Here is a 144,179-nt window from a genome sequence, read left to right as displayed (position 1 = left end):
TAAAAGGATTGGAGAATTGGAGAACAAGGACTACTTCTTAAAGTACATTACACACACAGTACATATACTTAATCTAATATGAGGCCTCAAAACAAAGAATTGACATGTCAAGTTGAGACTAATATACACAGAATGTTAGGGGTATACGTGCAAATATTCCTTGTAGCAATAGAGAACGATGTGACGAACCACTATATATCAAACTTTCAGTAATCCTCGGAAATTATTTTCGAGTGCAAAGGAGGATACGATGTTTTTAGAATAGGTAGCATGCCTGGTTCTTTAGAATGAACAACTTTCCTTTGATAGCAGGCACGTCACGCGCCATCCGTGCCAAATTGGTTTCTGTTTGTTTAAGAGCAAATGTACTACAGTAACAGCTTAACGCTACATAAGCAATGCAACGAGATGTTACGTAATATATTTGCCAAACTGGTTTTATGTTTACGAGCAACTGAACTACGATAACAGCTGAAGGCTGCTACCAGTGTATACCATGTTGCGTTACGTTCACGCCAGACTGGTTTTGTTGTTGTTAGTATTTAGTTTCCGTCTTAGGGGCTTCACATAACCCTAGTCATTGGTTTCGGATCCTGAAGATGTATCGAATTGTCAGCGTTAATACTTGTTCATTTGCTGTTACGTCCTGTAGGGAATTGGGATATCTGTGGTCGGCAGTCCCGTGGTCTAGTGAGTATGGTAATAACCTGAAAACCTGAGTCGCCGCCGGACCTGTACGAGCGTGTGATATAATTATTGGTTGGGATATGCACATCGGGACGTGAAATACGGTCTGATCCCCGATGTGCATTGCGTCAAGATAGAAGAAAGAAGGCAGTTCCTTGCGCCAACGAAAGCATGCATGGGATAGGATGTCCAAATGAGTTGCATCGGAATTGAATTATCGAAGCACAACGAACATTTTGTTTCAAACGAATAATGGGCATGTTATACAACTAAATAAATGAAACGTACCTACATTTCGTGTTTCCTGCCGGCCTGAGTGGCTCAGATGGTTGAGGGGCCAGCATTTTGACTCCAACGTCGCAGGTTTGAATCTGGCCCAGTCCGGTGGTATTTGAAGGTGCCCAAATACGTCAGCCTCATGTCAGTAGATTTACTGGTACATAAAAAGAACTCCTGCGGAACTAAATCCCGGACCCCAGTGTCTCCGAAGACCGTAAAAGTAATTAGTGGGACGTAAATTTATTATTATTATTATTATTATTATTATTATTATTATTATTATTATTATTATTATATCATTAAGAGCTTAAAGACGTGGAATAAAATAGTAAAATATGCGTGGTTTAGGAAGAAACAAGATGAAATTTACGTCACGTGAGGCAATATCGGTCGCAGTAGTTAACTACAGATTACTATGCGTAAGACGAGAACCAGCTACAGCTCTTGGGGATGAGTCAGCTGTAAACTCGTATTGTGGTTAGCACGAGAGGACGAAGTGTGACACAACAGGTTTTGTGTACAAACATCAGACATACACATCAACAAATCTGATAAACATAAACAAGGTTACACGGGGGAGACATGTAACTATTAACCTGAACGCCAGGCTGACGGTCGCTTTCATGAGTACAAGATGAGTTATCAAATTATAAACAATTCACAGATGTCGAACGTATCTAAGAGGATTCCGCCACGACTACATCCTACATTTAACTATGATAGTGCCTATAAAAGATCGCAGCAGATTACGCTACTCCGTGTTAAGACGAAGCCGGTGGAATACATCTGTTAAGACAAAAGGCTTCAGTAGAAGAATAAGAAGATGGTAGCGAGAGCCACATAGTCAAGGAGGATATAGTCGAACAAGGTTCACATTAAGGCCGGTCTCCACTGATTAACATTTAACACCAACATGTTAAATTTAACATGTTACAATTGACATGTATATTGTGTTTGTGTCTTCCAATTGACTTTGCATGTTAATTCAGAATGTTGAGGTTAACACTTTTAACATGTTGGCGTGTTTTCCGCTCCAAGTGGAAAACATGTCAAGTCAATTCGTTGTTCGTGAGATGTTGGCACAACTTCGGCAACTTCCTTGCCGTTTCCATGTCAACAGATAGCCAAACGACGCAAACGACGTGCTTCTCGTGAAGTAGGATTATAGTTTCAACACTCCGCAACACTCATTATCTTTGTTATAAGCTACAAATACAGTACCAGTACCGGTACGCGTACGCGTGTCGTTCTGTCTATACTATACTAAAATTTATGGTCAGAAATGTAGTGGAGCAAGATTCCTTTGGACTTAATTAATGATATAATAGAAAGGCCTTGTTTGTGGGATGTCTCATCAAAGGAATACAGAGATAAAGCGAAGAAAGCCGACAGTTTCCACGAAAATCTATATAATTATTCCCGCGAGTGCATCGAAAAATACCTAGCGTACCTCCGCTCCCAGTACAGTCGAGTATTGCAAAAAATCAGAAAAAGTCTGAAGTCGGGGGGCGGGAACGGACGAAGTTTATACTTCATAGTGTTTTGTTTTCGAAGCAATGAGCAGGATGAGGGGAGGAAATGTGTCTAATAAAACTGCATTTGTAAATCATAACAAGAAGCAACAGTGGCAATAGCAAAGGCCAAATCTTTTTCATCTGAGTCCATTGTCCTTGTTTGAAAATACTAGACACCACCTAAATTTATTACCGCAAACTGATATGATGAACTACCTACATATAAACAAAGAAAGTTAAGTTTAACATGTTTATTAAGTGTGGACACAATGTTAAATGAAACAGTATTCAACATTTAACATTTAACATGTCGATGGTGTCACCAGTTAACATTTAACACTTTTAGGCCCGGTTTCATCAACACATGTTAGTACTTAACAAGGTGTTAAATCATTTTAACATACGATTTAAGAAAATTTGCGTTTCATCAACAAATGTTAACATTAACAAATGTTAAACTGCGTATTAAAGTTAACATCAGCCATTTCCAATGTTAAATGGCTAACATTAGCATTTAGCAACCTGTTCCAAAATGGCTGCTGTGAATCTCGCTTTCGAGGCGGAATTGCTCTATTTAGATCTTTTACAAAACAATCCTGATCGAAGAAGAGTTCAGCGACGTAATGACTTTGAAAATTTGACGGATCCGAAATTTCTTCATAGATACAGGTTATCGAAAACAGTCGTTGCTAAGGTTATTGACGAAATTCAAGTGAGGTTAGAATATCCTACGAAGAGAAACTTACCTCTTTCTCCAATGTTGCAGGTACTGATAATAATACGAGTTTTTGCTACTGGTTATTTTCACATAATGGCCGGAGACAATGCTGGAATTTCTAAAGCCACTGTTAATAGAGTTGTTTGTCGAGTGTCTGCAGCAATAGCATCCATGAGAAGGAGGTATATAACTTTCATTTCAGTAGAAGAGCGTCAGCAAATTATCTGCGACTTCTATGAAATAAGCCGTTTTCCTGGTGTTTGTTCTACGTGCAATAGATTGCACATATGTAAGAATCCAATCACCTGGAGGCAATTGGGCCGGAATATATCGTAATCGAAAGGGATATTTCTCTGTTAATGTTCATGTTCAGGTGATTAGTGAGCCTAACCTCCAAATCAGGGATATACTTGCTAGGTGGTCTTGTTCTGCACAAACAATACAATATTTAATAACTCCCATATCGGAACACAGTTTGAAGTGGGACAATTAACGAAGTGATTTTGTTAGGTGACAGCGGATACCCGCTAAAAAAAGTATCTGTTTACCCCATTGAAACCCTCGCGGACTTTTTCCGCGCCTCGTCCTTTTCTTTTATCGTCAAGCCATCTGTGCGCTTGCACTCAATAACTTACATATATTTACTAACTAATTCAATTAACAACTCTTTTTCGAAGGAGGAAAAATTAGAACTACGATTCCGTTTCACTTCACGCGCCATATTTTACAGCTGTGCTCAAACAAAAGCGCATCGGAGCGCGCTGTAAAACAGCATGTTCGTACCACTGCCTCCTTGATTCGCACCAGTTCGCAATATTGGGAGAGTTAACAGTCGATTAGTTAACATTTCACAAGAAAAGTTTGATGAAACGCAAGAAACCTAACAAGATGTTAAATTTCTAACTCCGTATTAACTAACTACTTGTTAGTATATATTTAACATGTGTTGATGAAACCGGGCCTTAACATTTAACATGTTGTTGTTAAATGTTAATCAGTGGAGACCGGCCTTTAGTGACACAGACATAAGAGTGGCGTGGTCGTAGGAAGTACAGTAGTTGTTGTAGAAAAGAATGAACTAACATACAGTAGGGGCTCCGTAATTCCAGGTGGACGGTAACAAGACTATCTTGAATAGAAAAGCACGGATTTACGAACGTACAAGGAAACGCCTGTGTACATAAAAAATTTACCTATGTTAAACATTACAGCACAACAGTTCAGAAAACAAAAACATACAGATTGCCTTACACTAAAAGAAATTGTAAATTGTCTTTTGTAAATAAAAAACGCATATTAAGCATTACAGCACAACGGTTCAGAAAACAAAAACATACAGATTGCCTTACACTAAAAGAAATTTAAATTGTCTTTTCTATATAGAAAAACGCTCTAGGCAACCTTCTTCAGTTAATGCTAACTTATATTTCCTATTTTAGTAGTGATGAAAATAAAACAAGCATTTTATTGAATTTTTAAATGTGATAATGATGATAATGGTGATGATGATGATGATGATCGCTGTTTTTATGTCATTGGCCCTTAAAAACGCGAAGTGTCTTCTGTTTTAACTCATAGTGAATAAAAAACAAAATATAAACTGCTCGAACACACGTAATGAACCCAAACCACGTGAAGTCTAGGAATGAGGAACTGCCGAACTGCGTTCAAGTTCAATGTCTGGCGTTTTAACAAGCACTTCTTCCGTCTGTTGTGTTCAGCTTTCGCCGCGTACAAGGCACTCGCGCACTGAAACTCTTGATTTATAATTTTTGTTACAGTTACATCAATTTTTCTGCTCGGATTTATAAGAATATCGAACTATCTAGTCTCAAAATACTATATCGATTCTGTAATGTACTCCCAAGTAAATACGCTGCAGAAATGGCGTAACATCTGACATACCAAAGTGAAACTCGTAACAATTGTTCACAGTGTCCACCCTGGGCTTCTCTGCAGGCTTCACTTCTCCGAATCCAGTTGCGACGCATTCGAGCCAAGACACCAGTGTTGTTCAGAATATCCTCTGCTGCTTAAAAAATACGTTCACGGAGGTCATCCGAAGTGGTTACTTCAGTTCGATATACTTTGTGTTTCATGTCCCCCCAGACATAACAATCCACTGGAATAAGGTCTGGCCAATTTATAGTTCCACATCGTCCTGCCTACCGTTGAGGAAATATCTGCACCATCGTGTAAAATCCACGTGGTTCGGCGTAGTCGAAGCGACACGTCCTCTGAAAGCTCTAGTAACGTACTGTATCTACAGGAGCAAGATAACATTAATAAAAAGATGATTAGTCCATGTAACCGATCTCCAACTACACCCATCCAGATATTAATTCAGAACCGACGCTGGAAATTGCCTTGTCCTACTGAATGGGGAAATTCCACAGCTCATGAGTGGGATATAGTGGGTTCCAACCCCTCTGTCCTATTTTAAGATGGTTTTCCGTGGTTTGCCATGTTCACACCAGGCAAATGCTGGGGCTGTAAATTCATGACGGCCACGGTCGCTTCCTTTCCGATACTAGCCCTTTCCTGTCCCATCGTCGCCATAAGGAAAGCTACACCTATCAAATTTATGTAAGGTGATTGGTACCTGTCTGAGTGTCTGAGACGGTTGAGGCCCTGACCTTCCGACATCCAACTTTGCAGATTCAATCTTGGCTCAGTCTGATGGTTTTTGATGGGGCACAAATATGTCAGCCTCGTGTCATAGAAATACTGGCACGTAAATTAACTCCTGTGATATTAAATTTTGGCACTTTAGCATCTCAGAAAATGGTAAAAATAGTTAGTGGGACGTAAAGCAAAATAACGCTAATAAACAGACGACTGGTCAAAGAAACCGACGTCCCACTACATCCATCCAGATATTAATTTAGAGCCGGTGCTAGAAGTTGTCTTGGTATACTGAGAGGGGATGTTCCACATCCCATGAGTGAGTTATTGCCCCATGTGTCACTAATACACTTGACAGAAATTATGGATTGCATGCTTGATCAATTAACCGGCGGCAGAAATCCACTCTTAATTCATCACTGAGCTTAATAGCAGCAGTCGCTAAAGTTCGACCAGTATCCAATATTCGGGATATAGTGGCTTCGAGCCCCTCTGTCGGCAGCCCTAAAGATAGTTTTCTGTGGTTTTTCATGTTCACACCAGGCAAATGCTGGGGCTGTACCTTAATTAAGACTACGGTTGCTTCCTTCCCGATACTAGCCCTAGATATATCTGTCGCTGTAAGACCTATCTGTGTCATGGCAACGTACATCTACTTGTAAAAAAAATGGTAATCAGCTGGTGAAAAACACTGCACCCTTTGAATGAGTAACAATGCTGAAAAACACTGCACTCTTTGAATGAGTAACAATGCTGAAAAACACTGCACCCTTTGAATGAGTAAGAATGCTGAACATATCAGAGTTGAAAAGATTTTGGAACTTATAATAAAAGGGTTGTGAGGAAATGTAAATATTAAGATAATGGAGAAAAGTAGTGCAGCGGAAGCTAGAGCTTGCAATAAGAAGTATTTTAGGGAGGCTTCTGTTAAGGATTATGATGAGGTATAATTTTATTTATTATTTCTGAAGTATTCTTCTTTATCTCCTTCTTCTGGGCTTTCTTCCGTAGAAGTCTCTCACCTAGTATTGACTTAGGAAGACTTTGACCACCTTTAGGTATTCAACCTTTTAACCCTTTCCAAAAAATTCCTCTTCTTACGAATGGAACCAAGGTGCTTTAGAATGGGCTTATTAGGGTTGTAGTTAATTATAACATTTGATTTGCACTCAAAAAGTACTGATCTCTCAATCTTCCTTAAATAAGAAGCGATAAATTGCAATCAGTTTCGACCTGATCTTAGATGATTACATCCTTATTTACCATTAATAATTGAAACCAGCATAGCTCTTAACCAAACTTGATACTCATATAACCTACTGTCTCAAAAAATTACTGTAGGGGCAATAAAACCCCAGCACCCTAAAGGAATGGGGTGAAATATTAAAATATACAAAAATGGCCAATATTAGTTTCTGGGATAGCTGAGATGAACTGTGACACTCTAGATGCCATTTAAGTCAAAGTTCATTCCCAATCGGGATTGGTTTAGAAAGCATGAAAAAGAAAGTAAAAAATTGGCCAAGATTATGGATGTATGTGCGCATGTTCCAGCATAGCTCTCAACCAAACATGGTACACATATGAATAATTTGAAAAAGAAAACTATGGTCTAAGACACCACCTACGGGCGGTGGTGAAATACAAAATTATAGAAAACGACCAATACTAATGTAGAACCCATAGTTTCTGAGATCGCTGAGATGAATACTGGCAATCCAGCTATTCTTTAAGTCCAATTTCGGTCCCCATCAGCATTGGTTTGAGAAAGGGTGAAAGAGAAAATTTCCAACATTATCGAGATTTCGGATGTACGGTACTGTATGTGTGTATGTTCTAGAATAAATCCCAGAGACAATAAACACCCAAAATGATCAAGATTATGGATATATGTTTCAGCATAGCTCTCAACCAAACTTGGTACACATGACTTACTAGCAGGGAAAAAAGAAAAAAAAATACTATGGACGTGAGAAATTCCTACCCTCGCCAGGGGTGAGGAATGGGAGAGGATGACATGTACAATGAAAATGAACCAATATTAATGTCAAATCCATAGTTTATATGTCACTGAGATGAATTGTGATGCTCTAGATACATTTTAAGAAGTTCACATTCAGGCTCCATTGGGCTGAGATGGGGTGAAAAGTAAATAGTTTACAATGATGATTAGTGTTGAATCCACAGTTTTAGAGGTCATAAGGCTGATTGGCGACAGTCCTAATGACAGTTGAAATCGTGTACACCATATCTATAGCGCGACGGGTAAGTACATACCTTTCTTTTAAGGATCAAATATTTCCCAGTCAATTCAGGCTTTCACAAGGACAAAGTTTAACTTGAAAATTAAACAATCGAATGCATATAAATAGCTCTAAAATAACATAACAGATCATAAAATATCAATCAACATTTCAAACAGGAATTCTGCAAAAATTCACTTCACGCGTAATTATTTGCTAGTGGTTTTACGTCTTATGGCGACGATGGGATAGGAAAGGCCTAGGAGTTGGAAGGAATCGGCCGTGGCCTTAATCAAGGTACAGCCCCAGCATTTTCCTGGCATAAAAATGGGAAACTACAGAAAACCATCTACAGAGCTGCCGACAGTGGGATTCGAACCCACTATCTCTTGGATGCAACCTCACAGCCGCACGTCTCTAACAGCACGGCGAACTCATCCGGTCACACGTAATTAACAGGCAATACAAACCTTTAAGGTAAACATTCAAAAACTATCTGGGTAACACCGGGTACTACAGCTAGTAAATTATTATTATCATTATTTATTTATTTTAGCTGTTATTTCATTGCATTCAGTTATGGTAGAAGGATTAATATCATTATTATCATTTTTTTTTTTTTTTTTTAATTTTTTGTGAAGTTACAATAGTCACGCAAGTGTGAGGTAACTGTTTAGTTTTTAAAGTTTCACTTTTGGGGAATAATTAAATCCAGCAGATTGTAACTGTGCCTAAAAATGGCCATACTATTTAATTTCTAACAGAGGATGAAGTACTTTGTAAGAGATACAAAATTATTTTTACTTTCATCAATGAGTTGTAACATGGCATTGTGTGACTGTTTCCCTCTTTGGCTTCTTCTCTTCCTTCAGTTAAAGAGATTTATAACGTTCCCCCTAAAGTGTATTCAAGATTCTACGACATTTACCTTTATCATCTACTCTTTACTTTTTAAAATGATGCAATGTACATGTGAATTTACAGATTCATAGACAATATTTCGTACTTCAAACTTAGACATTTTCATTGACTGTTTTTTTCAATCATCGGCATCACGATCTGTTTTAATCTCATTCATATATTCAACCACATTCTATAATGAATATTATCATAACGCACATATAGTCTACTCTATTAGTTTTTATTACTTCATAAGAGGGTAATGTTCCAGGACATCCGATAGAAAAGTGTAATTATTTTTAGGCTGATGATGACCTAAATTGAAGTCAAAACTAGTTCCTAGAAAAGCATTATGATATAAGCATAGGCAGTGCAAATAATGTATAGTATTGAATAGGTGGAATAAAACATTTTAATAATAATACTATTTGTTTTACATCCCACTAACTACTCTTTTACAGTTTTCGGAGATGCCATAAGACATTTTATAACTACCCATACAGTAATTATATTTGTGATCTTTATTATTGGATTTCACAGGAAGACATTTGGTGAGCAAAAGAATTTCTAAATTCTAGATTCCCATAGCCTAGTCAGGGTCCTATTACTCACCTCTCTGTGTATCAGTGTTTTCATTTCCCACCCTGAAGGGGTGGGGCAGGCCACCTAGAGGGTTACACCCTCTTTCTTTCTCTCTGACCAAGAGATGCGGACGGATTGAGGAGATGTGATGGAGGTATTAGGTGGGTAAAGGATGTGATGAAAGAGGAGATGAGAGGGGGTTTGGCCTCTTGGCTAATGGTTTTTCAAATTTATTTTATTTCATTATCATTTACAGAAGGCTTTTGGTTGCTTTTATTGATTTTTTTGTTTTTTCTGGTCTAGAGAATGGGTGTTGTTACCAAAAGAGACTTATATTCCGATCTGGGGAAAAATAAAGTAAAAATAAAAAGTGACATGACTGGATATGAAGTAATCAAATAATACAAAGTAGGAAAGATTGATAGATGATCCTTCTGTAAGTGGAAGAGTGATGGGAGGTTGCCTACAATGTGGTGCTGGAACTTTCTTCCTCCATCACTGTTCTGTTTGCTGACTAGATGCTGCAGTATTCACTGAAGAGAAGAGTTACGGGCAGGAGCGGAATGAGGGACAGGGTTCAGACAAGAGTTTCAAATGGGGTGAAATGGAAGTGAAAATTTAGCCCAGAATACAAAGTTTGAAAGTGGACATTGAGGGTTTGGTTTGCGGCAGCTTGTAGGTCTAGGGACACATATTGCAGAGGGCTATGGTGATGAAATCGGATTAAATCCTCGAAGGTAGGAGATAGGAAAATAAAGTGCCTAGGACTGGTAGGTGAATCGACTGTGCGGATAGGTGCGATAAGTTCAGGGTTATCAGGAGGAGGGGCAGGACGAGCTTTATATCTGTGGGCGTAGGTCGGCTGTGCTTCTCAACAGGAGTTGCAGACAGAAGGTTGTGCAGTGTTAGGGAACTTATAGGTTGGATGTTCTCGTAGACAATGCCCGCCCTTAGGGTTCGTTGCTTGATACTTGTTGGTCGTGTGCGAGTTGTATATCAGACATCTTTCACAGTGAGTAGGTTGCGGTGGTGGGGCACGTGAAGATTCAACTTTGTAGTGGCGTTGGTAGTTGGACACACCTGAGATCTGTGGTGGTAGGCAGTAGAATTCTCATCATGTTCCATTCCGGATTCGGTAGGCTTTACGAGCTGGAATACCTTTGGAAATTCGGTGATGATTTCCTCCTCGGTGATAGTTAGATCTATACCACACAGCTGAAGAGGCTACGTCAGGGTGGCGAAGGTGGTATCTTGAGCGCTCGTTGTGATAAAATCTTCAAAGGACCGGTGGAACCGACCTGATCTGCTCCAATTGACAGAGTGAGTCTTTGTGCAGTGAGGTCTACATTCAACTTGATGATAACACTGTTGGTGGTTGGCCGTACGTCTGCAATCTCTTCACGGAGCATATTAAACTTATGGAGGGTGAAAAGGATGTTGCGTGGCGAGCAGAATTACCGAGTTGGATTTTCAAGGAGATAGACATTGGTACCTGTTGGTGGGGCCTGAAGAGAGCGTGAATTCTTGAGAGGATGGCGAGCTCCTGCAGGAGGAAGTGAGTCGCTGGTGTAAAGAAGAGAAGGTTCAGATGCAGTTTCCGTAGGGAGTGCTGGAGATTGATCCAGATTGACCTATCTGTCTGTCTGACTGCCAAGCGTCAGGTTGGTTGTGCATCTTCAGGAGGGGTGGTTGGGGCAGACCTCCTATACTGAAGGCTGTTGATGTCCCACGTCAGAGATGGAACTTGTGGTAGAAATCTCGCAGTAGCTGGGATCAGTGAAGGAGGATATGATAGCAGCATGGTTGGCTACAGTGGCGGAGTCGAGGGCGGCTTACACATCAGAAGTCATCGAGGTAGTGGTGGTGCAGGCATAATGATACATGACAATCCAGTTCACTGCTCTGTAATATTTGGTGGAGAAGGCAGAAATGTTGATTGTCCTCTCAGTGAACTTGGATCAGGAAATAGATTTTGATGAAGCAGTAATACCAGTCCTGAGATGAAACTTCAATTTGAGCACCACTCACTTCACCTGTCTAAACACTTTTTAAGTGACTATAAATCACCGTGTTTAGAGGTTGGTGTGCGGATTTTGATGGACATAAAGACTTATGTAGTGGTATAAACTGCCATTAGAGTCAGTGTAGTCGACGAAAGATCTTACTTGCCTCTACTACTACTAAAAATGTTCATTCCTCCCCTGAAGGGGGAGGCGGGCCTCTTAGATGATGACACCGTCTCTCAGGCCAGGAGATTTGTTTAGTGATAGGCAAACGATACCCATGTTCGAGCGGGATTCAGCCGACCCAATACGCGCCGAGGTTTGAGTCTGTTCGAAGGAAGCTTGAGCAGTCACGTGACTGAAGGCGAAGTCTGACTCGGGCTATAGGGCGAACGTGCAGATAAGCAAATAACATATGAAGTAAAGCACCATTCATGCAGGTGTATGTATGATATTGATATTGGGGAAGATGTGAAAGGGTTGAAAATTAACTGAAGGAGTGTCGAGTTTAAGTCAGTATGCTATACATAGTGCAAGTCGGTCATATTTAAGAAGTTTCCAGTATTCTAAGGGGTGAGTATTAACCCATGTCAAGGAAGCATAGGTGAAGACGGGGAAAATGAAGGATTTATAAATATTTATGATTCGTGGGGGTTTGAGGCTCCAAATATGTCCAGTGAGGGAACAAAGGGCGCAGAATCGGGTAAGGGCATCATGGTGGATAGAGGAAAGATGAAGGTTCCATTTGAGGTTATTTTAATACTTGCCTCAACTCTAGGGATCATATATTGACCTCTCACTGTGTAATGACTGCGAGTGCTGTGATTAAACATTTTTAATGTAAACTTTGGAAATTGAAACATCGTAATGACTGACTGTTAGAATTTTCTAAGTACTATTTTCCCTCAACACTTCATGTATTTTTTCACCATTTATTCCATTGGGTTCTTTTCTTTTTTCAGGTGTTATGACTTGTTCTGTTTTGTTAAGTTGTGTTTTTGATGTTTAATTCTGGTTTGTTATCCTACTTCTTGTGGCTCTTTATGGTTAGTGTTCTCTCGCCTTTTAAAGCATTGAAATCAACATGTTGTTATTCACTCTTTGCAACTTGTCTATCCTCCCCTTTTTCTATTTGCATTTTGCTGGTTATCAATCTTGGTTTAAGACTCTCATTTTGATGTACCTACCTCGGAAGCTCTGGGTATCCACACGCTTGCTTGAGCTGTTTGCTTGGTATCTCCAAAATATTCTTCTTACTATTATTATTATCAAACATTACAGATTTCATCTAAATTTTAATCTAAAACAAAACAGTTTACTATGTGTAAATTGTATCTAGGCCATATGGTGTTAATGTCTTCATGGCAATAATTATTTGGACAATGTACATGTAGCTTCTAGGATTTGCATACATTTATCATCTTCTGTATTTAGCAAACAAGGCAGTACGTTCCAAAACTCGTCTTATCCATTTAAGAAAACTGAGTTAGAGGTAGCGTGGCCTTCTTGGTGAGGTTTGTGATAGTTCTATCACAAAATTAAGCACCAAAACTCACCTTTTCCCATAGATATCTGTCACCAAACTTAGGCTATTGTTCCATACTCACCTTATCCATGGCGCTCATCGTTCCAAAACTCGCCTTATATAATTAACCAACAGGAAGGGATAATTTCAGCACGTGACTCATGCTACAATTTACCTGCGTTTTATGCCAGTCTTTCCCTCTGAGTTGTTCTTGAACTGAGTTTCTCTTTCATGCAGTTCTGTGCTGTGAACAGAGTGTATTATGTTGACGGAAAATATTGCTCTTGTTGCGGAAGGTAAAGGGAGAAGAAGGAAGAGTGATTCTGATTCATGGAGAAAAATTAAAGAAAAAAAGTAGGTATGCTATGAATGTTACATCCTAATAGTTTAGCTAAGAGCTGCTACTTTTAAAATACAGTGAAACCTCATAACATATTTCCACAGAGGACAATCTTGTCTACTGGAAGTATTTTAATTTTGTTTTCATTAGTTAACGATTTAACAATTTCTCTTCTACATCTCAACTTTCTTGTCAAAACACTGAATACACAAACCCATAGGTACAAAGGGTTATAGTATTCACAAACTCGATGAGCTTCAATATCAAGCTACCTGCTTGTTATCTTTCAAACTTCGCCCATCCTGTGGCCTAGACAAGAGATCAAGGGAGGTTCACATTCCATAAAGGATGGACAAAGAATGCTTTCAGGGCCGTGTGAAATGTGATCATACTAAGCAATAAAATATATGAGGAAGGAATGAGGTTTCACTGTAATGAGAAATAGCATATTGTTGTATTATGAAATCTTAAACATCAGCAATTTTGCAATATACAGTACCTTGATGAGAAATCATTCATTTTCATTGCAGGCATGGTCCTACTATTCCTCCAGACTACCCACAATGTAGTCACAATGGTCCAACCTTCAAATGTCGTAAATTGCGGATGATTCAAATTCAGCAGTTTCATGGAAACTTTTATGTATGTAACAATAAGATTCAACAAGATACATTCGTTTTAAAGTATCTGAGTGTAGAGAAGCTCAAAAGGGAAAGATCTGTCAAGGAGGGGAGTTCAAGAAAAGGTGTCAGTGTTCAGTACTATATAAAACTAGCTAATACAGAACAGTTTCACATTCAGGTCTGCCAAAAGACATTCTTGAATCTATTGCATGTCAGCAAAGATCGGGTTCAGAGGACTGCCAGAAATCACTTCACGACTGGGAAATTTCCAGCAGAAAAGAGGGGAGGAGCTAGGATCAAACCAGAGTACACTGAAAAGAGGCGCTCTGTGACACGTTTCATTGAAAGTTTGCAATGTTGTGAAAGTCACTATTACCACAGAAAGTCACCGTTCAGACAGTATCTACCCGGAAATTTAAGCTTTCTTAAGCTTTACAAATGTATAACAACAAATCGCCTGAAGAACTCAGGGTGAAGCGGTGGTTCTTCCGTGAGATTTTTATGCATTGCTATAACATAGAATTTGGAACACCAGTTACTAATGCTTGCTCAAAGTGCACAGAGTTCAAGGAGAAAATTAAACTTGAAAGTTTGAACGTATCACTGAAGAATGATTTAATCTTGGAAATTACAGTAGAGTACACAAACTAAGGCCTGGAGCTTTTTTCAAAAAGCTCCAAGAAGAAAGAGACAGCATGGCAATATTTCCATTTGACTGCCAAAAGAATCTTGTGAATCCAAAAGTTCCAGATAAAATTGCCTATTACAGTCTACAATTGTACACTTATAATTTTACCATTGTGAGGGGTACCTCACATGCCAGGTATGTTTTTACATACACATGGATGGAGCATGAATTCAAGAAGGGGTCTAATGAAATGTTTACCATCGGTTATCACAAACTGATTTGTCAAACTTCACAACTATATGACTTTGTGGGGATGGCTGCGGAGTACAGAACCACAATTCTACAATGATTGCAATGTGCTCATATTTTTCGACACACACAGTTCCACCTAATATAGAAAGTGTTGAATTGGTCTTTCCTATGACAGGTCACTCATTTCTGCACTCTGAGAGGGTATTTGCTCAAGTCGAGAAAGAGATACGGAAATGCCCTATCATCTGTAATCCAGCAGAATATGAAGATATATTTAGCAAACATGCTGAAGTCAAGTTTGGCAGAGACTGCTCATTGAACAATTGGAAAATGGTTGCTGAAAATATGATGAAAAAACCTGCATCTTGGCACTTTAAATTTTCTTCAGTGAAACAATTTGTTATTAGCAAACACTCACTGGGAAATGTCACCCTTAGGGGAGAAACTCATTACAACTCAGACATCGGTTTAGGAAAATCGGTAATGAAAAAGGGAAAACGCCTGCGAGACAGGCAAATGTCCCCGCCGAATTATGCCAGGAGTAAACCTGAATCTTGCCAAAGTAAAGGATGTAAAAAGTTTGCTTGAAAAGCAGCTTGGAATGGTTTGGGAAAGGAATGAGTTGCTTTCTTTTTATAAGAATCTGTTCACCACAATTTCTGTAGACGAAAACAATCTTGTTGAAGAAAAAAAGTTCTTTGTGATGAATCTCAAGAAGAGGGAACAGATTTCAGAATGAATGAATGAATGAATTAATTAATTAATTAATTAATTAATTAATTATTAATTAATTAATCAATCAATCAATCAATCAATCAATGATCTGCATTTAGGGTAGTCGCCCAGGTGGCAGATTCCCTTTCTGTTGTTTCCGTAGCCTTTTCTTAAATGCCTGCAAAGAAATTGGAAATTTATTGAACATCTCCCTCAGTAAGTTATTGCAGTCCATAACTCCCCTTCCTATAAACGAATATTTTCCCCAATTTGTCCTCTTGAATTCCAACTTTATCTTGTGATCTTTCCTACTTTTAAACACACCACTCAAAATTATTCATCTACTGATGACATTCCACGCCACCTCTCCATTGACAGCTCGGAACATTCACTTAATACCAATATAAATGGTCCGCTATTGGACATTACAAATCTTCCAGCTAACTCATTCCTGGCTGCCAGCGTTTCGCCCTCCGTGTGCTAAGTAGGGCTCATCAGTTTGTACAAAGCAGACCCACCAAGACGCATGACTAGTGCACACCGTACATACTACTTCGCCAAGCCGCTTGTCTCCTTTCTCCCAAGTCTTCTCAGCCCAAACTTTGCAACATTTTTGTAACGCTACTCTTTTCTCGGAAATCGCCCAGAACAAATCGAGCTGCTTTTCTTTGGATTTTTTTCCAGTTCTTGAATCAAGTAATCCTGGTGAGGGTCCCACACACTGGGGCCATACTCTAGTTGGGGTCTCACCAGAGACTTATATGCCCTAACCTTCACATCCTTACTACAACCCCTAAATACCCTCATAATCATGTGCAGAGATCTGTACCATTTATTTACAATCATATTTATGTGATTACCCAAATGAAGATCTTTCCTTATATTAAGACCTAGGTACTTACAATGATCCCCAAAGGGAACTTTCACCCCATCAACACAGTAATTAAAACTGAAAGGACTTTTCCTATTTGTGAAACTCACAACCTGACTTTTAACCCCGTTTATCATCATACCGTTACCTACTGTCCATCTCACTACATTATCAAGGTCATTTTGCAGTTGCTCACAATCTTGTAACTTATTTATTACTCTGTACAAAATAACAACATCTACCAAAAGCCTTATCTCTGATTCCACTTCTCTACACATATCATTGATAAACATAAAGTAAACGTAAAGGTCCAATAATACTGCCTTGAGGAATTCCCCTCTTAATTATTACAAGGATAGATAAAGTTTCGCCTACTCTAATTCTTTGAGTTCTTTTCCCAGAATCATAGCCACACATTGGGTCACTCTTTTGTCAAGTCCAGTTGCACTCATTTTTGCCATTAGTCTCCCATGATCTACCCTATCAAATGCTTTAGATAGGTCAATCGCGATACAGTTCAATTGACCTCCTAAATCCAGGATATCTGCTATATCTTGCTGGAATCCTACAAGTTGAGCTTCAGTGGAATAACCTTTCCTAAACCCAAACTGCATTCTATGGAACCAGTTATTAATTTTGCAAACATGTCTAATATAATCAGAAAGAATGCTTTCCCATAGCTTACATGCAATGCATGTCAAACTAACTGGCTTGTAATTTTCAGCTTTATGTCTATCACCCTTTCCTTTATACACAGGGGCTACTATAGCAACTCTCCACTGATTTGGTATAGCTCCTTCATGCAAACAATAATCAAACAAGTACTTCAGATATGATACTATATCCCAACCCATTGTCTTCAGTATATCCCCCAAAACGTTATCAATTCCAGCTGCATATCTAGTTTTCAAATTTTGTATCTTACTGTAAATATCATTGTTGCCATAGGTAAATTTTAATACTTATTTAGTATTAGTCACCTCCTCTATCTGGACATTATCCTTATAACAAACAATCTGACTGAATACTTCTGCCTTTTGAAGATCCTCGCATTCACACTCCCTTTGTTCATTAATGCTTCTTGGAATATCCTTCTTGGAACCTGTTTCTACCTTAAAGTACCTATACATACTCTTCAATTTTTCACTAAAGTATGACTACCAAATATGCTTGTCATCATGTTATCCTTAGCTGACTTCTTTGCTAGATTCAATTTTCTAGTAAGTTCCTCCAAATTTCTCCTTACTTCCACAGCCATTTCTCACTCTATTTCTTTCCAACCTGCACCTCCTTCTTGGTCTCTTTACTTCTGTGTTATAATATAGTGGATTTTTACCATACCTTACCACCTTTAAAGGTACAAACCTATTTTCACATTCCTCAACAATTGCTTTAAACTCATCCCAGAGTCTGTTTACATTTTTATTTACCATTTTCCACCTATCATAGTTACTTTTTTTTTAAACCCTGATGCATGTTTTAACAGCCATACTGTACTGCCTAATAGTCCCACTTTTACGGCCTTCCTTTCTTTCACATTTATTTTTAACTACCACAAAAACAGCTTTGTGATCACTAATACCATCTATTACTTCGGTTTCTCTATAGAGCTCATCTGGTTTTACCGGCACCATATCCAGAATATTCTTCCCTCTAGTTGGTTCCATCACTTTATGAAACAGATGCCTTTCCCATATTAACTTATTTGCCATTTGTTGGTCATTCGCATTATCTTCCCAATTGACATTTGGTAAATTGAGATCCCCCGCTTCAATCACATTCCTTTCTTTATTGTTTCCCACATAGCTGATTATCTTATCAAATAATTCTGAATCAACATCTGCACAGTGCATTACTAACTTGATTTACAACAAAGTGATGTTTTATTGTTCCAGTTACTAATATTGTGAGAGCAGTGTAGCCTACAAAGGAAGAATTCTCTCCAAATACTATGGTCAGGATGCTGTGTTTAATTTTTTAGTGAATATCATTATAGATAGCAAAAAGGTGTATTAGTGTACTAGTGAGTTTTATTACAACATTATATTCTCAATTCTTTCCTTTTTTTTTTTTTTGTTTTCAAGTTATGTTTTGTAAGGTAATATATTCTGATGTGTTTGGATACTCCAAAACTCATCTTATTGAAAATACAAATGTAATTTATTGATGTTCTTCTAATTATATTTCTAATTCTTCAGTAAGATGACCGTACGACATTGGACTTGAATGCGTTGTAATACATTTAAACAAGTGAGACTTACAATACAATAATTACAGGTTTTACGCTTTTCCTGAAAAGTCACAAATGGTGGATAAGACGAGTTTTGGAACGGACCACCTCAAATATCACCCTTATTCATAGATAATTAAGAAAAAATTTGCACTTGAATCCAATAATTTATAGTTAACTTTGTTTACCTGCAATACAAGTATCTCTAAAACTAGAAACAGCAGTACATGTTTATGTAATGCAAACAAACAATAGTACGCATGACGAGTTAAATCTACCCAACTAACTATACAAAGTTTTAGTAATGCCTCATGGAGTAAACTCTGCTGGGGAATTTTGTTACATGAACTACACTCATGTCCACAAAAACCAGAACACCTTGAAAGAATGGAGATAGGAAGTTCAAATTCACAGTACATGTGCATTAGTATGTTCTGAAGAAATGGTTAACATTTGAACTATGTCGGCCCTCAGGTTCAAGGTCTACATCGATATCTCGGCACACCACCACCAACTGGTAAAGTGTGCCTGCGGCTTTCGTTATCGCTATAAATTGAAGGTAATAGATCAGTGTGACTTGAGCAGACATGCAAGATGCCTCACAGATGTATGAGAGAACTGTGCCATTAAATGAGTGAGTTTGAAAGAGGGTGCATTATTGGGATGAAATGAAATGGCATATGGCTTTTAGTGCCGAGAGTGCCCAAGGACAAGTTCGGCTCGCCAGATGCAGGTCTTTTTTTATTTGACGCCCGCGCGTCGTGATGAGGATGAAATGATGATGAAGACGACACATACACCCAGACCCAGTGCCAGCGGAATTAACAAATTATGGTTAAAATTCCCGACACTGCCAGGAATCGAACCCGGGACTCCTGTGGCCAAAGGCCAGCACGCTAACCAATTAGCCATGGAGCCGGACGCATTATTGGGATGAGAGAACGTGATGCATCCATCCGGGAAATTGCTTCTCGTGTGGGATGAAGTGTGTTGGCAGTGCAATGTGTATGTACAGAATCGTTCACAGAAGAGCGTAGAACATGACGAGATGGGTCTGGTCCCGCCACCAAGACCATCCCTTCCCCCCACCGACAAGATTGACACTTCATCCAAATGGCATTGCAGGACAGATCTGCATCCTCCTCAGTTCTGGCATTACAGTGGAACAGTGTAACACATCATACACTACCAGGAGTGACAGCCAGTCTCCAGTTGTTACAGCCTGGGTTACAGGTGCGTCATCCACTTCTCCACTTACCTTTGCCTAATGTACGTAAACATGCTAGACTGCAATGGTGTGTGGAACGATGTCACTGGGGACAAGAATGGCAGCAGACAGTGTTTTTGGACGAATCCAGCTTCTGTATGTTTGAAAATGATGGCCGCATTTTGGTTCGCCGCAGACAGGGGGAGAGGCATCACATTGACTGCATTCACACAAGACATACAGCGCCAACTCAAGGCTTTATGGTGTGAGGTGCTGTTGGATACAACCACAAATCACAGTTGGTGCGTGTCAAGGGCACAGTGACCAGTTTGACCTATGTGAATGACATCCTGCGACCCGTAGCCATACCCTTTCTGCACAACACCCTGAACGCCATATTTCAGCAAGACCATGCACGAACATGTGTCTTCTTGTTGTCACTGTATGATAGACTGTTGCCCTGGCCCGCCCGATCACTGGACTTGTCGCCAATCAAAAATGTGTGGGATATGCTGAAACGACATGTGTGGCTCTGTGACCCAATGCCAACCACCAAAGATGAACTGTGGAACCAGGTGAATGCAGGATGGATGGCTATACCCCAGCACGCCTTCACACCTTATACACACCGATGCCATCATGCATGGAAAAAATTATCAGTTCCCATTGACGACCCAGTGCCTACTAGGCAACAGGACACATGCTGAACCTATGTGACTTAAATGCTAATTGTTTCTGCAGAACATACTAATGAACATGTCCTGTGAATATGAACTTATCTCTAGTCATTCAAGGTGTTCTGTTTTTTATGAACATGAGTGTAATTTCGTGAGTTAACTCAATGTAACAGAGTTACATTTTATGAATGCAAATCATGATAATAAAAATTATAATACATGAATAAAGTAAAACTCTCAAACAATTTCTTCAGCTGCAGTAACCTAATGTGTAATTGTATAGAAAAGACAATCTGTAGTTATGTATGTGTGAAGAATACTATCACTAGATCTTGAGAAAAATTGCTTCATCTTCAGTTCCTGGCAACGAGCTGGAAAGAAGACTATACAGTGGCTAACATGGCTGCTAAAGCACTCTGGGTGGTGCCAAGGCAAAATAGGGACTCCATAGTTTAAGCGCCATCCATATAATTTCTCCCACTTGCAGTGCATAATTTTCAATAGATTAGATCGAATTATGCTCTCTACTTGTGCAGCATGCATTTGCATAAATTGTAGACAAAACAAAACGGATTTATCATATTTCAAATAAGTTTTCTTTTTTTTAAAAGGTGTACAACTTCGCTTCCGCTGTTTTGTCCCCAACATTGGAGGCTTTACTGAAACATATTACTTATACATGTATCATTCAAAGTAGTGTCCATCACTGGCCACAACTTTCTCCCATCTTTCAGGCAGTGTTCAAAACCCGTGTTGAAAAAATTATTCATCTTTTGAAGCGATCCACAAATCGATCCAGCCAGGCCATGTGCCATTGATCGAAATAGGTGATAATCAGAGGGAGCAATGTCTGGAGAATACAGCGGGTGGGGTAGGATGTCCCATTTTAACATTCCCAGGTATGTTTTGACCTATTTTGCAACATGGGGTCGAGCGTTGTCGTGGTGCAAAATCACTTTATCGTGCCTCTGGCTGTATTGCGGTCGTTTGTCTTTCAATGCTCTGCTCAAACGCATTAATTGTGTTCGATAACAAGCACCTGTGATTGTTTCACCGGGTTTTAACACCTCACAGTACACGACGCCGAGCTGGTCCCACCAAATGCAGAGCATGATCTTGGAGCCATGAATATTCAGTTTTGCCATCGACGTTGAAGCATGGCCGGGATATCCCCATGATTTTTTGAGTTTAGAGTTATCGTAATGAACCCATTTTTCGTCCCCGATCAACGTCTCTTGGTTTCAACTCATTCGGGACCCAAGTTCCTTCTTTCTGAATCATGCCCATGGTCTTGAGACGTTTTGAAATGGCTTGCTGTGTCACTTTCACTGATCGTGCCAATTCTTCTTGAGTTTGACGCGAGTCTTCACTCAGCAATGTCTCCGGTTCTGCATCTTCAAAAACTTTCTCTCTTCCACCACTATGCCGGTCTTTGACGTTAAAATCACCGTTCTTGAAGCGTTGAAACCACTCACAACACGTTATTCCACTAATAGCGTCCTCACCATACGTATGTGAGAGCATTCGATGAGACTCAGCGGCTGTTTTCTTCATATTGAAACAAAACAGTAACACCTCCCGCAAATGCCGAGAATTTGGCTCGTACACTGCCATGCTCAATCGAGAACAACTTTATGATGCAGACACACATCGACTAAGTTTGAATGGGGTTATGTTGACCGAGGTCCAAGCTAACTGCCTGACGTCTGCGATCTGTTTCGTTCGACCGCTACGTACCGTTGTCGCCATCCATCGGCAAACGGCGGAAGCAAAGTTGTACACCTTGTACTAAAGTACACAATTTTGGGTGATTAGCAGAATTACGTTGCCTGTGTAGCACAATCCAGCACGTGTAGATTAGGCCTACTTTATTTTCTTGTAGGATCTGACCAAACAGTGAAACACGATAAACGGTATCCTGCCTGGCTGAGTGGCTCAGAAGGTAGAGCGCTGGCTTTCTGAACCCAAGTTTGCATGTTTGGTCTTAGAAGATGCTCAAATACGTCACCCTTGTGTCAGTAGATTTACCGGCCCATAAAGGAACTCCGGGACCTCAGCTTCTCCAAAAACCGTACAAAGTAGTTGGTAGGAAGAAAACCAATAACACTATTTATTATTAAATGATATCCTACAGAGCACAGTTCCCCAACATTTTGAAAATAAATATATAGAGAACAATGGCGATACAACGCGCTTACTGTCCAACGCCACACCTACAGTGTTTTGAATTTCCTAGTCACCTCATCACCTCTGCCAACGATACGGAGTAAAATGAGGACTTTCAGTCCTACATCACCACCATCACTGAGTGAGTTGGCTACGTGGTTCGCGGCATGTACTTCTTAGCTTGCATTCAGGATATAGTGAATTTTAATCCCACTGCCGATAGCTCTGATAGCTGGTTTTCCATGGTTCTCACTTTCACATCAGGCAAATACAGGGGGCTGCTGTGCCTTAATTAATGTCACTGCCACTTCCTTCGCAGTCCTAGCCTTGTCCTGTCCCATCATAGCGATAAGACATGTCTGAGTGGGTGCAACATAAGGCAAATTTAAAAAATCGGCATTACCATAATAGTTCATAAAACAATAAAGGTGTTTTATAATCCACCTATTCAATACTTTGATTTTCACTTATAGTGGTTACATAAACAGACTATCAGTTAAATGGGACATGTTTCGCCCTCACTTTAGGGCATCTTCAGCCTAAAAACAAACTTCAAGAGTACATCTAATATTAAATATGGAAGCTAAAAGTTTAGCCAGTTATTTAAAATTTGGGATATAAAAATGTGAAAAATGATACATTATACAAACATATTAATGGAAACACAGTCAATGATTAAACTATGATCTTGTCGGAGACTAAAACTTCTTCCATTAAAATTCCAATTAAAATAGTTATTTAAAAATATTAATGGAATATAAGAGTGATAATAACATAATGCCAACAACAGGAGGGTGTGAACACAAGCACAAACATGAATGTCATAAAAACAACATGTTCAAGGCCGCTAAAGAAATTCGTGAGCATAAGGTGAAACAGAAGCAACAGTTGAAATATTGTAGAAGTAGCCTTTAGCACTGGTAGGCAATACTATTGGCTGAAACCTTGTCAGCAAATGTCAATAGGATACTGAAAAATGTTCTCTGAAAGAGAAGGAAAGAATGAATTTAAAAGTTGAACGCAAGGAGAGAAATTCAGCTTATGTAATTTGGAACAGATGAGGACTTACATGTTAGTTGAAAGTTGTTATTTGTTAACAACTTACATTCAAAGATAAAGGGTAGAATTCTCCACCTGTTCAATACTACATTAAAATGTGATATAATTAAAATGTCACATTTTTATTGTCAATTTTTTGGTACCGGTTTTGGCATTTTTTTATGCCATCATCAGCCTAGGGTTAAGCAAACAAGGACATTGAGTAAATTACATATGTATGTACACAAATAAACCTTCTCAAATACCTAGCAATTTATAATCGCGTCACAACATAAAACATTTGACTGCACAAATATCTCCTATATATATCATAATAAGTTCTAGGAAAGAGGTAAAGTTGTTCTATATACAGCTCAGTGCATTTCTATCACCTGGTAATGTTAAATGCTGTAATTGTGTATAGAATTACAGTAGCCACAAGTTTGTGTAAAACCTTCTTTCTTGACTATCTAAACAGCAGATTAAAATTAGACTATTGACCTTGAAGCAATATATAAAATCTTTTTGAATGTTGTATCATGAGAGATTTTAGCATATATACATTATTAGCTAATTTTTCAGAGTATTATTATATAGTATACTAGCTGTACTACCCGGCATAGCCCGGTTGGTTTAGGATGTTTACTTTTAAGATTAGTATCACCAGTTAGTTATGATAAAGTGAATTTTTATAGAATTCCTTTCTGGGATATGGATTTTTACCATCTATTATATAGTTTTAGAGTTATTTAGATGTGTTTGATTTCAAGTTTTAAATGATTTCATTTTTGAGTAAAATTTTATCCTTGTGGAAGCTTGAATTGATTGGGAAGAATTTGATCCTTTCAAAAAGATAATAAGTGATAACTTCATGTATTTATCAGTCACAGTATAGATATGATCTACACGCTTTCAACTGTCATTGAGACTCTCACCAATCAGCCTTGAAACCCCAAACGCAGTGGATTCAACACTAATCTCAGTCATTTTATACTATTCACTACAAAACCCCTTGCAGTGTACCGTCCCAATGGAGGCTGAACGTCAACCTTAAACGATATTTAGGGGGTCACAACAATGAATTCAACATTAATATCGGTTATTTTCTATTATTTTTAAATAATGGAAAATGTCATGCCCTCCCGTTCCCCACCCCCAGCGGGGATTGGTGTTTTATCTCCATAGTATTCTTTTTTCCAGGTGGTAAGTCATATATATACCAAGTTTTGTTGAGAGCTATTTTGGAATATACCCACATACACCCATTTTTGACGGTTATTTTTACATTCATTTTCACCCCTTCTCAACCTCCATACCAATTGCGGTGAAGTATGACTTATCCATCCAGAGTGTCACAGTTCAACTCAGCAAACTCGTAAACATTAATATCAGACATTTTCGTTTATTTTTCTATTTCACCACCTCCATGAGGAGTGCTACTGGTGTTTTACCCAATAGTAATTTTTTCAGATAGTAAGTCATATGTGTACCAATTCGTATGAGGGCTATGTTGGAAGAAACATACACACGACGACGCCCAGAGTATCAATATTCGTCTCACTAATCCACACTATTTTTGATTATTTTTACATCTCAGCCCACCCCACCCCTATGCGTGCTAGGTCTACCACACCTCCTCGCAGTTTGTCTCACGATAGTAAGTCATAAGTGTACCTAGTTTGGCTGAAATCTCTCCTGTAGTCAAGAAAACTATGGATTCAACACTAATATCGGTCGTTTTTAGTTTTAATTATATTTCGTCCCCTTCCCTAGAGCTTCTAGAGGTGTCTTGTCCCTGCAGTATCTTTTACAGATAGTAGATAATATTTGTACCAAGTTTTTAACACCTATGCTGGAACATACATACAAACACCCAAAATCTCAGTCATTTGCACATTTACTTTGCTTCACCCCTTTTCACAACCCTGCTTACTGGGGCTCAACTTGGACTTAAACGACATCCGGAGTGTCACTATTCATTTCAGCGATCCCGAAAACTATGGATTCGACACTATTTCCGATTATTTTTATATATCATTCCCCTCTAGTCCCCACCACCCCAAAGGGTGATGAACTTGGGTGTCAACAAATTCCGGAGTGTCACTATTCATCTCAGCCACCCTGGAAATGATGAATTCGGCTCTATTATTATTATTATTATTATTATTATTATTATTATTATTATTATTATTATTATTATTATTATTATTATTATTCTATATTTTTAACAGTTTCTGAAATATTTTACACGCCTAATACACAACTACATTGTTCAAAATGGGCAGACTTATCAAAGTTGTCAAAGTTGGTACTATGACATGAAAGTACATCTCGATCACGGCATGTTAGATTGCTATTTCAAAATAATAGGCGTAAGAATGCACCTCCTATCAAGAAAGGTACTTTGTAAGTCAGTGCGGCGTGTTTTCATCCTCCTATATACGGCAAACATTATCCTCATCACGACGCGCAGGTCGCCTACGGGAGTCAAATTACAAGACCTGCACGTGGGGAGCCGAACATGTCCTCGGGCACATCCGGCACTAAAAGCCATATGCAATTTCATTTAGCGGATTATCATGATATAGAGTAGGCTGCTGTCGCCTAGCGATAATCTGTCCATCAAGTCGATCCAGTCTTGGTGCGGCTTTGCAATTTAATGAAATTACATAAAATTACTCATAATAATAAAACTACCTTACCGATTTCGTTCAAATCACTTCATAATCCCTTTCAGATGCAATAAGAACAAATTGTGAAAATTTCAGCAAAATCTGTCCAGTAGTTTTTGCGTCTATTAACGTAAAATATACCAATATCCAATTTTATATATATAGAAAAGGGAAGACCATTTTATTGTCCGATGTTTGTAAAAATAGTTCCTCATAGAATATAATCAGAGAGCCATCATAAATTGGTCGGACTTTTAAAATCAAGTGAACAAATTTTTCATGGCATGTATCTTGCTTAAATCTTACTGAAATAGCTTGACTTAGTAGGGTATAAAATGGTTTTTGAACGTATATTTCAGTAGTATATTCAAAAATGTGAGTGGACTGAGGCAGTAGGTTGACAGGTGAGGTTTCATGAAAAACGATGTTTTCAGGTGGTCAAATGAAGTTTTTAACGTTAAATTGTTAACTACTGTTGTGTTGGTAGCTGCCCTTCTGTTGGCTCTGAGTCTCGTATTATAACTGTGCTGCAGAGGCGGCAGTGAATTCGGAGGGGATGGAATAGGGAAGTGTGGAAGGGAGGAGAGAATGGGTGGAATTAACTGTGACGAGGCTGACAACGGGGCGGAGTCATCCGTTTTGCTGGAAGTAGGCCTAATATCTGTAGGTATGGGTGGAGTATTAGAGTATGAAGAATTAAATATATTAGGTATCCTAAATTTATTTGAACTAACTGTCTTTAATAATGTCGGCGTTAATTCATGTAACATGCTTTTACTGTCTGTGATTTCATTAAGATTTTGTTCCTTATTATACGTCAGATCTAAATAGATATATACACTTTCTAGTTCGTTCAACGTTCTCCCTTTTTCTATGTTTCTAATTATCGCTAGTACTTTCTCTATGGATTCAAATTGGTGCCCAGTCTCCCTCATATGTAAACTCATCGCTGAGTATTTCCTATGTTTTTCCGCATTAACATGTTCCATGGATCATGTCATAAAGCTTCTTACAGTCTGTCCAACATATGAAAAATTACACTGTATACATTTGAGTCTCTATACTCCTGATCCCAAATAACTATTTTTGTCATAATTAACTTTTTTCTGATTAAAGAATATGGACTGGTTAGTATTAATAGTTCTAAAAGCTATATTAAAATTATGTTTCTTGAACACATTAGTAATCTGGTGTATAGCTGGATTATTAAAAGTGAATGTAGCATACCCAGTTTTTTGTTTTTTCTGATATCAGATTCGTGGATAACTTGTTCTTAATTTTATTGATCAATTTATTGATCATTTCTATTTTGAAACCATTCTGTTTAGCAAGGTACCTAATATAATTCACTTCTTTCTTCAAATTCTTGGGAGATAGAGGAATTCTAAGATGCTTGTTTATGTGAATTCAGGTGTAAAGAAAAATTGTTTATGGTTGTAGATGATTGTATCGGTTTTCTAAATATTTGGAAATTAAGAGTGTTATCCTTACGCGTAACGGTTACATCTAGAAAATTCAATGAGTTATCGACTTCGTCCTCTTTCATGAATTTCAAATTAGGTTCGATTTCATTTACCTTATTTAAGATTTCTTGACTATTAGTGACATCTTTGTTTATGATTACAAACGTATCATCTACATATCTCAAACATAAATCAATTCCTTTAATTTTTGCTATTATTTCATTGTGTTCGATTGAATCCATAAATATGTCGACAAGGATGCCCGATATTGGGTCACCCATTGCTAATGGAAGAAGTTTTAGTCTCCGACAAGATCATAGTTTAATCTTTGACTGTGTTTTCATTAACATATTTGTATAATGTATCATTTTTCACATTTTTATAACCCAAATTTTAATAACTGGCTAAACTTCTAGCTTTCATATTTAATATTAGATGTACTCTTGAAGACTGTTTTTAGGCTGAAGATGCCCTAAATTGAGGGCGAAACATGTCCCATTTAACTGATAGTCTGTTTATGTAACCACTATAAGTGAAAATAAAAGTATTGAATAGGTGGATTATAAAACACCTTTATTGTTTTATGAACTGTAAATTTTCAATAAGGACCAAAAATGAGATTTATATCATGTAATTACCATAATATTCGTCCAAAAACATTGAAGTGAATTATTCAGGAAAGTAAACGTATGTGATTTAAGAACATTACCACAAGAAGAACTGTTCTCTTTTAAAACAATTATTTCTAATTGTTTGTCCTGCAACTTCTTGTTTTGATTTTTTTATTATTATTATTGAAATGAAAATCCACAGCGTTTTCCAATCATTCGACTGGGTCAGGAATGGAATGAATGAAGCCCCCATCTAGCGACGAGGATAGGAAATGTGTTGGCTGCCGAAGCCTGTCACACTCCTCTAGGGCAACGATAAATGACTGACAGAAGAAATGAAATGTTAATGGAGAGTGTTGCTGGAATGAAAGATGACTGGGAAAACTGGGGTACCCAGAGAAAAACCTGTCTTGCCTCTGCTTTGTCCACCACAAATCTCACATGCAGTGACCGGGATTTGAACCACGGTATCCAGTGGAGAGAGGCCGGTGCACTTCCGCCTGAGCCATGGAGGCTTTATTATTATTATTATTATTATTATTATTATTATTATTATGGGGTACCGTACTTTATTACACTATTGTTCACTGCAAACCTTGTACTCCATCGCTCTATAATACTTACTTTTCATGAATTATTATTAGTTTTATGTCCTACTAACTACTTTTTTGGTTACGCCGAAGTGACGGAATACTGTCCTGCAGGAGTTCTTTTATGTGCCAGTAAATCTACTGACACGAGGCTGACGGATTTGAGAACCTTCAACTACCACCGGACTGAGGCGGGATCGAACCTGCCAAGTTGCTTAGTGTCCGGCTCCTTGGCTGGATGATCAGCGTGCTGGCCTTCGGTTCAGAGGGCCCCGGATTCGACTGGGTTGAGAATTTTAACTGGGTATTCGACACTTAATTCCTCTGGATTGAAGACTGGATAACCTTCTTCATGTACACACAACAGAATATACTAAAAGCCACCACAGAGACAAGCAATTGTAAATACATCACTCCACCTTGGGTTGGTGTAAGGAAGGACATCTGGCTATAAAATTAGGCTGAATCTATACAAAATGCCAAATCTAGGTAACTGGGAAGAGACCAGGAATTATTATTATTATTATTATTATTATTATTATTATTATTATTATTATTATTATTATTATTATTATTGATGTTATATTATTTTGCTCAAGGTTTGCTGTTTTATATATTCATTCCGTGTAAGTAGGGCTAAACTTGTTCAGTGGCAATATATTGTGATTTCTTTTGCAATAACTGGAATGCATTAATTTTCTTTCCTTATACAATATGTAAGTATGCAGTCTGTATCCTGCATCTTGTATTTTTAATGTCATTTCAAACAGACATTAAGCCTATGCATCTTTGAGTGCTTCCCTAATAAACAAAACTGTGAAATTCCCTAATTAAGAAGACTGTGAAACAGTATTTATTCCCGCAGCCTCTGTAATTGCTTCATCACCATGCCCACTTGATTTGATCGCTTACAATATGGCGGACACTGCGCTCAAGTGGATTCAAATATGGCAGTCAAATAGCCACTCTATAGTCCTCTTTCTAGCTTGTTGATTCCTAGATATCCCTTGCAATTTAAAATGAAATGTCAATAGCTAATATTCACCAAAATAAGGCCAGAACTATTTTGCTTCCTTTTCATATGACTTTTTTTTTTTTTTTGCTAGGGGCTTTATGTCGCACCGATACAGACAGGTCTTATGGTGACGATGGAATGGGATATGCCTAGGAGTTGGAAGGAAGCAGCTGTGGCCTTAATTAAGGTACAGCCCCAGCATTTGCCTGGTGTGAAAATGGGCAACAATGGAAAACCATCTTCAGCGCTGCCGACAGTGGGATTCAAACCCACTATCTCCCAGATGCAAGCTCACAGCCGCGTGCCTCTACACGCACGACCAACTCGCCCGGTCATATGACTTACTGTTCATCACACAAAACATACAAATATTGTGGATAAGAAGGATAAAGGACAGTTCATGGCATACATTTGGGGTGGTTATGGGGAAAACTGAAATAAAAGTTTCTTTTAAATCCAATAATTTAATGCATTTTCTTCCCTATATACCTAATACTTTGTACAATCTCTCCTTAAGTTTTATATTTACTTACATATTCTCAAGGATACACCATGCATTCTATTGCATCCAACAGCTGAATGCAATAAGTCTCATTTTTACATACCAAATTCAGTCGTTTTTTCCACTACGCACTCAGTTTTATTCATTGACTAGTTACTAAAAGTATTCGACTTTATGCAGGGCGTAGTATAGAGGAATTGGTTTTGACACTATAGTTCATGTTTACATTGCTGTGTGATAATTACATTGCGACACCCTTCACCACATAAATTAACCTGCACCATATATAAAAATGTGACTGAATACCTGTGTAACGGAAATTGCATTTCAATAGCTTTCACTCACTCATTTATTCATTCATTTTGTTATTTATCTGTAGATTTAATTGATTATAGAAATAGTCTTATTTCTTCCAGTCCCCATGCTAATTTCTCAAAGCATCATTGATTTTGCAACACACATTTATATTAATATAATCATTAATACAACTTCTCTGCTTGATTTAATCACAAAGGAGAATAACTTAAGTAAGTACTTTGGGTAAGAGAAATATTGGTGGTGAAACTCTCATAAGGTAAATATTGCTAGAAGTCATCCAGAAACTATATTGTATAGAATATTTTAAAATCTTTGTTTTTAATTCACTAATCCCAAATTTTAAGAAAGAAAATGTTGAAGATCCTTTAACTCTCCTAAAAACTTCCCAGTGCTCAGACATATTCAAATTGCTTCTCATTGCAATTATTGCCATTTATATTGTCTAACATTTAGCACATTTACAGCTTTGTGACAACAACCAAGATGAGAAGTGGGCCCTGATCCTACTCTTATCCACCCTAAATAGTGTTCCACTATGATGGTACCTAACATACAGGCCATGATTATTTCTTAATTCCAGCCTCATAAATGCCCACAGCAGTACAGACACTGCAAACACACGGGTTATCTGACAGCACTAAACACATGGTGCTGTTGATCAAAGCTCAGGTGGTGGTGGTGGTGGTGGTGGTTGTTGAACTTGAATGAAAACCTACAACCTGTTTTCCAGTCATAGACCGGATCAGGGATGGAATGAATGAAGCCCCATACTGCGGCGAGGATAGGAAGTGTGCCGGCTGCCAAAGCCTGTCAGACTCCTCTGGGGCAATGATTAATGACTGACAGATGAAAGGAAATGATATTGGAGAGTGTTGCTGGAATGAAAGATGACAGGGAAAACCAGAATAGTACAGTTTACGAACTTCATTATAGATCCGTACTGATACAGTTAAAACTAAGAAATAATATTAGATTTGGTCCACCCAATCAATTGATTGTATTGATTCGGTGGACCAAACCTAACATTGTTTCTAGTGTTAAAACCGGAGTACCCGGAGAAAAACCTGTCCCGCCTCCGCTTAGTCAAGCATAAATGTCACATGGAGTGATCGGGATTTGAATAACGGAACCCAGCGGTGAGAGGCCGACGTGCTGCCGCCTGAGCCATGGAGGCTCTAATAATTGAACTTACTTATTTATTTATTTTATTATCATGGTTGAAGCTGCAAGTAGGCCAGCCAATCTACATTTCTGTCTTATTTCCAGTGTATTTTAAACCAAATTCAAGAAATCTATCTGGACAAAAGAATATTTCAAGAATCACTTAGCAGGATGGTCACCAAACATGTCTTAATGGATAATGTAAGTAAAAATGACTATAATTTGTAAAATCATATTGTTTCATCGTTTCATATAAGATGTTCAGAATCATCAGAATCATCATCATCATCATTTCCCTTTATCCAGCTGTAGCCGGGTAGGGGCAAATATGGTTCCTCTCCACTTTCTTCGGTCTTTCCACCACTCCTCCTCCAACACTGTGTCCCAGTCCAGGTTTCTTTCTATAATGCTGCGTTGGATGGTATCCTTCCATCTCAATCGTGGTCGTCCACGGCCTCTCCTTTCTTGGTTTTGCATTTCCATCACCTTTTTTGGCATTCTTTCATCGCTCATTCGCTTTATGTGCCCAGAAGATGTTCAGAATATAATCCCAAAATATTCCATTTCAGGAATTTCATCTCCAAATGTACCTACAGAAAACTGATGGCAAGATGCAACAGTCCCTTTTCTGTTAACCTTGACAGTGTTCTTTATTCCTAGAAGGAATTCTTTCAGTTATCTGATCTTCAGGCTTGAATAGTGTGTTGCAGAGTCTATTAACAAGACATTCAAAATATTTTAAAAAATAAGCTACTCTGTAATTTATACAACAGTATAAGACAACTGCTGTTCAGCCAATGACTTGGGGTACTGGAGTGTGTTGTGAACTTAATAAGTATCTGTTTAACATACAATAATGTAATTTTGCATACCAATAATAATGAGAACATCTAGTGAGTAATAAAAATATGTAACAGGACAGCTATGATCCAAAATCCAATCCAAGAAAAAAACTACAACCAGGGTTGAGCCATGTAAAAAAGCGATGCTTCCTTTCATTTAATCATTTTGACATGACAATATCTCATGAACAGAAGGTCGGCATTACAAAAGTCAGCCTGTTTTTCATGTCATAAGCTACCTCTGCCAAACTGTAAGGGTACATTTGATATTCTGTTATTGTGATTCAAGGCTTCAAGGCTTCAGCTAATGCTGCAAGGATAAATTTACTGTGAACCTCTGTAGGGGACTTGTGCTTTGAGCACTTGATTTCATACATTCAGAACCCCATCAAAATGCCATAGGGGGGCGAACACACCAACCGATTTAAAAGATTCCAGTCTCATTTTGTTTGCAAATAGGCAGGCTAACAAATGTGACATGATAGCAAATAAAAGCAAAGTTTATGACTGTGAACGATGAAAATTTGCAACAATTTTTTGAAAAATTGGCAATTTCATTGTTTAAATATTAATTATTGCAGGTAGCAGGTAGAGATCCTCCTTGGAGGCAGCTCTACCCAGGGAGTGGTTCCCCCGCCTATGTGAGTTCCAGAGCACACTGACCCGGTGTGTAGTATCTGGTAAGGGTCCCAGCTCAGGGTTATGAGTGAAGACCTCAACAACATCAACGGCGGAGAGGGTGACCTTCTGTATGGCGGAGATGTTGGAAGAGGCAGCCCTGTACTTGGGGATTAATACGAGTAGAACACACAAAGGGCACGACGGTTCCACATGTTAGTGGTGGTACCCTGACAGTGTCTGTTCCCCATGTTAGGGGCAGCTGAATCACAACTCACCAACACGTCTGGCAAGCGTGGTGTTTTATTGCCGAACACCTTCCATAAATATTAATTCTGGTGCTTCATACTATGGGCTGAATTCATAGTCAGCACTTATACATAAGTGGAACCCTTAAGTAATAAGGGATCATTTATAATAAGTATTCACTTATATGAGTTTACATTTCATAGACAGCACTTAGAGAGCACACTCATTGACACAGTATCAGTGGAGATGTGGCAGTGCTGTATATTAAGCCCATGCTTCCTGGATCGTGTAGTTCTGGCTACTGAATAGTGGGATGAATGATGATCTATTGTGTTTTCTTTATCGAAGGACAGCGCGCGACAGCGTGCACAATTTTTTAGGTTAAAAGATCGTCTATATTGTATTTGGTTATCAGAATGGATAAAAAAAATAGCAAGCTGAGATGGCACCTGCAAGAACTTGTGTCAAAGTACATGCACATAATATAGAACAAGTAGACTGACGCAGTTTGATGCCATAATTTCAGAAACTTCTGATATAATCCGGCAAACGATTGATTGACTACCCTGATATAATTAGCACAAATCAACCTTAAAATAAATGGTAGTAGTGCAACATGTTCATTTTTCTTATAATTCAGTATAGTTCTTTACTATTCCATAGGCCTACAGTCTTGATAACTTATCAACTTGTAACACGTTTCCAATTAAGCGAAATACCGTTAGGCCTAATGATGATGATGATAATAATTATTATTATTATTATCTGAAACTAAGAGGTGGCATAAAATATCTTCATTAATGGTGAGATAGTGAGTCCTCGAGAGGTTATGTTCTCTCTCTCAATCAAAGGAACAAGAATATTCATAATTCTCACTTTACCAAAACAAAACCTTCTTTAAATTGTTGGTCACATTACATTTCGACAGGATTTTCCATCTTTACTGTGTTCACGGAAAATATTCTGTGAATGAAATGCAACATATTCAGCAAAATCATCCTTCATCTTGCAGCAACGTAAGTGAGTCACTTAAGTGTGTATGGGAGGTCCACTTATAACAATAAGTGGGACACTTAAGTAGGTAATATGAAATGAAAGGTGGCTTATAAGGGGCACTTATGTATAAGTGCTGTCTATGAATGTGGCCCTAGGTATCATTAGAAATTTCTCTCTAAGCCAGAGAGTACCTACATCAGTTGCCCTATGATCTTTAGGGACAAAGTTATTTGGGGTCAAAAGATAATTTCTTAATTTGCTTCATATCAGTTTCTGAATGTAAATTGTGATCCATAATGTGAGTTATTATTGAATAGAGAATCTTACACCTGACACACCAAACAGGTAGAAGTTACTTGGTGTATGAAATTTTGAAAGCTACCAAGTATGCTATATAATTAGCCATTCATGTTGTCAGGTGACCAGCCAGATTAAATAATATTGCAAGGAATAACATAACAGCCATAAAGATAAAATCAGTTAATTGGTTTCTATTTATTCCTATTTACTTACTGATGTAACAAGTACCCAATACCATGCCATTCGTCTCTTACTGTAGTTATCATCGGCCACTTGTAAATAAAATTGTACTGCTCAGATACTATCTAATGTGCCTTTCACTTCACCCAAAGTCAGACTTTTGCCGGGAGATGTTGCCACCAAAACCCAGTGGGACAGCCGCTATTATTTTTTCTTTTTGTTTTCCTACTAATATAAAAATTATTAAGCTTTGAAATAATTTTTTCTAAGCCTACCACGTGGTGTTTATCTTGGATGATTCTTACTTATTGCAGGCAATCTCATTTCTTGGAAAATGTGGGCACTGATTTGTGTTCATGCTCAGTCAGCTACTTTCGGAGCTTGAAAATACTCCCTCTCTATGCAAGTAAGCATTCATTTGGTCTTGAGATTATAAAGTACAGTACTGTACTTTGGTTGGAGTTACCTCTAAATAGCTGTTTACCGAGCTCGATAGCTGCAGTCACTTAAGTGCGGCCAGTATCCAGTATTCAGGAGATAGTGGGTTCGAACCCCACTGTCGGCAGCCCTGAAAATGGTTTTCCGTGGTTTCCCATTTTCACACCAGGCAAATGCTGGGGCTGTACCTTAATTAAGGCCACGGCCGCTTCCTTCCCACTCCTAGCCCTCTCCTGTCCCATCGTCGCCTTAAGACCTATCTGTGTCAGTGCAACGTAAAGTAATTAGCAAAAAAAAAAAAAAGCTGTGTTATATTATTATTTTAATGATACATACAATACAAAAGTGTTCCTTACTCGTATTGCATTTTAGTCATTCCTCCATTAACTAAGTAGCTCAATTTTAATAGTATGCTTTGTGAAATTATGAGTTTAGAAGTCATGACAAGAAGTGCCCACAGAAGTTTATATCCACCAAATCCAGCAAAGCTGTACAAAAAATGTTTAAGTTGCAACAACAAACATAAAATTGTGTTATCAAACCTTTTCTATGGTGTAAATTAAGTTCTATTTCTTTTCAATAAATGGTCTACACACTCTCTTACAGTTTTAATCCCACAAAGACATGTTGGAGAATCATAGATCAATTGATCAATCAATCAGCCAATCACCACTGATCTTCATTTAGGGTTATTATCCAAGTGGTAGATTCCCTATCAGTTGCTTAGCTAGTCTCTTCCCAGCCATAAGACTGCAACATTTTCATAACACCAATCTTTGGTTGGAAATCACTCAGAACAAACTGTGCTGCTTTTCACTGGATCATTATGAGATCTCAAATAAAGTAAGCTAATCCATGTGGGGGTCCCTTACGCTAGAACCACACTAATTGGAATGTTAACAGTAACAGGACTCTAAATATCTGTCTACCTTAGCTGGAATTAAATCTGTAATTTTGGCCACATAAGACAGGCACTCTACTAAGGAAGTGAGAACATTATAATATTGCAAATCACGCTTTTGTAAATTACAAAATGAACTTTAGTCTTTTATTTTGTAGTATCCTTCAAGCTTCTTCATTTAAGCTGTAATTATTTCTTTCAAAGTACATAATGTTGGCTTTTACATTGTGTATCAGAATTGACTTTGAAAAATACTTTTACACAATACAAAGCAGATTTCAGTTCTTTGCTTTATTTACATCCTACACACGTTAAATGAACCACAATTTTTCCTTGCAGCAAGCAGGATACAATACAATATTTTTATCCCTAAAATTTCAGAGGTGGTTTCTGAATGACACAACACATACTTCCCTTATGAGGAACATAAGAAACAAAAAAGAGCAAAGCATAAAAAGCATTGAAATTAAAGACATCTCTGAATGTATAAGAGGCCAAGGAACTTCACACTCAATTCAACTGCAAAAGCAGAGATATTCTGTACAATTACTTGTATTGTCAGGAACTGTAGTAGTAGAGATTTTACAGTAATGATTGTTTCTTCTGATTCTTGCAATTGTTAACATACTTCCTTCCTCCTTTTTTTTAATTTTTAAACTTTACCTATTTCCCAAACAATTTTTCAATATTTTTTCTTTATATATAATCGTTGGTTAACATGAATACTAAATACTAAAACACTCAAGTTATATTATTTTGAAACCTACCACAGACATAACTGACTAGCATCATGTCCACTCACACAGTCTCTAAATTCAATAGTAGAAAATATTTCACTCAATCAATTACAAGGATGGACAAATAACTATTCGTACATGACAGAAAATGCCCTACAATTCACAAAGTTTTTATAATCGTAGAAAAAGTTTTCCCTTCCTTTTAAGACCTTTCTTTCTTTCTTTCTTTCTTTCTTTCTTCATTAAAAACAAGTGAAGCTAACTTACAGCTCATTTACAATAATGGTGAAGAAAACTCTACAGTTTTAAATTTATTTAGAAATGTTTACTCCACTCCAAACCACTAAATACTTTCTTGGATGTTATCAAAATATTATGCTTACTAATAAAAGATTATAGATAAAGATAATACAATTCACATTAAAAAAAGATACTTTTAAGCTCAGTTTGAGGATATTAATACATAATACCTTGTCATACCGTGAGCAGAGACTTATTCAATTTAGTATACTCTTGGGGGTTATTCCTCACTATCAGGTAACCATATTCCACAATTCTTCAAACAGTTTGAACCTTTAAACACATAAACTCAGCACCATCACTCATCCTTGCTTGATATTATATTATTTACAAGCACTCATTCCATCTGGCCATTATATTCATTATTGATAGTTGAATTACTTTCTTAATCTAATATTAAAAATGGGTTTGTTTATATATATATATATCTTTGTCTTTTTTTCAGTTCTGTTGCTCTATATTACATTATGAGGTATAAAGTTCTGTTATTCAATCTTTTGCATAAGTAGTAGCTGGATATGTGAGTGTGTGATGTGGCTGGTCTTCCCGTTCCTGCCCTGGTGAACCGCTCATGTAACCTGGAGATGGGGACTCTGATTTCTCAGGAACAGGTGTGATATTGGCATATGGTGCCACTAGACCTCGCAGTTGATGCGGAGACTTCTCTGGAACTGTACAATGAGGCTGAAAATGAAAAACACAGAATTTGAATAATATCTGTTTCGAATGTTTTTGTTAGTAATTCTTATTAACATAGCAAGATTAATGCTCACTCTACTAAGATGTCTGAGAACACTTGTACACCTTGTATATTCATGTTGCTGAATCAGGAGTACACATTTACAATGTTGTTATTAAAAGGTACCACTTAGAGCAGACTGTCTCTTGCCTGTGATTTGTGTCATGTATTCATAGTTAAGTTAACTGAACAGTGCACTGATCAAATCAAATCAAATCAAAATCTCTTTATTTGCAAATGAGGTGTCTACCTCGGTGGCAAATGGTACACTAAAATACATTATTGTCAAGCACTAAATTTTAAATTAACAGGAGACGAAGAAAATTTTCCTAGAATACAATATTATACAATTTACGCTAATAATTTTTTCTATTAAACACACACATCATCCTTAATAAATTTATATTGTTTACAAAATTCTACTTATAATATCTTACAAACATAGTCATCTCATATACAGTACGGTATGTGAAATTACTTCTAATAATACTATACAACTGGTATAAGATTAAAATTAACATTGAATTTATTTACATATAGATATGAATTTAAAACAATCAGCGGATCTGACCCGCAATGCCCCACCTTCCCAGAAACTATCAAAAACAGTACTATTACTGACCAAGGGACTGCTTCTAAAGCATGATCCTGAATCAAGGATGCTTGTTGTCTACAGGGGTCCAAAATCCAGGTCAATGGCCTCACATAATGGTACTTATTGCTAGTAAAGTAGTACCATGGTATTTGTCATGTTGCAGTACTAATCAAAAGTAGCATAGACTCACGGTGTTCCACATATTATGGTACTACTCACAAGTATTGTACGTCACACAGATAACGCAGACCTATGGTGTTTCACACATAATGGCGCCACTCATAGGCGGCGCCTGTGTATACTAATCACGGGCGCCGGTATTTCCGTGGTGTTCCTCACATAGTGAACAGTAATCACAGGCAACGCACACCCACAGTGTCGCTCATGTAATGGTACTAATCACAGGCAACGCCCAGACCCGTGGTGTTTCTCACAATGGTACTAATCAAGGGTACTGTACAACCCATATTGATTTACCCTCTGCTGCTACTAATCACAAACCTATTGTGTACTTAACATAGTGGTACTACTCGCAAGTAAAAAGTAACCCATGGTGTTCTCCGCATGATGGTACTAATCACAAGTAGTTTCATGGCTCTAATACAATCATCCCTTGGTTGCCCCTTTTAGCTGCCTCATGACAGGCAGGGGATATCATGGATGTATTCTTCGTCTGCTCCCCCCACCCACACGGGGTCATAAAAATTTTGTATGCAGAAGATAGTGGTAGCCTCCCACAAGGACAACCCCTTGTCCACATCATGGGAGGTGGGCAACGACATGAAGTAGGGGATTGCCTGTTGGGGTGATGTACAGTGGGGACTATGTATGCCCCATGACCGCTACGGTAGCTGTGAAGGCCCTACAGGAACCCTGAAAAGTGATGGCTAACGGGGCTCTGGTGAAAACCTCAACAGCAGCAATGGCGAAGAAGGAGTCCTTTGGTACGGCAAAGCTGGCGGAGGAGGTAGCCCTTCTTCTTGGGGATAAACAAAGAAGAAACCACTGCCTTGTGGTAAAGAGGGATCTTTAAAGGCTAAAGGAGATAACCCCTACAGAAAAATCTTGCGGTCTAGCATGGGCAGGAGGCAGCCCCTCCACTGGACTTAGGTTGCTGTGGGCTAATAACTCACATACCTGAATTAAACTCATTACAGAAACCAGACGAAATTTATGCTGGCCAACTTTTGCAATGAAATACAGGACATGAATCGGATTCTGGAATGTGAAAACTATGTTTGAAACTGGCAGACTGAGAGAAGTTATGGCAGAAATGAAAAGGTATAAACTGGAGATACTTGGATTGAGTGAAACAAGATGGAGAGGTGAGGACGGAAGAGGGTGGTGCCTTCATTTACTCTGGAAGAGAAGAAAATAATCAGCATTCAAGTGGAGTGGGTGTTTTACAGAGAAAGAAAAAAATAGCATAATGGAATGGACCCCTGTATCACACAGGATAACTGCTGTACAAACAGAACCAAATTAGACCTGTGACCATAGTACAGTGTTACGCACCAACAGAGGTAACAGAAGAGGAAGAGTTTTATGATAGGCTGACATCAACACTGGAAGGGATAAAGAAGAAGGACATTGTGATATTGATGGGAGATCTAAATGCAAAAACTGGTAGTGAAAATTAAGGAAGAGAAATCATCATGGGTAGACATGGAATAGGAGAAGAAAATAATAATGGCCAGAGATTAATAGACCTATGCAGTAATTTTGGATTGGTTACAGGTTGATCATTGTTTCCGCATAAGAACTGCCACAAGATCTCATAGGTGTCATGTGATCTCCAAACAGAAAAGCAAATTGATCACTTGGCAATAAGTAAAAGATGGAGACATTCACTCTTGGATGTGAGGAATAAACGTGGAGCAGATGAAGACAGCGACCATCACCTTATGATTGCTGATATTGGATTGAAGGTGGCAGCAACAGTAAAACAGGCAGAAGTACAAATGAATCATTTCAACTCTGGGAAATTTGGGAAACTTGAGGTGCAAAATGAATTTAAGATATATTTGAAGAACAGGTTTGAAGCCCCCACTGAACAACCAGATGAAGAGGTAAATAAAATGGAATACAGTCAAGGAACTCTTTCATGACACATGTGAAGAGATAGTGGGCTACAGAGAACCAGGGAGGAAAGAATAGACATCGGATGATCGGATGACACTAGGGAATCAATCCAAAAGCGAAGAGAGTGCAAGGCACTTGTCAACTCCAGTAGAACAAGAAACCAGAAAGCAGTAGCAATGGAAAAATACAAGGAGGCCAACAAGGAGGTTTAGAAGAAAGTGAGGAGAGATAAACAAGTGTTTACAGACCAACTGGCAACACAAGCAGAAGAAGCAGCAAGAGTTGGCAACAACAAAGAAGCATATGCCATTACATGAAAACTTTCTAGGAGGAACTTTTCAGGGCAGAAACCAGTCAGAGATGCAAACGGAGTAGCCTTGACATCTGAAACACAACAACTGGAAAGATGGAGACATCACTTCATGGAAGTACTCAATAATCTTGGAGAGGAATCAAGAACTGAAGAAGTTGAAACCATTTTGGAGGATCCAGACATCTCGGTAGAACCACCAACATGGCAAGTGATTGCACAAGCAGTGAAACAAATGAAGAGTGGCAAAGCACCAGGTGTAGATAACATTATCCCAGAAGCCCTAAAGGTAGATCCAGATTTAACAGTGGAAATCATGGAGCCACTTCTAACACTAATATGGAACGAAGAACATCTTCCTGAGGAATGGAAAAAGGGTGACCTCTCAGATTGCAATAACTGGAGGGGAATAATGCTGCTCTCATATGGGGGAAAAGTGATGTCAAGAGTCATGCTGAACAGAATAAGCATAGCAGTTGACAGACAACTACGTCAAGAACAGGCAGGTTTCAGAGAAGGTCAGTCTACAGTCTACTAAGGCTAATCATTGAACAACATGCTGAGTATCAGACATCTCTGTATATACTTTTCATTGATTCTGAAAAGGCCTTTGACTCTTTCAACCGCAGGAAAATATGGAAGGCTATGGATGGATATACTTGTCAAGTAGAATATAAAGGGAAGCTGTCTGAACCTTTTGCTGTAAAATCTGGAGTAAGACAGATGACACTGTGACACTGGATTGTATGATGAGAGAGGCAACGAACAGAAAGCGTGGCATTCAGTGGGGATTAAATAACCGATTGGAAGAACTGGATTATTTGGATGATCTCTGTCTTCTTGCAGAATGTTTTCGGGACATGGAAATCAAACTGAATGACTTAGAAATAGAAGCTAAAGAAGTAGGCTTAAAGATTAATAACAAAAAGACTAAGGAAATGCGAATAAACCATCGTAACAATTGTAGTTTCACTGAAGATGGAATGTATATAGGAAGGGTAGAGGAATTTTGCTACTTAGGAAGCATGGTAAGCCAGTATGGAGGTGCTTTTAGAGATGTGGTGAGTTGTATAAATAAAACCAAAGGAGCTTTTGCACAGTTATGACCAATATGGAGATCCCCTCACATTCATATAAAAACAAAGTAAAGAATATACAACTCAAATGTTAAATCTGTGTTACTGTATGGAAGTGAGACCTGGAAAGTGACCAAAAATATTACCACAAGGTTATAGACTTTTATAAATTGGTGTTTGAGGTACATTATGAGAATATGGTGGCCAAAGACCATCTCAAACAAAGACCTTTGGGAGGCCACAAGTCAAAGTCCCATACAGGAACAGATAATGAGAAGAAAATGGAGATAGACTGGGCACACCCTGAGAAGACCACAAGAAAGTATCACAAGGCAGGCATTGAGTTGGAATCCACAAGACAGTCGCAGGCACGGTAGACCGAGGATTACCTGGAAGAGAACCACAGACAAGGAGATTGCTGGAATTAACAAGACATGGAGGGAGGTGAAAGCATTGGCGGCAGATAGAACAAGCTGCAGAAATTTCGTCGAGGCCCTATGTTCCTCCTGGAATTAAAGGAAATAAGTGTAAGTGTAAAAAGATAGTGGTAGGTGCTCTTAGATTTCAAGGATTAGATTTTGCCTAGCCCCTACCCAAAAGATGATCAAGGAGCTACCTTGCAGAAGACAAAAACTTCTTCGTCCCATCCTCTATCCTGCAAGGCTTGGTCGTTAATAGAGCTCTATACTTGTACTAGTAAGACATATAATTTACTTGGTGCACTCAGCAATTGTCATTATGAAGTGCACAGTACCAATTAGCGAACATGGTTAAGTACACTATTGAGCAAGGAGTGTGTATTGTTGAAACATACCTTTTCAAAAATAAACTGTATGGTAGGTGTGTACAGAGATATTGCAAATGATTTCCTGAAAGTTCTATATCATCAAAACCATATGTCCATACTATGTCTATTGCCTGGGGCAATGAGGATCTTAGCAGATGAAAACTTCAAGATATGCAACCCAGGCTTCAAGTTAGCCCTTGTAAACCGACTAGACAATTAGCAACAGGAGTGTGCATTATTGAAGGTGAATTCATGACATAGCTAAGAACAATGGATACAAGAAAGAAATGGTTAACAAAATCATTCATAAAATAAAATCCCAACCCAAAACCAAACTAACAAAAGTAGACGAATCCAAGAAAGATTACGCATTATTCACCTTCAATAATGCACACATATACCCCATAACCAACATTTTTAAAAAACATAACCTAAGAATAGCTTTCAGAACTACACACAATAGTACCAACATCATACACAACGTCAGAACAATCAATAGAAACAACAAATACAACCACTCAGGGGTATACCGTATCAAATGTAATAATTGCGAGACAAGCTATGTCGGACGCACCGGTAGAAACTTCCTAACCCGATATAACGAACACATAAATGCGGTAAAACACAATCATTTTTCCTCAATAGGACAACATGTCGCAGACTATAAACACAGTTTTACAAACATCGATAACGATATGCAAATCCTAAACATAAACCCCAATTTTACATTACTCTAGATCAGTACACCAATCCAAATGACAACATAAATGAAATCACAGAAAAAACTAACATCATCTTCAATACAGTTATCCCCGCTCTAAAAAACGCTTACCTTAAGTTAATTGACAAACAGAATGCGACACGTAACAGAAAAACATCAAACAACACACCCAGCTCCACCCCTACCCCCACAACAACAACTCTCCCTACCCCTCCTTCCCTTCCCCTCACAGCAGCTAGTATGAGCCCAAGAAGAACACGAAGTAGTACACTACAAGCTCGCACGTCAAACGCAACTCGGCTACACCAACAATAGTAAGTACATATTCAAATTTACACACACAACCTTTAGACATTCCTCCAACATAATATCTCTCATAGCTCAATCTTATCTTCCACAGATAAACACAACACCATTGCACAGCTACAAATGGGAAAGGAGTCATTACTTTGAACCCAATTTTACGGACGCCACAGGACAACAAGATTTGATTCTAACATAAGGCAACATACATAGCAGAGCTGAACATATTTTAGCCGAATTTTATCCATACATCTGGCAACCATTTTTAAAATTTGAAAGTGTTTTATCCCACATGAAGAATAATCTTTTACTCATGCAATTTTACAACCATATCTTTTAAACTCCAAGAACAGCAGCTAAGTGTACAAATGTAAATGGGACTTAAATACGAGAGTTGATGAATTGACCAACAAGCAAGATACGAATGTTCATGTGCACGAAATGTTTTTTATATATTGTATTTTATCCTGTACATATATATATAAGTTAGTTTAAGTGAAGATATGTTTTATACACTAATTTTAGGACCTCAACATAATATTTTAGACATACAGTTGCAATATTGTACATACTGACATATATGCCAATTCACGATAAGACATGCCCCATTTGTATGTGACTAAATGCACATCATATAACATTCCTTTGACAATGCAATTTGATCAAGGCTTCATCATATGAATATGTATTCATGGTTCAGCTGAAGATGACCTTGTATATGGGGTCGAAACCGGTCCTGTAGCTTAATATAAGCAATAAAAAAACAAGTATTGATTGGTGGAAACCCTTTCCTATTTTTAATAGACTTATCAATCGGTCTTGCCATAATCATCTGAAAACGTGTGAACCTTTCGAAACAAAACTTAATGACTAATTATACCACACAACCACATGAAACGTTTGGTAATTTATGAAAGTTCTTGGATGCAACTTTGTACTGGAACAAGCTCCTGGCCAGGTAGTCCTTGATCGGCGGTCGGCAATCCGCATTCCACGAGCACGCTGTCCCCTTGTATGGGTTCCTCTAACCGTGCCGTAACCATCATCTCGCTGTTGGCTGCTATCACTTTGTCACTGGCCAGCGTTAATCGCGCTAATCGAGGTTGCGTCCTTGGGTGTCGGAGCATTACCTCTTGTTTGCTGAGCCACAACACATGTCGTCCCACGTCAACACTCGCCTCGTATGCCCGTAGCGCGTCTAGGCCCAGGATGACCTCATCGGTGATGGCGGCGATGAAGGCCCAGATTTGTAGGTGTCGTCCTAGCGTCAGTTGAAGTGCCTCCTTCAGGACAGGGGTGGTGTCTCCTGAGGCCGTTCGCAGCATGTAAGGGCAGTTGGGTTCCCTCTCCGGCTGTCTCTCAGTGATGTCCAGCCTGGCGATGGTCAATGCTACCCCCGTGTCTATCATGACCCGGCACGGCCTGTCTCTGAGTCACCTGTCGGCAATCAAGCTGTCGTGGCTTCACTCAGTGACCACATTTAGCGTGAAACGAGGGGACGGTAGTGATGGTGTCGACGAGCCCCTCTCCTTGTTGGCGCTTACTCGTTACCCTGATCAGGGGCCGCCTCCATATGGCCATTCCTCCGCAGGTGGCCATGCTCACCACAGTTCCAACAGGTGATCTCGTTGGTGCGTCGGCATCTCAGCGGTGGCGTGTCATTCTCCTGTAATGGCGCGGGTCTCTGGCGCATCCTTGCTTTCACAGCTCGTATTCTTATTGACGGTGCTTTTCTTCCCTTCAGTGTCTCCATCCTCAGGGCAAAAGTAAGGGCTTCCCCGAGATTATGTTCCCCACTGAGCATCAGCTTTTGACGGATCTCAGTGTCACAGAGACCATCAATGAATGTATAGGCTGCCTCCCGATTAATGTGGTCCTGAGGCAGCCCATCCAGAGTCTTGTGGGCTAACTGCTCCACATCTTGCACGAATTCCTGCAGTGTCTCATTAGTGCGCTGGGTCCTCTTCCCCAGTTGGACTCGGTAGGCAGCTGCCAACTGGTGGTCACCATATCGGCTGTTGAGCGCTCTAACAATCTCCTCATAGGTGGCACCCGGCTGGAGGCTAATACTTCCACTGCTGGTCCTTGGAGTCCGGCGATTAGGTACACAGTCCTTTCCTCTGATGTCCAACCATTTTGCCTGCATGCGGTCTCGAATTGGGCCCGGAAGGTCCCTCAAGATGTTTTCTCATCAAAGCACAGGGGTTTTACCTTCCTGGCGCTGGAGCCGCTGTCGCTGCAGGTGGTCCTAGCATGAGTCTCCATGGCTGTCGCTCTCGTACACAGGGCACTTACTTCCTCTTTCATGTCTCGAACCCCTGACTCTACAACTTGAGGTATTTCTTTGATCTGTTTTCCAATCAGTGCCTGTACGTCCTGCATAATGTCACTCTTTAATTTTCTTTCGACAGAACGTCATTCCTGTTCTAATTTACCTTGTCCACACTTAAGTTCAGTTAATTCTGGTTTCAGTTTGCTCTTAATTTCATTCTCTTTGGATTAGAGTTTGGTGAACTTATTGAGAAGAGCATGAAACTGTTCACTAGCCATTTTACTATTCACTAGAAATTCCTAGTTACAAAATTACTGCTACCAGTCGATCCCGATTCTAACTCCAGTTGTGACGAGTTGGCGGGGTAGTAGGATAAATTAACACTAGACTGGTAGCTTCTATGCTAAGATTTATTAACTAAGCATTAAACAACACAGGACAACACATAACTTTTGCTCATACACACACTTACACAGTTTGTGCGCTCTGTCTCTCTCTCTCTCTTTCTCTCTGTTCTGTGTTCATAAACCTGTATTGTGTTATAAGAAGACGCTACATAAAGGGGCTTTTCAGCCTCAGTGGCATGTAAATCACGACCAATAAATTCAAATTCTCTCTCTCAAAAAGGTGGAAGATTTTCAATTATTGTAAGACCCTGTGATTAGAATTTGATATGGAAAATGAAGCCGATTATTTAGTCGAGCAGCTCGTCTCCTTTCTCCAAGTCTTCCCAGCCCAAACTTTGCAACATTTTTGTAACACTACTCTTTTGTCGGAACTCGCCCAGAACAAATCAAGCTGCTTTTCTTTGGATTTTTTCCAGTTCTTGAATCAAGTAATCCTGGTGAGGGTCCCATACACTGGAACCATACTCTAGTTGGGGTCTTACCAGAGACTTATATGCCTTCTCCTTTACATCCTTACTACAACCCCTAAATACCCTCACAACCATGTGCAGAGACCTTTTACAATCATATTTATGTGATTACCCCAATGAAGATCTTTCCTTATATTAATACCTAGGTATTTACAATGATCCCCAAAGGGAACTTTCACCCCATCAACGCAGTAATTAAAACTGAGAGGACTTTTCCTATTTGTGAAACCCGCAACCTGACTTTTAACCCCGTTTATCATCATACCGTAGCCTCCGTGGCTCAGATGGCAGCGCGTCGGCCTCTCACCGGTAGATGCCGTGGTTCAAATCCCGGTCACTCCATGTGAGATTTGTGCTGGACAAAGCGGAGGTGGGACAGGTTTTTCTCCGGGTTTTCCGGTTTTCCCTGTCATCTTTCATTCCAGCAACACACTCCATTCTAATTACATAGCATCTATCATTCATTAATAAATCACTTTGGGAGTGGCGACCCCATCGTACTAACAGCCTATATCTGCTTCATTCATTACATCCCTTACCCGGTCAATGACTGGAAAACAGGTTGTAGGTTTTTCATTTTCATCATCATACCATTGCCTACTGTCCATCTCACAACATAATCGAGGTCATTTTGCAGTTGCTCACAATCTTGTAACTATTTATTACTCTGTACAGAATAACATCATCTGATCAACTAAGCACGTGTCATTTGTTTGTTGCCAATGAAAGCTATTCCTCTACAGTGAACCTGATATCAAATGTATTTTCATATTACCTCCAATACTTGGCAGAAATGTATTGAAAGCACCATTAGGTATTATTGTGATGGAATTTGAATGCAAATTTAAATGAACCTCACACCACAAAATGAAGACGCATGATGTCAGAATAGTCTTCTAAGAAGAAGCAGCAGCATTGAGACATCAGCACTTACACACAAGTTTATACCTTCATGTCTCCATCCAAGATCGAGCGGTCAATCAGTTGATACTCCTTCCCTGACCTCGGCCTCAAAGTAGTTGTGGCTGGGCGCCCTAGTCTGCAACAAAACACATATTTGAAAACACTGAACTATCACCTGAAGGAAACTATGTAAATATGGATATATTAATTTCTTATTATACTAAGCATATATGGCAAATATCAAGGAGCCTGAAAATCACTGGACTTGGAAGTTGAATGCAATCAGGGCAGACAAAGACTAAAGAAACATTTTTCTCTCTGTAAAAGTACGAGAATTACACTGGTACAGAGAGGCCTTTTGAGGAAAAGCTCACTATCACAGTATATTTTTAAAATATCTATTTTGTTGATTCCAACAGAATCCACTCAACATGACAAGGAAATACCACAAATTATAGAGCGAACAGATCACACAACCATTTATTTAAACAGAACAACAATGTAACAGGCCATCTTGGCCTAAAACAAAAAGGCAACAAAATTATACACAGAGTAAACAGAATAGTCTTTTTTGTTCCATACCTACCATATCTATAAAATCACTCCCACCTTGCAATTTTAGGTATGTGATAAAATTGCACCACTCCTTTATGCGTCATAAGTCTAGTCTTTTAGGGACAATTTTTCTTCCTGCCCTGGTTGTAATCACTTCTGGGGTGTCACTAGACACATTACAACCCACTTCGAAAGATCCCATCTGCTGGATGAATTTGGGATCATCACAGCTTGAGGAAACCTCCAGGGGGTACAAGCATTGCACAGGTTTCAATTTCTCTCCTTCAGCAGTCTTCACTCTGGCTACCCGGCTATACGCACCCTGCCCTGGTCTGACTCATTGGCTGAATGATCTGCGTTCAGAGAAGCTCTTTCAGGGTTCTTACTAACCTCTCCCACCATTGAAGTTCCATTTAATTTCGTGTACTGATGAGAAAGATAGTATCTTCTTTCAGTCCACAGTTTTCAAAGCATTATACATGCCAACGAAGTTAGTGCCATTATCCGTGTACACGGTGTTGATTCTCCTCCTCCATGCTATAAATCTTCTTTTTTTTTTTTTTGCTAGTTGTTTTACGTCACACCGACACAGATAGGTCTTACGGCGATGATGGGACAGGAAAGGACTAGGAGTGGGAAGGAAGCGGCCATGGCCTTAATTAAGGTACAGCCCCAGCATTTGCCTGGTGTGAAAATGGGACAATTAGATGATGAAGAAATGGATAAAGAAATTACAATGAATGAAATTGAAATGGCAGTAAGAAAGATGAAGAATGGAAAACTGCTGGAATAGATGAAATTTCTGCGGAGATGATAAAGGCAGCTGGAGCTGAAGGCCTGTAGTGGACATATCGAGTTCTCAGGATTGTCTAGGAGAATAAGGAGGTTCCTGAGAATTGGCAGAAAGGAATAATCATCCCAATTTTCAAGAAAGGCGATGAAGTATTGTAGAACTACAGGAGAATTACTCTGATATCTCATGTTGCTAAGATAATGGAGAGGATACTGGAATGTAGGATAAGGTTGAGGGTTGAAAATCAGATACAGGAAAATCAGTTTGGTTTCAGAAGTGGAAGTTCAACAATAGAGTCCATTTTCATTATGAGACAACTAATGGAAAAGCAATGAGAGTATGGGAATGATGTGGTGATGACATTCATTGACATTGAAAAGGCATATGACAGTGTCCCCTGGACTAAAGTTTGGGACAGTCTAGTGCAAAAAGGAATTGGGCAGGGATTAATAAAAATGATCATGGCAATGTACAAGGAATGTTGTAGTTGCATGCAAACACAAGTTGGCAGGACAAGTTGGTTCAAAATCACTAGTGGGCTGTGACAAGGAAGTGTTCTATTGCCAATCCTGTTTTCAATAGTAATGGATGACATCATGAGAATAGCAAAAGCAGAATATGGAGGAAGAGAAATGAACATGTTGTTATTTGCATATGATACTGTGATTTGGGGAGAAGAGGACATGAATGTTCAAGAACAGTTGGATGTCGTGAATGGAAGATTGAAAATAAGTGTAGAAAAGAGTAAAATCTTGTCATGACTAGAGGGAAAAGAGAAGAGAAAAGTCAGATTAGACTTACAGACAAGCCTCTGGAAGTAGTGGAGATGTTCAAATACCTGGGAAGTGAATTAATGGAGAATGCTCGACTGGATGCTGAAACTAGTAAGAGGATTCAAGCTGGAAGCTGTTTCTATCTTAGTGTAAGAAACATGTTATGGGTCAAAGTTGTGCCAATGGAAGCAAAGGAAACTAGGTACAAGATGTATTACATACCCATAACAACTTACGGAGCAGAAACTTGAACAATGACAAAGAAGGATGAGAGTTGAATATAGGCAGCCAGAATGAAGTTCTTGAGGAGTATGATACAGAAGAGTAGAAGAGACAAAATAAGGAATGAGAAAATCTGGTAAGAAATTGGAATGGGAAAAAATGGATGATAGAATAGAGAAGAGCCAATTAAGATGGTTTGGGTACATAAAGCGAATGAGTGATGAGAGAATGCCAAAAAAGGTGATGGAAATGCAAATGCAAGAAAGGAGAGGCCACGGATGACCACGACTGAGATGGAAGGACACAATCCAATGCAGTATTAGAGAAGGAAACCTGGACTGGGAAACAGTGTTGGAGGAGGAGTGGTGGAAACACCGAAGAAAGTGGAAAGGAACCATATTAGCCTCTATCCGGCTACAGCTGGATGATGGGAAATGATGATGATGATGATGATGATAATGATGATGATGATGATGATGATGAATGATTATAATGTTGATATACCACTTACCTTAGGCTATCTGGTGTGTCTGATGAGCTATGTGATGACAATGAAAGTGTCTCAATATAATCTGACATATCAGATGTCCCGCTACTTGTACTGCGAGAATCCATATACGGCACCACCATAGCACCATCACCTCCTGGACTTTGGAATCCTGGGAAAAACAAGTAGACTTTTGTCAGTTTCATTGTGGATTTGATGAAACAAACCTATCAGGGGTAGTTTACTTGCTATCAATATGCATTTAATATTAGTATCAACATCTGACAATATTCACTGGAAACAATAATCTTTGGTTAAAATAACACATTTGTATAATGCTGGCTCATGACAAAATATTTTGAAAGCTAAGAAATAAGGGCCTAGAAATCATGTACATTTAATCTGATAGGTCAAAGAAAGGTTAGAAGTTATAATTTAGTTTTGTTATGTCATTAATTACAGAGTCATTTGAATGAGCTTGATATACACTTAGTGAAGAAGTTATCCACATTAACTTTTCTGTTACAAAACAGCATGTTGATTCTATAAAGAGCGACCAAGAAGTTTCTGTTCAACGGCTGTACAATCCTGAATCGTGATACCAATCAGGCATAATCGCTGTGAACATTGAGGCACATATCCCACCAACACATCAGGTTGAAGATCCCCGTGCGATAAAACACCGTGTACTGCAGCTTGCAGAAGTCCATTACTGCCTACTGCATATTCTCATCCGAATGGAAGTGTCAAACCTTCAAGGCCTTTTTAAGGGGACCGAAGGTGTGATAATCACATGGGGAAAGATCAGGATTATAGGGTGGGTACTCGAGTGTCTCCCACTTGAGTCGGCGTACCTTCTGCGCGACATCATTTGTGTAATGAATGAGGCTGGCCTCCCAGATCGACCGGCGCCTTGTTTTGAAATGCGACCCACATGGAACTTGGTGCACCATTCCACAGCAGTGGTTTTCGACAGACATGCTGCCCCATACACAGTCTTCATCCTCCAGTGGATGTCCACAGGTGTTTGCCCTTCAGCAGCCAAGAACAGAATAACAGCATGTTGGTCCTGTTTGGACGCATTTGGTAATAACGTTGCCATAAATCACGTGGCCACATTTAACGCACGCACCTCAGCACAACATAACTGCCACACTAATCCCTTTGCCTACACGTTCATGCTTATATACTCGCATTGGAGTCGCACTACATTGCATGTCTGCTACAGCAACATCCTCAAACAGAAACTTTTTGGTCATGCCTTACAAATAAATGTGACTCATTGTGCAAGAACAAGCAAGAAGTGGATTTATCTGGACAATTCTCTTGACCCTTGTATAGGAAAGTTCTCATTTAACCTCTCAGGCAAGTTCTCCATACACGTCTACTCTCGCACTTAATATACATTGCAATGATGTACCATATTTGTGCATGCTTTTCACAGTACTAACCAATAATAGCACTTTATGGTATCTGTGGAACGTTCTTGGAAATTGCATATACCAGCAAGTTCCAGAAATTTTGTTCTTCCTGACCACCTATATTTCACCAAATATATTTCATAAGCTTGTTACTTTATACATCATTGAAGTGAGGAATAATTTGCCTTATGTCCTCTGTTGAGACAAAGTTGAAACTATTAACTTGAGGGGACCTTGACTGCCATTTGTGCTAAGAATTTAGTAATGTTATCGACTTTACATCCCACTAACTAATTTTATGGTTTTCGGAGACTTCTTATAGTCGCAAGAGGAAGGTGAACAGGTTTCATGAATAATGGTACGTTCTTTGCATTGTCTTTTGGGAGAGCAACAAAGTAGTGTAAGCAGTTTTGCCAGCAATTCTGATTATGCAGATGGTGGCATAGGTTATGTCCAAGAAGAATTTTTACACCTTGAAGAAAAAGACAAAGACGTGGAACATGTCAGTGTAAATATCTCCTTATAATGACATGCAGAAAGTGTGGTGTGAGTTGAATACCTATACAGTGAATGGAAAATTCCTGTTACTGGACAATCATGACCTCTGAAGGATTCTGCTAATGTTTAAGATGCATTTTTACCCTTCTTTGATGAGGAAGTTATAAATATATCATAGTAGAGGAGACAAGCTGAGATAGGTACTGAGCAAACCTTACAAGTGAGTATCTGGAAGCCAGGGTCATATATTAGGACCTGGAAGCCACTCATAGGTATCAAAATTTATGTGGTGCATTGCCTCAATATGTTGATGTGTATGGTGCAGAAACCTATTTCTTGAGTTCCTACACTTTCAGCAAAATATGAAATAGTAATTTGAGCTCATACTGCAATTCCTGGATTAATAGAGCAGCAGACTATTACACAAGCCCTCCAAAACTTACTCAATATTCAAAATCAGAAAACATCACAATCAATCTTTGATCTGTGGAAAGGTTGGTTAAGCCTAGAATGGTATATCCTTTTTAAAGCTGTGAAATTCGGAATAAAATGTTATAAACTTTGCAGATCATCTACAAGTACCTGTTATTTACATGCAGGGACATTCAAGACACCACTGGTAAGTCATCCTGAAAATGTTGTGTTACTGACTTGTAAAATTTCTGAAATATGCAACGTTTTATGTACTGCTACAAAATCTGGCTCGGCTATTCATTTAAATATCACTTCGAGTGCAGAAGCTAGGCCATTTAAATTCCTGCCTGAGAGATTAATTAATTGTTTCCACATTTTATCATTTTGCTCAAAACTGGGATTAATTGTTCTATTATTACAACATTTAGTCAGAGAATGTTTATTTTCCAATGAGATTCTGTATACAGTAGAAGTCCGCTATAATGAGTACGGCATATAACGAGAACTCCGATATAGCAACAACATTTTTCTGTCCCTTCAAAATTCCTATATTAAACTGTGTATCGTCCTTCGGTTACAGCGAGAGCCATATCACTGACGCATCCGTTATTACGAGCGATTAAGTGCATACGATTTTTTCCGTAAGCGATATTTATGCACCCCAGCGATGATATTGCATACGATCGATTACCTTCGGCATCGTTTCCTCGCTATGTGCACTAGAGAGTTCTCTCGTCGACATTCGAAGGCGATGTCGTAGTCGAATAGTAATACCCGTCGACTGCTGTTCCGTAAAGAAAATTCGAATGAAAGAGAACATATTTTCGTAATAAATGCGTACCGGTAAATAAACGGTTGTTAACTCGTTAAAAATTAAGGCGGGCTAAACAACCACTTAATTTTGAGGCTAAATACTAAATTAAGTAGAAAGGGATACACCTCGAGGTATGGCAGAGTGCTTAATTTGGATTTCGGAGGTTAGTTTATATTTTCTCGCGTCTGGTTAAATTACGGAGCGGCTATTATGAAAATGTATATCGAGAAGGTTATCATTTCTCTACTGGCGCTTGAAGTGTGTTTTCATCATATGTATAGTACGGTTAAGTTAGGATACGTGATGCTGTTTGAATAAGAAAACTGAAACGTTTGCAACAAAATGCGATCGATCTTCTTCGGTACCGTACGGTATAGTTTTCTCACTTTGTGCATTTGCGAGTTCTCTCGTCGACATTCAAAGGCGATGTTGGAGTTGATTAGTACCTAATACCCGTAGACTGCTGTTCTCTAAAGAAAATTCAAAATGAAAGAGGATGATAGGTTTCATAATAAATGCATAAATAACGTGGCCGATAGCAGTTGTTAACTCGTTAAAAATAAAGACTGAATTAAACTATATCTTAATTTTAATGTTATATACGGAAATTAAGTAAGAATGTGATACACTTCAAGATATGGCAGAGTACATCACTGATTTCAGAGGATATTTCAAATCTTCTCGCATCTAGTTAAATTTCGGAAAAGCTATTTAAATGTAAATTTTTTGCGAGGAGGTTATCATTTCTCTACGTGCGTTTGAAATATGTTTTCATGATACATATACGGTTAGGTTAGGTGACGCCGTTTGAAGAAGAGAACTGAAGTGTTTGCCACAGAAACCTCTGGAGTGATACCGTATTTCTCAGAATCCAAGACTTTTTTTCTCAGAATCTCATGCGAAAACTCAAGGGTTGTCTTGCATTCGCGGCCTAACAGTAAGTTAATGGATACCACTGGCAACTACCGCGGAAACCACGCTACTTCTTTTCACACGTGCACAAAACTCGTTGACAAACGACCGCCTCCTTACTATAGCCTACATCGCCAGTGAAGTTACACACAGGATCGCAGGAAATAGTGAAGTGAGTATGGCGTTCTATTAGCGTTTACAAAAACGTTTCTCAAATCTGTAGAATGACATCAAAACATGCGAGCCTTCCAATTCTTAGACAGGCCATGGCTACTCAGTGGCAGAGTTATAACGCGTCTATTGTACTTGACGCTTAGCAAAATTAAGTCTTATAGACAGCAGGAATATTTTCAGCATAGGCCTAACTAAAGCCAACATTTGGCATTAGTGTGAAGACAAATAGCGGAATGGCCATACCGTGGCGCAATAAACTCGTTCGTTGACTTTCGACGTCCGCGATTAGGCCTACACATCGCTAGCCGCTGAAGTTGACCAAACCTGGCAAGTGAGACGTGCGTGTAGCGGTAGCCGGTTACATCTGACGCTGAGTAAAAGTAACAGTTTCATAGACAGCAAGAATAATTTCCTGGTGGATCGTCGTAATGTACAGACGCATGGAATAGGTACTGGCGGCAAATTTTCAATGGGTTCTCTTCGGTATTATGATGCCAATTTTAAGTTAATGGCCCTTAAACCCGCGGAAATAAAGAATAATTGTGCAACCGCAAAAAAAGGCATAACGAAATTCAATGTTCGGTGTCTAAAAATAGTCTAAAAATGCGTAGGCCTACTGTACAACAAAGGCATTCATATGATTTTACAAAGTACTTTTTGAGCCTGATTTAAATTTTTTGAAGGAAAAAGTGGGGTTCATCTTGGATTCGGAGAAATACGGTACTGTATTTTTTTTAAGAAAGAAATTAAACATACAGTTTCATGTAGTACCGGATTTCGACAAATAACAAACAAGTAAGCCGTCGTGTGGATAACATCTGCGGAAACGCAAGTTTTGAACAAACTGATTGCCGTTTCATCCCGATTTTAAAATGCATGGGGGGTTTTCCGACTTTTATACAAAAATCGGATATAACGACAATCCACTATAGCAAGTAAATTTGCCGACGTTATGAATTCTCGCTATAACGGACTTCTACTGTATAAGGTTGCGAATCCATTATTGATCCTTTTGTAAACTAATACTTTCCTTATGTTTGAAGGTATATGGATGAAACATAAAGTTGTTTCTACAAAAATACTAGACTTGTCATACACACCTTTTGTTCCATCTCTTTTTGTTGGGCAGATAGGAACTTCCGCTTCAGCTGAAGATGATTTGGCTGGTATCTTGATCTTTTGGAACTGGAAGCTGATCTCTCTAAGAGGATCTACAGACTTGGATCTTCTTGGTAGAGATGCATGGAGGCAATTTGTCAGAGCTCCTGGATGCCTTGATACAGCATGATGATGCCTTCTTGTGGACATGGCTGTTGTGAGGGGGAGCTCAAACTCGGCAAAGTCAGCACCACGATGTTTCAGTGAACCAGTCGATACACCTGAATCATTAGAACTGGACGAGTCTCGGTTATTGCCCGATTTGCACGGTACACTTGAAGAACGCCTAATGTGCACAGCAGATTGTGAGATTCCTTGTTGCTGCTGTTGAGGATCAACCAGACACTCGCGAATCAGTGTACGCAATGACCCACTGCTTGTGCTTCCATCATCTGTCAAGTTCTCAACAGCAACCACAGCCTCCTCTGGTTCATTTCTTTCAGTCTCAGTGGTTTCAATCTCTTCTTTGGTCTCTCCTGTAACAGGTGGAGTTGGCTGAATTTCAACTTGTGGCTCTGCAGATTTCTTTGGACTTGTTTCACTGCTGGCAGGAATTACTACTGGACTTTTCCTTGAGCATTCAGGTGTACTCAGTTTAGTCTGAGACAGTGAAATTCCTCTTTCTGTAACACTGTTCCCTTCAAAGTCCTCAAACTCATCGAGGTATCTTGAAGAATCAGCTGAACTTGATCGCTTTCTGCTCAGCAAGTGCTGTCTCCTAACTTCATCATTCGATTCCATCAACAATCGTCTTAAATATGGGCTATTAGCAGAATTATACATCATAGCCGAGCCAGGAACTCGAGGGAAGTCAACTTCAGATCGCTTTCTACTTCTATCAACTGCAGGGGCAATTGGAGCAGCCAAGCTGGGAATACTGGCAGCTTTTTCAGACGGAAGACCTGCAGAATGGTGGTCAACTTTCAATTTCAGAACTTCAGTTTTATTGCAAGCAGTATTCCCACTGGTAATTGGTGACATTGGTAAGTAACCAGGATAGTTCTGCCCACTGCTTTCACTTGCACACCCTTGTGGTGTTTTCATAGTTTTGGCTGGCTCCATCATCAAATAGTCATCTTGCTTATTGCTATTTGAATCTAAGCTCTCAGATAATGTGGAGGTCTCCATGTCTGGATTGGGTGGTTGCTGATGTTGCTGTACAGGAGAGAACACATGACAGGCATGCCCACATTTATTACAGAACTTAACACCATTGCTTATCGTATAGGACACAACACTATCATCACGAAACCTAGAAGATTCGGAGGACAGTTCACTTGCCATATTGTCTATTTCCTGCTGACTAATACCAGCTCGCTGAAGCACATCTTTGGAATTCTCATAATATTCCAATGAATGCGCAAAGTCAATATTCTGATAGTTAGCACCAACACTATTACTGTCACTATTAGGAGCACTAGGGACTAACATACTACTATCACTAGTGTTCACAACCTCTGTACCAGGTTCCACATTTACATAATTAGCACACTCGGATTGGTGTTCTGGTCTTAAGCATTCATCCCCATGGTTAGCACTACTTGCTGAGCATGAACAGGGGAGTTGACCTTTCCTATTGGTTTTCTTTGATTTGTCAACAGTGGCATAAATTGCAATCTCCCCACTTGCATTTACAACCGGCATCTTACCCTCACCACTTAATTTCACTTTATGGATTGGTACACCAGTATTTTCCATACCATTTCCTCGACGACAGTATGGTAACATCATCCAGTTTTCAGCCCAGCACATAACACGTTGACATGGACAATCTGCAGTAACATCCTCGTGTTCCACAACCATTCTTGTTGATTCAACAGAGGAAGTCACGACGACAGATTTCTTTGCATATTTGATGATACAGCCACAAGCTTTGCGTAATGTTTTCATTGTAGGAGGTGTATCGTAGTTGCCATATTGAGGATTTACTGCTGGATCAGTACTTCCTGAAATAGCGAGGCATTCCCTGATATTTTTAGGGGTATCATAGTATTCTTCTGATGGCTGTGCACTTAGTGATAATCTGTTTTGTGAGTCTGCAAGTTTTGCCTCTTCTCTGGAATCCTAGAACAAAGAATAATATTTTAAATCAACTACTTTAATTACAATTAATATTTACATTAGTGTCGTATAGCTGATTACTAAATTAATTTTAGAGTACTTGTAAAGTTACAAGTAAACTTTTTTTTTAAAAATTTATTTTATAAATTCCTCGAAACACCCGAGACAAAGGGAATGAAATCTGAAAAGTACTGTATAATTATACTTTTTTATAGATGAAGTTCAATTGTGTAGTTATGAAGCAAAACAAAAAGAAAACTTGTAGTATGTGGCAATTCTAGATCTGGGCTTCTGAAGTGACCATTTTATTTTATTTTCTGTAATGTTAACCACAGTCTGGTTACTATAAATATTTTTTTCTCTCTTTACAAGAGAATATCTTTCAATATAAATGACAATAAATAACATAATAAATACACCATTATTTTTGCTTGAATGTACAAATAATATGTACAGCTAGGAGCTAGAAATGACTGTATGCCACCATCAACGTCAGTGTTTATACCACTTCATACTGTTATCCATAGAAAGAGAAGAGCATGAACACCTTCTGAAGAATTGTGAGTGCATAGACGCAGCATTTAGTGCTTTTGGTCAATAACGGACACACTTTTAGGGTGAGTGTTTCTTCAAAATATATTTAGGTATTTTTTTGAGGTTCAGTATTGATTCTCTTTTAATTTGTAACTGTCATTTCCAAAATGTTACACCTTATTGAGTCCAGAATTCTTTTACCATTTTATTTACAACCATGTGCTACCCACCCAGTTTTAGGCACCTACTTCTAGTGTTACGTGACCTGATCCAGTTTTAAATGGAATGCCAATCAAAGGGATATGACTTTCCATTTCATAAATTCCACATACATTATTTGAGATTAGAACTGCCACCCAGACATCATCATCATCATCATCATCATCATCATCATCATCATCATCATCATCATCATCATCATCATCATCATCATCATCATCATCTTCATCATCATCATTATTATTATTATTATTGGCTTAAGGCAATACGCATGTATTATGTAAGTTCATTAGACATAAACACAATACTAATAAAAATACAAAAACAATGATGAAACACTGAGACAATTTAACAACTCAAAAGAGTATTTCACAAAATAATGTCCAGATTGTCCAGCAAAGTTGTCTGCTCCACCTCACCACATCCAGAGCTACTTCGTTTATGGGTTGGGGAGTTAGGGATTGGAATAACTTACCAAGAGAGATGTTCAATAAATTTCCAATTTCTTTGCGGTCATTTAAGAAAAGGCTAGGAAAACAACAGATAGGGAATCTGCCACCTGGGCGACTGCCCTAAATGCAGATCAGTAGTGACTGATTGATTGACTGCGATGAAGCACATCATCCATGTTCAGTTGAAACCCTGTTAATAGCAACCCAAGTTTTCTGTGGCAGATCAAAACCAGGAGGGGGGTGGTGTACATTAAATAAAGGCTGCCACTCATGTGAAAGTTTGCTGCGCCAATCGCTTCGGCACTAATTTGCAGCACTGAAGTTGCTTGAAAAGAGCTCTCAAGCTGTTTGAATTAGTGGGGACCTAGACTTCAGGAGATGAAATCCACCAGCTGTATCATCATGGGTAGGAAGAGACTGGTTGGTTCATTGTTATTTTTGAGTATGCACGGACCAACCTGTTTATTCTCCTTATTCTAGGAGTTTTGGTGTTACCGAGTACAGGCAGCCAGAAAAGATGGTGCCAGGGACAATTTGCCATACGACAAAGTACACTAGGTGAAACAGCTGCCCCTACCAATAGTATTTTATGCAAACAACAGTTTAATGTACATTCTGAAAACATCTGTCCTTCCGCTATGCATAGTAAACACAGTAAAACAGATAAATCTGTATTTACAGCTTACATAAAAATACCAAAATAATGCCGTAATAGGATCATAAGTATCCTTCGAGAAAATTGAGATCATGCCCATGAAACCCCTGAGCATAAATAAAGTCTTCATAAATTAACAAAAATTAACATAGTTTTGTAATTTATATACCTTCGAGAAATCATCATACACAACTCAAGCAAGAAGGAAACATTGATAAATAGAATCAACAAAATGAAAAAAGCCCAATTTCTAACCTGGTCATTGTATAATAAGAACTACCTGTCAACAGATATCAAGATCCAACACTATAAAACCATAACTCTCCTGGAAGCCACTTACACTTGTACAACCCTGATCCAAATTAAAAACAAAAGAAGATCTGATCAGCTCCTCAAAACTGAAAGAAAAATCATCAGAACTTGAATAAGTAAAAAATACCAAGTTAAAGGAGTCTGGAGAATCCCTCCTAATGAAACTGTCTATTAAGAGATTGACCAAACCACCAACACAATGAAGAAGAAAAGAATCTCATATTTCTTTCAATCTTGCGACTGCCAGGAAACCGGATTTAATGACAACTAGTGATGAGAAATCTTGGAAAGAAGACAGGAGGACAATGGATCCATGAAATTCAGCAAGATCTCAGAGCAGTTTGACTCGAGACAGCAGATGCAGAGAACAAAATTAAAATTAACGCCCTACTTAAGACTCACTAATTTTCAGCAGAAATGATACATAGAAGAGCCTTAGCAATTTCAGATGTAGTGAGAAAATTACAAACAGAACGAATGAAAAAATACTGGGTAGATCACAAGAATCAAACAGTACAACCTCCAAAGAGAAAGTGAATGTGGAACAACTCAAGTGGTCGAATGTGGCCAATAAAGTTAGTAATAACAATATTATTAAATAATAGAAATCACCAGTGCTCTCTTTAAACGATCTGATATATAAATGAAATGTCTGTGAAACATGAAGTGAACATTGCGACCACGTTAAAACTAACATGAGCTGTAATCTACATGCACTGTGCTGTGGTGCAGTATAGTATAGACGGTAAGAGTAAGCTGAATACTACATGTGATAGATTCAAGTCCAGGGCAGGGATACTCTTTTATTTTTGATTCACTTAGTTTCTACCGTCTCTTAATGTATGTGAAATATCTGCTTTTATGCACATTTTCAGTGAAATAAAGTGTATGTGGTCCTAATAAGGGCGAGTATGTCATCAGAGTCAGACGAAGATAGGATAGGAAGTGGTGGTGGGGAACCAAACTGCTCTAACAATGGTTGGTTATGTTAGCAAGTGCTCGAAGTGATGACCCGCTTGGTTTAAGCATATCTGGGCACACAACTGACCGGATATTCCAGCGCGCTGTAGCAGAGTCAGTGTTATAGATCTGCTGGTTTTGGTGGTGAGTTGTTGAAGACGCTTGGGATTTTCGACTCCTGAGTGTAAATTTTTTGTTTCAAATGCCCCCAACAGGAAGAGGAAGAAGTGTAATGGCAATGAATTCAGTGACCTGGCAGGTCAAGAGACAGGTTCTCCTCTTCCTACCCATGGTCATGGACAGCTAACATCCAATGTGGTGGAGCTCCATCCTGTTGAAATCACATTGTTAAACATTCTCCAAGTGGCACATCCTCCAGAAGAAGTGGGAGTTCATGGTGCATAAACTGCAAGAAGCATGTGACAGTTACATGGCCCTCGAAGAAATACGTTCCAATAAGACAATCACCCAAGATTCCACACCATACATCCATTCTTCACTGCACTTGATTGGTTGCCTGTCGCACCCTGTGGGGATTGTCAGCACTCCAACAGTGCATGATGGGGTGGTTGGCAGTACTGTTATTGCTGAATCACAATTCGTCTGAAAACAAGATTTTCAACAGGAATGCTGCATTATTTTCCAGATTTCCTAACAACCATTGATAGAAATTCATTTGAGCTTCAAAATCCCGCCGGTGGTGCCCCTTTTTTAGCTGTAGATGGTAGGGGTGATATTTATGCGCATGATGTATTCATAGTACAGAAGTCCAGCTTATGTTCACCAGTAGTGCAATTGCCTGTGTACTAATGTGTGTATTAATGGGAGCTTGTCTAGAACAGCCTCCTCATTTTTGCCAGAAGTTTTGGTCTTCTCGGACAGGTGTTATCATCTAAGTACCCCTGGTGTTTGTAAACACTTTTTCAACACTGTGGGAAGTCTTTGCAGTCAGATGTCGCCTGTCCGGATACACTTCCTGATACAGACGTAGTGCCTGTAATAAATTCTCTCTTGCTTTCCTGTAGATAAGGAGAATATCAATGAATTCTGCTGTTTTCCCCTTGTGTAAATCAGAAAAGAATTATAACTAAAATAGCGAGAATGCAGGCACAAGGAATCGAGCCTGGCAAAGTCCCTCAAACATGGTGCCAGACTTGGAAGGGATCCTTGTCTGGTGCAGTTGTTTGTGACGGCATTAATGTAAATACTATGGACAGGAAATTTTAACAGTGAGATTTGGATTATTAGAATATTCTAACAGTTTAATCATGTATATAATAATTATTTAGTATTAATTTAAATATTCTGTACATTGTAATTAACATATTACATTAGACAAAACCAAAGAAAATAAGTAATGAAGACCATGGAAGAGTAAAATATCTAAGCTGCAACAGTACGCTGGTAGAAATCACATTGTTAAACATTCTCCAAGTGGCACATCCTCCAGAAGAAGTGGGAGTTCATCGTGCATAAACTGCAAGAAGCATGTGACAGTTACATGGCCCTCGAAGAAATACGTTCCAATAAGACAATCATCATCAGCCTAACATTAAACATTTTTAATGTATTGAATAGGTGACACAATAAACCCTTTAGCATCCTACATTCAGTATCTTCAATACGGATTAACAATGATATTTATCGCTTGCGACCCATATAGGGTCGAAACTAGTACCTTGATATTATATACTGTAATGTATTTATAAACATTGCAATTACTGTACAGTATTGAGTAGGTGGAATAAACTTTGTATATTATAAGTAGTAACAGATTCTTCGAGATATGTCAAATGTATAGATTATATCTGAACTTTAACTATGTGCATTTAGTAATGAAGCATGGTATGTGTGAGATGTTCTTGAGTTTATGACATATTTTAGGTTAATCCTGAATGTTTGGTGTTCCTCATTCGAGTCCCTGAGTTACGTTATACTTATTTTGACACATACATCCTAACGGGAGAAGTTACCCCTTATGTCGCATTCATGTCCCACACAATAGAGGCCTCGAGCATATGTATTCTTCACTTCTGTACATGTTGGGTAGCATGTTGATGGAACCGAGATCATGATTTACCATTTATAAGCTACCATCAGTCCAACTGTAGGGTCATTTACCTGTTAATCCCATATTTTTACTGTAGATGACACATTACTTGGTTACTGCCCCTATATCTGGGCCACAATATTTAATACTAAGATGAGGTTTGAATGGCACCATCACTAATTAATTAAATGGTGCATGTAACTATGAGGACATCTGCCATTTATTTAATTATAGCTTAATTGTAGTTATTTCTGGGTTATGTTGTAGTGTGCCTCAGAGATGTGCTGTTGTGTTGTTTTATTATTTTCATTTGCCTAATGTGATTGTATTTTCTTGTTCTTGTTTCATGTTAGTTTAATTGTCATTCCATTTAATTGCTTCATTAGGGATATATATCCTCAGAGGTATATGCGCACACCATTGTGTGTTTGGTCTTTCGTGGGTGTAGACTTCCTCAGGGCAAATATTTGTTTATAATAGGTAGATTAGATTCAGTTACCTTTTATTTTGATTGCAGGAAGAACGTTATTAGGTAGGATCTTGTTACAGAAACAAATCTGAATAATGGAAAGTTTATGTGATTTGGTAAACGAGATATATAACAGGGTAATTTTAAATCTGAAGTAGCTTATGTTTATATGATAAAATTACTATACCTATATTTACGAATTTCTACATATATTATCCGATGTATGGATAGAAACTGAAAGAAGGCAAATTAAAGATTGATGAAAACTAGTGTTCGTGTAATAGAACAATGATACTTGCTACTAAACAATGCAATTTATTTTCTACTGCATTGTGTTGTAATAGACGAATATCAAAAATCATTATTTCTTATTTTGTGAGAGTAACTTGAATGATAATTTCAATTATGGAGTTGGATATTATCAGAGTAATTAACTCCTATTTTTATCATTTTTCTCTTTTAACCTTCAATTTAACACTATTCTTTGGTTTTGTCAAAGTGATAGTGTAGGATTTATTGAATATCTCAGTTGTGTTCTGTGTAGAATAGAATAGAATAGAATAGATATATTCAACCATCCATGATCATGTATAACATTCTTCCATCCATCAGTATATAATATATTATGAACATGGAAATTTGGGAACGACGGTCATGATTAGATACAACCACCTGATATATCATATAGTATCAGAATAAGTTCACAATAAGTCATCACATATGAAATCATCAGAATTATTCATTCTGTTAGACTAAATCCACGATGATGAACAGGTGATCGCCCAATAGGACTCCTAATATAGCCTTGTGGGCCGATGACCTTCGATGTTAGGCCCCTTAAAACAACGAGCATCAATATAGCCATGTTTTCACGTTATCTTGAATGTTTATCAACTTGACATTGTGTGTGGCGTACATAAATTTCAAACTGTTCTCATTGGTAAAAAGGACCTGTGAAAGGCTCTGAGTGCAGAGACCCATGCTGCCGACTGTATGGATGCAATATTTTTCTGTGAAATACATAGTGAATGACTGAGTGACTTCATGCAGACCACAGTGTTTGTGTTGCACAAATACAATAACAGTGTCGTTTTAATGCTTGCTTGTGTGGCACACACTAGTCTGTGTTTAAGCACTTAAGCTTCATATCAATGTAAACATTTTTGCATGATGCAGGATTCAAACTATCAATACTGTGTTCTGTTAATTGGTAGGCTAGTGTTTGACCACATGCGCTATGCCGCAGCTGTGAGCGAGACTTGTATTAAGAATGCCTTAGAGTACGTTACTCCTTCAGTTCGGTGTTTCTTATGCTTTGCCTGGTCATTTTGACACAAAATCATAACATGGTTGAATGGTGGACTGATATACAATAAATGAATGAAGGTAAGGGTGTATTCTGCCTGAAGGAAGGTCCAAACCTCTGCAGAGGTGTGCCTGAGCCAGAGTTTACATACAGTAGGATGGCCAGTTCCTTTCCGCTCCTCCATTCCCTTACCCCCCACCAACAGCGCGTGGCAACCCATCCAAATCTTGACCACGCCCAATTTTGCTTAACTTCGGAGATTTCACAGAATCCAGTGTTTCAATATGGCTATGGGTTGGCAATGAATGAAAGGATGTCATATATTTTAAACTGTCTATAGTCTCATGGCAGGGATGATAATAGTGTTCAAAATGTGCTTACAGTGCATTAGAACCATACAGGATGCTAACAGAGATATATCAACCTCACAATGATCTCACACATGTGTTGGGCTGCAGAACAAAATATTCACAGAGATGGCTCATTCACTTGGTATATTAGCTTTGTTGTAAATGTGAAGGACTTTCCTCTACAAAAATAAACATGTTGGTTACTACTATTGCTACAATCTATAAAAATCACAAGGTTCTAGTGGTTTTATATTTAAACTGTTACTTACTTTTGAATAGGAGCTGCCAAGAAGTGATTTGGGAACATCGTAGTTTTCATAGGGTCCAATAAGAAGGCTGCTGTCTGGTCGCTGTGGTGGCTGTGCTTGCTGCTGTGGCTGATGGAAAATAACCGCAGGATGGTGATGGCACGTACATATCGGCTGCTGATTTATTGGCATTGGCTGTGGTGTTGGTAGTGGTAAAGGCATAGGAGGTTTCTTAATTTTTTTCTTTGATGGAGAGTCTGTGGTAGATGGTGGAGTTCCTCCTGCAGACATCTGTGGTGGTTTGGGTGGGCGGGATGGTGGACAGCACTGGCATCGGCAAGGGTCAGTTGCTGGAACTGGATATGGCTTATTTGTATGACTGAGAGAAGGAGGATGTCCACTACTTGAGCTGGGTACAGAGGACGTTTTTGGACTCTTTGGAGGAACGGGTGGGAGTGATGCTGCATGAGGAGGTGGAGGGTTGTTTGAGAGAACTGTCCGGGGACGATCATACCAGCATGCTTCTGGAGGATTATTGGTGGAGAACCTGGGAACACAGTATTCTGAATTCCCACTGCTTCCATGAGATGAGATGGACACTCTATCACAGCCACTACTCCCTGCATTACTTCTTGTACTGTATGCATGGTGGTGACAAATGGCTGCAACACCATCCATAGTCCAGGCTGGGCTAAAGGGCACAGTGGGTGTGTTGGTGTTGGTGGCTGTTGAGGAACGAGACATGGAGGGTGCTCCCAGCTTGCTGATGCAACTAGCACAGCGCTCCAAGGAAGGTATAGGACCTGAACCATCTGATGCCATCACTGGCCAGCCAGAATCTGGATGATGATAGTGTGGATCAGGCAGTTCACTCACAGATGCTGTGTCACCACAACCATAGTTGCTGTCCAGATCTGTGTTATGATGCCCTGCAGCAGACTCAGCTGATGACCAGAAAGGAGAACTGCTGCCATGATGCAATCTATGGAGAGGAAGAAGAATGGTTTCATTTTCTAAACATAACTGTAACGTAACGTAGGTGGTCTTCAATTCATATTTTTTAAACCGCGAGTGGTCGCTAGCCGAAATGTAACATGAGTGGTCGCGCGTGAGACTTTCTCTCACATTAAAATATATATGACATTTTTTACAGTTTTGTGGGTGTAAGGCTGAAATTTACTACTGAAATGAAATGCAAGACCTACCTTATATATTTTAGATAAAAATGAAATGATTAGCTGTTTATTAAAGACACAAATTACTACTTAAAATAACATATGCAATGTATATAAAAATAACTTCCGTTCTGAAGTTGTAAATAATAAAATCTCACACATGCAATATATCTAGTAATATTTACGTACAAAGCAAGGTTTCTGAACACAATAACATTTTCAAAAACAAGAAGTGCTCATAATACAAATACTAACGCGTACAACAGGAGTAAGTTTCCCGCTCCACTTCAAAATAACACCAACGTCATTAGTCGCATGATGAGAGAAACTCTCACGCAGCGTGCCCGGACACATAGGAACCTTTCTTCTGACTAGGGGAGGTGGTGCTTACCCTTCAAATGTGAATTGCTCTACTCACAACAGTTATAAACTCAGCTAGAAGAGGGAACAGTCACCTCCCTTTCATCACTGTGAAGTAATATCACAATAAAAAATAATGTGAGAGAAAATCTCATATAGCGACCACGAGCGGGTTAATGTCTAAAAAAATTAAACGTATTGTACAACTTGGCAGAGAAAAGCTCATTTATAATTGAGAATAGAATAACCCTCTTTCTCAATGTTACACCTCCAATTCTTTTCCACATGTTACTAAAAAATGTAAACATACAACTTCTATACATCTAAATGTAGAATATTTTAAGAAGTTTCAACTTGATAGGTACTAAATTCAAGTAAAGGTCTACTGAAATACTTATTTTATTTAGCCAGTCATATGGCCAAGATAACTCCTGAAGAATTATCTTTATGTCTACAAAGGTCCAATTGGCTTAGGGATATTTTTTCCTGCCCATAAAGTCTGGTTGAAGATTTGATCTCGTCAATCAGGTTTTGGATATTTGGTCCTGTCCGCCATGTTCCATCGGATATTTTTCCCTGTCAGTAAGATCCTGGTCTTAACACTCATTTCTCTTAGAAAATGCATTATGGAATGATTTCTTGAGCACTGCTGAGTTTCCATATTAGATTCTGTATCTACATATGTACTCAGATTAATAAGTTTATTAAGCAGTAACTCGATGTAGGTAATATATTTAAAGTAATTGCACAAAACAGCATAATTTATTACCCTCTCTTATATCCCAGTTAATAATCAGTATTTTTAGTATAGTCTATATCACCTCATCCTATTCTGCATTGAGCTAACCTCTAACAGCTTGTACACTGACAGAGTAGTGGTGAAGTGAAGTGAAGCTAAGTGAAGTGGTAATAATTGCATTCCTTTACTATACTAAGTAGAACTGTAGCATATAGAAGGAAAACATATCATGTGTAAAGTGACTCCCATCTACTTCAACTATTAAATTATCTCCATTTTCTTGTCACTCTTGTTTTACCAGCCACACTTGAAAACAACGAAACAGAGGAGGGAGATACTAGTGATAAGAAAGGTCATCAAGAGAGCAAGAATATAGAAGAATATCAAGAAAAGATTATTTATGAGCCCAAAATAAATTTCTTCAAAGATAAATAACACTTGGAGTCAATTGATGTCTATGGTCTTTTACTGGGAGCTCAACGTGCTATACCAATGTTCTTTGAAGTCTTTACACGGAGATTCAGCTTACCATCCTGTCTTATGGATGAGATTGTAGTCACAGTGCTGAAGAAATCCTGCCAAATCTTAAATTACAATCGCAATCCAAATATATGAGTATGATTTGCTATAGCTGATATATAAAATTTCTATTGGTGAGTATACTGACTCCTATGAGGCTACCTTCTATGGAAGGGAGTTTCACAAATAATAAGCCGGCCCTGTGGTATAGGAGTAGCATGCCTGCCTCTTACCTGGAGGTCCCGGGTTCGATTCCCGGCCGGGTCAGGAATTATCTAAACCTGAGGGCTGGTTCGAGGTCCACTCAGCCTACATGATTAGAATTGAGGAGCTATCTGACGGTGAGATGGCGGCCCCAGTCTAGAAAGCCAATAGTAATGGCCGAGAGGATTTGTCGTGCTGACCACATGACACCTCGTAATCTGCAGGCCTTTGGGCTGAGTAGCGGTCGCTTGGTAGGCCAAGGCCCTTCAAGGGATGTAGTGCCATGGGGTTTGGTTTGTTTTTTTTCAGTAATTATGGGAACCTTACCAGGATTACTGGATTCAAGAACTGGAAAAATCCAAGGGAAAGCTGCAAGATTCGTTCTGGTTGATTTCTGACAAAAGAGTAGTGTTGTGAAAATGTTGCAAACCTTGAACTGGAAAGGCGTGGGAGTAAGGAGACAAGCTGCTCGACCAAGCAGTATGTTACAAGCTGCCAGCAGAGAGATGGTGTGCACTGACATTAGTAGATGAATAAGCATGAATAGAGATTTTAAAGTAGGGAAGTTCATAACATGAAGATAAAGTTGGTATTCAGGAGGACAAATTGGAGCAAATATACATTTATAGGAAGAGGAATTAGGGATTGGCATAATTTATTGAGGGAAATATTTGATAAATTACCAACTTCTCTGAAATCATTTAAAAAAAGAGACTGGGTGAACAAATGAAGGGAATCTGTGATCGGTGGTGGTGGCAGTGGCGGCGGTGGTGGTAACAATGACTATCATAACTTAGAAATGGTTTACAATTTTTGGGAGTAAATAGTTTCTGCCAACATTCACCAAAATTTAGAACCAAATTTTCAGAAAGAGTGCATAATTATAATTTTGAATACCTAAGCAATATTAACAACAAGACAAGGACAACTGACAACATTTGAAAAGTAAGAAGCATAGAACAATTCATGATCGGACATTTATGATGAGGGGAAATAATAATAATAATAATAATAATAATAATAATAATAATAATAATAATAATAATAATAATAATAATAATAATAATAATAATAATAATAATAATAATAATAATAATAATAATAATAATAATAATAATAATAATAATAATAATAATAATAATAATAATAATAATAATAATAATAATAATAATAATAATAATAATAATAATAATAATAATAATAATAATAATAATAATAATAATAATAATAATAATAATAATAATCGGGTCCTAGGAGTCAACCTAGGAAGGGACTTCACGGCCCTGGCAAATGGGAGTGAAATGCGTCGTTGCGACCATCTGCAACAATAAACTATTGGATTCAGCAAGAGAATCCAACTAGCCTCTTTCACTCCAACTCCAGCACGTAACAAGATGTGCCCCTGTTAAGCCAAGCAACCCAGTGGAAGGTTGGGTAACCAATCCCAGCGGGAAACTGGGTCGGTGAACCGATCAGTGCTGGGGGCTCCAAGGCTCACAGCCTTGGTAGTACCTTGGTCGGTGCGAAATATCACCGATCCCATTCTACAGTTTTTCAACTGTGAAAAAAGCATGGAGGAAATATCAGCTAAAGCTACTACCCCAGGTGGTAACCAATCCACCGTCGTCTTGTACGATGTTAGCGGGCCTTCGGATTCTGGGGAGCCTGCACCGACATGCTTGGAGGTATCGGAGACTCCACGAAAGATCAAACATAGAGCCAAGAATTTCTTTGCTACCTTTAATGCCAATTCTCTCCAGAAGGTAGGAAAACTGATACAGCTCACAAATATCCTATCGCAACAGCAAATTTTGATTGCAGCAATTCAGGAAACGAGATTTACAGATGAGCAGGCCTTTGAATCTGAAGGTTACAGGATCTTCAAGGGTAAACCTGGTAAACGTGTCATACAATCTGTCCCCCACCTTGGCACAGAATTTGTAGTCAACAAAATGATTCTGGACTCAATAACAAATTTCACCTCTGTGAATAGCAGAGTCTCGACTCTGTCCTTTTAAAGCACAAACAAAATGTATACCATTGTGAACGTTCATGCACCGATCAACCAAGCGAACAAGAGAGACCCAGAGGGAACTGATAGATTCTGGGAAGAACTTGAGGAGATTTTATCCAAGATTCCAGACAAACATACCATAATCATGCTTGGAGATTTCAATGCCCAGGTAGGCAAAGAGAGAAAGTTCCGAAACATCGTTGGAAACTATCCTGCTCACCAGAGAACAAATCGTAATGGAGAAAGGCTAATAGAGCTGTGTTAGGCATTTAACCTCGTAATGAAGTCTACTGCTTTTAAACACCTGCCCAAGAAACAGAAGACCTGGAAATCCCCAAATCACCACCTTGGTGAATTCCAGATTGATCATGTCGTGATCGCGCGGAAGGCTCAAAGAGAAATTCAGAATGTTAAAGTTCTAAGACAAGCAAAACTGGACTCAGATCACTATCTATCCAAGATAAAAATCAAACTGCTCCCGAGAAACACAAGGAGAGTTCAAGCCAAAAGGATTGAAAGATTTGATAGAGAAAAACTAGGATCTAACCATGAATTCATTCAGAAACTACAATCGGTGGATGAAGAGAACTGGGAACAACTGCGTGAGGCCCTGGTCAAAACAGCTAAAGAGACGGTTCAGCTTACTAAGCCCAGAAAGCATGCTTGGTGGAACAGTGAATGCGATGCAGCGACAAGGCAAAGATAGTTCGCCTGGCAGAAATGGAACTCGCTAAAGAACCAAGTCAACTGGACAAACTTTGTGAATGAGAGAAAGTGTGCAGCCAAAACCATCCGCAGCGTTAAACGTGCTTTTGATAAACACCAGCTGGCTCAAATTGAGCAGGATTTCAAGAAGAACAATACACACGACTTTTATAAAACATTTAAAAGCAACTTGAGGAAATACGATCCACCAAGCCTACAGTTCAGAGATTCCAATGGAAACCTAGCCCATAATGACAAGGAAAACTGCCAGATCCTTGCAAAATACTTCGAATCCCTTCTTAACTACGAGGCCCCAATGTCCAGATTCACATTTGAAGATAAAACAACAGTTCACCGAGATTCAGCTCCACCTATGAAAGAGGAAGTCGGACAGATTATCCAATCCTTGAAGAATAATAAAGCGCCGGGTGAAGATTCGATAATAGCTGAATTGTGGAAGTTTACTAGTGACAATGCAGTGGAAAAATTAACGGACATCATACATGAAATCTGGAACACTGAAAGACTTCCAAGTGACTGGACATCTGCCCTAATCCACCCACTTCATAAGAAAGGTGACAAGTCGGATGTTAACAACTATCGAGGCATCTCCCTCCTACTTATAACCTACAAAATTCTCTCGAAAGCTCTTCAAATCAGGGCAGAAGAACAGCTAGATCCAGAGCTGGGTGATTACCAAGGAGGTTTCAGAAAAGGATGGTCATGTGTGGAGCAGATTATGAATCTGAAATCTGTCCTTTCACATCTTAAACTAAGGAGCAAGCCTTTTGTAGTAACGTTCATCAACTTGAAGAAGGCCTATGATTCAATTGATAGAACTACTCTACTTCAGATCTTAAAGGAATTTGGCTTGGACGGTAAAACAAGAGTGATCATCCAACAGACTCTCACCAACACCATCTCAAAAGTGAAGTTTAGAGGAGAGATTTCAGAGGCCTTTGAAATACGGACAGGAGTTAGGCAAGGAGATGGTCTCTCGCCTCTGTTGTTCAACTGCGTTCTTGAGAAAGTGATCCGTGAATGGCGCAGAGAAATGAGTTATGAAGGAGTCGAAAGCGGAGTCAGACTAGGCCACAAGAACAAGAACCTTTCAATTGACTTTTTAGCATTTGCAGATGATCTTGCGGTTTTTGCTGATTCCTTGGATGTGGCCATGAAGCAGATCAACCAGCTTCAAACACAAGCTGCAAAGGCGGGCCTCCAAATCTCCTTTGAGAAAACGAAATTCATTACAAACATCAAACTGGCGCCAAGTGAGCTAGAAGGACTCACAGAAAAGTCAAGCGAGTTGAAAAATTTAAGTACCTTGTGAATGGATAGAACCTAACTTGTCCGAAAAAGAAGCCTTTTCTTCACGCATGAATAAAATGGAAATGGCTTACCATCTGACTAAAAATGTCTATAACAAAAGATCTATATCTCTGAATGCAAAAATCAAACACTATTGCACTGTTATCCGGCCAGAGGCTCTATATGCTGCGGAATGTCTCGCCATGAACAAAAAAGGCATGATGGAGAAATTGGAGGCCAAGGAGAAAAATCTTAGGTCCAGTCAAAGACAACGGCGAGTTTAGGAGATGGCACAACCAGGAGTTGTACTCGCATGTGGAGAAAATAAGTGATGTGATGCGAAAAAGGAGGATTATTTTTTATGGACATATGGCCCGAATGAATTCAACACGGTCAACCAACCACATTTTCACTTTCCTCCACGAGAAAAAGGCAAAGGGGGCATGGTTCAGTGAGGTACAGAAAGATCTGCAGGAGATTGGGATCTCATTTGAAGATATTCAGGAGCGTGTCCCACTTAAGAAAAAACTCCAAGAACATCAGAGTTTCCTACCAAAGCCGAAGATGAAAACTGGAAAGGCATGGACGGAAGAACGAAAGGAGCAACACCGTATACGAATAAAGGAGTACTGGACCAACATTGAATCTCAAGGGAAACAGTTGAAATGATGTGGTCCTTAGTTGGCCGAAACGAAACAAGAATAATAATAATAATAATAATAATAATAATAATAATAATAATAATAATAATAATAATAATAATAATAATAATAATAATAATAATAATTTTATTCGCTTTACATCCCACTAACGTTTTCACGTATTTTGGAGATGCTGAGGTGCCAGAATTTAGTCCCGCAGGAGTTCTTTAACGTGCCAGTAAATCTACCAACATGAGGCTGTTTTATTTGAGCACCTCCAAATACCACTGAACTGAGCCAGGTTTGAACCTGCCAAGTTGGGGTCAGAAGACCAGTACCTCAACCATCTGAGCCACTCAGCGTGGTGAAAGGATCTTTTTGACAGGGCCAAATATCTGCCTGGACATTAGTGACAGGACCAAACTTCCTACAAGGGTCCAATTTTATAGTTATTGGTATTTAAATATCAAGCATTATGTATTACCCCTATGAATTAAGAAGGCTCAACAACATTGTGGTGAGTTAATGTCCAAAGTTCTCCCTATCCTATTTGGACACCATTAATCTATAGTCACTGTAGTTCAAAAAGGTTGGATGGACCTGTACTTGCTATTAGTGATGCAGTCTGTTCAATTATAGTCATTAAATTACTTTTCACAAAGTTTTCAGTCAGATGATGATGTTGATAGTCAGCGAGGTGGATTTCTTGACAACGAAGAGTATTCTTAAAATAAATTCACAGCTCTAAGTAAATTTCCTTATAATTCTTGTTTCCTTTATTGACCCGTTATAATCCTCAGGTAATTTAGAAGAGTTAAGTAATTCTATGGATAGCAACAACTTACAAGTTAAGAATATGATACAGTATATAAAAGATCATATGATCTAAAATTGCTGCTATGATGAGTCACTGTTTAGTATCAGGTTTCCTACCTGAGTGTATAAGAATTCTACTCACCTACAAGGACAGAGAAGGTCTTCAGCACTAGGGTGTCGAGAAGAATCGTGAACACTTTCACTGCAGCAGATGTCTTCGCTACACATACTCCGACTCAATTCTGCCAGAACTTGTTGCTGTTGGAATGTCTCAGCACAGCTCAGATCTGAGATGCGAGTTTCTGCCCTTGAATGCAGCTGCTTGCGAGGGCTGTCCATTGCTATGGTATAAAGTCAAATTTATGAAAATTAGTTTTGCTTGTCAGCAATTAATTATTCTAAGGAATACTTCATAACTTGTCCATGCATCCTCATTAACTTTCATAATTATGTTTCAAGAGGCAAAAGTACTGTAAAGGATATTAGAGAGGAGAATGAGAAAAAAGACAGAAGGAGAGTTGCAAGAGGAACAGTATGGCTTTAGAAGTGGAAGATCTACAGTGGACTCAATCTTCAGCATGAGGCAATTAATGCAAAAGAATTGGGAATATGGAAAGGATATGGTCATGACATTTATAGGTCTAAAAAAAAGGCATACAATTGGTGTTTTCAGGGAGGTTTTGGAAACCATGGTCAAAAAGAGACTAGGTACACAAACTGTTAAAATGGTGCAAGCAATGTACAACAATTGCATCAACAGCGTACAGATTTCGGTTGGAAAGAACTGTATAGACGGATTGATACACTTCAGTTCTTAAAATGGGAGACAAGCAAGAATATGAAATGCAAAACAGTGAATTTCAACAAGATGGTGGTGATCAACAATTTCAGCAAGACGAACAAATTATTGGTGATGCAGAGGGTGTAAATGAGAGTGGCGGTGGTGATGCTTCTGCTCCCGCAGATAGTGGTAGCGGAGAGGCGCTGGGTCGTGATGATGACAGGAAGATATTTGTTGGTGGCCTGAGTTGGGAAACTACCGACAAGGAACTGTGTGAACACTTCCATGCGTATGGCGAAACTGAAAGTATAAATGTTAAGACTGACCCTATCAATCAATCACTACTGATCTGCATTTAGGGCTGTCGCCCAGTTGGCAGATTCCCTATCTGTTGTTTTCCTAGCCTTTTCTTAAATGATTGCAAAGAAATTGGAAATTTATTGAACGTCTCCCTTGGTAAGTTATTCCAATCCCTAACTCCCCTTCCTATAAACAAATATTTGCCCCAATTTGTCCTCTGAATTCCAACTTTATCTTCATATTGTGATCTTTCCTACTTTTACAGACACCACTCAAAATTATTCATCTACAGACGGCTTCCCATGCCATCTCTCCACTGCCAGCTCGGAACATACCACTTATGATATAGATATTGATTCCCATACGGAATAGGGAATAGTGCATTGGCAATGCCGGTGGCTCCAAGTAGCCTACGCAGTGGCCTCCACGGTATGCACTAGCCAGCGTATTGGTACGTGTGCTAGGTACCAACTTACGAGCCCACCCTAGCACACGAGGGCGAACCGCTGGCAACCAAGAATGACTTAGTTGGAAAATTTATAATGTCCAATAATGGACCATTTATTTGGTATTACATACCACTTTGTCGAGCAGCTCGTCTCCTTTCTCCCAAGTCTTCCCAGCCCAAACTTTGCAACATTTTTGTAACGCTACTCTTTTGTCAGAAATCACCCAGAACAAATCGAGCTGCTTTTCTTTGGAATTTTTCCAATTCCTGAATCAAGTAATCCTGGTGGGGGTCCCATGCACTGGAACCATACTATAGTTTGGGTCTCACCAGAGACAAATATGCTCTCTCCAGCAAATCAAAAGGGTTTGCATTTATAGTATTCTCTTCAGCAGAATCTATCGACAAGGTTCTTTTAGCTGGAGATCATGTCATCAACAGTAAGAAAGTTGACCCTAAAAAGGCTAAAGTGAGGCATGGGAAGATTTTTTTTGTGGACTGGTACCTGAACTTTCGCACGATGACATTAAGAACTTCTTTGTGCAATATGAAACATTTGTGAAGGTGGAGATGCCATTTGACAAGACAAAGAATCAGAGGAAAAGATTTGCTTTATCACATTTGACTCTGAACAAGTTGCCCAAGAGCTCTTGAAGTCTCCAAAACAGTCCATTAATGGAATGATTTAGAAATGAAACTGGATTCAGACAGGAGAGTGTGCTGTCACCTCTTTTGTTTCTAATGGTTATGGATGAAACTAAAGGAGACAAAGGAAGCAAATGGGAATAGGGAGATGAAGTTATGACTATTTGCAGATAATATTGTGATCTGGGGAATGAACAGCAATGTACAAGAACAACTTGATTCAATGAACAAAAAAATTGAAAATTATGGTACGAAGATCATCACAGAAGAAAGCAAGACCATGGTAATTTCAAGAGGAGAAAGACAAGGGAAGGGCATTGTGAAACTTGGTGGTAAAAACATTGAAATTGTTGTCAGTTACAAATAAGTGGGGAGTGAATTAATGCAGAAAACAAGGCTGGACATGGAGATTAGCAAGAGGGTAAAGTTGGGACAGGCAACCAATCCTCAGCCAGCAGCAAAGGAAACGGCATGCATTTGATCTCTTGGCCCCTCGCTTGCCCAGTAGGGGGTAATTTATGACAGTAGTGGACTTTAAAATGGAAGTTCTCATTTCCCAACAGAAATTCTTACAGCCCTGTTGCCAATGCACCTCTTATTACAATAGACGTCAGGCTCCCTTTTCAGCTCAGACAATTCGCATGGGTTTTGTTCGCTGTTTGAAAGTCTTGTAATATTTGCTTCATTAATTAATAATTTGTGTAATAACTTCATGCAATAATGTAGAGGCCAGGGAATTAAACCTGGAAATTAATATGCTAGAAGATCCTGAATTAAATCTACTAATAAACGCAAATGATCCTCAACTGAGCACCAATAGCAGTGATTCGCGACCAACTAGTTCTGGTTCCATGGCAATGAGTGATACTCGACCGCGTAGCAGTAGTTCCATGCCCGTGAGTGATACTCAACCAAGTAGTAGCAGTAATAGTTCTGTGAAGAAAAGGAGGCAACTAAAACTGTAAGTAAGCAAAGTCAACAACTGGTATATAATGCTTATGAATGCATATGCATTACAGAAAACAACAAATGCAAGGGTTATATTTTGGATACAGCTACAATTTTGAAACTTGACAGGAAAAATATTAGGAAAATTGTACAAAGAGGTCCTACAACTCCAAAAAAGTATGGTAATATGAAGATTATTTTTAATAAAATTGATGGTTTTTGGTGTAATTTGATGAGACACGAGGTATATACATTCTTTACCACCCGTACAGGAAGTATTAAAACATTTGGAAAGTTCATGTGGCTTTCTTTATGAAAATACTCTACAACAGATGTTAATAAAACTTGGGTTTTGTTTCCACATTCCAAGGAAAAAACAGACTGTAATGGAATCTGCTTGGTGATATAAATTCATAAGCCATCTCCGGAAGTTGTGTTCTGAGGGGTGCAGATTTGTCTACCTAAATGAAACTTGGTATGACACTGTACATTGTGAAGAAAGGGTGAGATAACAGAACTTGTAATTGCATATTGATGGCATCAACATTGCGAAGCAAGCATATTATGGTATTGCATGCTGGAGGCAGTGAAGGCTGTGTTGAGAATTGTCTTTATTTGTCAGCTAAACACACTGGACACTGCAAAGCTGATAGTCATGATGAAATGGCAGCTCAAGTTTTTTTAAACTTGTTTAGATTCCATCTTCTAGAGAACCTACCATGTGACTGAAAATGTGTAATCGTGATGGACAATGCAGATGATTTGGTTTCCATTCAATGAACAGCATTACTAGCCAATAACATTCAAGAAGCCAGAAATCAAATAAGTCCACAGAATATATACGGAAAATGATATGAAAAGGAATGTGACTGTAGCGGGAGATCTCAATTAACCAAATGTCAATTGGGAAGGTAATCTGAATGACAGGAAGCATGAACAACAAATGGCAAACAAGTTAATACGGTATGGGAAGGACAGCCGATTCAGAAATTAAAGGAACCAACTAGAGAATATTCTGGACATGGTGCTGGTAAAACCAATGAGCTCTATAGAGAAACTGAGGTAATAGATGGCATCAGTGATCACAAAGCTGTTCTTGTCATACTTAAAAATAAATGTGATAGAAACAAAGGTCTTAAAAGTAGGACTATTAGGCAGTAGCATATGGCTGATAAAGCAGGCATGAGGGAGTTTTTAAAAAGTAACTATGATCGGTGAAAAATGGTAAATAAAAATGTTGATTGATTGATTGATTGATTGATTGATTGATTGATTGATTGATTGATTGATTGATTGATTGATTGATTGATTGATTGATTGATTGATTGATTGATTGATTGATTGATTGATTGATTGATTGATTGATTGATTGATTGATTGATTGATTGATTGATTGATTGATTGATTGATTGATTGATTGATTGATTGATTGATTGATTGATTGATTGATTGATTGATTGATTGATTGATTGATTGATTGATTGATTGATTGATTGATTGATTGATTGATTGATTGATTGATTGATTGATTGATTGATTGATTGATTGATTGATTGATTGATTGATTGATTGATTGATTGATTGATTGATTGATTGATTGATTGATTGATTGATTGATTGATTGATTGATTGATTTTGTAATTTTGAACTGAAAGACATGTTCAAGGTATTGTAGTTTTAATTTCATTTATGTATTTTTTAAATTCCTTGAATTAGCAAAATATTTTAAAAAATAAAATAAATCAAACAACTCAGAAAGCTCAGAAGAAAGAGATCTTTATTAAAAATAATAAAAGTAGATTATTTGAGGAAAGTATGTACTGACTACATTTACTCAGCCAAATACATTTTCTTACCCGACATCTTCCTGGTTACAGGTCTCCTCCGTGTGACAAGTTTTCCTTGTGCAGCCAGGGAGAAAGCATTGGTGATTTCCTCACCCTGGTCAGTGACACACACATGTAATCCTTCACCCTTTCCACATCTAGAGCCACCCTCAAAGCAGAACCTGCCCTCCACAACTCCATACCTCCTGTAATCAAATACAATACAATGCAATGCACAGTTAGCAATTTAAATTTCCATCAAAGTTCTAAACCTTGTCACTGGTTATATTACAACATTTATAAACTAATCTGTAACATTCATATGTAGACTAGTTAATGGAAACTCCCATATTTTCTTATTTCATTACTTATACTGTACTACCGGTAATTATTTCTAATAAAGAATTTTCAAATATTATTAAACAGGTTACAGGGACTTACAGTGAGCAGTGTCACACCAAACAAACATATGGTTAACTACACACATTATAGCTCTCCTCTGCTTTATATCAATCTGGAAGTTAAGAGCAGATGCAGAAAACAAAAATACTGATAAGGTCTCCATCTGTTTCCCTTACTTGTACAGTTTTGCTCTTCTTAAATCTCATAACAGAGTTTTCAACCTCATATTAAGATATTTAGAGACTTTCATGATATATCATACTCCCACATTTCATTACCTTCAAATGTCAACTGGGGATAGTGAACTCAATGTTAGCCCCCTTATAACAACAATGACGGCATCAACCACCACCACCACCACCACCACAATCATCATAACAACCATCATCTAATGTCAATGTTTTTCATACTTCAAAATTTGCCATAAAAAATATAATTTTTTGAAATGATAAAAGCACTTCTGAACACAAAAGACTTTTGTTTCCTAAGAGCCATGGCTAGTAGTTAGCATATTAGTTTCTCTTTCAGTTATCTTGGATCTTCCTTATGCCTCCATCATGAAGAATTTGAACTGTTGTATATGAAGTATCGGCATGGAGAATACCATACTCATCCTTACAAGCACAATTTAAAGGAGAGGAGGATTTATTTTAAACTCTTTTGCTAGTGGTTTAACATTGCACTAACACATCAAAGGTTTTTGATGAAAGGATGGGTAAGGACTACAACCAGGAAGGTAACAGCTGTGGCTTTAATTTAAGGTACTGCCCCACTATTTGCCTAATGTGAAAGTGGACTACAGGAAACCATCTTGAGGACTGCCAATGATGGAATTCGAACCCAAGAGGAAGGTTTAAATCCCTATCCTGGTCATCTTTGAAGTGAATTTCTGTGGTTTTCCACTCCAATTCAAGGCAAATGTTACAGTTTATAGTATACAGGCAATGGTACTAAGTACTGTGGTAATTCAAAATCAATAAAGATACTAAACCCACACATTTATTTTTTTTTGCTTTATGTCACACCGACACAGATAGGTCTTATGACGACAATGGGACAGGAAAGGCCTCGGTATGGGAAGGAAGCAGCTGTGGCCTTAATTAAAGTACAACCCCAGCACTTTGCCTGGTGTGAAAATGGGAAATCACGGAAAACCATATTCAGAGCTGCCGACAGTGGGGTTCGAACCCACTATCTCCCAGATGTGAGCTCACAGCTGTGCGCCCCTAACCGCACAGTCAACTCGCCCGGTGCACACACACATTATTAGATAGCTTCCTAGCCAAAGGGTCTGCAGACCATGATATTTCAACCTTTCACAGTAAGCAACAACAACAATTGCATATGCGTGAGGGGAAAATTAAATTAAATGGAACAGCAACAAAAGTCAAAATAAATGATGAAGCTTTTTACAGTGATTGTTCAGTCTGGTATCTTGTAGAGGAACAATTATAACAGATTTGTTTAGGCTAGTATACTGATACAGAACAATTAAACCAGATTTTTGTTTTTATAATGACAAGCTCACTAAAATGAATGAGCCATTTCCACTGTCCATAACTGAATAAACATATTTTAAGAGTTATGTTATTAATATCCCACATAAAAGAAAACTGAACATGACTGCAACTATTTCCATGACTTAATGGCCAGCATAACTTTCTTATAATTTATTAAGAGAATCTTGGGTTCAATTCCTTGCCAGCCTGGGGAGTTCAGCAATTATTTCCTCTAGCTTGGGGATTGGATATTTTTGTTTGTCTTAAAAAACACCTCTTCATTTAAATACAATACACCACACAGCCAACCAATACAGGTTATATATTACTTGAATACATTCACATTGCATTGGCATCGCCAAGGGCATCTGGTTGTCAAACTTGGCTTCATTCACATGTAGTGCTGAACTGGGAGTGCTCAAGTTAAAGACAAATGCATGGTCCGGAAGGAGGAAAGAAAAGATACATGAATACCGGTATTTATTTTAATTTTTTAGCCAACATAGAACTACTTTAGTCAGGTTTATGGGGGTTTTTCTTCTTTTTGTCAGCCCAATACTGTTTCATCTTTTCTGAACATAATTTTCTTTCTGCTTCTGGAATCACTCTTCCTATTCTCTGCTTGTTGATTTTTGTCTAGTGTGTTTATCTTTCAATATCTTGAGTGTATTTGTTTTGTATTTTAAATCTTCTATTGTAATATGTAATGCTCTCATGTCTTCCTTAAATTCTGTGATCCATCTAATATTATTCTTACTCTTCCATAATTTTTCTACTGATTCTATTTTCTGGTGACCATATTAGATGCCCTAAGAATGATATTCACTTTTTTTTCATTGTGCTAGCCACAGGTTCTATTTCTTTATAGACTGATTCATCAGAAGCTAGTTTCCAGACTCAGTTTACTTGATAAGTTTTATTTAAATAGGTTCACACTGTTCTTCTTTCTAACTTGGGTACTCTATCTATTACAACTGTGTTTGTTGTTTTGAATAACGTTTCACATGCATATGTAATTTGTGGCTTGGTGACTGCTTTGTAGTGTTTCAATTTGGTTGCTATTGAGAGACACTTTTTATTATATGTATTCTTGGTAACATGGTTTCTCGTTCAAGTTATATGTGATTATTTCACCTACAGGTAAATATTTATATTTTTCTACAATTTTTATTTCTTGGTCTCGCAGCTTAATTTTGTTTGCAAGTGGAAGTTGAGTTAGCATAATTTCTGTTTTTTCAAATAAAATTTTCAAACCAATATTTTGAGCTATTTCCTGTAAAGATTTTATTTGTTCATTTTGTTTCCTTAATATCATTGGCCAGAAGAGCTAGATCATCAGCAAATCCTAGACAGTTCAAATGTATGTTATCCTTCCAGGTTCCAATTTTTATATTTTTTGAGTTGTTCTTGTACCATTCCCTCATAACGTACTCTAGTGCACAGTTGAAAAGAAGAGGTGACAATCCGTCACCCTGTCTTAAACCAGTTGTTACCAAGAATGGTTCAGAAAGTTCTACTCTGAACTTAATTTTAGAAATTGTATTAGCTAGAGTAAGTTCAATCAATGTGATTAGCTTTGGATGAAGTCCAAAATGTCTTAAAATGTTAATGATGTTGTCCATTGTTCTGGAAATTTTTCTGATATCTAAATCTTTTGTAATATCACAGGGAGGGATCTCTGAGTTGCATTGTGGGCATATTTCCTCATCTCCACAAAAACCCGGTCTTCTCCACACGCTTTGTAATTCTTCATTTCCTTAAGCACTGTTTCAACTTTTTTTGCTGTAGGTGGGGTTATATTTTCTGGTTTAGTTTTTATCAGGATATGTGAATCAATTAATAAGAGCTTTTCAGATTCATCACTGTTCAAGAGCTTGTTAAATGCTTCCGCCATGATTTCTGCATTTTCCTTATGCGCAACTTTTCATCTTTATTATTCAACAATAATAAGCGGCGGGGGGGGGGGGGGATTGTATCTTTGCAGAAAGTTCTACTCTGAACTTAATTTTAGAAATTGTATTGTAATAATCTCTAGAATTGGTTTAGTAATAATATTCCCCAATAGAGTTTATTCAGTCTCTTTGATATTCTCTCTTAATTCTTCTAATACAGTAGTTTGGGTGAATTATTTTCTGACATTCTTGAGGTTAGTGGCATTTTCTTCTGTTTTGTGGGCTTGAAATTTCAACCAATCTTGATATCTTTCTTCATGCATTCTATCACTATCAGAGGTACACCGGGCATGTCATTTCCTTTGATTTAATGGATCTAGATCTTCTGAATTCAGTTTAAGAATTGGTATTAGGTCATCTAAATTGTCTGTTAGTCTTGTAGTTCCTGTTCTTTGCCGATACTGGGCATTCTGGGTTAACTGACGAGGGTCGTATGCCCTTTCCTCTCCAACTCTATTTTGTTATTTCTTATTAATGGAGTAAATTTAATCTTGACATTAATTAAATAATGATCTGAACTAGTGTCTGTTCCTCTTAGAACTTTGACATTGTGGATTTCCTTGTGAAAGATTTTGTCCATACCTCCTTGGTCTAGCTGCCATTTCCCTCTTGTCCAATCAGGATGTTTCCAAGTTTTAAGTTTGTGTGGTTTTCTTTTGTAATATGTAGATTTGGAAATTAGTTCATGGGTTCTTCAAATTTCTACGAGTCTTCGGCAATTTCTGTTAGTATATTTATGGGGAAGAAACATGAATATACAAGACAAAATTTGCACTAATTCAAATAAAATAACATAAATTCAGAATAATATACGAATCATTGTAGCTTTCTTTTCAACATTGCTTTTTCCAAGCATCTCAAAACAGTAAGTAAATTTTTCATCTGGCACATATTTTGTTAACACGCGAGAAGTTGCACCCGTTTTAGAACGTGAGAGGTCGCGTGAAGGCAAATTGCTCACGCTTAATATTTTCATGAGCTACTATTTTCCTTTTGCAGTGAATGCTCTGATAAAAATATAAATATGTATCATGTTTGACTGCCTTTCAACTAGTACTAACATAATTACCCAGTAAAAATATTTTCTCAATCTAAAAAAAAATAATTTTTGGAATATTTTGGTAAAGTTACGTGAATTTTTAAAGAGCGCGAGACGTCGCGCGTGAGCAAATTTCCTCATTTGCATTTGTACATTTCAATTAATGATTTGGTCACAATTCAAGTACAAAATGTATTCTGAAAAATTAACTACAAAATTTAAAAGAAAGTACTGCACAAATTTACAACAACAAAAAAATTACAAAAAATAAATTTCATTGAAGAATTATTTTTTACACTGGATAACTGTTCTAGTCAGTGTCCATAACTTCATCTGCACATTGTGTACAGGCTGCTTTGGTGTGCTCTTTACAAATCGGAATTCGGCAGGAACTGCATGTTACAGTTGTCTTCCTATTTTTCCTTCGAGGACAAATTCTACCTCTTTAGGAGGTTCTTCAGGTTTTTCTTGGATAGGTTTCAGTTTTGAAAACGTCCATTATTCTCTCATTTTCACTTGTCGTGCAATATTGTATTAAGGGCTTGATCAAGAAGCAGTTGCAGCCCTAAATTCATTAGAAGTGATCGGCATGGGAGAACCTTTTCGTGATCTAATGTCTGGTTGTTAGCTTTATAAATTACATAACCATTTATTCCACCAATATTCAGCATTAAAAAAAAAACATAGTCAATGGCCACTGGTTTGATATTCTTGCCACACTATATTGTTTCTGCATAGCATCACAAACATTGACCCCAGATGAATGATTGGTTGTAAAAGGTCACCATACTGGGCTTGAAGTCTTCTCCAGAGTCCTCATCAATCTCATCTGTCTCGTGCAGTGTTGAAAGGAAAAGAACAAATTTGCTTTTCTTGGGCTTGTAAGACACCAGTGCTTCGTTGCATGAAAACGCAAAACATTGAACTCTTGATTGGTCATTTGCTTCCTTGTGGTTCTGTTGTCAGCTCTTTTGGAAATTCTTTTTCATTTTTTCTGATGGTCCCTATGAGAGTCAGATTTCTTTTTAGCAAGTCTTGCGCCAAGGGAAGGGAGGTAAAATAATTGTCACAAGTGACATTTTGTCCTGTGTTTGAAATAGATGTCGTGAGCCTGTTGACAAGGGCCCTAGCAGAGTTGTCTTGTTCATAAAGTCCTCTTCCTTGCTTTGTAATGAATACATCCATGTTGGAAGTGTAGAAAGTCTTCAAATCTGATATTGCCCATACTTTTATGCCAAACTTACCAGGCTTTTTTGGCATGTAGACTCTAAAGGTACATTTCCCTCGAAAAATAGGTAACATCTCGTCTACAGTAACAAATTCACTATGGCTATAGTTCTCCTTACACAAACTGACAAACTTACTAAATAATTCTCTCATGCAATACAACTTATCCTTTGATTTTCTCTCTTGACGACTTTCAATGTCTCTGTCATCAAATCTTATATTTCTCATCAAAAATCTAAATCTACTGACACTCGTAGATAGTCTGAAAATTTTGATTCCCAAACCATCATCCTGTCACAAATCAAAAATATTTTGATGTCCAGAATGTACTACACCAGCTAAGTATAACAGACCTACTAATGCTTTTATTTCCACAATGTCCGTTTCCTTTGCATCTCTACCACGTTCGTATCTCATTTTTGCCTAATTTTTGTCATACGTGATCCGGGAAAAATAGTGTCCAGCATTCTAATTCAGTTTTAGCAAGTCTTGCATTCCTAATGGGCTCTGGAAGTTCAGTAATAATATTACGCTTTCTAGTGCGATTAGATCCTTTTTGTGGCTTATCTGACCAAATCGTAGGATTCGGTATGTCTCTGCCGCTGTAGATAGGGTTTGAAAGAACCTCACCTTGTTCTGGTTCTCCTTCAATTTCTTCTTCGATAGGTCATTCTTCCCCTTCAACTAAACTGCGCTCATCCTGTTCATTTCAACTTTCTTCTGAAGCACTATCCCTCTCAAAATTATTTAGAATTTTGCTTTCATCTATGTCACTGTTATCTGAAACCTGCTCAGGAACAGATTCCAACAACTGTCTAATTTTCCTCTGCTTCTCTTCAAAATTAATTGTTATACATAAAACTATAGCATCACACTTCACTGAAAGCCACCATAAACCTCACAAACTTTACTTAAGAAACTTTCTTGGAAATAAAGAGTCATGTAAGAATGCACTACGCGATGGGTCGCATGAAGTAACTTGCCGCGGCAGATGCGAGAGTAAAAGAGAAAAAATTACTGTACTCCAGAACGCAGCAGGCAATACACTGACAATAATCAAGGTCAGGCGAGAGAGAGAAAGGGGGCCCTAAGCCCTACAGCGGCTAGCAATGAAATTATTAACAAATATTTTAAAAGTATGGCAAACTGTCGCGGGCGCGACCTATCGCGTGTTATTATCTTTACATATGTAGGCTAAGGAAGCATTATCTTTGAGTCCCATAACACATATTAATCTGTTCTTGCAAAGAGAGAAAGGTAGCATATTTACCTGAGTTGTCCAATCTCCCAGAAGCCTACAAGTCGTGGTGGAACCCCAGTTGTAATACAAAACCTCTGATCCAGGACATGGATTCTTGCAGGTCCAGAGGCTATTTTTGCCTTCGGTGGAGCAGACGTGATTTGAATGAGGAACTGCTGATCTGTAATATAAGAAAATACATATTAATGTGGATTAATATTAATCGTCAACCATTTCTCTCGTGAGTTTAAAAGAATAAAACACAAATATTAATTTGGTTGCGCCAAGAGCTTTCTAAGAATGTCAGATCACTAGACGATTGTACGGGATTGTAGTTATGATTTAATAAATTTCGTGTGGCTATTTCTAGCCGAGTACAGCCCTTATAAGGCAGACCCTCTGATAAGGGTGGGCAGCATCTGCCATGTGTAGGTAACTGCTTGTTATTGTGGTGGAGGAGAGTGTTGTGTGTGGTGTGTGAGTTGCAGGGATGTTGGGGACAGCACAAACACCCAGTCCCCAGGCCTAGAGAATTAACCATTTAAGATTAAAATCTCCGACCCGGTCGAGAACTGACAACTCCTTGGTAAAGATTTTCTTCTCTGGTACTATACCAATGATACATATCTGAAGAGTGAGTAGCAGAGTTTATGGCCTCTCTAACTGAGTATAAAAGCAATTATTTTCATTAGTTTAGCACAATTTAACCTGGTGATGCTGTCATTAAAATAGGCAAATAGCCTAGGTATTTAAAAAGTGCATTTAAGCAGAAAGAAATTTAATGAGATTTAAAAATAATATACTTGTACATCACAAAGATTGAATAACAAAGCTAGCACTTAGCATAAAGTACAAAAACCTATGCTACAGCACGACTGACATGTGTTAGGGTTACGAGTATGTATTCGCTTTTTAATCCTTTGAAATACTCACTGCAGATACTTGGTATTAAATAATGAGACTCTGAGTGTATATAAATTACTGGCATTTATGATAATATACAATTAGACTAAAGGTTATGAATTATTATGATCAGTATTAAATTTCATTTACAGTCTTTATAAATACTGTTGAAAACTGAAACTTCTTTTCTAAAATAAGAGGCTGGCCAGAAAGTATGAAGAAAATAGAATCCTATTCAAAACAGTATGTATCGTCACCCTATGTATGACAGATAGTAGTTATACAATGATCATTTTCTCAAGGACTTGCCCAGGCTACACGGAACTTAGAAAAAACACTACTGCTCTACTGCTTCTCCACTTCGACAACTGATCATTGTCTGGAATTTCAAGAGTCAAATTTTGACTATGAAGTGTTGTAGTTATCAAATTATCTAACAGGGAAGTATAATGATTTTGTTCACTACAGAATACCATGTGGGAAAATCTATACTATGAAACTCAAAGTGGATAGTCCTTGTTTTCTTTGGAATAACATCAGTAACGCTTTTTACATTTTATATGTCCTAACACACAGGAGCACCTAGAAATATTCTGACAACAGGGTTTGTTTACATACACCCTCTAAGCAAAACAAAATTGTAATTCATCGTCTCTCCTAACTCATGGACTACCTGATCTTCACTTAGAAAATGTACTGCACTGCATTTCATTAGATAGGTAAATCGCTCTTTTGGTGTACCTTTCAGGAAGTGTTGCAAGTAAAAGTATTTTGACTTTAACATAGCTGCAGGCTACAACTGTAGCTTTTCATAATCAAATAGAACATCATAATAGAAAAAACACTACTGCTCTACTTCTTCTCCACTTCGACAACTGATCATTGTCTGAAATTTCAAGAGTCAAATTTTGACCATGAAGTGTTGTAGTTATCAAATTACCGTATCATTTTCTATTACCGACTCTTTTCATAATCAGACCATATTATGTTAATTAGCTTAGGGTGTGGTAGAATAACATCCACAGTATCCCCTGCCTGTTGTAAGAGGTGACTAAAAGGAGGACCAGGGACTCTTAATAAGAAAGTGTGGGTTAGTGAATATGGTTCTCTTAGCTGAGTCTAGCATTGCTTCCACCTACTAGTGTCCGGCTCCTCAACTTCATCTTTCCTATCCAACTTCCCTGGGTCAACTCTTGTTCTCTTCTGATGACCCGAACGGTGTTTGTTTTTTGAGGCCTAGGGAGTCTTTTTTTCATGATCTTCATGGCCCTTCCCTTTCTTTCTCCGATATCTTCATTTTTCAAAGCACTGAACCTCCTCCATTTTCCACCTGATTACTATTAATAGAGGATAGTTGCCTAGTAGAACTTCTTATTAAAACAATAACCACCACCACCACCACCACCCCTTACAAATGCTCACACCATGCAGAGAGTGAAGGAATTCTCCGAAGACCTGAAAACGACTGTAATCATTGCTCTAAGACAAGGCTGTTCTCAAATAAATGTATTTGGTGATTTCAAGGTATCTGTAAAAATTGTAAGTGTATAGAAACAACTGCTTAACTGTTTGCAATAAACAAAGGTGTGGATGAGCAAGGAAAACCTCCCATCGAGTACATGTGCATGCAACTACATAAACGTGTCAAAAACCACAATTACACAGATCTAGATCATACTTTGAGGCTTTGTGTAGGGGGAATACATGCAAAATTTTATCTACTGACTTCATGAAGAATTTGAATGACACAACGCCAAGATGTTGCATGGTTATCATAGTTGCAGCTCATTATGAAAAGAAAAAAAAAAACAGTTGACAAGGAAACAGTTAATGTGACTGTCAAAATATTTTGGTTCTTAAAGTCTACAAAAAGAGATTGTTCAGTTTTGATGTCTGAAGTATCTTACATTACTATTTATACCATCTGTACTGCAATACTACAAATATACAAAAATGCACCAAATAGTTTGTCAAAATATTTATTATAAGAACATCCGGTACATTTGTGGGCTTTGAAGAACTTACCATCACCAAGATTGTTGGATATCTTAACTTGCCACTGAATGAGCCTCTCTCTTGTGTCGAAGGCCAAAATAACGGTAACATCTTGGCAGATAATTGCTATTGTATTTGACTCTTTGTCTAGTGTGAAACCTGTAGACAGAAAACAGAATGTTAATAACCAATACTCTGCCATACACTGACACTGGAAATAACTAAACATAAAATAAATTTCCAATTTCTTTGCAATAATTTAAGAAAAGGCTAGGAAAACAACAGATAGGAAATCTGCCCCCTGGGGGACTGCCCTAAATGCAGATCATTAGTGACTGATTGATTGAATAAAACAAAGTTATATTATATCTAAGAAATACAAATCATTGCCTCATAATTCAGGCATAATGTAGTAAAAGAATCCACGGTCCTGTAGGTTTCCTGATCACTTACGATCATTTTTACAGTCATGAATGCCTGAATGATATTCTATACCTTTGTCTAGATCAAAGGTTCTCAAACTTTATTGATTGCTGGCACACTGTTTTGCCTTTTAGAATATTGCAGTACATCCTGCCCGCTTTAGAAGGATTTCAAACACTAGGAAACCATCCTAATACATCGCAGACCCTGAAACTATATAAACCACTGGAATGCTTGAAAACATGTTGATCAATCAATCAATCAATCAATCAATCAATCAATCAATCAATCAATCAATCAATCAATCAATCAATCAATCAATCAATCAATCAATCAATCAATCAATCAATCAATCAATCAATCAATCAATCAGACCTGACCTGCATTTCGGGCAGTCAAGTAGGGGGCAGATTCCCTATCTGTTGTTTTCCTAGCTTTAACTTAAATAATTTCAAAGAAATTAGAAATTTATTGAACATCTCCCTTGGTAAGTTATTCCAATCCATAACTCCCCTTCCTATAAACGAATATTTGCCCCAATTTGTCCTCTTGAATTCCAACTTTATCCTCATATTGTGATCTTTCCTACTTTTAAAGACACCACTCAAACTTACTCATCTATTAATGTCATTCCACATCATCCCACCACTGAAAACTCGGAACATACCACTTAGTCGAGCAGCTCATCTTCGTTCTCTCAAAAGTCTTCCCAACCCAAACATTGTAACATGTTTGTAAAGCTACTCTTTTGTCGGAAATCACCCAGAGCAAATCGAGCTGCTTTTTTTTTTTTTCAGTTCTTGAATCAAGTAATCCTAGTGAGGGTCGCATACACTGGAACCATACACTAGTTGGGTTCTTACCAGAGACTTATATGCCCTCTCCTTTACATACTCACCACAACCCCTAAATACCCTCATAACCATGTGCAGAGATCTGTACCCTTTATTAACAATCATATTTATGTGATTACCCAATGAAGGTCTTTTCTTATATTAATACCTATGTACTTACAATGATCCCCAAAAGGAACTTTCACCCCATCAACACAGTAATTAAAAATGAGAGGACTTTTCCTATTTGTGAAACTCACAACCTGACTTTTAACCCCGTTTATCATCATACCATTGCCCACCGTCCATTTCACAACACTATCGACGTCACCCTGCAGTCGCTCACAATCTTGTAACTTATTTATTAGTCTGTATAGAATAACATCATCTGCAAACAGCCTTATCTCTGATTCCACTTCTTTACACATATCATTGATATATATAAGAAAACATAAAGGTCCAATAACACTGTCTTGAGGAATTCCCCTCTTAATTATTACAGGGACAGATAAAGTTTTGCCTACTCTAATTCTCTGAGTTCTATTTCTCAGAATCATAGCCACCCATTCAGTCACTCATTTGTCTAGTCTAATTGCACTCATTTTTGCCAGTAGTCGCCCATGATCTACCCTATCAAATGCCTTAGATAGGTCAATTGTGATACAGTCCATTTGACCTCCTGAATCAAGGATATCTGCTATATTTTTCTGGATTTCTACAAGTTAAACTTCAGTGGAATAACCTTTCCTAAATCTGAACTGCCTTCTATCGAACCAGTTATTAATTTTGCAAACATGTCTAATATAATCAGAAAGAATGCTTTCCCAAAACTTATATGCAATGCGTGTCATACCTGACTGCCTGTAATTGTCAGCTTTATGTCTATCACCCTTTCCTTTATACACAGGGGCTACTATAGCAACTCTCCATACATTTGGTATAGCTCCTTCATGCAAACAATAATCAAATAAGTACATCAGATATGGTACTATACCCCAACCCGTAGTCTTTAGTATATCACACCCAGAAATCTTATCAATTCACCCAATTTTCTGGTTTTCACCCTTTGTATCTTATTCTGTCCGAATACTTATGAATTTTGAAGATCCTCACATACACACTCCCCTTGTTCATTAATGATTCCTGGAATGTCCTTCTTGGAATCTGTTTCTGCCTTGAAGTACCTATATATACCCTTCTATTTTTCACTAACATTTGTATGACTGCGAATTATGCTTGCCATCATGTTATCTTTAGCTGATTTCTTTGCTAGATTCAATTTCGTAGCAAGTTCCTTCAATTTCTCCTTACTTTCACAGCCATTTTTAACTAGTTCTTTCCAATCTGCACCTCCTTGTTAGTCTCCTTATTTCTCTGTTATAATAAAGTGGGTCTTTACCATTCCTTACAATCTTTAAAGGTACAAACCTGTTTTCACATTCAAACACAATTGCTTTAAACCCATCCCAGAGTCTGTTTACATTTTTATTTACCGTTTTCCACCGATCATAGTTACTTTATACAAACTCCCTCATCTTTATCAGTCATATGGTACTGCCTAATAGCCCTACATTTAAGACGCTCCTTTCTATCACATTTATTTTTATCTATGACAAAAACAGCTTTGTGATCACTAATACCCTCTATTACTTTGGTTTCTCTATAGAGATCAACTGTTTTACCAGCACCATATCCAGTATATTCTCCCCTCTAGCTGATTCCATCACTTTTTGAATCAGCTGTCCTTCCCATATTAACTTATTTGTCATTTGTTGGTCATGCTTCCCGCCATTTGCATTACCTTTCTAATTGACATTTGGTAAATTGAGATCTCCTGCAACAATCACATTCCTTTCCATATCATTTTTCACATAGCAGAATATCTTATCAAATAACTGTATTGTATTTTATTTCATCCAACTTATCATACAGTGATATGGGACATGTCAATAATCATATTTACAGTAACAAACGATAAAGCAGTTATATACATGCCATGAGAAATAAAGAGAAATATACAATGTGATAAAGAAGCACAGATAAACATAAAAAACAAAAGACTATACATAAGTTAAATTTCAAGAGATAAGTATTGTTCAATAGAATAAAAACAATGGTTGGAAGCAAATTTGAATAATTCTTTCTTAAATTTTGAACATGGTTTTATATTCTTATTGATGTTTGGCAATTTATTAAACAAATGTTCTCCTGCATAACTCAAACTTCATTCATAAAGCTTAGTTTTGTGTATTTCTATATACAAACTATCTATTTAGTATTTTACCTATGTACATCTGAGTTTGTAGTGAAATTGTTTAGATTCTCTTTCATATATACAAGTGTATTGAAATTATTAAGGCAAGACAATGGTAAAACAGAATAAAGTTTAAAGTATTTCTAGCAGCTTGTCCTCCTGCCGACACCAACCATTCCTCTAATTATTTTCTTTTGTAACTTAACTTAAAGACGACTTCTCTATATCGTGAAACCCTCCTGTAAATGATTCCATAGGTTAGTATGGGATGGACATATGCAAAATACATTATTTTGACAGGCCTCTAAACTAAAACTGTTTCTCAAAGATATTATCGTGAAATAAATTCTACTTTTCTCCCTAAAAACTTGGTATGTTTTTCCCAGGTTAATGATTCATCCATTCACAAGCCAAGAAACTTTGTTGATAATGAGTACTCAACTATGGTCTCTCCAAATGATATTGGACAAATTTCTATACTTAGATTAATCTTTTGGTGAAATCTAATCACAGAAGTTTTGTGTTTACTTAAGATTAATTTATTATCTTCAAGCCAGCTCAGGATATTACTCCCTAAATTGCCTGCCTTTAATTCTAACCCTTTAGAACTTTCATCAGCTACAAAAACAGTAATATCATCTGCAAACAAAGTTCATTACACTCCTTGCATATCATAGACCATTTGGACTATATCACTGACAAATACTAAAAATAATAATGGTCCTAAAACTGACCCCTGTGGAACACCATGATCTATGTTTCTTGCAGAGGAATACACATTCTTAATTTCAATTTTGCTCAAATCAGAACTGGTATATGATATTTAAACAATCTGTTTTACATCCCCTAAAATCAGCATCAGCGCTACCCTTTCGTGGTCAGTACACTCCAAAGACATCAAGTTGCCTATTAACTTTAGAAATGAGCCTTACACTACAATTTCATGTTTGTCATCTGTAACTTTTTTGTAGCTTACAAATTCTTCTTTCACCAGAATGAATACTCCCCCTCCTACCATTCCTATCTCTACGATACACAGTCCAGTTCCGTGAGAAAATTTTTGCATCCATTATATCATTTCTCAGCCATGATTTAACTGCTATTACAATATCTGGAAAGTATATATCTATTAAGTTACTTAATTCTATTCCTTTATTTACAGTACTTCTACAGTTCAACACTAACATTTTTATGTCATCCCTACTTGACTTCCAGATCCCTGTACCCTTATCACCGCTTCCTAGATCACCCCGTTTCCCTGAATGTACCTCCCTATAACCCTTCTACATGAATTTCCTAACTTGGGTGGTTTAAGTGAAGGACATCTGAGCACAGATCCCTATCTCTTACCCACCTATTAGGATCCAGAAATTTTACTCCCAGTTTCCCCACATACCCACTCCATAATCTTATTTAAATCTCCAAACACCTTCCAGTCAGTATACCTTCTACACAGTATTCCACTGATAATAATCTCCACTTCCTTAAACTTCACCCATGCTGCACTTGCCATATCCCACACATCCCCAGCTATGTTGGTACTTATACCTGCTTGCCTTACTTTGTTGGTACCAATGTGGAACACTACCACCTTCTCTTTTCCCTCTTCCTTCTCATCTACTTTCTTCAACATCTGCCTCAACCTAATTCCTGGATAACACTCTCTACCCTAGTTCCCTCTCCTCCACACACTTTCCCCACATGTCTAACAATGGCATCCCCCTTGACTAGAGCCAACACCCTAGCCACCTCATTTAATAGGCAGACTTTCCACGTTTCTGGACTATGGTACTTTACCTCAAATCGATCCATTTGCGTCCACCATCATCGCTGAAATTTTGTAACATCATCACGGATACACCCTCTTTAACCTTATTTTAAAACACACACACCATAAACATTTCTTCATAATGTTTGTTATGTAATAGAACACTAAAACACTTATACAAAAGGTCAGCTGGTTGTTCTTACGTAAAATATGAGTTTTAGATTATTTAATTTTCGAGTAAAACATCGTCCTTGTGGAAGCTCATTCCCTAAACGACTGAGTCTCACTTGAGATGGATCAGGACTTCAAAGTGAAAGGCATAATACACTATCGATGGCAGAAGTAAGGAAGACATAAAATGCAGACTAGCACAAGCAAGGAAGGCCTTTCTTAAGAAAAGAGATTTGCTCACTTCGAACACTGATATAGGAATTAGGAAAATGTTTTGAAGACTTTCGTCTGGAGTGTGGCATTGTATAGAAGTGAAACATGGACGATAACTAGTTCAGAAAGGAAGAGAAAAGAAGCTTTTGAAATGCGGTGTTACAGAAGAATGCTGAAAGTGAGATGGATAGATCGAATCACGAAACTGAAATAAATTGGTGAGATCAATCTGGCTAAATTTGACCAGAAGAAGAGATAGAATGATAGGACACATCTTAAGACACCCAGGACTTGTTCAGTTTGTTTTTGAGGGAGACAGCTGCAGGTAAGGGGGTAAGACTGGTAGGTTTAGACCAAGGTATGCATATGACAAGCAGATTAGAGCAGATGTAGGATGCAGCAGTTATGTAGGAATGAAAAAAATAGCACAGGATAGGGTGGCATGGACAGCTTCATCAACCCAGTATGTGGACTGATGACTCAAACAACAACAACGAGAGAGAGAGAGAGAGAGAGAGAGAGAGAGAGAGAGAGAGAGAGAGAGAGAGAGAGAGTGTGTGTGTGTGTGTGTGTGTGTGTGTGTGTGTGTGTGTGTGTGTGTGTGTGTGAAAGTAAAAAAAGTCCACCTTCATGAAAACACGTGCACGGCCCGTGCAATCGTACTGCTATCAGAAAAAAAGGTATTATATATTTAACGTCGATACCGTTAATACTTAAACATAACAGAAATGCAGCCAATCAGCTTAAATGAAAGGTTTAGTGGTTGCAATATAACACTGAAGTAGTGGAGAAACCTGTTTCCCATTTAATTGGATACCGTGCCAGTGAGGGCATGTGGTTGGTGGATGTTGTGGAATATTTGTGCAAGAGGATTGGCGCCATAATTAGCTTCACTTTCCTAATTGCTCGTCAACCCTAAACACGCACACACACACACACACACACACACACACACACACACACACACACACACACACACGTACGCTTTCTGGCATAAAAATGTTATATTATGTTTGTACGTGTTTTCCCATCATAACGTGCATCGGTTAACAGAGAGACGTGAATGAAGGTTGGTCATACAGTTCCTTGATTCAAACAGAATGAAACATATTTGAAAAGAACGACCGTTTAAAATAAAGGCAACTGAACAAATATATATTTAACATCCCGAATGTGTAACATAAATGTAGTTATTTCGGTACTTAATTTTATTTCTTTACTTTATTTCGTTGAATTAGCGGCTATAATAGAAGTTTCGCCGATGCCCTGAACTGAAGCTTGCTTTTAAATTAAAATGCAGCGTACGGTATCTAGTTTGCCCTAAAAGATGCATATCTACTATTATTATTCGTTCTTTTTTTTGCGTTGCACCGACACAGATATGTCTATTGGCGACGATGGGATAGGAAAGGCCTAGGAATGGGAAGGAAGCGGCCGTGGCCTTATTTAAGGTACAGCCCCAGCATTTGCCTGGTGTGAAAATGGGAAACCACGAAAAACCATCTTCAGGGCTGCCGACAGTGGGGTTCGAACCCACTATCTCCCGATTACTGGATACTGGCCGCACATAAGCGACTGCAGCTATCGAGCTCGGTATTCGTTGTTTCAGTTTTCCAAAATTTAATACAGACATTTACTAAAAATGGACTCAATTTATTAGTTCCTGAACTGAGGTTGACATTAGGAAGGGCATCCTGCCGCAACACATGCCACATAAATTATTAATTTCACCTCATCCCCGATCCTGTATCAAGAAATGGGACTAAGGCATAGGTTTTCAATCGGTGCGCTGTGGCACCCTGGCGCGACTTGAATAACCTCCAGGGGCGCCGTGGAGTTTTCCGTGTTAGCGATGAAGAAAACAGCTGTCAACTTACAAAGAAAATGTATACTTTATTAATGATGTTTTGTTTCTTTTACAATTTTACTTTCATTTTTATTTCAGTCTGTCCGACTCGTTGGCTGAATGGTCAGCGTACTGACCTTTGGTTCAGAAGGTCCCGGGTTCGATTCCCGGGAGGGTCGGGGGTTTTAACCTTCATTGGTTAATTCCAATGGCTCGGAGGCTGGGTGTTTGTGCCGTCCCCAACATCCCTGCAACACTCAAACCACACATAACACTATCCTCCACCACAATAACACGCAGTTACCTACACATGGCAGATCCTACCTACCCTCATCGGAGGGTCTGCCTTGCAAGGGCTGCACCCAGCTAGACATAGCCACAGGAAATTATTATTTCAGCCTTTAATGTTCAAAAGTATTTTTTATAACTTAGTAATGTTTTTCCATATTTCACTTCATGTGTACGAGATTTTTTTCTTGTACGTTGGTTCACAGATTCTTAGAGTAACTGTTAAAATATCGATCGTTTTAACTGGGTATCCCGGAAGGGAGCTGCGGAAAGAATGTTGGTTGTCAGGGGATCCATGGGATCTATAAGGTTGAAAACCACTGGACTAAAGGGTAGGCATACATACTGAAGTGAAGTAAACAATACGCCAGAATCGAGTATTACTTTTTTAAAGCTGAGAAAATTGGGGTGTTCCATGAAAGGCAATAATATGCTTTTCTTTTTAAGAGATACCTGCGAGAACCGTGATAATAACAACGATCAGAAGTGTAACGAAGTAAACAGGGAACTTACTGAGAGACGGCTGACAGAAGACAATAATTAATTAATCATTAACAACGATTTGATAATCACTAACTGTAAGCATCAACATATAACTATTTTCACGGTAACAATTATTGTCCTTCATTACAACACTAATTTATTGATAATAATCCGGAGACATAGTAAATACTCGTAGCATCGAAATAAGTAAATATAATTGCGTAGTAAAGCTTTTTTATTTTATATCAGAATGAAACTAGTTACACTGGGATAGGTCTATTCGGCGACAAATTCCTTATGCTTCCATGCATTTAATATGACGTGATGAATGATAAAGCTTCACCTGATTCGACGCCCAGGAAATGTTGTAGAGACAGCGACGCCTTGGTTTGTCCCTGCTTGTAGCGATCTTTGCTGTCCCGATAGAGTTGGAGATGGAGACAGTCTGAAACAATGAAAATAAGAATTATTAGAGAGAGTGACACTCAAATTTTACAACCACTATGAGGTAGTCTTCCAATGACCTCGCAAAGCTAATTAAAGCTATATCAAGCCATATCGAGTTCTTTAAATTGCTGGAAATATTGGAAACTGAATCCCTATGTATTGGGCAGATTTGGCTCCTAAATAGCTGATTTGGCAACAGAATTAGCACAAGTTTGCTGACCTATTTTTAATACAGTTAACAAAATGAATCATTAACGAACTGAACACTCCTGATAGTTGAATGAAGTCTATGGCCAGTTGTTATTATTAAGAAAATGTACTGCTGGTCAATGAATGAGCAGCTTACTTCCTTGTTGATCGTTTCTTAGGGACAAATAATCTCACAAAAAATAAACCGATGGATATATATATATGGTGCTGGTAATAGGATTGTAGTTTAAAGAAGAAAACATAGGGATTGTCAGCACATCATACATACAGTGTTTGGTTAGCTGGTATGTCCAATATTCATATCCCGGACAGGTATGGGCAATCGACCAAGCGAAAATCGTTAGCTGTCGATTAGAAGTAGACTGCTGATTTTGCGTGTGTAGTTATATTGTGCTGTATTATTTATATCTACGAATGCACAAATGTATGTTTTAACGGGACTACGGAGTAGGTGTGCAACAGCCTCGGCATTTGGCACGATGCTTATACCTTGGTGCTAGCTGGAGTTCTTGGCTGAAAAGATGTCAAGAATAATCTAATTTTCAAGCATGGTTGCCACCTCATTCGGATATGATTTTCAAAATGAGTTTAATTCTTATAAACAATCGGAGATACATTTAACTCTTGCAAATCTTCGAGAAAACCACCCACTGTCATTATTAAACAAAATTCAAATTTAGCATATTATTTTTTAAATACTGATGCTATGAGGTTCTGGCAGTAAGGATTTTTCTAGTTCACATTTACAGATATTTCAGATGTGGAGATTAATTGTATCGGATAAGTTTTAAAACTGTTATGCCAACAAAAGGATTTTATCAGTAGCATACATTTTTACATATAATACAAGAGGACTAATTAAATTTGCAAATACGAAAGGTGGTAAAGTGAGTAAGGGTAAATACTACTGTGTGGCATCCCTCCCTTCTAGAGGGCATTAATGAATTTCCAAAACAGGATCCTTGCGAGAAGGCGAGTTCTGTTATTCATTATTCAAGCGCCCTCATAACTTGTATAAATAATTTAGCAGATTAAGAGAGAACACCTGCATCAATTAAATAATAATTCAATTTGGTGAGGAAATATACTCGCTGGCCAACTCAGTATGAGGTGCATCCCCAGGTAGATGCCTAAGAAGTTGTCTTGTTAGTTCAGAAGTTAGAAAACGTTACCAGTTAAACTTCATGAACAACTTTTAGCGGAGGCGTGCACATCTGAGGAGCAGATTTATTTACACTTTTTTTTTGAAACAAAGAGAGGCAGTCTAATATAAACAACTACAAAAATGAGAAAAATTCTTGGTATTTATCTGCAATTTCTGAGTTTTGTTGATTATTTTAGAACGAGCTCGAAATTCAGAGAGTTTACTAGGATACAAAGGATATATATATATTTGCTAGTGGTTTTACGTCGTACCGACACAGATAGGTCTTATGGAGACGATGGGATAGGAAAGGGCTAGGAGTTGGAAGGAAGTGTCCGTGGCCTTAATTAAGGTACAGCCCCAGCATTTGCCTGGTGTGAAAATGGGAAACCACGGAAAGCTATCTTCAGGGCTGCGGACAGTGGGATTAGAACCCACTATCTCCCGGATACAAGCTCACAGCCGCGCGCCCCTAACCGCATGGCCAAATCGCCCGGTACACAAAGAAAACACAGGGTGGTAGTTAACTCTAACCAACAAACTTTCAGAGGTTGTCCAGGGATGTTGATCGAGTATTTCGATGTGAGGAACCCAAGGTAACTCGTTTCTGAGTAACTGCATTTCTTTTCTTTCTTTCTTTCTTTCTTTCTTTCTTTCTTTCTTTCTTTCTTTCTTTCTTTCTTTAAGCCCGACTATATTTGTGTTCGTTTACACGGAATTTCTTTTATTTTTCGAACTGGACTAACTTTCCATATAATGATCACATCCCCCCTGTGGGTGGGGGCGGTAAAATAACACCCACAGTATCCTCTGCCTGTCGGAAGAGGCGACTAAAACTGGCCCCATGGGCTCTAAATTGGGAGCGTGGCTTGGCGACCACGAGGCCCGTAACTGAGTCCTGGCATTACTTCCACATACTAGGGTCAGGCTTCTCACTTCATCTATCGTATCTGACCTCACTTGGTGAACTTTTGTTCTTTTCCGATTCCGAGGTCCCGAGGGCCAACGTGGCCCTTCGTGCCCTTGACTTCCTTCGTCAGAATATATTCATTTTTCGAAGTGCCGTACCCCCTCCCATATTTTCCTCCGATTAGTGTTAATAGAGGATGGTTGCCCAGTTGTACTTCCTCTTAAAACAGTAATCACTACCACCACGACCACTAATGATTACATTGCAGTTCACATTCTCGCCAAGGGCCTTGAACTCTGTGGTAACAATACAAACACAGAGCTCGACAGCGAGTTGTTAAAAAGGCTCGCTTTCAGAGCTTAAGGCTGCAGGATCGAATCCCAGCATAGTCGGATGACGGTTGAAAAGTGGTTAGGGCTGAATGGCTCCGACGGTTGAGGCGCTGGCCTCTGACGCCAACTTGGCAGGTTCGGTCCTGGCTCAGTCGGGTGGTATTTGAAGGTGCTCAAATGCGTCAGCCTCGTGTCGGTAGATTTACTGTCACGTAAAATAACTCCTGCGGGAGAAAATGAAGATGGTTTTCCGTACAGTACAGTGCGAGATTTGCTGATTATTACAATATATGTATTTATTTTGCTAAACAACGTTTAAGATATTGCGTGACGTGGTGTAATACTGTCCCATACGTCATTGTTTTCATTGAGAAATAGGAGGTGCTACAGGGAGCTCACCCAGCCTGCGGCTATTTAAATATCAGGTCCAATACGTCGACTCTTGGTTTAAGTGAAGTCACGGACTGTTTCAACCATGACGCAGGTGTAAACGATGTGATATTTAGAATATATAAAAGGAGCTTCCATCCTATAGCTGAGTCAGTTATACTTGGGGACAAAACATGACGGCCTCAGTTCCTGGAAGCTAGCTGGAAGCCAGCAGTCAATCACACCCTGCACCTGCTGAGTTAACGAGTACTAAGTGATCCTTGTTTGGTGTGAAGAGGTTGCCAAACCACTTTCTTCCACACTCTCTTCAGTATTTACCCTTTCTTCGTGTCGAGTGCAGTAGACGATTTGGCTACTCCGGCTATAGTAGACGTAGTAGATCCTATAAGCCGCCAATAAACACCAACTGCCGCTGCCAACTGTTAGTGGTGTGAGGCGAGGTCGTCATGTTTTGTCCCCAAGTATAGATGGATAGCCTCGATCGATGAAGAGTTGTAGTGAGATGGTAGTGAGGAGTCAATCAATTGGATGGAGAAGAAGCAGTTATATGGATACGTAGTCTTCAGTGATCAGATGTAATATATGTTCGGAGTGTGTTTTCGTGTATGTGTTCGGTCGAGTTCTTGTGTCGGTTCGGTAACAGCCGAAGATTGAATCTTCGTAATGCAGACTAACATTTCAGTGGATTATGGGTAAAATCGATTTACAGTGTGGTTATGTTTTCAACACAAGCTATCTCTCGTTTGTGAAACTAAAAGGATACGCCACCAAATTAGGTGTGAGATACCTACAGCTGATGCCAATTCCAAAGAATACGTCATAATAACACTTAAATTGTCCAAGGTACTGTTAAGTGAACCAGTGAGGGATAAATTTCGTGTACGGATTTCAAATGTCCGGGCAAGAGTATTTTAAATTTAATGCACAGAGCTTCAATCCGTTTTAATTTCAAAGTTTTATATTGTAACTTTATTATCGCAGCAAATCTCACATTTCAACTCAAAATTTAAAGAATATATTTTGTTTAGTATCAAGTAGAGTTAATTGTTTTATTTCATGGTAGATCAGGTAACCTCAAATTTTAGTTGGGAAACCAAACGTCAATATCCATCCATCCATGCTGTCAAAGTAAGCTTATTACCCTACACCCTAGAGATATTCAAGATTCTCATTCTGTTACTGTTATATTTATTTGTAACTGGCGCCCATCATCAATCAAAGTGTTAGTATTTCTGGTTACTGTATGTGGAAACCAAAGGTAAGTACAACGTGAGACCACATAGTGCGACGATCGAGTATTTTATATCATGCATATTTTATTTACATAAGAGTAACAATCACACTAGGTGTCAGCAGATTCTCAGGCTGAAATAAATAAATAAATAAATAAATAAATAAATAAATAAATAAATAAATAAACGTAATATTTCTGTCTTCGAAACACTTGTATCATGGAAGAAAATCCATCAGTTTCACCGTAATTAGATTACATAGCTACAAAACACAATCTGTACAAAAACTAAACAGAGTTAAGTTTTATGAATATGTTGGCGTTATACAAGAGTCCATTTGTTTCAAAATTTGTCAAACTAAATGTAGTGTACACAACAACTTACAAAATTTAAGAAAATTATTAAAATGCTTTTGTAACCAGCGTTTTAATTCCACTGAAGAGTATTTAGCTCTTGAAAAATTAACTTGTATTTAATGTTTATTTATCTTTATTTATTTACAAGACTCCCAGTACTAAGTCTGCACACAGGTACATAGAATTAAATATATTTTAAAGATTAATTAAACCTATAGCCTTATTACAATCATCCTTATTAAAATCATGGTTATATGTTTTTTGTTTGTTTGTTTTTTTTGCTAGGGGCTTTACGTCACACCGACACAGATAGGTCTTATGGCGACGATGGGATAGGAAAGGCCTAGGAGTTGGAAGGAAGCGGCCGTGGCCTTAATTAAGGTACAGCCCCAGTATTTGCCTGGTGTGAAAATGGGAAACCACGGAAAACCATTTTCAGGGCTGCCGATATGGTTATATGTTAGATGAATCATCCATGAACATTTGACCCAATCCGTACAAGTGGTTCTTGATTGTAAGGAGGAACCCTCCAGAGTGCCGATTGCAACGTCCCTTATTAGGCCAAACTGTCGGCGTAACTGGACAGAACGCTGGATGATGGTTCCTCCGGACTCTACCGTGAGGATAATTACAGAGATACCTGACAACTAGCATTTTTCTTTGTAGCACGGAATTGTAGCGCTGTAGGTGCTATTGTATATTTCATATTATATTGTATGTTTCTTGGGTGTGTTGGATATTTCTGTTTTCTCCTTAGTTACTATGAATGTGATCTTTTACATGTCCCATATCACTGTATGACCAGTTGGATAAAATAAAATGCAATCTGTATGTGTAATTTATACATTCTTTCTGCTTGGATCCCAATACATGTACGACCTGCTGCAATTAGCTAGTATTCGGTATACAATGTAAAACAAGTGAAAGAAAATGCTGAAAGGTAAAGTAAAAACTAAGTCGACAAATAGGATGAGGAGGATTATACAATTTCTGTTCCACTTATGGAATATTTCTACGGTAGTTCATTTGCTTCAGTATGAACAGTATTACATGCAAAGTAGCTGATAGGATGAAACAGTGACATAGGAATAGGGTTTAATAATGTGGTGTATGCCGCTTACTGGGAGGAGACAGGAGAGGGCGCATCAGATGTACTAACCGTGATGTCCCCAGGGAAATAAAATTACAGTGGGAAGCATTTCAATGATAATGGTATATAAAGGAGTGTAACCATAATGAAGGGCCTCTTTATGAGGATACTGTATCGTATATATAATCTTAGAGTCGTAAAAGTGGTAACAACCTACTTCCCTAACAATTTCAAGTAATTATGACAGTTTCTGCACCTCACAGTCCCATCTGAGGACATTATTTCCACTGCGGTACTCCAGCGTCATTGTAATAAAAATAAAGATGAGAGTGGAAGTTTTGTTGTGTAATTATGGACAGATTGAAGGGAAGCGATATTTATTTCTGCTTAACTGCAATTCTCTATAGTACAGATCAAACACCGCCTATCAAACGGCCAATGGACTCGTATCTAACTACATGGGCATCAGAACACACGGTGTGAGGAATTATTTCTACTGTTAACTTGGTTAATGTCACACTAACACATACAGAATTTTACCGACGATATGACAGGAAAGAGCTAGGACTGAGAAGGTAGCGGCCATGGTCTTAATTAAAGCACACCTCCGGTATATGTCTGGTGTGGAAATGTAAAACCACGGCAACCCATCTTTTGGTTTTTGTACGATGAGTTTCAAGCTATTGCTATACGAGGATACGGATGTGTATAACACGACAAACGTATTATACTGTACGACTACAACGATTAAACGTTTATGTGGTGAGACGTTTATACTGTTGTTATTCACTGTGTAAACGTTTGTCTGTCGAAAGAGTTGGCCATGCGGTTAGAATCACGTAACTGTGAGTCTATATTCGGGAGATGGTGGGCTCGCATCCCACCGTCGGCAGCCTTGAAGATAGTTTTCCGTGGTTTCCCAATTTCACGCCAGGTAAATGCTTGGGGCTGTACCTTAATCAACGCCACGGATGCTTCCTTCCCATTCCGAGCCCTTTGTCGCCTAAATACTTATCTGTGTCGGTGCAATGTAAACAAAAACAAGTTTGTCTGCCACGGCGAAAGTTGTTGAATCTGTCTATGTGTCTACAGTGTACCTTGCCAGTGTCTAAGTTAAATCTTTGCACACAGCTATCAGACATTAAATAACAAATTGACACAAATGTTAAACACTCCACTAGTAAGTTTGTAAGAGTAAAGATGGAGGGGAAACAGCTCCGCTGGTATGGTCACGCCAGAAGGTGAAATGAACGCAATTTAGTAAAGAAAGCTCTTCCACCGAAGAGAGGAAGAGGGCATCCTAAAAGCAATGATCAATATATCATAAAGTGTCATTAAAAAGTACTAGGATGGTAGCCCTCGAACGAAACGCTACTATTCGGTCAGGTAGCAAGCCGAACTCTAACCTACCTGTTCCTGATATTCGGACGAAACGTTACGACACCCCTCTACTTATTCCAATTGTAGTCTAAATAACTTTTTTTACAACTCACTACTAAAAACACTCTCAATATCCAACTTTACTACAACGATATTTCTACATAACATATGACTCGTCCATGTATCAGAAATGTAACAGGGTAATGATAATAATAATAATAATAATAATAATAATAATGATAATAATAATAATAATAATCTTATGGCTTTCAGCTACCGTGTGCGGACATTTCAGTTTGACGCAATCTGGCTGTTCGCTCGTCAATTTCGACGTTCCGTTTTACTCTAGGCCTACTAGACGGCAGACCGAGTAAACCGAAACTCTCTTGGGCGTCTATGGCTGAGATTTAATTAATTTTGTCGGGTAAACACCAAATGTGTCACCATAGACCTTTTACCTGTTGACATCGTACGACATGGAGTGTCGAATGGACTTTTTTCCGCCCTTCAAAAATCCGACTACCTCTGCCGGGTTTAAACTCCTATCTTGGGATACGAAGGCCGACATTCTACCACTGAACCACAGAGACAGCTGTAACAGAGGAAATTGGTAGAAACGTCTTACGGCTAATCCTCAGGGGATAAATTCATGATTTTTCTTTAAATCAGATAAAAATCGCTTTTTAATTTATAAGTCTGTATAAAGTCCCCCCAAAAAAGTTTCAAAATATAATAACCTAAATTTCATTTTCAGAAGGTTTTGCAAATGGAAGTCAACTTTGAAAGGAATTGCATCTGCATCGACGGCCATCTTGATCAAGTTCTAATTTTACCCTCAAATACCACCGGACTGAGCCAGGACCGAACCTGCCAACTTGATATTCGACTTCCATCGACTTTTACAATCATGATGACCAGAAGTTTATACTTTATACGAATTTTCTCGAATCATTTACAACTTCGTTACTGTAACGGTCGAGTCTTGTTACAAACATACAGACAATGTTCAAAACGATCAAGTACTCAACATCTTCAGCGTCCGTCAAATCAAATAACTCTCCATCCTCGTGGTTATCTTCATTGCCAAGTAGGCGGCCCTGTTCGTTGAAAAGGTCCAAAAAGAACTTCAGTATTTCCAACTCCTCGCAGTATAGTATTTTTAGTAATGTTTTGACGTTATTCACTTGGGTCTTCAGAACAATGCCCTCGAGAATGGAATTAGGAAGAAGTTTGTTCCGAACAGATTTCCCTCGTTTGGTTTAGCTCTTCTGCTGTGCGATGGGAAAATTAAAAAACGATTGCCCTTGAACGAGGCAAAGAGTTTTACCTTTGTTCTTCGTTATCATCAGTTTCTTAGATTTTCGAAACTGGAAATGCCATAGTCAGGTTTCCTTCAAGGTACTGTCCGACCAGTGTTTCCATTCTCGAATAATACATAATTGTTATAGATTTATAACTTAAGCATATTTTTCGTGATATTAGTGTAGATTTTATGACTCTGTTGAAATTTAGCAGGTTTTGCAATGTGTATCCTAACGAGGGGCCATGTTGCTTATATAATTTAGCAGGTTATTCATACATATTACCTTTTAGCAGGTTTGACAAGTTGACGGAACATTATTTTTGTCATTTCAATCTATTTTATTAGTGTTGGCAAATTAAAATTTTCACACCCACGTAGAGGGCGCTTAGAGCTTTCAATTGGTGTCAATAAATACAATTCGAAAGAAAAATCTTCGTTTAGTAGAGTTTGCAAGTGGACAGAAACATCGAATTGGTCTCCAAATATGCTGTATGTCTTTATAATGAATCTTCGAACAGGCAAGGATTCAAAATATTAGAAAGAACTGTCCTTGACCAGAGTAAAGGGCATCCCAGTGTGTTAGAGCAACATGTAAAATAGGATGTTCAGAAAATGGACATCTCTAGCCCAAAATCCTCCATTTTGGGATAATGTGGTAGTCCATGGCTATAGTGGGATATTCATATCAGGTTAAGAATTCTATTTCTTTCAAGAGCAATTACAATTATGTGAAGATTTCCTAATTAAATGCGACACTGACGCAAAACGATTGTGAAGAAGTAGCAAAGTTCCTGTTGTGTCATACAAAGTAATACTTTGTAAAAAAAAAAAAAAAAAAAAAAAAAAAAAAAAAAAAAAAAAAAAAGAGGAATATTAAAATGGAGTGCATTAATTTTTCATTATCTAAAACGGTGGTGGAACACTAACAGTTAACAGACCAGTGCCCTAATTCACATTTCTGCTGCGTCTAATAGTAAGTGCAAACATTGGAATGTTTCTAAGACAAGGAATTTATATAAACCTAACTTTTCAAAGGATGATGTTTAACTAGAAGGTACTCCAGGTACAAGATAACAGATGATGAAATGATCACATAAAACATTTAATTGTAATAATTCTAATGAATGACCCAAAAATTGCAACCGATTTCTAAATGTAACACAAGCTGTAGATTCGACGATATACACATCAATTCCTTTTGACGTCATTAATTTTGGAATAGTTATTTCCTCGTCCCTACCACCACTTCCTAATCCTATTACCATAACAGACACGTAATAAACTGAGCAACTTTTCTCATCCGATTACAAGCAAATCAAAATAAACAACACCAGTAATCCCTGACGTAATACTTGGGTTAGGGATCTCAAAATTCGTCCTACTTTTAATTGGTTATCACTTTTATCGATCTCTGTGTAGTCCCACAATGCGGACAACGTATTACTGCTGCCTCAATGTTTACGAAAATTGAAAAGCATAATTGTCATTTCTCCCCTCCTCCAATCCTTCCGGTCAATAACAGTTTCATTTTCAAAGCACTGCCTCTATAATTGGTTTATTTTATCCCTCTTCTTCTTTTCAAAGCTTTCTGTTGTATTCCTATCGATTCATACACCCTCTTCCTGTCTGTACGATAACTAATTTGATTGTAGGTTATCTGACAGATCGAATTACACAGTCAAATAATTCCTCATACAAAGCGTCGAGGAAAGAAACATACTTAGATGAAAGAAGATAGAATCTGAGTTCATCGCAGTCTCCGTCTGTTGTTACTGTAAGTACGAGGAGAGCAGAAACAAACCACTTAATACCAATCAAGATAACAATGATAAAAAGTTTTCTCGACAGAATCTTGAAAGAGATCTTGTAGAATGACGAATGAATTAAGTTCCTTCTCAAAGAAACTGCTCGTGCGTAAATTTTCAGCAGTCTATCGAGAGGTCAGAATGGCAGGAACAGAAGATTGTGATGAATGAGGTACTGCTAAATAAGGTAAATAGTGTAGGTGGATTTCATATATTCGGTACTGTCGTGGTGTGTTATATAGTCATCAATCCGATGCGCTGAACCGCTATATGCTACTAAAAAACCCGCGATCTGATAAATGGAAAGTACGCCTTTCAGGGTCAAAAAATTGCATTTTTATTTATGAATTATTTGAATGAATAATCTTTCCTCTTTCATATGGTGACCAAAAAATGAAAATATCTTCAACGCTTCGAGTGATATGTCCCTGAAAGTAAGTTGCTGTCACCTAAGTTCTCTTTCAATTTCAGACCACCACGCTCACGTACTGATCTAGTATGTTACTCCTCCTTTAATTTCGCACTGTTTCTGTGTTTCAATGGAGAGAACACTGAATTTCTTTTACTCCCTGAGGAACTGGACTTTCGATTTTCTATTGTCTGTACTTGAGAAATATGGCTCCTGCGAGTGCACTAAAATGTTTGATGACTGGACGACGATAACATATGGGTCTTCAAAAGAAGAAGAAGAAGAAGAGGAGGAAGAGGAAGAAGAAGAAGAAGAAACATGTTTCATGCGACATTTCTGCGTGTGTAGTTGATTGTAAGTGTAGTCGTTATTAAGAGAATATAAATGGGGAAACGTAAGGCTGCATATAGGCCTAAAAAGGTGAAGTTCCATGGAAACAAATACGTAACCATTGGAAAATCTAAAGCACATGGTTATCTTAATCTAGTTTGTAGCAGTACTTCAGCAAGAAAACTTTCCAGCAACAACAGTTTAGGTAGAGACTGTGCCAGTGACGTAAATATGGCTTTTAATTTAAATATAATGTTTCAGAAACTTGAAGAATGCCTTCGTTGTATATGTGGAACTAATGTAAATATTAAAGTAGATTGTAATGTTGTAATAATTTGTAACAACTGCTAAGAAATTTGTTCTTTTGACAATTGCTGTAAATCAGGGAAGAACAATCATGTTTATTCCATAAACAGACATTTATATCATGAGGTGTTTGAGACAAAGTTTGGCATGTTTGACTGTACCTATTAGGAAATACATTCTCACTGCTACATTTCAAGCAGGTAAAGAGCCCCTAAGTAGGGCATCTGAAGAGAAAGCAAGTCTCACAACAAGCAGGGTGATATCTGAGAGTTGTGACGGATCTTGGTTGGCAAGGGGACAAAGTTCACAACACGGGGTATGTACCGTAATTGGTGCGAAGATTGGTAAAGTGACAGACACACAGTTACAGTAAAAAAAAAAAGTGCAAGCACTGGAAGGCCAAGACTGATACTATAGAGCATTATAGGTGGTTGAAATGTCAAAAAGGAGTTAGTGATATAAACCATGAAGGTAGTGCAGCTAACATGGAGGTGGAAGGTATGAGAAAGATGTTCAGGCGTAGTGTCGATAATCACAATTTGCGATACCTGAACTACACTGGTGATGGAGGTACGAGCATTATTTTTGTCCAAAGGATTTTAAATAATAATAATAATAATAATAATAATAATAATAATAATAATAATAATAATAATAATAATAATAATAATAATAATAATAATAATAATAATAATAATAATAATAATAATAAATTTATTTTACAGAAATTGTAGATTCAATTCAGGGATGATGAATAGAGAAAGGACATAGCCCAACATGCACGAATATGCCTCCATCCCTACTTAAAATTACAATATTAAAATAAACCATTATATTCTACATAATGTGCTTATATACAGTTACCGTATTTACTTAGACATGTATTTACATAATATTCACAAGACCTGTTCAACATTCAAGTAATTCGACACACACACACACACACACACACACACACACACACACACACACACACATTTGAATCCTAGCATATACTTCAGCTAGGCCGGCTCACTCGTACCCATCATATTCATACTCATCATGGTGTCCATATCAAAAAACTGTTGAAATAGCAGTTAATGATGCTACAATGACCTTCAGGAAATAAACGTCCACACGAGGCCACAAAAGAAGAAAGTAAATGCAGAAGAAGATAGACTAGACAAAGCAGCAAAACCAACCAGAAGTAAGACAGTGTATGCAGTAGGGCCATTTTGATCTCATTTTGATCTCATTTTGAACTCATTGGTGAGTTAGAAGCTCGTTTCCCGAAAACTTTATTTACACACAGCGTTTGCGTGGTAACTCAAAGAATATTCAAGATATCTCAATGAAAGTTTACATGTACTAATATGAACAACGTGCACTAAAATATTTTGTTAGCAAGTATAATTTCCATTTAAAAAATCATCCAAAAATGTGAAAATACAGACAAAGTAACAATGTGAAAAAATATTTTCCTGAATCGGTATGTCAGTAATTGTAGTGTATATTGTCACCTTGAATCTTGCCAACAGGTCGAAATAAAATTAATGTCAAAAATTAAAATTGTGGTGTACTTATCACGAAAACGCTGCCCAACTCTAAAAAAAAAAAGGCTAAAAGTTTAGTGGTGTAATGACGCATGACTGCAAGTATATTATAAAATGTGTTTTATGCATAACAATGAGCTAGCTGTGCTTAATAATTCTACCAAATTTCATTTCTTTAAAACATATAGTTTATGAGATATCCAAGAATTTATTCAGTAAAAATAGTCCTGCGAAAGGTGTACCTCTCTATTTTTAATCCGATGACATGAGATAGGTTCACAAAAACAAAACATACATACAGTATGTCCATCATTCAGTAATGAATGGGCTTTGCATGCTCTTCGTTTTTGAGAGGTGTTTCAAAAAATTCTCAAGAACTGGCGGAAAATGAAGTTCCAACACCAAGAAGATATGAGGTTTTTTTTTTTTTACTGATGGCTTTACGTTGCACCGACACAGGTTGGCCTTACAGCGATGATGGGACAGGAAAGGCCTAGGAGTTGGAAGGAAGCGACCATGGCCTTAATTAAGGTTCAGCTCCAGCATTTGCCTGGTGTGAAAATGGGAAACCACGGAAAAATCATCTTCAGGGCTGCCGATAGTGGCCAAAGCATCTGGTCGACATGCTGTAGAGCACTCTGGGTGACAGTAGCGGTGCGAGGACGTGCGTTATCCTACTGGAAAACACCCTCTTGATTACTGTGAATGAATGACAGCACAGCCGGTTCAGTCACCAGTCTGACGTACAAATCCGCTGTCAAGGTTCTTTGGATAGCGACAAGAGTGCTCCTGCTGTCAAAGGAAACCTCTCCCCAGACTATAGCTCCTGGTGTACGTCTAGCGAGACGACACCCCAGACAGGCTTGGTTCCTAACCCCCTTTATACCAACCTACGACTGTCACTGGCACAAGACAAACACAGCTCTCATATGAGAAAACAAATCTCCACTCCGCCCTCCAATGAGCTCTAGCTTGACACCACTGAAGTCGCAGATGGCAGTGATTCGGAGTTAGTGGCATGAACGCTACAGGACGTCTGGCTCGGAGTTGTACCTCAAGTAATCGATTTGCTACAGCTAGCTGTGTCACTCTGGTTCCAACTAAAGCTCTCATGGTTGCTGCAGATGTGGCCGAACCTCGGCCTTCTTGAGACAGTGCCTTCCCATGACCATGGTTGCCAACACCGATACACTGTGGATACACCCGTGCCAAGTCTTTCTGCAATATCGCGAAAAGAACATCCACCTTCTCGTAGCGCTATTACACGGCCTCGTTCAAACTCAGTAAGCTATTGATACTGCCTTCTTCGACTCCATAAAGGCATGTTTGACTGACACCTACCTCACAACGTCAACACCGGACGAAGTGTACAGTGTGTATTGAAAGCAAACATGCTTTGCAAGGTCATAGTGACGCTACTAGCACCACCCTCCGTCGACTAGCGCGCAAATTTGTATAGACGTCATCTTTCGGACGTGCAAACACACCTCCCCAATTTCGACAGTCTAGTACAACTCATTCTTGAGGTTGAGATTTCATTTTCCGCCTAAACACATATATTATTATAAAAATGAAGAGTGAAATTACAAATCAATCAATCAATCAATCAATCAATCAATCAATCAATCAATCAATCAATCAATCAATCAATCAATCAATCAATCAATCTCTACTGATCTGCATTTAGGGCAGTCGCCCAGGTGACAGATTCCCTATCTATTGTTTTCCTAGACTTTTCTTAAATGATCGCAAAGAAATTGGAAAATTATTGAACATTTCCCTTGGTAAGTTATTCCAATCCCTAACTCCCCTTCCTATAAACGAACATTTGCCCCAATTTCTCCTCTTGAATTCCAACTTTATCTTCATATTGTGATCTTTCCTACTTTTAAAGACATCACTCAAACTTATTCGTCTACTGATGTCCTCCCATGCCATCTCTCCTCTGACAGCTCGGAACATACCATTTAATCGAGCAGCTCGTCTCCTTTCTCCCAAATTTTCCCAGCCCAAACTTCGCAACATTTTTGTAAAGTAAGTATAATTAAAATGCAAAATACACCACCAATTATGTGATATTATTAGCTGTCAAAAAGGTCAGGCATCGAGATATTCAATTTATCATATTTAAGTTTGTCTTATAAATGTCATTATTGTCAAACTTTAGTGTAGCCTAATGCTTGCAATTATAAACTAAAAAAATAAGAATGATAGGGAAATGTATATAATTACCGTTATCGATATATGATTGTCCATTTAATGGTCTTTGGACTAGGGCTAGTATTGATAGCTTGTGGACCCTCAGTTCATCTATTATGAGCCTCTGAGGGAAACGAAACGTGGATTTTTAACAACTCGCTCATCCTTGATAGACTCCACGGCACTACCCCGCAGTGCTTCCTAAGGAAATATCATCCAGCTATTGGAAACAGGCTTTAGTGCAGAATCTATTATTCAAATCAGTGATGTGAAATTGGAAGAATAAACACCCCGTAAGCCCGCCTCTTTCACCTTCCATAAGGCGCTTGAAAGGGAGCAATAGACTGCAGTAACGATGTATGCCACTTACAGTCTACTTCCAGCAATATGAATAGATGTCACCTTCGTGGCCGATCGGTATGACTGAAAGGTGCCAGGTTCGAGTCCCGCAGTTCATAACGGCAATAATTTACCCTTGGGTTTTCTCTCAACCCCTCTAGGACAATGCGTGTTTTTTACCCTTAAGAATCATGTCGATAATCGATTATGAATGTTTCAAATTAGAAATGAGAACTCTAGATTTGTATGTAGTTTATTTACAGAATATAGGTGAGTTGTGGTGGTGATTATTGTTTTTAAGAGGAAGTACAATTAGGTAACCATCCTCTATATAACAGTAATCAGAGACAGAAACTGGAAGGGATCCGACACTTCGAAAAATGAAGGTATCGGAGAAAGAAAGACAAGGGTCACAAAGGCGTGAACATGAACAACTCCCTCGAATGCTCTAATAACATCGGAGTAGGAAAAGAACAAGAGTTGACCAAGGGAGGTCGGGTAGGATAGATGAAAGTGAGGAGCCTGGCACAAGTAAGTGAAGCAACGCCAGGACTCAGTTGAGGGCTCCGTGGTCGCCAACCCGCGCTGTGAAAGTTGAAAGCCCCTGGGGCCCTTTAATCTCCTTTTACGACAGGAAGAGGATAATATGGATGTTATTTTTCCACCCCCACCCACAGGGGATGAATATAGACGAATCGCAATCATGATTGTATTTCTAGAAAATCGGTTTGGACAATATGTTACGTGTGATGACAGCTGCCTTGTGTATGGGTAGTCTCTTAACCAGAAGCCTGAGGGTTCAATTCCCCACTAGTTAAAGAATTTTAATCCTGGACTGAGGTCAGCCTCTTGAGTTCAATTGAGGACCTCTTTGATATGGGAGTCAGCGGACGCTAAAGGAAGTCAAAGGATGAAGTCACGCTGAGCACATGACACGCCAACATCTGGGTGTAAAGCAGTCGTCTTGTCATACAGAGGTCGTTAATGGGTTGAGGTTACTTTTCGATGATTCGCGGATGGTCAGCTTAAGGGGTATAAAGGAGGAAGTTTATCATTACTCAGACTGATGAAAAAGGTCGCCTTCCGACGCTCTCGAGGCACGAGAATATCGGGTAAAGGAAATAGTATAAATGGCGGAAAAAATAAGTTCTGTTAATTCTAGTCCACGCAAACTCAAACCCGTCGGGTTCGGAAAGGAACAAGAGTTGGTCGGAGCGAGTTCAGAGAGTAATTATTAAAGAAAGAATTTAGCGCAAATAATACGACGAAATGCCAGGCTCAGCTTCCATACACGTCTCACAAACTCCGTGACCAGTGCATCTTGGCGTACAAAAATGTACTTTGTTGCCCTGCTAAATTTAAGATAGTGTTAACTACGCAATGTTCCAATTTTGTACCACTATATCGACTATTACAATAACTCTGAGAAATAAACTTTTATTTAAATGGTGCCCGGTTTATATAACAACTTATAATAACGTACAATATACAGAACATATACAGGCTCTTTCAGTATAACATTTCCAACTTCTGCTAACAGAGGTTCACAACCAATTTCCAATGGAATGTCGTAAACTTTGCAAATGAACCTTTAGAAACTTTCCTTAACAAAGCTCAACCGCAACAAATGAGCTATGCTTTTGGTTTAAAGTAAAAATCAAATTTTACGAAATCTCTTTTTATATTGTTTTGTTAAATCCCTCTTCATTTTGCTTAGAACAATCCTACTGTTTGAAAAACAAAGATAGGCTACGGCCTGACTGCGAGCGTTCAAATCGCTACTCTATTGTTTCAGAGCGTTCATTTGCATATTTATTGGCATCAGGGAGAAGTGATGAGAATAAAAACAAACAACAGGCAGAGTGGCTCGCATGAGTATTAGGAGCTGCCAGCACTTCTCTAACTTCTCTACAGTTGAGACTAGATAGCTTCAGTCTCGTGAAACCGAGTCGGGAGAAAGTATGCATTGCAGGATCATTACAGATTTTGCTTTTCAATTACAACTTCTATATAAATAAAAACATTTCTCTGTACATTATTGGGAATTCAATACAAGTGTTATTTGTGTGTCTGTCATATCCAGAATAAGAAGGAAATGCAATATCTAAATTTAATATGTATGTATGTATGTATGTATGTATGTATGTATGTATGTATGTATGTATGTATGTATGAGAAAATGAGATCAGAACTGAATTAAACTCTGCATTTAAGGTCAGGGGAGAAAGTGATACAATCTAAGCTGTAAAATAGTAGTTTAGGGGAAGTCCAAAAAATGAATTCTTGAAATATCTCTGCTAATACTGGTCCTATCGATAAATGCTATACAGAAAGTTGTAGAAAGTAACATTTCCGGTTTTATAGGCAATATAAATTCATCCCATGACGAATCGTCGCCATAAGAACTATCTGTATCGGTGTGACATAAAGCAGATAACTAAGGTTAAGTTATAAGAAGATTCCCACCTTCCAATACTTGTCAATTTCTATATAATGGTTTTATTAATTGCATGATATAATCGAGCGTAATCTCTAGGACATGTTTCGTTCCGATTACGGAACATCTTCCGCTAAAACAAAAGTCATATAAGGCTTCTTTCTTAGTTTCCGGTCAGTAGCGGACATAATTTATGATAAACTCCGAACCTACTTATAAACTTATTTACTTTCCGATAGTGCTGGTTGCATGACGTCAATTCTTTTCCGTGCGTCAGTATTACAAATTTATTGTTCAAATTCAGATTGAAACCAAAACGTAAGTTTTGTAAACCGAGATAAATTCTATGGTGAACACAGAAGTGAGCGTTACTAGAGATAATGATATTATCCGAGAGTTTTAAATCTAAGATAACAGCAAATGTGAATGTTGATAAATACGGGCCTAATTACTTCTGCCTTCTGCAAAATCCTCCACTCCCCTTGTTCATTAATGATTACTGGAATGTCCTGTCTGGAACTTGTTTCTGCCTTAAAGTACGTATACCTACACTTCCATTGTTTACTAACATTCATATGACTGTCAATTACGCTTGGCATCATGCTATCCTTAGCTGACTTCTTCACTAAATTCAATTTCCTGGTAAGTTCCTTCAATCTCTACTTACTTCTACAATCTTAAGAGAACTTCTAGATTCACGTTAATTAGTAACGTTAGCTACCTGTCGATGATGGGCTAGTTATCTCAATTGCAGCAATAATGCCATCTAACGGATAGTGAGCTTCTTATCCGACTATCTTCTCAGAAAACCATAATAATTGTTTGTAATCTATTTTTGCTCGATTTGATGTTTAAAATACAGTATACATCCCGATAATATTCGCAGCCATCCGTAATGAGCAAGACAATTACATTCCAAGTACATATCTATCAAAATCCACTGAAGTCCTTATTATTTTATTACTGATTCCCTCGGTGGTGGGCGGCGGGAGAGGAATGGGGACTGGCGCAGGTTCATTTTACACTCGGTCCTACCCGCTCCGACATGAATACAACATTAGCAGCTCGAGGTAATGGTGCTATACGTGGTGTCTTGCTTTATGGGCAATCAGCTGAGTGCTCTTCGTGCGGATTTCTTCTGTGACACTCCTGGTATCCCAACAGTCTCGATTACGGTAGGGAGACCAGGTGAAATCCACAACCTCAGTTGGAAGTGTGAGTTCACACCACATAGTATTATACTATTAGCAAACTACTGTTAATTTATGTTGAAGTAGACTTCTATGTTACCTAAGTCATCGGACTGGAGGCGGGTTGGACCCTCATAATGACCTATAGGCCTACATTAAACCTTGGAGCAAAATTAATACTTTCATTTAGTTGTCGTAATCTTGATAACTGATAAGTGTGTGAATTGCTCATCTTAAATCTACTAGTGGTTATGCCAATGGCTCAGCTCTGATAGCGGCACAACAGTGGGCAGCTTAAACGTGCTTGGTTTTTGGCTTTGGGTTATACAGAGACAACAAGAAACCACGATTTTTTTCTTCAAAAAATGAGCACTAACATTCGTCTTTTATTGATTCACAGTGTTAGTATAAACTATAGTAACAAACAACACTGCTACACTACTAGGGCAAAACGCTGGTAGCCTAATTTCACGACTGAAAAGATCTAAAGAGTTTGAATATTCTGTGAAACAAGACAAGTTCTAATTGTGGATACGGGTGAGAAGGTCCCAGAATACAAAGTATGTTTTACATGAAATTTAATTTCGATTCTTTAGGATATTCTACCTTAACTTTCAAACAGGTGCAATAATTCAAGGTGAAGGTTGGTAAAAGTCCTATAATTCGGGTTAGAAGTAGAATGTGGTGGTTTTTTTTTTTTTTTTTTTCCAATGCATACAGAACTTCAGACATGCTGATCATGGGGGTTGATTAATACAAGATGAAGAACCACGAAAAACTGAAGATAGTTTGCTTTGCTTAATCCTATCTGGTCGAAATATTTGTTATTAAAACACAAAACATTCTTGCCTTGAAGGACATACAGCTTTATTTTATGCTTCTTTCTTTCTCTGCCAGTTTTCCCACATCTTGGTGGAGTCGTGGGTGCAATTTGTGAGAACATGTGGTTTTGGCGCGGTTTTACGGATGAATTCCCCTACTGACGTTCACTATGAGGAGAAATGCAGTCAAGCATTACGTGTTTCTGTGGTAGTTAGTAGTATGGTAAGTTGTTGTGTTCATTAGCAGGTATGAGACAGCAAAAATACCCCTCTCTCGAGCCAGAAGAAGTAAACAGACGCGACCCGTGACCGTCTGAACCGAAAGCTGCTACGCTGACCATTGAGCAAATGAGCAGGATGAAATGTAGCCGTGTACGATCTATGATTTTACATTCTTCTGGCACTCACAAGATGGAACCACATTGAGGGTTTCCCACTTGTTTGTGCTACTATCTTGTGGCGATGAGGAACACTTGCATGGAGCTCGACAGACACGTTCAAACAGCGACAAACCACACAGTAAAATCGAGGACATAAGATGCAAAAGCCGCCAGGTCCACATTGACAACATTTTCAGAAATTGAGAAAAACGTGCCTCTGCTTTACAATTTGTTCTTATTGTTTGAGAATTGGACAAGAGACATGCAAGGGGTTTGGAAATATTATGAGCAAAGAAAAATAAACATATACCTATTATTTTTTCTGTAAATGTGGATTTTATTTTGAACTTGGAGGGTTTTTGTTGGAACATGATAGTAATTATCAATTCAAAATTATGTTATGTAGATGAATGTAGATGAATGAGACGCTAAGTCTCTGCAATCAAGTATTTTGCGTTAACAATGAAATATTTCAATAATAAAAAGCTTTTTTTTACAAATGTAAATTCAAGAATAATGTTTTAATTTAAATAGTTATGGTTCACCAGACAGATGTTCACAATCGAAAAACATTCACACTGTTTTAAACTCTCAGATCAGGCACACATTCACTCCCGTTCCCTCCACAGGCAGGCTCATCTTCCACCAATTCATGTAGAGTTTCATTGGAAGCATCGATGAGGTCCTTGTAGAATTTGAGGCTCTCCATTTCTTTCTATTCCATTCTATTGCTTTTTTCAATAGGTTTTCTCTGTCTATGAGCTTTTTGTTTTTCACTTGGACACCATTTGGAAGAATATTGTTTCCTAATCTCTTTCTCATCTTGAGAATAAGGAAAGATCTTCATTGGGATAATCACATAAATGGGATTGTAAATAAAGGGTACAGATCTCTGCACATGGTTATGAGGGTGTTTAGGGGTTGTAGTAAGGATGTAAAGGAGAGGGCATATAAGTCTCTGGTAAGACCCCAACTAGAGTATGGTTCCAGTGTGTGGGACCCTAACCAGGATTACCTGATTCAAGAACTGGAAAAAATCCAAAGAAAAGCAGCTCGATTTGTTATGGGTGATTTCCGACAAAAGAGCAGCGCTACAAAAATGTTGCAAAGTTTGGGTTGGGAAGAACTGAGAGAAAGAAGAAGAGCTGATCGACTAAGCGGTATGTTCCGAGCTGTCAGCGGAGAGATGGCGTGGAATGACATTAGTAGACGAGTAAGTTTGAGTGGTGTTTATAAAAGTAGGAAAGATCACAATATGAAGATAAAGTTGGAATTCAAGAGGACAAACTGGGGCAAATATTCGTTCACAGGAAGGGGAGTTACGGATTGGAATAACTTACCAAGGGAGGTGTTCAATAAATTTCCAATTTCTTTGCAATCATTTAAGAAAAGGCTAGGAAAACACCAGATTGGGAATCTACCACCTGGGCGACTGCCCTAAATGCAGATCAAGATTGATTGATTGATTGATTGATTGATTGATTGATTGATTGATTGATTGATTGATTGATTGATTGATTGATTGATTGATTGATACTTTTAGGGATATACAGATAAGTACAGTAATGTGCTTCACCCTGAACTGTAACTCCACTGCTTGTTTTTCTCAGTATTATTCTCTTGATCTGACATGGAATTATTTTAACAGAACAATATTACGTTAGCTTATTCGTTCGGTAGGCTGGTAAGGTTCCAATCTTAATGCTGACAGCGGCCACTTCCCCACTAAACGGAAACTTCTAGGAATATGCAGGGATAGTAGGTTGTCTGAAGTAGTATAGATATATGCATCTTCATTATGCCTTTCAGCGTTCAGTCTGCAAGCCTCTGTGAATTAACTACGTGCCTCCACAATCCTCTTTCTGCAACTAGCTCTGTAGACTGGTTTAGTTCCACACCTCTTATCTATATATGCAGTAGAACTTTGTTATAATGACATTCAAGGGACCTGAAAAATTGTGTCGTTATAAACAAGTGTCGTAGTAAACGAGATTCGTATTATCAGTCCAGTGAGGTGGAAAATGAAAAATACAGTAACATAAACTTAATTAGGCTTCATCCACGTCGCTCCGTTCAGGTTTTCGTAGCCGCTTAATTTTCGAACCATTCTCTTCAAATGCGGAAACAATTTTATTCTTGCAGTTCCGAATGGTTTGGACTATGGAATTAGCAAGGCCAACCTCGAGACACACGTCAGCTTTAAAAAAAAAATTCCATTCTCAATTTGGTGAATCACTAACTTTTCCTTCCGACGATAAAACTGTTCTTTTAGTAGTCATACTGCGTTAAAATGCGTGCACTTAGAGGAAACTTCCAATCGAAACTGACCGCACACAGGTACCGTTAATACCGCAAAAATTCGAGCGGGTTACAATGGGGTGGGAAATCAGCCTGAATTCCCGAGGTCTATGACAAAAGGGGACGGGAAAGAATTTGCCGGATTACCAGATTTCAACAAAATATTTCTTAACATTTATTTATTTACTTTTTTTTTTTTTTTTTTTGTTCTTAGAAAATCTTATTCCAAACTGAGGTTGAAAATGACATTATATGTGAGATAGACGCATATACGTTTGTCGTATTAGGCAAGGCTTGAAAACACATTTCTTATGAGGAATATATCCGTACCACAGAAAACATAACGTTATAGACGAGTTGTCTATAACAAGTTCAACTGTAATGGGAAACTGAGTAACTATTGTCACTTTGGTCTCTCTCTCTGCTTCTCTTAGTCAAGTTCATTATTTTTCAAGGTAATTCCAATCGTCTCATATGACCCCAACATCGGAGTTGGCCTGGAATCGAACTCAGGTTTCTCTGAACAAACACCACTACGCTGACTACTCAGTCGAAGAACCGGCCCATAATAACACAGGCAATAAATATTGCTATTTGAGTGCAGCTCCAATCAATACAATGTTATGTAACTAATTCAAAGAAATAGGAGGTATGCTTTCTGTATGCGAAATAGAAGACAGGGATGGCTGTGGCTACCCACCTAGTTACGTAGTAGTTTAATTAATTTACGGTCTGTAATTAGCCTCCTCTGACCACTGTTGCTTAATTTAATTTACTTATGACCTGAACTGTAAAGTTCCATACGCAAGCCGGCGTAACAGCTTAACAGCATCCATCATCCCACTCTGTGACACTGACATGGTTAAATACGTGCGACGGCGATGTTCAATAATGCTCGAACATAGCGCGGATACGGATCACTACTGTTACCAAGTGTTGAGATGACGGATTGTACTGTTGTGTACAATTACGTTCCTATTACCAGAAGCTTGTAATTCAACCTACATTTAATGGAATTTACTGGTTCAAGAGAGGGACCGAGGAGTTGGGAAAATCGGATAGAGACGACTTTTGAATCATACAATTATTATTAAGGCAATTACAAAGCAAATATCATATTACACCTGTGGTTGGTGTTCTTAGATTTTTTCCTACTGTGGATTACCATAGGCATGGAAAGAAAAAGCAGGTTTTGATCATGATTATGCTTGTTGTTTAAAGCGGCGTAACATCTAAGGTCATTGGTCGCTAAGCAGGCTTTTGAAAGCGTAAAAAAAGCATAATTTCAAAAAAATGAAGCATGCATTAAAAAACATTCTTGCACCTAACTGAAGGTTTAAATGTACCGGGTCATTGTGAACAATAAAGACCCATACTATCAGCAGCACTGAATATATATAATTTGCTTTACGTCGCTCCGACACAGATAGGTTGTATGGTGAAGATGGGATAGAAAAGGGCTACACAGGGCGAGTTGGCCGTACGGTTAGGGGCGCGCAGCTGTGTACTTGCATCCGGGAGATAGTGGGTTCGAACCCCACTGTCGGAAGCCCTGAAGATGGTTTTACGTGGTTTCCCCATTTTCACACCAGGAAAATGCTGGGGCTGTACCTTAATTAAGGCCACGGCCGCTTCCTTCCCACTCCTAGGCTTTTCCTATCCCATCGTCAACATAAGACCTACCTGTGTCGGTGCGACGTAAAGCCAATAGCAAAAAAATGGGAAACCACGGAAAACCATCTTCAGATCTGCCGACAGTGGGATTCGAACCCATTATCTCCTGGACGTTTCCTGAGGCTGTATCCTAATTAAGGCCAAGTCGCTTCCTTCCCAGTCATAGCCCTGTGCTATAACGTCGTCACCATAAGACCTGTTTGAGCCAACGCGGCGTAAAGTCGATAGAGAGAAAGAATAGTAATCTGATCTAAGCATATTTCGTCAGCATTCCTGAGAGTAGTTTTCCCTCGTGCTTTTCAACAACCACTTTAGGAAACACGTAGGAGAGTTGCTTATTGTATTTCTCAGGCGCTCTGCACACGCGCGTGAAAATGAAGATTCGAATAGCCCTTCTTCCGATTATGAAGTAAAATCAACGACAATTATCACATAATTCGCATAATTTCAAGAAATACGACACACCGGACCATTTTCCTAAACATAATACCTAAGAATCTGCTTGAGAAACGGCTTAATATTACAATTACAAGCTTACTTAGGCAGCTGTGTATATTTATTCAATTTGCAAGTTGGTAATATTCAATTCTCCCCAGGTCCACTTACTGGGCTGCCTCCAAGCACTGAATCTTATCTCCTTGCTCCTTGCTAACATGTCGTTAACGTAATTTCCGCCGTAGGAGTTTCGGTTAATTGGTCGCTAACTCCACCACCCACTCAAGTAATGTTAGGTTAAGTTAGGCTCATTGTCTTCATATTACCATCGCCAGGGCACTATAGGGTGCGACTTCAGCTTCGTATACGAGCAGGTTTGATTAGTATACATAGCACTGGATACTCTGATGCATTTGTACAGACGGTCTTTTAACATTGGACAAACCTAACCTATTGGGATGACAAAAGTTCAAATACAGACTTATATGAGGACGAGTCGAGTGACAGTTTTAAACGTTTTATTAATGTATTTTATTAACTTGAAAGTCGTACACAACTGTATCACTGGTCTACGTAGCTCCGTTACGTTCAATGCAAGTCGTCCAGCTCTTACAAAGTGCATGGATTCCTCTAGAAAGAAAAGTCCTCTGGTTAACTGCGCAGCCACTCGTGCACTCAAATAGAACGTCCTTTTTTCCAGTATCTCCTTGAAAGGCCTAAACGTGTGGTATCACTACGGGTGGAATCTGGTGAATGTGGTGGACGGGGAAATCACGCAAAATACAGGTCTTGGAGGTCACAACAGTTGCAAAGGTAGCACGCACGCGTGTTGTGTGTGTGTGTGTGTGTGTGTGTGCTACTATTACAAACATGCATACAAAATCGTTATTCACTAACGAATTTCAATAGATTTCACACATTCACTATTCAAAAACGAAATAATAGATATCTGTTCTTTCGCGCATGTCTAAATGGGGGAGGTGGGGAGAAAATCATTGTTAAAGTGATACTTTGATGGTGTTTGTCGACACGGTGCTGCCACCTATACAATATTCGTTAAAGCCTTTGTAAAAGTACTGCCAACGGACAGAACCTTGGCGCGACATATAGAAATTTATACAATTTTATTCATTTGACTCGCCTTCATTTACCACAACATTAGCCCTACACACTCGTACATGCCAGAAGAGATATCCCATCAACCATGACCATAAAGGGACATTCAAATACTCTGTAAATACACAAGGTTGATGAATCCAAGTCGGATAAGTGACTTACTTGTACTCTTCAGGTTTTTTAGTATGCCAACGCCGAAGCTCGTTCCTTACACATAAAACGAAATGAGATATGCTCTCATTCTCTGAAAACATCGAAGGGTATTTTTTTCAGAAGAATTCCAAAGCATACGCGAATTCAAATTGGTTTTCAATTGGTTCCTTTGGAGGTAATATTTGATCAGCTTTAACAAGTAAATCCTATACCAGCTACGAGCGAAAAGTGAAGAGTACGTTTCCGTAGTTCTTGGTAGTTGAATGGATAAAAATAGGTCAAGATAATAACAATGTTTATTTCGGCACCACTCTCATTGAGATGATTAAGGCTAAGCCGTGAGGCGAGGCTGGAATTTTGATACGAATACGTTAAATACATTTGCCCTTATAACGTACAGTATTTTAATTTATACACTGTTGAATTTATTTTCAATTAAATATTAAAATGAACAAATTGTGTTCAGTTCGGAGCACACCATTCAAACAGTATTCTCAGTTCAGAGGCCATCATTCAAACAGTACGCTCAGTTCAGGGCCTATCATTCAAACAGTATTTTCAGTTCAGACGTCACCATTCAAACAAAGCGTACAGTTCAGAGCCCACCATTCAAATAGTATGCCCAGTCCAGGACTCACCATTCAAACAGCATGCTCAATTCAAGGCCCACCATTCAAGCAGTATGCACCGGTCAGGGCCCACCATTCAAACGGTATACGCAGTTCAGGACCCACCATTCAAACATTATACTCAGTTCAGGACTCACCATTCAAATAGTATGCTCAGTTTAGGGCCCACCATTCAAATAGAATGCCCAGTTCAGGGTCCATTATTCAACGGCACGAGTTCAGGACCCACCATTCAAACAGTATACTCAGTTCAGGGCCCACCATTCAACGGTATGCGCAGGTTAGGGCTCACCATTCAAACAGTGTGCACAGGTCAGAGCCCACCATTCAGCAGTTTGAGCAGTTCAGGGGCCACCATTCAAACGTTATGCGCAGTTCAGGAACCAACATTCAAACAATATGCTCAATTCAGGACCCACGATTCATACAGTACGCTTAGTTCAGGATCCAGCATTCAAACAGTATGCTCAATTCGGAGTCCACCATTCCATCAGTATGTACAGGTCAAGGCCCACAATTCGAAGAGTGTGCACAAGGTCAGGGCTCACCATTCAAACAGTACGCAGTTCAGGGGCCACCATCCAAAATGTATGCGCAGTTCTGAGGCCATCATTCACACAATCGACACCCTGAAAGAATGAATATTAATCAGGAACCAGTCAACACGCAGTGTAGGCATCTGGCAAGCAGTAATGGTTTTAGACGCTCTGCAGAAGAGCTCTGACGGTAGTGTTTTTATATTTGTAGAAGATGAGTGAGGTAAGCAACTACAGTATGGTAAAGTTCCACTTTCCACATTATTTTGAAGAATGTAAACATATGAAATTCGACATACTATTAAATGAAAGTAGTTTCTCGATTCCCTGACGATAGAATATGGCATCCAGTTCGTTGAACCATTCTTTCACTTTGTCATCCCTGGAAAATACTCCGCTTAGCAGATGTTCATCAATGGCAATAATGAGTGCCTCTGATGTTTGATGCAATTGTTGGTCAGAGTGGTGGTGGTGATTGCTGTTTTAAGAGGAAGTACAACTAGGCAACCATCCTTTATATAACACTAATCAGAGAGAAAACATGGAAGGGATCTGACACTTCGAAAAATGAAGGTATCGGCCAAAGAAAGACAAGGGCCACGAAGGGCGTGAACATAAGAGACTCCCTAGCCCTCGGAAACCTAATAGCGTCGCGGTCGGAAAAGAACAAGAGTTGACCAAGGGAGGTCGGATAGAATGGATGAAAGTGAGGAGCCTGGCATAAGTAAGTGGAAACAGTGCCAGGACCTAGCTAAGGACCCCGTGGTCGCCAACCCACTATTGAAAGTTCAGAGCCCCTGGGGCCCCTATTAGTCGCCTCTTACGATAGGCAGGGATACCGTGGGTGTTATACTACCGCCCCCACCCACAGGGGGGTTGTTGATCAGATATCACTTACTCTCCGGATACTCACAATACTCCTATGAACGCTGACAGATTCCCTGTTTACTACCTACACAGAACAGAACTCTGTGTACAACTCCTGCCGTGACCATTCGTCCAGTACCTTCACCATTCTTCAATTATCTCTGTATCATGATTCTCTTGCACACTATCAATCGATGGAACTACAAACTAGTAATACGCAAGTTGCACCGAGCTCCATTCCTTCGTTTCTGAGCATTAGCTTACGGAATCCTACTATTTTGACTTACTCTGGTATTTCGGTACTTGGTTTATGGCATTATTTGAGAATATATTGGAGGAGAATATTTAAATATACATTGCCTTCAGGGCAACCACAAAAATTGAATCTCCTGGAATTAGGGAAACAATATCTCAAAAACTGAAAAGACTGACACATTCCTTACACCAACGAAAAGCATGTAACAACGTCGTTATTTATATCACAAGATACAATTCTCTGTAACAATTCGTTGTTGCTATACAAATAGTCAAACACACGTTTGCATGTAAAATGCCTGAAATTAAATTTCACTACAGCAATTATTTCAGAGAAACAATGTCAAGCCTACTTCCTTCCTTGGTCCACTCCACATTTATTAGATGGAAGAGTCTTCCTGAACTGGAATTGTGACCAAGTACAGCAGAAAGGAATTAAGCCACCTTCACAACCTCTGCATATTGCCTTCACTTTTACAAAGTTTAATATAGGCCTAGTCACTCCGTTTTTCTTGGCTTGACTTTGGCTATATGACATCACATCTCGAAACTAAAAACATCGAACCGCAGAATAACAGAACCATCAAACCACCGAAGTTACGATTTGATTATCAGTCCCATGGGTATATTGCCAACGTCTGCGTTCTCATTCGCGCTAAGTTATCAACAGTTAACACAAAAAGAGCGCTAAATGTCACCCTTCGTATGTACGAAACAAAAAATGAATGAGTTAGACTCAAATATGAAAAATGCGGACAAATTCGAGGATTTGCAAAAATATATATGGACGTAATTTTTATTATCAAAGAGCGGGCACATGTGCATGAATGCTGGCGTATGGTAACCCTACATGGAACAAATGTTTAGGTTGACGGTGGCAGTAATGGTGGAGTCCTAACCCCTTTATATAAAATGCCTTAGCACGATTAGTAACCAAGTATATTTCAGTCACCCTGAAGTCTTAGCATGGAACAGCATACGTAACATCCCACTGGACGACAAAAGGCACAACTTTAAAATAATTTCAGCTGACTTTTGTAGAATTATTATGATTATTATTATTATCATTATCATTATTATTATTATTATTATTATTATTATTATTATGACTACCACCACCAAAATAGAAAGTCTGATACAGGTTAAGGTCGATGGTATTTGCGGATGTGTACCGAGCTCGATAGCTGCATTCGCTTAAGTGCGGCCAGTATCCAGTATTCGGGAGTTAGTAGGTTCGAACCCCACTGTCGGCAGCCCTGAAAAGGGTTTTCCGTGGTTTCCCATTTTCACACCAGGCAAATGCTGGGGCTATACCTTAATTAAGGCCACGGCCGCTTCCTTCCCATTCCTAGTCCTTACATGTCCATCCGTCGCCATAAGACCTATCTGTGTCGGTGCGACGTAAAAAAAAAAAAAAAACCGGATGTATGAATATGGGAACTCTGTGTTGATGCTTCAAAGAACTCCTACATCATGACATCTCTTAAAATCTATAGCAATTAATCGGACGTTAATCAAATGACGTAGTAGTAGTAGTAGTAGTAGTAGTAGTAGTAGTAGTAGTAGTAGTAGTAGTAGTAGTAGTAGTAGTAGTAGTAGTAGTAGTAGTAGTAGTAGTAGTAGTAGATGATTTCAGAAATCGTGTTGTTCGAATGGAACAAGATAGGTAACATCCCAAGGACTATGAAAACACAACTTCAAATTAATTTTAGCTGAATGAATGATCTTTCACAATTTAAGGAATCCTCAGTCATAACGAAAATAGTCGACCCACAAAAGAACGGTATTCCTTCATTCCAAGTGCTTTATATCTACCGAGTTTATTTCAGTAATCGAGTGGTCTTCAATGGAACGACGTACAGTACTTAGTAATGTTACTGTTTTTATGTCCCACTAACTTCTATTACGGTTTTCGGAGACGCCGAGGTGCCGGCATTTTGTCCCACAGGATTTCTTTAATGCTTCAGTAAATCTACCGACACGAGGGTGACGTATTTGAGCACCTGCAAATACCACCGGACTGAACCAGAATCGAACCTGCCAAGTTGGAGTCAGAAGGCCAGCACTCCGGCACGTCCAGTACATGATATATCTTTTGGACTATAAAGTGTGTCATTAAAATAATAATTTTCGTTGATTTTTAAAAATCATGTTTCATATTTTACTGAACATCTATTCATAGCTGACAACAAATTTAAAATTTTAACTAAATCACACACATCTCTGCTAGCGTATGTCACGAGATTAAAGCTTGCGACTCCACCCGGTAGGAAGCGCCATGAAACATTACGCCCTACTGAATAACTAACATGAGAAATACGACGTGCTTTGGAGGCCACTTAGCTCCCTCCCAGAAGAGGATATATCAGGCGAGCAATTACTTAAACTCGTAATTAGACAGCTAACATACTAATTTAAAATACATACGCGTCTTAGTAACGTTACCTGAAATGTGGTGGCGAGAGATTACCGGTTACGGAGAAACATATTAATACAAGGTTTTCGTTTGATATTGGATGATCAAATATCTACGTTCCCACAAATAATAATAATAATAATAATAATAATAGTAATAATAATAATAATAATAATAATTGCTTTACGTTCCATTAACTACTTTTACGGTTTTCGGAGACGACGAGGTGCCAGAATTTAGTCACGCAGGAGTTCTTTTACATGCCAGTAAATCTACCGACACGAGACTGATGTATTTGAGCACCTTCAAATACCACCGGACTGAACCAGGATCGCGCCTACCAAGTTGGAGTCAGAAGACCACAGCTTCAACCGTCTGAGCCACTCAGACCGGCACACACAATTAATTCGGGAGTTACATGTTTGCTCTCGCTACTTAGGCGGTATTAGACACAAATACAACATTCAATTATTTTTCGTCAGCAGGTGGCACCTTGTGGTCTTAGCGCTCATATCATCGAAATCAAGAACTTGTCCTGCTCAATGTCTAAATGGTTAGGGCGCTGGCTTTTGGGTCAAGGGGCCCACGTTCGATTTCTGGCCGAGTCGGGGATTTAACCGTAACTGGTTTAATTCCAGTAGCTCGGTAACTGGGGGTGTGTATTGTGATATTTCAGTATAAGTTTCATTTTATCACGTAGTTCAAATAATGGCTCGTTACAAATATAGGCTGGCTACATGGTGAAAACCAAATATTTCTATTTTAAAAAAAGGACATTTATCAGATCTGTTTAAACACATAAAGTGTCATGAGAGTTCTTACACAGAGTGCTGTTAAACTGTCTACACAAACTGGTACGGTAGATAGTACACAGCAACACGAAAATATATACTGTATGTCCACCGAAGTCAGCTGTCGGCTCCAAGGAATATTTACAAAGTTGTTGGTGGAGGAAGTGTACATATATAGGAACAGTCGTTTGTTCTGAGAATTCGGGACCACCAGCTGGAATGCAGGCGTTACAATGTCGGAGCATTTGCTATCGAACTCGTTCGAAGACTTGAACGGCTCCAGTGCTGACAACAATACTTCCGACTATTCTAGGTCGTTTTCTGATTAAGTGGGTGTCCCATGTACTTGCTGCTTCATATGAATCCACAGTAAGGAATCGAGGCATGTCAGTTCTTTTCTGAATAAGTGGGTGTCCCATGTACTTGCATGTCAGATCACATGACTACGTGATGAGTTCTCCTCGGGCTATCAATTGGTTCGAAATCTGGCTGTCAACTGACCACTCACAGCGTTGACGTTCTCTGTAAAGTGGTTGCGATATCAATGCAGACGACAGGAAGAGGTAAACGTCCCCACTTTACTACTAAGCCAATAGTAGCCGATGTAAAGACGCCCAAACGTATAACTTCTCGCTCCAACAACGAACGCCAGTTAATACATAAACAGTATTTTTATGCAGAGTACCGTGCATTGGTCTTGGTATTACCTATCAACTGTATCAAGTTGTACACATCGTTGAAACAACCCGTATAAATGTCAACAGAGAATGTAGGGCTATCTATGGATTCTCCCTCTTCATAATTCGAAGGACTGACAGCCTTGGATGTAAGAAGCCAACTAAACTATAACAGATTATTGGTACTGGGAATAATGCTTAGCATTGCCGTACTCAAGACGGTCTCTAATGTCTACCAAGGCCGGGAATCGAACTACTTAAGTTTGGTTTCGTAAACGCATATCATATATTTTAGTTGTTCTTCTTCTCTCCCTTGTCTTTGTAGGATTTTGTCTATTTATTTTACCGGGTTATACAAGTGCAGGCCTTCATCCAGACGGACCTCGGAAAGAACTACACTTGACATTGTGTGGAGGGAACTAGTTCCTGCCTATTCAAATGTGCTATGTGTGTACGGTAATATTATTTAACAAGGAATTATTATTATTATTATTATTATTATTATTATTATTATTATTATTATTATTATTATTATTATTATTATTATTATTACTCCAATAGTCCAATATATTAATACCAGCTGACGTGCTCCTGCTTCGCTACGGAATTCTACATTGTATACAGAGTTGTACATGAAATAGTCTAACGTTGTAAGATTTAATCAAATTGCATGGCTCTTTGTCTTGCCCGAGAAACACCCTGATGTTCTGGGATGATAGCACTATATCACTGCTTGTGTTACTCCGAATGATATAATCTTTTAGATGGTGAAATAAATTTCCAAATAGGTCCGGTAGTTTCTAAGATTACCCGTTATACATCAGTATTTTAGATATAGATAGGTAGGTAGATATATATAGGTACCGTATTTGATTATTAGAGTTACGAGGAAAATTCATATAAACTTTTTTTCTGGTAAATAAAATTTTAAGTATACCTGCTCTGCTCCAATATTTGATAGGACTAACCGTTCAGGCAGCTTATTCTCTTTTAAGGGTCCCAGGCGTACGTTTTCCTCTGACTTGCTTCACATTTTGTTTCCGTGCAGGGCACCCTTAAGATACACTGTCATAGTAATCAGCCTGCATATTAACCAAAGGTTCCAGCTATATACTTGCCAAATTTGAGCACGGTCGGTCAAGCAGATTTTATGTGAAAGAAACCAAGACAAAGAGACCAAGGATAAAGCATGCACCAAAATATACTGAAATATTTTTATCTCGCAGATTAACGCAGCTACGAGTTTAAAATATCTGAACAGAATCTCTCCTTGGCCCTGCCTATGCTAACACACGTGCCTACTTTGAGTACCAGGTCTGTATTCTAGATTCCCCCTGTGGGTGCGGGCGATAGAATAACACCCACGATACCGCCTGTTTGTCGTAAGAGGCGACTAAAAGAGTCCCAAGGGGATCTTAACTTGAGAGCGTGGGTAGGCGACCACGGGGCCGTTAGCCGAGTCCTGGCATTTCTTCCACTTACTTATGCCAGGCTCCTCACTTTCTTTTATCCTATCCAACCTCCCTTGGTCCCTCTAGTTCTTTTCCCACCCTGGCGGTATTAAAACATTTGGGGACTAGGGCGTCTTTCACAACCTTCATGGCTCATGTCTTCTTTGGCATATCCCTTCGTTTTTCCGAGTGTCGGATCCCTTCCATTTCTTCCTTCTGATTGCTGTTAATAGAGGACGGTTGCCTAGTTGTACTTCCTCTTAAAACAATAATCACAGCCAACACCTGTATTCTAGAACCCTTGAGCTGATGTTGCCATGGTTACGGTTATTTCTTCATCAGATTCCTACAGCGGGGGAGTATGATGTCGGTATCTCACTAACGGTTGGTGTTAGGGCCCTAGAACCTGGTTTACCGGGCGAGTTGGCCGTGCGGTTAGGAGCGCGCGGCTGTGAGCTTGCATCCGGGAAATAGTGGGTTCGAATCCCACTGTCGGCAGCCATGAAGATGGTTTTCCGTTGTTTCCCATGTTCACACCAGGCCACGGTCGCTCCCTTCCAACTCCTAGGCCTTTCCCATCGTCGCCATAAGACCTATCTGTGTCGGTGCGACGTAAAACCACTAGCGAAAAAAAAAAAAAGACCTGGTTTACCGAGTTTTGTTCTTCGTATCGTGAGACTTAAAATGAGCTCTGTCCCGTCCTTGTACGACAAATTCGACATTTCACCTTTATTAGCCTATGCTAGTGTGAAAGGGCCCAAATCACTCTTTGATATTCCGGGATGATATATAGCCTACGTTACCCGGATTTATGGTATCTTTCAAATGGTGATAGAAATTTCAAATTTGGTTCAGTCGTTTCTGAGATTACTCATTATAGCACGAACTCACACTCTCTCTTTGGTAGTATAGATACGGTATATTACATCTAAGCATTGATAAATGTCATTTGACCGCACTTGGATCTTATTCCGCCACGTTGAACATAGGAAGAAGTGAGTGTCTACCAAACCACTGCACAATCGATCGAACTAAAAACAGTGGACTATCCAGGCATTTGCTCAGTGTATGCTGAGTGATAACACCGAGGGGGCAAGGTACGTGAGTGTGTTTGAACTGCATGTGAATGAGGCAGTATTTTTAATTTCTAGACTACAAGTTGAGCAACCAAATCGATATTTAAAGACGACGTCTCAAGATGACAAAGGCATCATTACTCGCTCAGTAATAAAATTCTTGTTATCAGTCACGTGTCTCCATCCATCAAGTGAAAAGAAAGGAATACTGGTGACATCTATTCACTTTTCAATTCCATGCCTTATCTAAGTACACATTCTGAAGTTATTTATTACAGTAATTCAAGGATATTTCTATTAAAAATAATTTTAAAATGATCAATTTATGATTTGTTAATTGATGATTGTTGTTTAAAGGGGCCTAACAGCTAGGTCATCAGCCCCAATTTTTAATTAATTTCAAACATACATCATGATGTTCAGCTTTAGATTTACACGTGAAATAAATTCATTTCCAAGAAAAGATTAACTATGGGGATGTTAGTAACATCGTATTCATTAGATTGCTTATTCCAATGTAACGGAAAAGGCACCTTAAAAGCTTCCTTCTTGCGCTTTAAATACGCTCAATATGATTGACCAAGTAAAAACTGGCGTTTTAATAATTTATTTGTTTATTTGTTTATCTGTTTGACAATACGCCTCAATAAAGTACCTTCTTGACACAGGAATACTCATAATATGTAATTTAAAAATACAAAATAGAAACTAAGGAGAATAACATACTGCAGAAATACAAAACAAAAACTACGGGAAAGCTTTTTCCATGTTGAAAATATACATAAAATAAAACAAAGACAGAATTAAACAAACATTAAGTGAATAAAAACTGCAATAGTATATCTTAAAGGAACACAGATCATAAATTGTTTAGTAATTTAGTGTTTGATTCCGAATATAATATAAATAATAAAGGTCCACTCCATGTATTTGGTTCCTGTATTTTTTTTTCTTTTTTGTGTGTAGATCATTTTCTTCGGCCCTTTAAAACTACCTCGGTGGACATCTAAGAAATATAGGTGGATGCATTTCCCTGATGTGAAACATTAATACATGATGCCCATCTTAAGAATGATATGATACGTTTCAGTTTTGAGCATTATACTATTGTTGCTCGCAATCTTCTATCATTAACATTTCTGATGAAGAATACAGCAAATAATTAATAACAATGCTCCTTCATAAGCTATCGATACGTTCTTGATTTGTAACAGCGATCCCAGCCATTCCCCACAATGATTTGTGACTGTGATTAGCCGTTAGAAGCAAACAGCAGTTAAGATAGCTGCATTCACTTCTTGCCAAGTTGTGCTGTGGATTGAAAGAAGGGCGAGTGATACCTCCCCGACCCCTTTAGCCTGGCAAATGTTCGAACAGTATTCTACATCGGGTGGAAAAAATATAGCGGTATTTTGTCTCGCGACAAGAGTTCCTTCGCCCGCGAAACACTTCGCTGCTTGGCTTTAATTTAAAGCAAAGTTCTGCAGCACATTCCCAGTATGAAAAAAAGGGTGACTTTTTTCTACTTTATACGCAAAATCAGAGTTGGAAAATTACTAAACTGAGAGAAGAGCGAGCCTCAGATTCATCCCACTGCGTTCGATAGAACGAAGGAGAAAAAGAGCAAACATCTCTGATAACATCAGAGGATATTTAGTTCTGAAGAGAAATTCTACTGCAGTCACAATGATAAAATGCCTAACGTATATCTGCATATGTAAACATGCATAACGGTTGTACCTGAAATAATTTTGAAATTAAAAAATTCTGAGCTAGTATATATTTCAGAATTTCAGCATTTAAAAGTGGCTTTGAGGCTGACTGCTTGGACTTCGCGCATCGAGGTGCCGGATTCAATTCCTTAGTGGGTCGTGGAACTTCAATCAGTCACTACTGATCTGCATTTAGGGCAGTCACCTAGGTGGCAGATTCTGTTGTTTTCCTAACCTTTTCTTAAACTATCGCAAATAAATTGGAAATTTATTCAACCTCTCCCTTGGTAAGTTATTATAATCCTTAACTCCCCTTCCTATAAACGAATATTTGTCCCAATTTGTCCTCTTGAATTCCAGCTTTATCTCCATATTGTGATCTTTTCTACTTTTAAAGACATCACTCAAACATATTCGTCTACTGATGTCATTCCACGCCATCTCTACACTGACAGCTCGGAACATACCACTTAGTCGAGCAGCTCGTCTCCTTTCTCCCAAGTCTTCCTAGCCCAAACTTTGCAACATTTTTGTAACGCTACTCTTTTGTTGGAAAACACTCAGAACAAACCGAGCTGCTTTTCTTTGGACTGTTTCCAGTTCTTGAATCAAGTAATCCTGGTGAGGGTCCCATACACTGGAACCATACTCTATTTGGGGTCTTACCAGAGACTTATATGCCCTCTCCTTTACATCCTTACTACAACCCCTAAATACCCTCATAACCATGCGCAGAGATCTGTACCCTTTATTAACAATCATATTTATGTGATTACCTCAATGAAGATCTTTCCTACCGAGCTCGACAGCTGCAGTCGCTTAAGTGCGGCCAGTATCCAGTAATCGGGAGATAGTGGGTTCGAGCTCCACTGTCGGCAGCCCTGAAGATGGTTTTCACACCAAGAAAATTTCGGGGCTGTACCTTAATTAAGGCCACGGCTGCTTCTTTCCACTTCCTAGGCCTTTCCTATCCCATCGTCGCCATAAGATATTTCTGTGTCGGTGCGAAGTAAAGCAAATAGAAAAAAAAGATATTTTCTTATATTAACACCTAGGTACTTACAATGATCCCCAAAAGGAACTTTCACTCCATCAACGCTGTAATTAAAACTGAGAGGACTTTCCCTATTTGTGAAAATCACAACCTGACTTTTAACCCCGTTTATGATCATACCATTGCCTAATGTCCAACTTCAATTGTGAACGGTTAATTCCCCTGCCTCGCGGACTGGGTTTTCGCAATGTCCCAAACTCATAAACATATTCCCCCACCACCGCCACTACCGCCAAGAACAACAAATTAACACGTTGATTCCTATATATGGCAGATGTTTCTCGTCATCTTTTCAATCTTAAAAGGCCTGCACCAGGTTAGTATTTCTTTCTCTACCACATTTTTCACACCCCTGTTGGAGTCGCGAGTGCGATCTGTGTCACATATATGGACTTGGCCCAGATTTAGGAACCACACAAATGCCCAGTCTTCTCAAGTCAGAAGAATTAACTAAACGTGGCTAAAATCCCTAGTCTTGCGAAGAAGGAATCGAACTCGGAATCCCCTGAAATGAAGATCATTGTGCTGACCATTCAGTCAAGAAGCCCAACTGCCACATTAAATTTTTATAGCAGTTTTTTTCTGCTAGTGGCTTTACGGCGCACCGACACAGATAGGTCTTATGGCGACGATGGGATAGGAAAGGCCTAGGAGTTGGAAGGAAGCGGCCGTGGCCTTAATTAAGGTACAGCCCCAGCATTTGCCTCGTGTGAAAATGGGAAACCACGAAAAACCATCTTCAGGGCTGCCGACAGTGAGATTCGAACCCACTATCTCCCGGATGCAAGCTCACAGCCGCGCGCCCCTGACCGCACGGCCAACTCGCCTGGTATTATAGCAGTTAAAACTCAAGTGACACCGTGTTATTAAGTAATACATCCCGGAGGGAACGAAAAGTTCAAAATATTTGAAGAATTGAAATATTGTATAAAGTAAGTTCTATCAAGGGAAAAATAATCCTTGGGTAAAAAATCGAATAACTTCGGGGTTGGAAAGGAAATCATATCAAGTAGCAGTGGTGCCCAGCCAGAGACTTAATGAACAACCATGTAGAGCTACCAGCTACAATAGCTTGCTTGCTTGTTTGTTTGCTTTTCTTCGCTTTACTTAAACCTTTAATGTGCATCACAAATTAATATCTCTATGGACCTTCCGTACTAATTGAATAGCATACGCCCATCGCCTACCAGCCCGCCCGCTTACAGTTCTGTGCGCTCACGGGACAAAATGCCCAGCGTGAGCGCCTCTGTTTTAGGGTATACTAACTGATGTACCCGTACTTCGCTACAGAATTCTCAGAAAGACTGTCTTTGTGGTTTTCCCAACTGAAGTCAACATAGGTCATTACTTAGTAAAAATGTCGCGATTAAAAGCAATGCTATCATATGAAATACTCGATCAAATGTAAACCGCGCTTTTTCTCACTTTGAACGAACAGCAAGCACTACGTTGCCTATCTAACAGTCCAAAGTTCCAGAGTTGGAATGATAGGTAATTAAAAATTAAATGTTAAGCGCCTTCCCCTAAACTACCATTTCAACCAGGGTGAATGGAATTATTTGTAGCGTAGATTGTAGGTCTTTATTCCCCGACTTTATATACCTATTTTCATTAGATTTTGTTTACTCATTTTCTCGTGGGTGGTAAGTAGTTCGAAAGGTGTAGGATATCGAGGAGGATTATGTGTGAAAAGAGCTATGTCCGCTGAGAATTCCAAGCGGTTATAAATGCCACCGCTAGATGGCATTAATGCCAAGTTGCCTCATGATTTCTTAAGAATGATGCAATGTGCCATTCAATTGCCTTTGTTTCTCTTTCCGGGCTGGTATGCATAGACTTATTTTGTCCTATTTTGTGAATAATTATTCTTCAAATTGTAGGGTATGTGTGTGAATATTCCCTGTGCCTCTGGGTTTGCTTTGATAGAAAGAACGAAGTCAGTGACGAAGGCATTTGTACCCAGTGACCTATGTAAAATGGTCGAGGAAGCAAGGGCTGTTAAACCTTTCAAAGTAATTTTTTCCATGAATAGTTCAAATTGTATTAACATTCAAGCTGTGGCAGACGAGATAATCTCTACCAAAAAAAAATATCTGAACATTTCAAAAGCTGTCAGCATCGCAATCGATGCCCGGCTCCATGGCTAAATGGTTAGCGTGCTGGCCTTTGATCACAGGGGTCCCGGGTTCCATTCCGTCAGGGTCGGGAATTTTAACCATCATTGGTTAATTTCGCTGGCACGGGGGTTGGGTGTATGTGTCGTCTTCATCATCATTTCATCCTCATCACGACGCGCAGGCCGCCTACAGGAGTCAAATCAAAAGACCTGCACCTGGCGAGCCGAACATGTCCTTGGACACTCCCGGCACTAAAAGCCGTACGCCATTTTTATTTTTATCGCATACGATTCATCAGATGTAGAAAGTTTAACAATAAACGAATGCTACACCGACGTAGAAAAAGTCCTTAAAGTGAAAGTCCTAAACGGGATGGGGGAGGGGGGGGGGAGAGACATTCAATCCGCTATCTTTGAATATAGTTCCTCAATGGACTCAATTAGAGATGAACAAATATATAGGCTATGATCCCTTACCTGGAAAGGAATGAGCATAAGGAATAGTATATGCAGATCTGTGGAGAGTGGCTGAGAACATAGCACCTAGAATAAGTGGATGGGACTTAGTATCTTTCATAAATGTCAAAGTTTGAATTTCCTTCAGCACCAAAATATTCCAACTTTGTCATGTAACTGCAATAATGTATGATAAACTCTCATTTGTAACTCTGAAACGTTTGAGGAATAAATAATTAAACACTGCACTACCGACAGTTGTTTGTAATAACGTTTGTTCATAAATTCGGCACTGCACCTTCCTACAGTTAAGCATCCAATCACGCTCCTCCCCTTATTTGATGAGCTGAAAATACTTTCCCCGGATAGCCGCTGTTCGTTGATGACATATTAATTCTACTAGTATCGGTCAGGCGTGAATTAGAGATTTCTCATCTCATAATTCTGTATTATCAAAACTCCTTGCAATCACTTTATATGTTATTATTTATTCTACATGATTACTTACAATGGTTGTGTCTATGCGCTGATAAACAATTTTTGGGTTTCGAAATGCAAATACTACGTGCTGATAGTGTTGATATTGCCTGCTCAGCTCATCTCTCTCTGGCTATGCTGAGAGAGCTGTCTAACTCATTGTTTACCGTTCTTGCGCCAGACTAACCAACGTAACCGAGCAATTAACGGCTGGCTAATGTACCTGTAATAGTTAGTTGGGAAGGTTGGTACTCCACTTGTTTGTCTTGTGTCCACTGGCGGCAACAGTACTTCATTAGCTGTACTCTGAAGGGATAGAATCTACCCCTCTTCCCACACCAAACTTCTTGATTGCTGCTCTGTCTTCCTTGCAAGAACTTCAAAGCAATTAAGATAACGTGGGACATTAGATATGTGCTTTACTTTGAGGACTGTTTTGGCAGGGATTGTTAATTATTAACTTAAATGGATAATTCATGTAAAAGTGACGACATTTCGCAGTAATTTATAATTATCAAATTTATCCAAACATTTTGTTCTAACTTTAAAGACGAGTTTTCTATACGTGTCCTAGAGAACGCGTCATCAGCTATCCATGAAGTGTCACGACGATCACGAGACCGCAACTGAATCTCATATTGTGTCAACGATTTTTGGATACATCGAAATCCACATACTGTAATTTAATGAAGTACGTTAGGTCCATAGAGTTATTTGGAATATATATTGAAGGTAAAGCGAAGAAAGGCAAACAAGCCACTGCAACTTGTAGCTTTACATGGTTATTGATATCGTGATCATAGCCATGCATAAAATGTGAACCACAGGAGAGTGACTTAATATTTTAAATATCCCATATGCATTGGAAAAGATTCACTTTGGTGAGAGGACAGTGATGTCACACAGCTTTCGCGGTCCAATGAAAGGTTTGAATTTTTCTTATAAAAATTTCTGGTCCTGGTGTACAAGTAGCGCGTTTGTCTCTCCCTTAGCGGCTCTGTTTTTGATTCCCGGCCAGTCCAAGGATTTTAATTCTGGAGTGGAATGAGGTTCACTCAGCCTCGTGAAACCAACCGTGGAGTCGTCTGTTATTAGACGGTTGGTATCTGGCTGCGAAAGCTAGTCAATATAGTGGAGGATATCACGCTAAGCACGTAGAACTCCAACAATTACAGGCCATCAGGCAAGGCAGCAGTAAGTACAGTTATCAACATATAGGTACCTCTTAAATTAAATTATTTCAACAGGATTTCCAGGTCATTTAATTATTTTCTGAGAAATAATGCCATTACCGATGTCAGTGACTTGGTCAACACGTACATGTATTAAAAGAGGCGCAGCAGAACAAAACATAACACAGCACTTACTGTAACACTACTAATACCACAGGATTTAATTTAGGATTAAACATCAATTTAAATGGCATTTGGATTAAATTATAATTCATTTTCCATTAACAAGAGAGGTACTGCAATATATTTTATAGATAGACAGTATTAGGGAATTACTAGCCCCCTCTGTGGATTAGCACTGGAGTCTCGGACCCCAGATCCCAAGATCGCGAAATCAAGGGAGGAAAACGGTACAATCTGTGTATCTAAAATATGTCTGGTGAGGGAGTCAGTGTATCTCGGCAAAATACATTCAAAATTAGAAATGGATTATTCAAACAGAGGTCCGTAGGACAAGATGGAACGTTGAAACTGACATTTATAGGCAGCTTACAAAGCGTCAAATCAAAATGCCCGCTACATGAGGTAGGGTTGAGAAGGAAATAGCCTTTATCTATGCATTAGGTACTATTCCGTAATACATAAAATTCCTGTTAAAATAAATTTACTGCCCGTTGGATAAACTGAGATTTTCAGTACAAGATCAAGCTAGCGGATAGACAAATACAAAAAGACCATACACGTACAAACGGATATTTCCTATAATTTAGTGTCCTCTCGGTAAATATTACTGTTGTTTCATACGTGGGTACTGGATCTACCTACTACTAAAATTCTGTTTGATAATATGCCTTCTGTAGTGTCTAATATGGTTATTAAATGTATTACTGAGCGAATTGGCCGTACGGTTAGGGGCGCGCAGCTGTTAGCGTGCATCCAGGAGATAGTGGGTTCGGACCCGTACTGTCAGCAGCCCTGAAGATGTTTTCCATGGTTTCCCATTTTCACACCAGGAAAATGCCGGGGCTGTACCTTACTTAAACGTCCGACCACTTCCTTCCCACTCTTAGGCCTTTCCCATCCCATCGTCACCATAAGACTTATCTGTGTCGGTGTGACGTAAAACACATTGTACAAAAAAATTTAAAAACATTTTTTTCCAAGCCAGGAAAATAAAGCAAGTCTGTAATTTACGTAACTGTTCTTATCGTGTTCGTAGCCATGTACCTCCAATTATACGTCGAATCTGAACCACAGGGACATTACCAAAATCTCACATGCCTTGGCCGCCTAGGTAAGAAGCTAGTGATGACGTCACCCGGCTATAATGCCCATAGTGGAAAGATACCAGTCTCATAATAGTTATATACGTCCGACTCGTTGGCTGGATGGTCAGTGTACTGGCTTTCGGTTCAGAGGATCCCGGGTTCGATTCCCGGCCGGGTCGGGATTATAACCTTCATGGGTTAATTTCAATGGCCCGGAGTCTGGGTGTTTGTGCTGTCCCCAACATCCCTGCAACTCACACCCCACACATAACACTATCCTCCAACACAATAACACGCAGTTACCTACACATGGTAGATGCCGTCCACCCTCATCGGAGGGTCTACCTTACAAGGGCTGCACTCGGCTAGAAATAGCTACACAAAATTATTATTATTATTATTGTTATTATTATTATCATTATTATTATAGTTATTTACGTCACGTACGTGTGAACTGAGATGTTTCGAACAATGTTATCTCATACTTTGCTGACTTTATTTTTACTTAAATAATATTAAGATGAACCTATTGTGTTCATCTCAGGGACCACAGTTCAAATCGTATGCTCAGTTCAAGGTCCACCATTCAAAGGGTCGACGCCATCCATGAAAGAATGCAGAGTGAGTTGGCAAAGCGCTTCCATCACGCAGCTGTGAGCTTGCGTCTCGGACATAATGGGTTTGAATTCCACCGTCCATAGCTTTGAAGATGGTTTTCCCTATTTCCCATTTTTGCACCAAGCAAGTACTAGGGATGTACCTTAATGCCATGGCCTCTTTTCACCTGGTCGTGGCCCTTTCCTAGCCCATCGTCGCCAAAAGACCTAACCGAATCGGTGAGATGTTAAAATACTAGCAAGAAATATTCAGGAATAATTGGATATATGCGAAGACTCGCCCACATAACGTAGTAACCGTTTAACATGCAAGGTTTCTGGTGGTATATTTCTATGTTGGTAGAATTTGAGTGCAGTAAATAACTACAGTATCCTAAAGGTCCAATTTTCACGTCATGTTGAAGAACGCAAGCATTCAACATCGGACATAGTACGAAATAAAATAATTTACTGTACTAAAATTTGCCTGGATTAAGAATATGGGGGTATTCAGGGATTGAGGATTTTAGTAAGGATGTAGAGGAGAGGGCGTATAAGTCACGTACAGTTCCAATATATGGAATCCTCACCAGGATTACTTGAGAATTGGAAAAGAACAACAGGAAATAAGTTCGATTTGTTCCGAGTGATATGCAACCAAAGAAAATGCTTTCAACTTTGGGCTGGGAAGGTTTGGGAGTAAGAAGATGAGCTGCGCGACTAAGCGGTATGTTCCAAGCTGTCAGCGGACAGATAGCATGGAATGATATTAGTAGAAAAATAAGCTTGAATGAGGCTTTTAAAAGCAGGACATATCACAATATGAGGATAAAGTAGGAATTCAAGTGGACAGACAGGGGCAAATATTCCAGTTATTTTATCTGAGTCTGCAGAATATGTGGAGAAACTGATGAATGGTATGGACACAGTCTTAAGAGAAGGATCACAAGATGAAAAATAAACCCAAAATAAAAGTAATGAAATGCAATCGTATGAAGTCAGATGATGCAGGAAATTTTAGATTAGGAAATGCTATATATATTGCTATTTGCTTTACGTCGCACCGACACAGATCTGCCTTATGGCGACGATGGGATAGGAAAGGCCTAGGAATTGGAAGGAAGCGGCCGTGGCCTTAATTAAGGTACAGCCCCAGCATTTGCCTGGTGTGAAAATGGGAAACCACGGAAAACCATCTTCAGGGCTGCCGACAGTGGGGCTCGAACCCATTATCTCCCGATTACTGGATACTGGCCGCACTTAAGCGACTACAGCTCTCGAGCTCGGTGATTAGGAAATAAATTCCTGTAGGAAGTAGATGAGTAGGATAGTAGAATAACGATAGCAGAAGTAAGGACATAAAATGCAGACTAGCACTAGCAAGGAAGGTCTTCATTAAGGCAAGAAGTCTGCTCAATTCGAACACAAATGTAGGAATTAGGAAGATATTTTTGAAGGCTTTCGTCTGTAGCGTGGCATTGTATGAAAGTGAAACGTGGACAATAAATTGACCAGAAGAAGAGATAGAATAACAGGATGTATCTTAATTCAGTCAGGACCTGTTCAGTTACTTCTTGAGGGCAATAATTTTAATTTCGTGTGGCTATTTCTAGCCGAGTGCAGCCCTTGTAAGGCAGACCCTCCGATGAGGGTGGGCGGCATCTGCCATGTGTAGGTAACTGCGTGTTATTGTGGTGGAGGTTAGTGTTATGTGTGGTGTGTGAGTTGCAGGGATGTTGGGGACAGTACAAACACCCAGCCCCCGGGCCAATGGAATTAACCAATGAAGGTTGAAATCCCCAACCCGGCCGGGAATCGAAACCAGGACCCTCTGAACCGAAGGCCAGTATCCTGACCATTCAGCCACCGAATCGGACTTATTGAGGGTGATATATGCGGTAAGAACGGTAAGTTTTGGCCACCATTCAAACAGCGGACGCCATCCATGAAAGAATAGTTATCATTCAAGAATCAGTGCACAGCTGCATCAAACCGTATATACAAATACAAATCGAACGACAGACAGAAATGGACAGTGTAAATGCTATAACTCGCTAAAATGAGCTCTTATTACAGTAGGACAGGGCCCTGATATCGTTCAGAACCAAGGTATGGATATGACAAGCGGATTAGAGTAGATGTAGAATGTAGTAATCGCGTTGAAATGAAATGGTTAGCACAGGATAGGGTGACATGGAGGGCTGCATTAAACCAGTCTATGGACTGA

At 38.7% G+C, this 144,179-nt stretch overlaps 1 protein-coding gene and 1 pseudogene across 1 annotated transcript; one reads left to right on the top strand and one right to left on the bottom strand.

The window, feature by feature from the left end:
• Nucleotides 1–30,617: 30,617 nt before the first annotated feature.
• On the bottom strand, nt 30,618–119,436 carry LOC136862882 (uncharacterized). The gene is made up of 11 exons (XM_068226298.1): nt 119,340–119,436; nt 98,529–98,669; nt 89,937–90,065; nt 87,039–87,189; nt 79,680–79,855; nt 74,844–75,042; nt 66,239–67,199; nt 56,544–58,665; nt 51,235–51,382; nt 48,426–48,516; nt 30,618–38,399 (listed from the first exon to the last, which is right to left on the bottom strand). Exons 1-11 carry the CDS (start codon nt 119,434–119,436, stop codon nt 38,205–38,207), a joined length of 4,410 nt encoding a protein of 1,469 aa, XP_068082399.1. The 3' UTR covers nt 30,618–38,204.
• On the top strand, nt 75,493–76,919 carry LOC136858862 (RNA-binding protein squid-like; annotated as a pseudogene).
• Nucleotides 119,437–144,179: the final 24,743 nt, after the last annotated feature.

Source organism: Anabrus simplex, chromosome 1, assembly GCF_040414725.1.
Source record: "Anabrus simplex isolate iqAnaSimp1 chromosome 1, ASM4041472v1, whole genome shotgun sequence".
In the NCBI taxonomy this organism is placed as follows: domain Eukaryota; kingdom Metazoa; phylum Arthropoda; class Insecta; order Orthoptera; family Tettigoniidae; genus Anabrus; species Anabrus simplex.
Note: the sequence above shows the minus strand (reverse complement) of the source record. Positions and strands in the feature narration are given on the sequence as shown.

What these genes read in the sequence shown, in the direction of transcription:
- LOC136862882 (XM_068226298.1), bottom strand. Translation starts at nt 119,436, where the DNA reads ATGGAGAGCCTCAAATTCTACAAGGACCTCATCGATGCTTCCAATGAA. An exon ending in TGCCTGTGGAGGGAACGGGA is followed by an intron (nt 98,670 to 119,339) that starts GTGAATGTGTGC and finishes GTAAAATTTGAG; the next exon opens with TGTCACTCTCTCTAATAATT. An exon ending in TGTAACCAGGAAGATGTCGG is followed by an intron (nt 75,043 to 79,679) that starts GTAAGAAAATGT and finishes TTTATACCATAG; the next exon opens with CAATGGACAGCCCTCGCAAG.